General features: G+C 34.9%; 3 protein-coding genes across 3 annotated transcripts; 2 read left to right on the forward strand and 1 right to left on the reverse strand.

Annotated features, from left to right (window-relative positions):
• The first annotated feature begins 3,888 nt into the window (after positions 1-3,888).
• LOC118264408 (uncharacterized) lies at positions 3,889-97,652 on the forward strand. Its single transcript, XM_050704945.1, has 6 exons — positions 3,889-4,252; positions 47,215-47,384; positions 73,275-73,452; positions 76,373-76,512; positions 88,818-89,049; positions 95,631-97,652. Exons 1-6 carry the CDS (start codon positions 4,222-4,224, stop codon positions 95,726-95,728), a joined length of 849 nt encoding a protein of 282 aa, XP_050560902.1. The 5' UTR covers positions 3,889-4,221; the 3' UTR covers positions 95,729-97,652.
• On the forward strand, positions 26,247-29,922 carry LOC118264053 (uncharacterized). The gene is made up of 3 exons (XM_050704925.1): positions 26,247-27,009; positions 27,430-27,621; positions 27,913-29,922. The coding sequence occupies exons 1-3, from the start codon at positions 26,896-26,898 to the stop codon at positions 29,905-29,907; spliced, it is 2,301 nt and encodes a 766-aa protein (XP_050560882.1). The 5' UTR covers positions 26,247-26,895; the 3' UTR covers positions 29,908-29,922.
• A 40,986-nt stretch (positions 97,653-138,638) lies between the features above and the next one.
• On the reverse strand, positions 138,639-141,870 carry LOC118272869 (uncharacterized). Its single transcript, XM_035589584.2, has one exon. It carries the CDS (start codon positions 141,834-141,836, stop codon positions 138,639-138,641), a length of 3,198 nt encoding a protein of 1,065 aa, XP_035445477.2. The 5' UTR covers positions 141,837-141,870.
• Positions 141,871-144,179: the final 2,309 nt, after the last annotated feature.

The raw sequence follows: 144,179 nt of genomic DNA on the forward strand, positions 1-144,179 counted from the left end.
AATATTGTTTATTATGAGGAGGCGTCTGTATTATCATGTTATTTATATGTAAGACTTTTTTTACTTTATTTCTGAATACTAAGTATTTGCGTAGTCTGAAATCGTGGGTCGTATTTAAGAAAATTATTATGTTATTAAACAGAAGTATGTTGTATAACCATTAGGAATAAACTAACTATTAGGAACTAACGAAAAATTTAATAAAGCATATTATGTACTTTCGTAGAATAATCGATATGATATTATTATATATTATGTTACTGACAGATTGTAATAAAACCCGTACCTCGAAAATTGCCTTTAAACACATAAACGGTTACACATTACTTACATATTTTAAAGAGACCTAAACCAATTAAGTAGGGACTTTACGCGGCCATTTAATTAATGAGCGGGGAAGGGAGAAGTGATCGTAGTGGCGGCTCGTGTAATGGTCCTATGGTATATCAAGCTAAGTGAGTTTTGATCGTAGGATAGTGGGCAGGCAGTGGTTACTTGGAGTGAATTTATGTTGAAGATGTTTTGGTGCTTTGCAGTCGTGTGACGAGGAATGTGGGAGAATGAGTGGGAAGTAAAAGGTTCTGATAGATGATGATGATGAATTGACCAGTCTGTTATCTATAACCTTTTGGTTTTATGAATATACTCTTGTGTCTGTGTCTAGTGCGTCTACATAAATAGTCTTACTTTCCATTACACGTGTAAAAATTATTGTGAACTAACGTTCTGTGCCTGTTCAAACGAGAGCGCGTACGGTGCTTTGATTGGTCTGCTCAAATTAAGCAACCGATCAGAGGGCAGAACGCGCTCGTTTCGATTTCGTTAAACGTAAAACAAACTCGTACTAAGCCCTCTAAAGTTTAGAATATAATATCAAGATTTTCAGCAGTTTTGTTGCTACAAATAGTAAAGAAGAACCATATATGTATAGTACTTAGAAGCTACGATATTGTATTACTTTGTAAATAGGTCACATTAATAGGAACATAGGTCATTAACCTAGTAAAAATACAATTTAAATAATTGATGTCTCTTTTCACAATACTGAAAGTTTAATAAGACTGTCAATATGGAAAATTATCTGGCAATTTCCTTGAATCGCTCGTGGCCTGGATATACTGATATATTGCATATTAAAATGCATTATATACCACGAACGGGAAGCAACCGCCATTTATATTGATAGAAAATATGCATGCGGGCTATTAATGTTGCATTTTTTATGGCTCGCGAATGTAACTGTTGGTTTATGCTTGCCAAAATAATTGTTTGTAGTCTTTTGTATATTGTTGGTTTACTATAGAAATACTATTGAATTGTAGACCTACAATTTTGTTAACATCAATGGTCAAATCCGTGTTCAGTAAACATAAATATGGGATAATGGAGCTTCAATATTTATATTTAGACTTTTGATCAAATTCCTAAGTGTGTTCAGCATTTTCTGCTAAGTACATGGCCGTGGTTGTGTATATAGGATCCTTTTGTTATATAAAAAGGCGTGATGTTGCGTTACGTCAAACAAAAACTCGAAGCGTCTGCAAATTTCGCGGCTTCGGCATTCGAAAGTACACGGCTTTACAGAGCTCAATTTATTCAGATATTTACTGAATAAAGCTGGCATTTTACTAAAATCCTATTGAAGTACACTAGAGAACGTTCGAGAACCAATCAACGTTTTTGGAGCTTCTGCTCTGTAGTAGATTGGGTTCGCCTTTTTACAATCAAATGCACAGGATAAGTGAAAAATGCACGAGCTGCTTAATGCAATCAGTGCAGCCAAGGACCAGTTTAACTAGATGAGATGGGACGGAATCGTATTATCTGTTTACTTTTTTTGTATGGATTCTTAAACTGTTTTTAAGATTGAGTTTATTTGATCTATTACTAAGATCTTCACAGTTGTATTGCTTTCTCGCGAATGATTGATACAGATACTAGTTAGCAATTTTGTCTGTAATATTGGTTAGATTGCAGGGAATAATAAAGATATGTGGATAGGGATATAAGTCGACTGGATGAGATGTGCAAATAAAATTATTAACAAAGCAATAAAAAATGACATACGTCACCGCGTCTGCGCACCCTACTCATGATAAAGAGTCGTTCTGCTCATTAATTTACCTGAGTAAACCGTGATTTTTAGTTAATTTATTACGTCTCACGATAGTTATTACAAAAATAGGGCAACAAAAAATAAGTAAAAACATCAAGAAATTAATTACTGAAACAGAAGAATAGTCTCAAAGGGCCACTTCTGACAAATAAAAGAGTGCTAGATAAACTTTGAAGTAATCATTAAGTAAGTACTCCGAATGGATTCCCCGTCACGCCCACAGGACTTGTGTTTAAACATTCCAAGAAGACAAAGTTATTCCAATGGATGAATTTATTGGAAAACATGCGTGGGACTAATTGAATTGCAATTGGAACCTACGCGTTTTAATTATTCATATAATTGTCGCGAGTTAGGAAGTAAAGGGTAAAAGGTAAAAGGTGAATCTGAAACTGAAATACGAAGTGGTTATTTTTTATTGAGTGGGATAATCATCCAATGACTTCTCCCGCCTTGGGTGAGGCGAGAGGGAGGGTCAGATACTTACTGACTAAAAACCATCCCGTTTCTACTACTGCTTTTGAAAGCCGGAGCCCCGCTAGGCAGTCTGCAAAATACGAAGTGGTTTTTAGTATATAATTACCATATTATACTGACTATATCATACTATGATATTCCTATGTGAGATAGTTATTATCTGTTTGTGAAGTGGACATTAGTAAACAATCACGTGGACCTTTTTTATTACCGATTTACCAATTTATCTTTTCTGATTTATCTCCGGAGAGCAGAGGCAGAGGTACACATTACCGCAAGTAATGCGGCTATACAATGCACTTTTAACCATTTTTGTTACAAGTCCCATGTAATAGAGGGTGAGGGACTAATTCTAGTCCGTTTCATCATCGAACCACAAGACAATCGGCGAGGCGTCACCGTTTCATGGTGGATATCCCACCCCCTCGCACGAAGCGCTTCGCTTCAAGCTTCCTTGTGCGAACTGTGTTTCCTGATGGGTATAACCTGGGTGTCTTCAAAGCCCGAGTGAATAGGTTGCTTATGGGCAGACGTGCTCCATCGTAGGCCCCTTCATCACTTACCATCAGGTGAGATAGCGGCCAAACGTCGGCCCATTTAACAATAAAAAAAAATTATAATTACTTTATTTCAAATAGTCATTAAATTTTGACTACCTACTCTCATTGAACTCAAGCGCCATCGGAGATGGGACAAAAAAGAAACAAAAATCAAAACATAAAAATAAATAATGTTAACTTTAGCTCACAAAATAAAAACTAAATATAGCAGTGTAAAAATAAAAAGCCCGCTGGTTTCTATTCATGTCTTCTATTTACATACATTTACCCTTCCACATTATATGTTTGTCTAATTTCAAAAACGTAAGGGTCCACCAAAAATAAAGTGTCAACATATTGTTTTCATAAAAATGTCACAAGTACAGTACGCATGCGCGCGCCGGCCGGCTCTCAATTAAATATGTATTGCCAGAGTTAAAGCTGGTTTCCCGAAAATTGAGGGAAGTGGAAATTTTATGAATACTAAAGTTAAAGTGCAATTTGAAACGGGATTTTGGTTTGGTTTGGTCGATGAGACTTTGCGGCGTTATGTGTCAGAATAATGTTTGATTGACAAGAAACCTTGGTTTATGTAGTTATTAAATAACTTCATCACAATTTAAAACCAACACTTATGAAAATTATGGACTAAACTTATTGGTAACCGGGCTACTACGAAATCGTAGCACTTTCGTAGCATTTCGCTACGACGTAGCCATTTCGTAGCTTGAATACTACGACAAGAATGAAACACGCAATTCCAAAGAAAATTTCATTTTGTTAAAACAAAGAACAGCGAACCCTCTAAAAAGGGTGTTCCCACGGAATGTTGCACTTACAGTCTAAATTAATTTAATTCTAGGTGTTTGTGGTCCAAACCTAGCAACCCCAGGCCGGTATCTTATCATCTAGCATCTGGCAGTTGACAAGTGACGCGCGTACCGACCGCACGCCCCGTCGGTGCACGAGAGCAACACGATCGCGAGTTTCAAAGTAATGTGAAGTACGGAGTTTATACTTTAGTGACATATTAAATAATAAGTTCTAAATAATGTGACATATGAACAGTGCAGTGAATTATTATTAACGATGCTGTTATTATTAATTGGGATGTTTGTCGGTAAGTTGCGAGAACTTTTAATTGGTTTGGTATGTGTGTGGTGGGTAGTTCAATATTTTTTGGTATGGGCTCGAGTTTTGAGGACTTTGATTGATCGTTCGTTAACTTTCATTGTTCATTATTTATATGTACGTGTATGGTAAATAATAAAGCTATCTGCAAAGGGACGCCAGTTTTAATTAGCATACATGTATTCTATACATTTTAAAATTTCTTTAAATTATGTGTGTACTAGGAATACGGTTGTCTCGTAAAGGGGTCGACAGAAGTGCTTTGTGTAACATAGACATGTGAAAAAAGTTATGCTAAAATGAATATTTGTAACCTGAAATACATTGAATGGTTTCTCATGATTGAGAACAACCAAAAATATTAACAAATTACGCTTTAAATATTCCCACGCTTTAAAATCCGTTAAAGGTATTAACTGTCGGTATTACTTTAATTAAAAGCTAATTATTAATCACATTTATTAAGACCGTTCTAATCATCGAATTCTCAACTGGGAACTGACAAATCGAGGTATCATTGAAATATAATTAAGTGAAGGATACAAAATAGGAATTAAAATGAAATTTGGAAGATTATAGAGCTAAAGGAGTTAATATTTACTAATATAAAAACGTTTTGTTACCTTTTAAATTAGGCCAAATAAATATGACAGCTGTTTTGCATGATTGATCATTTTTTTTCCAAATAAAAAGGATTGAGGCTAAAGTGATTAATGATAAATGAACATTTGTTCGATTAATCAGCGTTTTCGGTGTAATCAACTTAATGCTTTTCGAGACAATGTCGGTTATTGAAATTTAGTCCCGAATGCCCTTTTCAAACAGTTTATGACAAGTCATATTTTGTTGTTGGTTTAATGCATGCTACATTCTTTTATATTCAATATGCAGCACTAATGCAATGAATTGGTATTTTTTTAAATTTGATAAATGATATTTATTTATGCAAATAGGTTACACTATAACACTTTTACACGTCAATCTATAAATCTACTGTCTAATATCTGACTACTCTGAAAAGAAATGCCGAAACAAACTTACGAGTCATAGTCTCTTTTAAAGTGCAGAATAAATATTTAAATCTATTACTTTAACTGAATCATGTATGCTTTTATAACCTGACCTACGACTAACCGAAAATGTTCTTCAGTTCTGTAAGTTACAGTCAGTGTAAGAAATGCGTATGCTACCCAATTAACAACAATCATATTCACGATAAGTTAATAATTAACTCATATCTTCGTTTACTTAATATTTACCCATAACCACGTGGAACAGGCACAGCATCAACAAGACAGCACGTAAACCTATTTTCTTAGGCACGCAACAGTCAAAATTATCCCTATTCAGCTAATTCGCATTACATTAAATTCACGTATGACTTAATAAGTCAGCTACATATAAGAACATCGTAACTTCTTCTTTGACGACAAAATAATATCTCTAGAATACCTAGAATAACTCCGACTTTGAAAATGTTTTAGTCCTTTTGGCACAGAAATCTAATTCTTGTAATAAAGTTCTTATAAAACTAGTTCTGTGAGACGCACAATCTTATCGCAACTAATATCCATGTAAAAAACTTCTTAGCAAAAACCCGATAACATCACCCTAATATCGGAGTTACGATCTTCAAAGTTTCAGCAAAAAAATGCCTCAATTTTTTGCCTAAATCTAATTTGATAGTTGGATGTTACGAATGGAGAGAGCGCTCAGTGGGATTGACTGTCGGGAATGTGTGATGCCGTCAGTTCCAGAGCCTCAGTGTACCGTCAGTCAGCGTCAGTTCAGCCTCAGTCCCAGTCAATCACGTAGTAAAACCATTTGAATCTTCCGCATAAATAAGTTTATATTGCTATTGCTTCTATTGAAATGGGACAAAAGAAAGATAGTCCTGTATTAAAAGATAGATTGTGCTGATTTATTCTCTGTGTAAGGGAAAACCATGCGCTTACTTGTTGGATTCGTATATTTATTGATGATTTCTCCTTATTTGTTTTGTTGTTGATCTCTGTTTTTCTGATTAGACTCATAACAGCGCAGGTATCCATGAAAAACAAAAATAATGTTGCAATATTATTAAACCCTGCCTTATTGCAAGGTGAAATGGAAGAAATTGAATTATAAAACAATATTTATTCTGTTTTTTGCCTGTCTGGGTCTGAATTCTTGGTAATCATGTGAAGCCTAGACCTAACTGTGCCTATAATCCACCAGAATATTATTATGTAGGGCGAACTAGGTTTTCTACAACGTGTGATTACCTTTCTTTGCTCAGTACAACTCGTGTTACCTTCGCTTTATGGTTGTTCTATATACATATTTAATGTGCTGTTCTAGTCTATCTAGATTTATGATTCGGGCTATAAAGCGAGCTGTTGTTATCTGCTATAAGTATAAACTTTAACCACCGTTTTCAAAGAGATTTCTCTTAGAGAAATTTTAACAGTTAACTCCTTATTTCTAGCTATTTCATTTCAAGCATTGTTTTACGCTTTTAGAGGTACTAGTATCCTTGATTGATGAATAAGATCTAAATTTCAAATCAACGACTAGTCAAAATGTAATCGCTATTTCTTAGTTTCGAAATTATGTATTTGTTGAAATAGGATTGTCAACGGTACTTTAACGGCGCATTCCAATAACCTACCTATTGGTAGATTTGCCTGACACATTTTGTATGAAGCTTATGTCAAAATTCTACCTCTGGTAGGCAAATCTACCGATAGGTAGGTTATTGGAATGCGCCGTAAGATAACAACTTAATGGATCAAAAGTAATCTGTATATTTAAAACTTTTCTATACACAGAACTTTTCTATGACTGATAGAACACGCACAGCCAAAACTACTGGACAAAGGAAGCTAAAACTTGGAATGTTGTTCCTTAGAGTTCCTGAAGTGTAGAAGAGCACATTCTTTTTAAGAAATGAGAGGATTTCCCTTAGTTCCCACGGGAGCTGAAAAAACAAGAATCACCTATTTACACGTACGAAGTCGCTGGCAGAAACTAGTTTGTAACAATTATAGTGTACTTCTACTTATCTGTAGGGATGAAACTCTATTCGAAAAAAACATTTTACAATGTGGCAAACTACCAAAAGGACATTTACAAAATAAATAACATTTGTATTTACAATGTTAGTCTTAGTAGATTCACCTGCAAAATTGTTCCTGCTGTGTATTTCTGTATTGTTTGCTTTTGTTCATTTCACTTTGACGAGTATCCGATGTCATTGTGAGAAGAATTCTGCATGGTTACAGCGTTGTATTTCATTCCGACTGACAACAGTCGACAACTCTGCAAATTGTCATTCGATCATATTCAAGTATAATAATAGACTAGTACTATGGAATAAGAGCACACACACATTTTTATTTTACCTTTCACTATAATTAGATCCTATGTCAGGAGCCTTAGAGACTACATTGCTTTACACCAAAGTTATTTTGAAAGAACAAACTTAAGGGTCTTAAAATTAAAACTAGCATGATTTAATACAGACTGGTTTTCAAAGATACCAAAATCGACTGATATTAAAACTTAATTATATCAAAAGTTTATCTACACTCAAAGTTAAATACTTGTATTGAAGGTTTACATAGAAATAATACGAGACAAAAATAATCTTCCAGCTCACACAACAGTCTCCATGCACGCGATATAAACGTGGCCAGATCGATAGCACGTAATTTATAAAAGACCCTTTTCAATTTACTGGTTCCCGAACAATCACCATTAGACATTCTGCTACTAATAGTAAGTAGCTTTTAAGTATCTTCATTAGTCGCTAGTTTTTCATCGGAAACTAATTTGAGACAATTTTCTCCCAGCCAATCACGTCGGGTATTTGTTACTGCCAACAGTTCCACGAACTTATCCGTATTTCTTGTTTACTAAAGCCTTGTCCTGGATCCGCTTGACTTAATAATTCTTTGTTATGATTCTATGAACATTTACAATGAAAAATAATTTGATTCCACACAATAGGTGAAAATTTAATACCTACGTTTAGTACTAAAATTCTTTGCCAATTTTCTTTCTATCAATAGCCGAGGTTTGGCTAACCCTACCACAGAACCTTGACTTCATTTTATTATTGCAGACTTGTGCGAATTTTTAATATGCATGCTATTACATGGTCTAAATGGAGCCAAGGGCGTGGGGGAAGCAAGGTGAGGAGGGGGGATAAAGAGTTGAAGGTCCGTAAGTCTATTGTTAGTGGCACATGCATATTTAATTTTACTTTTATAATCCCTCAAGGGGAACAGGTAGGGGCAAAGGTCGCTTGAGACTTTGGGGCTTATGTGAAGGTGGACGTTTGTGGACGGGCTTAGAGGTGACAGGGTTAATGTGCCCGTCAGTAGCTGCGCTTTACTTCAATGTGAACAGTTTAATAGTAAACTGGAAGTCTAGGAACTAATCAATCAAATGCTGCTGACGGGGTTCTTGGAACGGACGGCCATTTTGCTTTGATACTACGAAATATAGTTAGTTATACGAATTATGTGACTGTAAGTACCGATGTGTGACATAATTATATGAGTAATATATGATGTAATATACACGTTTGTTTTGTGATTACTTTTAACGGTTCAATATTAATTTCGCCCTGTTCAACGACAGAGCATAGAAACAAAACACATAGATAACTCTTATCAGGAAATAATCAAATAAAACTTTTCCATACACAAGGTGAATTGTGTCCAACATTTATGATATCAATCTTTAAGCATTCCACTCCAAGTTTCTTCCGATAACTTATGTATTCACTTATCATGTACTTACACTTATCAGAATGTTACCATAGCCTTCATGCTTAGTTAGACAAGGAGAGAGATGCCTTTAGATAGTGATGTCTCTGTCATACTTGAGAACATCTCAAATGTAAGCTTCACGGTCCAGTAACTTTTATTATGCAGCAGCCGCAGTCCAAGGATACCCTACACGCCAAAGGTGTTATAAATACATTGCCGGATGGCAATGTGGATGAAGAATTTAAGGGTTGTTGGGGAATCGGGCAGTGGGAAGATTGGGAAGGGAAAGGTAAATTGGCTTCTGGTAACTTTACTCACACAACGCTAGTGTTGTTTCACGTAGATTTTCTGTGAGGCCGTGGTATCACTCCGGTCAAGCCAGCCCATTCGTGCCAAAGCATGGCTATCCCACAATTAACGTAGGTTGTCTTTAAAAAATTTTGTATGAACTGTATGAGAGCTGTACATACCTTTCCTTTCTACGGGGTGTTATATTAAAGTTGCCAGTGATTTATTGTTTATATAGATTGTGATTGTTTAGGCCCGTGTGGGACGCTGTTTGTTTGTCTTCAAACAGTATGTGTATATTAATATAGCGTGTCGTGGAAATTGTACAAGTTTTGCTTTGTTTAGCCAGTATTGTTTCACCGTGTCACTCGAGTGTCACCCGTCCCCAACGGTTTGTTATATATTTTTTTATTACTAACGTGAAATATTTGTTTTATACCCTAAATCTGCTGAGGTACTACTGATTTATATTTAGAATCTTACTAACCTTTGGGGATGTTTGTATAGGCTAACTATTTGCGTTTTCATGTTTAATTTAGGATTTATTTAAACAATGTAATATTTATTATTTTTATTTATATCACTCTGCAAAAATACACAAAAATAATTGTAAATGTACAATTCTAGACGAGCTTTGAATACATATATATCAAGTATTTATAATCTCTGTTTTTATGGACTAAAGGAGTTTTCACTTTTACTTTTTTCCACCTAAACAAATAGGGCTCGCATAGCAACAACGTACGTCAAAACAAAAAAAGAAACCTAAAACAAACCAATACTCTTTCCAACGTAGAAACCAAACATACAGTATTGCGTTCACCAAAAATAAATAACAAAAACAGCCCTTCAAAAAATCTTTTTTATACTACTAGTACTCGTATATCTCTTTTTCATTTTCCCCTACACTTAAACATAAACTCATCATTGCACAAACTCCAACTTCTCTACTTCTTTTTTATATTCATTTCTCACACAATCGTTCATTCTATCGTCTGTTGCGCTCTTCCATCCAACCATTCATACATTTACATTTATTTATCATACATTTAAATTAATCTCCTTCACCCACAAACAAATACATAACAAATACACATTAATTGTGAAACACACCCTGTCCAAATTGCTTCCCTCTCTGAACATACTTATCGCCTCGGTTAAACAACAGTAAACGCGAGTCGAGTTGTCCTTTCCGTACTCAGACCCTTGTCTAAGAATATGAAACACCCTTTAAACTGCCAACAGGAAAACGTTAAATACTAAATACTGTTTGAAATAAAATAAATAACATTTTGTAAAAATATACATTGTGTCTGTGTTTGATGATGTTTGTAAGTCATTTAATTTGTTAATTTAAATTACTTGGGATATCTTCTTATAATTCGGTAGGAGATTAATAACCTACGTACGAAATAACGTTTGCGTTGTGTGAGCGTTGCCTACAAACCGCAATATTCCCAATCCCCAAATCACTAACAATCCTCAATAATATCCCCAATTTCTTTAATAAATACAAAAAAGCCAAAGGCCGGCAAGGCAGTTCTAACGCCTCTGGTGTTTCGAGTTCTATTGGAGGCGGCGATTGCTTACCATCACATGCTTTCGCCAGCTTGTTTACCGACTTATCTTAGAAAAAAAGATCCCTCATTTTTTAATTCGGAAAAAAACCGAACGTAAAACATTTTTAATAAAACATAAAACCTCCGTCCTTCGGAGTAGTAATTATAAATGAAGACACATCGTGTCTGCGCAGTTACTCCGAAGTTTTCTTGTCACTATTTTGACAAGACCTAATTGAGTTCTACGTAACGAAGGTTAAAGTTCAAAATTACATGCCAGAACTATAACAAAATGTTCCATTGCTGAAAATATCAAAGTATTATGTTTATACTAAATTAGAAATTGGTATTCGAATAGATTTAACTTTTACTAGTTTTTCAATTAACCTTTACCTATTATTTTTCTTGTATGTTTACGCAGTAGTATGCAAATAATTTTAATTTATACCCAATGGACGTCTGTTCGTACTGAATTAATTAGGACAATGAATATTTATTAGACACAAAATAATAACTTGAAATACGTTGTTGCCTTACCAAGACTGAAACTATTTAATTTGACAAATAAATAAAACATAGCCAAGAAGCAAGCTTGTCTTACAAATAACTGTACCGACTGAATGTACCCATTATCATGATTAAGGCGACATTTTAATACAAACTTACAACACGTAAATAAGCTACGCTGCGTATAATAAAACCTACAAACTAAATACCAACTTTATCTGCAAAGGGAAAAGACACAAAATTGAATAAATAACATTTATTATAAGTGACAGCTCAATTCACAGGTGGCGGCGAAACAAAATTATGATTAGTTAGGGTTGTGCTACATTAGTTTCTGGTAATACAAACAGTCAGGGCTGTCCCTGAGCACCTATAAGTTTTGTTGTTCTATTACCTCCGCTGAATGTGGGTAGGATCCATCAAAAATCTTGTATGTATACATGTGTAGTGGCTTATACCAGCAGTAGTTATTCATTGAGTTTCTCTTAAACAATAAAGGAAACGTTAGCGTTTTAAAATAATGGTTTAGTATCAATTTTAGCATTGATATCTGTAAATATGTATATGCTAACTTTTTTTAACTGAAAAACAATACTCCAAATAAAATGTCGGAATGAAAATGAAAGGCCCAAGTACGTACGGCGCGTAGCGTTCCGCGCGCGCCTCAAAGAGCCATCAGACCACCACAGATGGGGCCCAGTAGGGCTGATGCCTGATCCGGAGCTGCGGACTACCTAGCGGGTTTACCGGGGCTCCGGCTCGAAAAGCAGGAGAAGGAACGGGGTGGTTTTTAGTCAGTAAGAGTCTGACACTCCCTCTCGCCTCGCCCAAGGTGGGAAAATCATCCAATGACTTCCATTGGATGATTTTCCCCCTGAAAAAAAAAAAAGTAAGTAGGTTGCTTATAGGCAGACGTGTAAGCCGTATCATCGCTTACCACAAGGCGAGATAGTGGCCCATCAATAAAAAAAAAACACGTTACTACGTCAACCAGATATACATTTCTTTAACTGTTCAAATGAACAGTTGTCGTGTAAATACACGAAAAATTGCGTAAGACTGTCACTCTGTTTGAACTCGAAAGAAGATCAAACCATCATACGAGCACACATCTACACTCATGACATCAGGTACATATATACATGTACATGTGTATGTATGTGTGTGTGTACATGTAGGTTATACAGAGGTAAGCAAGGTATAGAGTTTCATAGAAACACGTCGGCGGTTGGTTGAAGTGGGGTAATGCTGTAAGCGGGTAATTTAAGATCCTTTTGTTTTGTTTCAGGTTAAACGTTTGCTAATGTTTGTGTAATTTAAGCTTTACCCGAAACGTTGTGGTTATACTAAAAATAACTGGATGATGATTAAATTACTTTTTGAATTAAAATTTTCTGTAACTGAGTGATGAAGACTGCTTCGTTGACCGAATGGTCGCAAGTGCGACTGCTGAGTAAAGGGGTCTCGACTTCCATTCTCAGTACGGAATCCAGCGGTTATTCTAATACTTGGGTGACAGCATGGTTAGTGAAAATTTTTATGTGAGTGAAGTTATCTGAGGCTCTATTACCCCCTTTCTCATTCCCAGATTCCCCAAAAACCCTCAAATTCCTAACCCCTAAAAGGCCAGCAACGCACTTGTAACGCCTCTGTTGTTTCGGGTGCTCATTGGCGGCGGCGATTGCTTACCATCAGTTGATCCGTCAGCTTGATTACTGTCTTATACCATAAAAAAAATATAAACAAGAACTTATGCAATTTTTGTGTCTCAAGCTACAACAGATACCATATTTGCTCGTCCAAATAAAAAGCTCATGCTCTTCAAACAACGCTAATCATACGGTACCGACCCGAGTTCATAAACATTCCACATCTATGGAGGTCGCAGCCATACGCCATGAAAACTGCTCAAACACATGCAATGTATGGGGTCTCTGCTCGTAAACTCACTGGAGATGGAGCTCCACTGCCGTAAACATCCCCTGACCTGATTATCTGGACAAACATACGGAATGATGGCAAACGACAATGTTGCTTTGGGAATCGTGAAGGAAGTCAGTCTAGTTAGCATTGCAATAAGTGTCTTTTTTCTGTGCAGAAATAAAAGAAATAAAATTGCGATAATGTATAAAAAATATTTGTTGGAAATGATAAGGCAGTTTTGATGCGTTGTTGTGAATTTATTTTCTTATTTTTACATAGGTGAATGTTGAATTTTATTTGATTGTTCATTATAATTATAAGAAACTACAACTATATTATAAAATTTTAATCAATATTTGTTTTAATCTATAATGATTTTGGTCTGATAAAATATAACCTAAATGAAATTACTAAACACGTAACCGAGAATTTCTGAATTTAAACAAATGGTGTATCTCTTCATAAAACCCTGACATTTATCTAATAACAGTACCATTGAATACCTATTTAATTTAAACAGTATAAAATAAAACAATAAAAAGATTTTGTTATTCCATCCACCATTTTCTAAAATATAAAATTCCCTCTAACACAATAACCTAGATTAGTTTTGAAGCAAGGCAAATGTGAAGTTACCGAAGTCATGTTGTCTATAAAACTCGCATTTCCAAGTTACATAACGAAGAGCTAGCCAACCGCACACTGAGATCGTGAGCCAAAGCGAAATTTCAATAAAACTTTGATTAGGAACAACTTCTGCAGTAGGTACCAGGGCGTAATGAAATACGTGGATGTCGTCTGTGTTTTGTTTTCACGACAGTTTGATTATCTCGCCTGTCCTTTTTAATACTTATACACATTTATGAGTTCCTAGTAACTTTGCTTTGTGAAATTATTTTTTTTAGGTTTTGAAAGTTTATTTTAATGATTCGTTGTTGTTTTGTTGTCCTGAAATGAGAAAGTTTCTATCTTCGTTCAAACCTGTATTATAAATTAACATCGCTGGTCAGTAATGGTTAATTGTTAACTTACCGCCGTACTCAGAGTCATTTAACTCGGAGTGGGTTAAATGATTCTTAGCTTACCAATTCTTTTCGGATTGCACTTAGCAATTGTTTTCGGAAGAAAAGTTACTAAGGAATAGTTTAAGTCATCATTAAATGTCTCTCAGTGCGGCAGTAAGTGGAAGTAGAAAAGCCTTTTATAGAGTGGCTTACCATAAAAAGAATGAATGAAGTTTGCAAATTATATTTATAGACATGTAGACAAGATCATTACCAAAATGATGACATTAGTAAACTGATCTCAAGAAAGTATATAAAAAAAAACAATTCCTCAAAATCATCTTTGACGCAAAACCCACGACATAGTCTCAGAATAACCAATACACAATTACAAGGGATGACATGCAAGCCTATTAGAGTACATGACACTCAATTTTAGAGGACATGACGAAGTGATACAGCCCGCATCAAATTCCACTTACCCGGGCAATAAGCCAGAGTTAGCCAGACTAGCGACTTCCAAAATATACTGAGCTCCGTTCATTGCTCACTCACGGCGATAAAAGCCTAAACAGAGAACAATTCTCATGCACTACCGATCGTAAAATAGTTCGGACGTATAGTCGGTCGGTCCGTAAGCAGCACAGTGTTGCCAAATGTAGTGCAGTTATATAAAATTGGCAACTGGCGAGTTGTGGTCGACCGATGCGGTTTGGAGGATGCAACTGTCGATATATCCAGGGTTTGGGGGTTGCGTAAGTTCGGTTCGGTCGCGATTGCTACTAAATCACCTTTTAATGTGCTCGGTTTTTGTTCAATTTATTTATCTACTTAATTCAAGTAATTTATCAACGGTTTAATTAATCGTTGGAAGTTTATTTTTTTTAATTGTTGCCTAAGTTTTGCTCACTATTGTTTAAGCTCTTAAAATATACACATGTACTAATTTCGTTTACATTATCATTAGGTATTAAAACATCTAGAAACATACTTTACACAGGCTTGTAAAAACACGTCGACTCCTTTATATCTTTAATTGGCTTTACACAAATACTCTTTGACGTATTCTGGTAACTTCGCTTTGTGAACATCACTTAAATAATTTGATGTTGAGAAGTACTTTCTCCATTATTATAATTACTCGGGGTACTTACTTGAAAGAGCTAACCCGTTTAAGTGGAATTACACGCGTAAACTACAACAGAATTAAGCAGTCCAGCTCTCCTATTTCTGTTAATGACTTGATTTCTATTTCGAGAACAAAATAAATGCCCAAATATCCATACATCCCGAGATCTCGAGGGTATTAAAGTTCAGAGTTCAAGTAGTTCCCTAAAATTGTTTAATCGTTAGAAGTTAATGAGGCAATTCCAGCAATTAAGATTTCGTTGTAGAGAATTGTTGAAAAATAATCACGTAGCCGATTAAGGCCAACTGTGACGACGATAAATTGACGAAACTAATTGAATTAATGACTTTACAAAAACGTTGTGAAATAACGAAGCTGAGAAAGTCGGCGGCTGGTGATTTAGTGATTGTAGTTAGACTTAGCAACAGGCCGGAGGACGCACTCGACCTTCAGGAGTCACGAGAAGTGGCCGCGGGGAGTTCACCGCCCGAGCAGAGATCTTAGATCGCAATGTGCTATTTCATGAGAGCCTTTTAGAAAGACAGTATGAAAAAGTAATTCTTAAAACCCCAGGGAATAAAAAGTCTAAGAAAAAGGTTCTCTAAGCCTACAACATATTTAATGCAAAGTTACGATTGTTGGAAGAGAAAAACGTTGAGTACTAGCTACGAAAGTTTAACATTGACTAAAAATCGTTTTCAAAGTTAACTACTTCGTTTGTATTTTCCGCAAAAAAGACGACCTTGTATAGACCATGCTCCTATGTATAAAACTGGCCATAAAGTTTCCTATCCCCGGCCCAAGGCGCGTAGTCTAATGCATAACGCATGTACACTACAACTTGCGTCTTACGAAACAAAAAAGTGCGCAAAAGCGAATATTTCTTTGATCTCCTAAGTACACTAGAGGCCGAAGAAAAGTATACATCGGGGATTAAACCTTTATTGCGAGCAGAAAGGCACGTATTGTTGCGTATTCAATACGCGGAGGCCGGGAATAGGATATTTTAGCATTAGGCGTAATGACTTGCTTTTGGCCGCGACGTATCGCTGGTCTCAACTTAAGTGCCTACGGGTCACGAAACGCCGCCGCCTTTTATTTTACGTTTCACTGCATTTTTACAGCGCCGCTTTGATGATAATTTTTGTTACGTTTAACGAATAATGACTTTTCGTGAGGAATTAAGGAAAATTCTTCGAATATTTCAAGACGGATTTGTTGAATTGTGATTGGCTGTTGTTGTATTTCTTTGTTGTGTGCTTGTTGAAATGTTTTGTGTTTCGTGTTATTTTAAAACAATTAATCTGTTGAATGAATCGCGGATATTTTATTTATTTCTTGGTAAACATTGAAGACACGTCTTTTAAATCAAAGAAAGTAAAGTTTATGTTAAGTTTAATTACTCCATAAATTGTTTAATTTGCAGTGCGACAGCATTCAATACCATAACGTGATTACATTTACTATTAGAACCAATGTTTTAACTATGTCACAAATATTTGGATACGATTTATATCTGAATGGAATATTAATTAGTCGCAGCAGTTCGTTTACCAAACATCTGTTTATTTCAGAATGTTATATTGCTACAATCTAACGCGTAAATTGACAAATTGAATTTAAATTACTACCAGTACAACATCGGTAGTTATGAGTTTAACCTGTCACTACGAAATGTACATTAATTTTAGCTGTTAATCGAAGAGAATCTAGACATTTAATATTTATTGAACGGAATGTATTATTTATTAAATATTTCATTTGTTGGTCAATTTTGTGGCTGCCAGTGTACCGCAAAGGGTGGTACTGAATAAATTATAAGAAATATTTGTGTGTACCAACGAACGACTAAATATTAATTATACAGCCATACTTTGTTCAGCTATTTTTGTTCTCGGTTTTATTGAGTACTCATAAAGTGGAAAGGTTTTTATATTGTTCCATAAATTGTATGTAAATTATATCTTTGTTTCCAAAATGGCGACTTGAATCAGATTGCTTGATGGACAACAATTTTGAATAACAATGGTTACTAAATACCATTGGTATTTTAAAAAATCTAACATATGCTGTTTTAAGTTCGTTAGGTATCTAAACCCAGTGAAAGAATCTATGTAACGTCCTCTGTCATAATCTCATTTGACCGGTGCCTCTGCAAAAACGAGATGAAGAAGAATGACGGATTTAAGTACCATAGCTATTTATCTTTACATACTATGTCTACGTAAGCAATACTCAGAACATAACAGTTCCACAAGAAAATGTCAAATATACATTAAATAAATATTAATACAAACTTAGAATATCCACACACAAAGTTAGAACAAGTTAAGTTTCATTTAGACGCTGCAAGCTATCCCATGCAAGACGAAGTCGGGAAGTAACTCGATAACCAACTCGTAACGCATTTCAGAGAGGCCAGAATAATAACTAAACTGCACCAGTCAGTATATTAAGACGTGCACAGCGTGTTACTGTGTGCACAGCGTGTTGCAGTGTGCACAAGTTTCCTAATAACGTAGTCTGTGTAATATAATCCGGTGCAGTATCGGCCAGTGAGAGTCCAATTACGTTCGTTATATAATGCTATTAGGATACGCAGTGATGTAATTGGTTGATTAATTCAATTATTCGCCGATGATTTTGCTTTTAGAATCAATTTGAAGACGCTTTTAAAATTCGGACGAACCCTCGTTTAAATTGTTCTGAAGAATAGCAGGAAGTGTAAAATTCACTTATTGTTACTGTGCTCAAATACATAAGTCACATTATAAATGTGGAAGTTTGTTTGTTTGGATATTTGGATGTTTGCCTGTTAATCACGTTGGAACTACAGAATGGATTTGGATAAAATTGGTATACCGACAGGAGTAAAGTATCCTATCACCGAGGTCAGTGCGTAGACCTCGGTGATAGGATACTTTTTATCCCACAGGACCGCGGGTGAAGTCGCTGGGAGAAACTAGTTATCTTTAGATAGAAGCCGTTTCCACAAAACTAATATAATACTATAATTCCATAAATTTTCACCTGCCCCTTTGAATTCAGGCAGTCTAATTAATGGAAGTAATTTTCTGTAAGTTCTAAAATTAAAGTTACCTATCTAATATTATGTCTAAAAACTTTCCACATTGCCCGTATTACCTACATACCAAGTTCTTATACAGATTCGAATGAAATTGGATTTCTATCAATGCATCTTATTACATTTTTATTGAAACAAAATCTTTCTGAATAAGAAATATTCTATTCCAGGTGTTGCAATGTGCGTCCTATGAATTTCTTAACAGCTCGAGCGTTGGCTGTTGCATTTGACATTAATGCATAATATACATGCATTACGTACACGCTGCTTCACATCAAGCTGAGCAAACCAGTATTAACTGACCTTCGAACGTGTGGAAAGAACATACAAAGAGAGACCATGATAAACTGGTTGGTATAACTCGATGTGTTACCGTGTGGAAACGCCAATAGTTTCTACGTATTCATGAGTACCTAGTACTCCATAGGTGTTCAAAATAAATAATTTTCAATTTGAAAGGAATGTGGCGAATGGTTTTTGAAATATTATATTATTGCCTTAGAAACATTCTTGAAAAGAAAATTCATTCTATGTTATCAACGTTGCTGGCTACTGGGTAGTATATATTTTTTAAGTTTTTATGAAAGGACCGGTGACCAGTTTCTAGTTTCCTGCAGACTTTTGCAGTGATTGCTCACGTAACAAGTGAAGTTTTCCAAGAAAGTAAGTTGTGTTGCATTGGAAAGATTAATAGAGAGTGTGTCCTATCAGAGTACCTGTGCTTTTGATGCAATGAGGTCTTCTTTCATATTTCTTCTTTTTTATTAACTAGTTACAATTTTTACCTTACGATTTTTGTTAGTTCTATTTAATTTTAATGGTAAACTGGTTTGGTAGTCGAAATTAGCTTGAACCACTATTATAAATGCGAAAGTTTATGTGTTGTTGATGTTTGTTATTCTATCAAGTTAGAAAGGCTAAAGGGGTCAGGACAAAATTTGGAGCAGGGTAAGATTATGGTCTGGAATAACACATAGGATACTTTTTATTCCACGGGAACGTGAGAGAAGCCACTGGCAGAAACTAGTACCTACTTTAATAAAACCCATATAACATTGATATAACCTATCCCTACACTACACTCAAATAAATCATATAACTGGTAAGTGATAGTAAATATCGTTTTATCATATTCTGACTCTTTTCACACGAAGTTGAAATTGAATTGAATATCACGGGCGTGTTCTCAGCCACATTTGTACCGCGTTATATTTTATATCTGTAAGATTCTCCTTTTACCAAAGAAATAGATCAAAGTGGGAGAAGTATCTTTACGATATAGTGATTTGTATTCTATGTAATAGTTGAATATGAAATCATTTGTTCAAGTTGCATGTTTGTAGTGATTCATTTTGTTCTAATATTCGTTTTTGGCAAATGAAGTTTAGTTTAATATGTCTTTCATAAGTTCCATATAAAGGTTTTGTTGTCTATTATACAACAAAACTATGCAGCTATCGTAAAGCTACATTCATTTTCCTAGAGAAACTAGCACGCACCATAAAAGGATACTATATAGAAACTTTATATACATATACATATATATATATATATAGCAAACCTTCCACAGTACCAACTAACGAGCTACCCAAAGACCGCACTAGCTAAAACACATCATCTCACAAAGCGCCACTAATTTCACTAATTTCCCTGACCTGCTGAGATTAACTTGGAAAAGTGCAAAGGGAGGTTAAGCGTGGACCCCTACCTGGGGTCTAAATAATTCGCAGCACCCCACCGCTCCCCGGTACATAATGTTGGGAAAAAATATCCAACATGATCATAAAATTAAGAGAAGTGCGGCCTGAATTATATATGGTATTAGACCCGGATTTTCTAGCGATGTTCTTGCTGATTGGGGTTTTATGAAATATGCGTTCTACCTATGCCTATGTTTCCGTTATTTCTTTCTTTTATATGTAAGCGGTTTAACTGTTAAAAGCTACCTTTTGTAAGCTTATTTTGTCGTAAGGAGATTGTGTTGGCACGTTTTATTTCGCAGTTTTAATTGTTTTATTTTTATCCTTATTGAGCTGATCGTATTTGCGGTGTTAGTCGTGCCATTTATTAATTTATTTAGGTTTAGTTAGAAAGTTGAAAAGCAATGAATATTTTTGCTTGTTGCTCTCTGAATAATTCTAACTACAACTATAATTAATTTGTAAGTGAGCATCCTTATAATACATCAACTATTGTCTCGTTTGATTTTGCTTTACACTTTGGTTTCCTCTTGTGTTTACAAACATACAATTCGCAACAATTTGTGAATCTCACGAAAATTGCTCTGTGCGGGAATCAAACTCGCTTTTAGTTACAACGTATCCAATTTTGCTTAAGTCCTTGTTAAAGTCCCATCACAATGAAAGCGGACTCATTGCATAATTTTGGTTACGACTATACACTTTTTATAAGAGTTTAGAAATCAACGACCAAATAATACATTGCCAGATTCAATTTATAGAACTATTGATTTCATAAAATAATTAAATAATCGTCATTAATTAACTACCCCAATAGTCAACTGTCACAAACTGTCAATAAGGTGCCATAGTAAAAGATGCAGGAAAATAGTAGTGTTTAAAATAAAATACGTGAACACGAAATGATTAATTCAAAATGTTAATTCTCATTCCGCGTCGATGTTTGTATCCGTAGAGCTCATAATTCGAGTGTGCTCATCTACACATGAGCTCACTGCGCCGAAGGAAATTAAACTCTAACGCGAAATAGTTTGCCTCGTTTATCCTACTTTAATCTCTTTCCACAATATTAAATACTAAAATGTTTCGCACATTTCAATTGTTACAAATTCTTTCTTATCTCTATATCAATAAAGTTCAACATTGAATAAAATTATTCTCCAAATTCTAAAAAAGAGTAACTCGTACGTAACTAGAGATTGTGAACTGCAAAACTGTTGTTCAGTTTGCAGTCACACATTCCTCAAGTTTTAACAAGGACGCGTTTCGTTCGCGATTTGAAAAGCAGAAATTGTTTTAAAAAAATTCTTATTACGTTTTTTTTTTTCAAATATTACGACTGTATTTTTTCGAATGAAAACGTCAATTTTTGGTGTCACGTTGTACGTTAATAGATCAATATATAAACTATTTATAATCGACAATCAAAACATTACTTTAACAAAAAACATCAAGTTCTGCAGTTGCGTTATACTAGTGGCCACGTAAACCACAAAATAGTCCAGGAAAATGCCAACAACGCTAACCGTTTGCTCTCTCAATCCCGTCAAACCTTTAGCTCGGGGCGACCGGCAGATAAGAGACATAAAAAAATCTCTCCATTCATTCCATATCGGTGGAAAATTCGCGACGTCTGTATCCCTCCGCTTTCTCAATTCCCCGACTGACATCTCGCCGGATTTATCTTGTTTACTATCTCAAAACGTAAATCCTAAATAAACAGGCAGACAGAAATTATTGCGTCACAATTAAGACCAGGAATCATCGTCAATTCATTCTGGCTTAAGTTATTCAGTGGGAAGTTTTGGGAGAAAAATGTTTCTAATCCCTTGATTCGCTGCTTCCCTAATACACGAGATAACGTTCTCCTGCTAATCTGATAATAAATAACGGTTTCTGAGCGATATTTCCTGAGACAGGAGCTATCGACGATTGAAGGCTAGGGATTTGTGGTTTCGAAAACATCGCTTTTGCTCGGATCAATTCGACTCGAGCGAAACTCAACGACCTAAATAGAAATTCAATTCATAGGAAGCTATTTGGACTGACTTCTAGAGAAGAGTTTTTAAATTTCTTCTGTGATATGTGGTGCATTTATTTCAGGAAATCTGTATCTGAAATCCTTCAGATTTCATATGCATTCATTTGAATAATACTGAAACTGATTTACTTGGAAATAGTATAAGCCTTACCTATTTAACTGAGGAAAGTATAAACTAAAGTAATGGATCTTGGCGTTAGTGTTTCCTTCCGAAGTACTTACGCGGAACTCAAGCAGTGTCAGTGGAGCAAGTCATAAAAAGTTAGGCGCCGAAGCGTTCCAGTTAGCCAACTTTGAATATTAAAAATCAATATAGCGTTTGATCCGACAGTCTAAGCCACGAGACATTGTTTGAGAATTAAATATTACCATGAATAGGTATTTGTATCTTTGATTTACCTTCCTTGTTTTATAAGTAACCCACTGAGTTGATAGAAGTGTCCCTAACAATCTTTTTTACATCTACGAATTTAATATAACGACCGCTGCTGTCAGCCGTTGGCTACCGCGCAACTTGTAGCAGGTTCGATTCCCGCACGGAGCAACTCTTTGTGTAATCCAAAAATTGTTGTTTCGAGTCTGGGTGTCATGTGTATGTGAACTTTTATTTTTTTAAACGCACCTACGACACAGGACAAAATGCTAGTGTAGGGATATATTAAAAAATCTAGAAAATAAACGAGATTTGAACAACATCGTAAAATCTCACAACATACTCTAACAAATCCAGGAGCTCGGTATAAACATGTAGAAGAAACTAAAGTAATACATACGAGGAGCCATTCATCACGGTACAGTTACGGACAAAAACAGACGTAGGGTCTGTGAAGTGACATTAGACCTCATCTAGGACTCGTAGAACAATAATACACCTACGTAACATGCCTATTTTGCCTATTCAACATAAATGGCACTTGAAATCAAATTCAATACTGGGTTTGATAACATCGACATCGTAATAACAGCAGTATTGGTGGTAAACCAACCCGTACCCTTAATACGAGTTTGCTTTACGTTGAACGAAAACGAAGAGCGAGAGCGCCGAAAGCGTTAGCGTTTCGGTCTCAAGGTACGAAATTAATTAACTGTATCGAGTTTAGAAATCACATAAATAACTCAATACTTTATTTCACGGTAAGGAATATCAAAATCGTAAATAACTATTAATATACTAAGATTCCTTTAAACAGTCACCATCAAAAACTCGTAAACCGATTTTATAAGCACTCTAAAGTATGAACAACTGAAATAATAGCTAACGTATTGCAATTTCCTTCGCATATTTATGTACTAGCTTCTTCAAACGTCAGCTTAAAAGGTTACCGGGTCTCCGGTTCAAAGCAGGAGAAGGAACGGAATTGTTAGTCAGTAAGAGTTTGACACTCCCTGTCACCTCACCCAAGATGGGAGAAGTCATTGGATGATTTTCTGCCTTTAAAAAAGCTTTTACAAGCAGTTTCGTCTGCTTAACGAGAATAAAAGTGACCCATGTAACAAATTATCAAAAACATAATTTATTTCTGTGTCAAATTTCGTCCATATTTATTCAGCTGTTTTGCTTGAAAGAGTTACAAACACGCATACAAACAAATATTTCTCACAAACTTTCACACAGGTCGTATATATCGTCCTTATTTAGTCTCCGGCTGTACAGAGCGAAGGCGCGTCATGTTTTCATTATGTTAAAATAAAAGTTAGCTCTCCCTAGGGGCGGCGGGGTCCCGGTATTTATTGATAGAAAAGTGCACCGTTTTGTTTTCCTTAACCCTCGTATCGACTAGGCAACCATTGAACGCAACGTTGCTATGTACAATACTGTACTTAGTTTTAATAGTTTTATGTGTCAACTAGATTTAGTGAAAGACTAGATTTTATGATGCTTTTCTTGATTTAATTAAAATTATTTATTTACTAACTACTTTCGCGCGGTTTCACCCGCTTTGCCTGGCTCCTATTAATCATAGCGTGGTGTTTTATACCCTATAGCCTTCTTCGATAAATTCAATATCACACACAAAAATAATTATTCAAATCGGACCAGTAGTTCTGGAGATTAGCGCGTACAAACAAACAAACTCTTCAGCTTTATAATATTAGTATAGATTTAAGCTTTATGCACAATCGTACATTAGCGAACAATGAGTTTAAATATAAATAAAAAAGAAAAGCCTACTTTCATGTTTTCACTCTGCTCAAATCATTGCCATTTTTTTTCTGAATTAGAACAACTGATTTTGGTGGATTATGCAATATATTTTCGTTAATCCGGATGCTATATACCGAAGGAAAGAAATAACATAGTATATCTTAATATGTTCAACCGCGAAAAGAAAAAGTATATATCAGCTGCTTATCTAGGCCGTAACTCGTGAGGGTCGACAGAGGGAATGGAGGTATGATGCTCCGAAATAATAGGATGGAGGGAAGGAACACGTTCACTCAGTTTCATGGAAATTTTCGATGTGCATCTTTCTGGATTACATTTTTGGGGTCCTATTATAAATCGCCATAGAATTTTGACTTACATTTTTGTTAAAAAAATTGTTTCGTTAGTTATGTAATCTTAACATCAATTAAGAAAATGTCTCAAAGGTCTATTCAACATATGGTTAAATAAGTAGATTTTTTATCTAATCTCTTATTTAAGTTCAGTACAATCAGTTAATAAAAGTATAACAGTTATTTAATAGACCAGAAAATTAAATCTAACATCACAATCCTGCATTAACACATGAAACACAACCATCGCCACAAAAGCATAATACATCACCCAACTTTTCAATCCCTCAACATCCACTTCTAACAAACTCCCATAAAGGGTATTCAGATAAAATAATCGGCCCTCACATAGATCCGTTGCAAGGAACCCTCCTCAACGGAGTTCCGAGTTTTAACACCTTTGATATCCCCCTATGTTAAAAGTCGGAAGAGATTAGTATTATTTCCGGACCCCTTCAAATCTGAGGGGTGATTATCAACTTGTTGATATGGTCTGAGTTCCTGGTACTTCGCAATCTCTCTGTTGTAGCCCCTTCATATCTCATAGGGATTATTTTGTCACAAGTGATCTGCTATTGACCGATTTTGGATCAAAAGATGTTACACAGAGAGGTTGGAGTTACAATCGTAGTTGTACTTATATCTTAGGAATATGTAAGACATAACTAAAATATTTTATCAACTCCAAGTCAAAAAAGTCCGTGCTACTACTGTGAAATTTTCGAAAGACCGAAAAAAGCGCAGTATTACTTTGCCCGACCCCGGAATCGAACCCGAGACCCCTTATCCGGAAGTCGCACTTGCGACCACTTGAGCAACGAGGCAGTCTCAAGATGAAAATATAAGGCCTTATTTTTATTTATAAACCGGCAATATAAAACCCAGTATAAAGCTTAATTATTCAGATCCCCGCAATCAAAAAACACATTATTTCCAAACGACGCCAGCGGATGATTGATTCGTCCTGAGTAAAAAATCCCGAAGCGATCAAAGACTTAATTTTCTAGAGCAAAAACTTGTTACAGACCTTTACGTAATCCGAAGCTTTGTGGGTGCAAAAAATTAAATTATTCGCCGAAGGAAAGCGTCGGGGACAAATAAAACTTGGCCCCGTGAAGTATGAATGTTTGATAACTAAAAAAAGTTTTAATAAAATGCTGGGACCACAATGCCTGCAATCGAACTGCGGTCCTTGACAAGTTCCCGAGTACTTTTAGTGAGTTTGTCGCCACATTTAGTTCGACTATTCAGTTTTTATTTCGCTGGAAATGTGAGAAATACTGTTTTTAACTGCATATTGTTGCGTGAGAATATTGTTGTGGCCGCTGTTCTGTTTTTGTATTCCCTGCTTTTACAACAGTTTCATAGTTTTATTCCGGCAAATAGTTTCCGAGGTTACATTCAAATGACAATAGCAAAATAAAAATCCTTGAACATTGTCCAGTGGAGTTGTATGGAAGAATTAATCAAGTATTACAATATAAACATGAGTAGGGACGTGTAATCCTATCCGTATTCAAACAAAGGACCATGCCCATTTTTGCCCCAGAAACGCCCAGATAAAGTAAATTACAAGATTGAGGTAATAAATAAAAATTTGAATTAAATTGTTAATTTTAAGTCCTAAGAAGCACTGGATAAAAAATAAAAAAAATACGACTTTTTGTTGACCACCGATCGGGGCTTTTGACAGAATAATGTTTCATTCATGCTTTTTGCATTTATCACGGTCTGGAATCATGTCTTTTGGCCGGTTTATTCACTCGTTGTGTTTTTACAAATTATTTTGAATAATGATAAACTAGTATTATAGTGTTGCTGTTTTATTTGTATATTAATGATACTATCGGTAAGATTAACTTCATAATAAGTAACCGCATGTAAATTATCTTACTAGTAAAAAATATGAAACGTTATTTTTTTTAACATCTTTTAAGACTGGCAACACTGATTCATTCATTCACTCTGCGTCTGCTGCTGTGTTTACGTTTACTCCGATTGTGCTTTTTCCGTTCAATTTAAAATCTACTTCGGCTACGTTTTATGGATATTGATAGTGTCGTTTTATTCAGTGACTTCGGCTTTTCTTATACGGACTTCGTTGTGTTTTGTGATTTGGACTTTTCGTTTGTGACACAAAATGTTGCGTTGCTTGAACTGTGGGTTACGCGTTCAACGCATACAGAGGCATGTTGTTACAACTTTGCCTCAAGAGTTGCTAATTATCTTGTCTATTTGGCTGAGAATTGAATATGTAAGTATCATTATTATATACATTCAGAATCTGCAGGACGGTTATACACGGTGTAGTTTTGAAACTACAATATATCAGAAGATTGTAATAAAACTCATAAATAATTATGTAAAAATACGATACTTCGTCAAAAATCAATAATACTTTATAATACTTGTTATTTTATTTTTCTAATTTTAACTGATTTTCAGAATAACTAACATAATTACCTTCTGAAATATCGTGCAACTTCAAAACTATACCTTGTATAGAGTATGCATGCACGATAACTTGAAACGTGACTGCGAGAAAAATATATTACTTAATACAGTCGAACTTCAACTCTTATCGTGGACGTGTAAAATATTTTTTTTTTGTTTTCTTAGTTAATCATTTCTTATGGTATGTGAGACCTACTAACACCGACTGTTTTGTTTTCAGCTCCCTATGGAAGATGTAATATGTCATGCATGTTATGTATTCTTACAAAATGCTGATGTAAACACACCTAGAATATTAGGTCATACTAATATCTGTGCTGGCTGTGGCTGTTCTTTGAATGAAGCTAGACTTCATTCTCTCGAAGAAAATGGACCATTATATGATTTTTTTCCATGGATTAGATCAGTACAGGTATTTATCTAAATCCTTAAACACCTATTAAGTACTACTTACATTGAATATGATTAATGGTAATGACACATAATTATAACAATTTGGAAAATAATCCTTATAACTATATCAGTGGTAATAGTTTTTACAATGACAATCATTTTATGCATTTTTTTAATATATTCAAGTATGATAAATGTCAGAGCTCTCTTAATTTGCATTATATTGTTTATTCAACTTAGTAAATCAAGAGATTGTGTATTTTATATTTTTTAACACTGCTTTATTTTTAAGAATCATAAATATTTTCAGAATGGAAGAGATAGCTATGCTGTTTGTCATAATTGTTGGCGGCGAGCTAGCCGACAATTTGAACAAGATTCTCAACGAGAAATGGCTATACCACAATTGCCACCTGTACCTGCTCCTGCTCCAGCACCTGCCCCTGCTCCGGCACCTGCCCCTGTCCCGGCACCTGCACCTGCTTCTGCCTCTCAGCTGGGCCAGAGATCAGTTGGAATGGTCAATTTACCTCATTACAAGAGAGCTGCTAGTACATCAAGACACTGCATTTATTCCAACTGCGGTTATGTACCTATGCATTTAATACCAACATTTATTAAAAATATGTTAATTGTAGATTACAACTATTATGTGCCCCGGTATTCACGTGTTTGCCATCACCATTTGTATTCTAATACTTGGCGTGAATTACCAGAACAATCATCTTCAATATCAAGTTTTAGTATAAATCAAATAGAAGATTTAGTTAATATGGCAAAACAAAAAACTGTCACATTTAATTTTGAATGTGTTGAAGAAATGCCCAACCACATATGCCATTATTGGACTGGACTGGAAGTGTCTGAATTCATTATTTTATTTAATGAGTTACCTTTAGCTAATCAGGTACCATCACCAAAATCTGCTTTGGCTATCTTTTTAATTAAAATGAGGACAGGGGACAGTAACAAGAGATTGTCTTCATTATTTAATATACCTCGATCAACTATGGAGAGGCACATGAACATTGTACGCTTATGTTTTATGGAACATTTTGTACCATTACATATTGGATTGCAGCATCTTAATAGAGAAGATGTCATAAGAAGAAATCTGAGTATTCCAAATGCTTTGTTTGGCAATCCAAATGGCTCTGATCAAACCAGACCTGCAATCACAATATGTGATGGCACTTACATATATATTGAAAAGAGTTCCAATTATTTCTATCAAAAGGAAACTTATAGTTTACACAAATATGTGAACCTCGTTAAACCATTTCTTTGTGTGTGTACAGACGGGCACATTATTGATGTGATCGGCCCTTATGCTGCCACTCAAACCGATGCAGAAATAATGAAAGATTTATTTACTGATGAATCTGGACCCATGCGATCATTTTACAGAGAGGGAGATGTATTTATACTCGACCGAGGATTCAGAGATGCGATCCCACTGTTGGAGGCCTGTAATTATAATGTGCAGAAGCCTGAGTCGTTAAATGAGGGAGAACGACAACTAACAACTATTCAGGCAAACAAAAGTCGATTAGTGACATTATGTCGATGGGTAGTGGAAGTAGTCAACGGACGATTTAAAAGGGACTTTAAATTATTTCGCCAGGATTTTTTTAATAGAGCTCATGCACATTTAATGAGTGATTTTAAAATTGCAGCTTCATTAATTAACAGATTTCACCCCACGCTTCAAGATCGGCCAGATGCTTCTCTTATTATAGAAAGAGCCTTGAGGTATCAACATACTCCTAATTACTTAGCAGAATTTGTAACAAATTATAATTTAAACAGGCGATCGGTTATGTTTAGACGCATAGACGGCAAGTTTCCTCAATTAAATATATTTCCCGTATTTAGTTACTCAGAATTGATTATTTTCGCATTGGGCCCATATCAGGTAAAACAAGCACGATCATATTATGGCGAACATGTTCGACAAAATGGCTTGTATGAAATTGAAATATGTCCTGAGCTGGAACACTCTGAAGAAATGGTTGCGGCCGTTGGAGGAAATAGACCTTATTTATTAAGGGGTCGAATCCAGTCGCGCCATGTTGGTCGGCGTAAATATTTTACGTATATTTTAATTGACACTCAGCCCTCGAGTAGTAATTGCTTAGATGCAATATTAGGTTACTGTTGCAACTGTCTCGTGGGTAACAGAACAGTGGGATGCTGTTGCCACGTTATGGCCATAATATGGTATTTGGGTTGGGCTAGACACCAAGACAATATATCGCCGCCAGCATCATTCTTAGACAATATATTACTTGTAATTGAAGAATAAAACATTTAACACTTATACTGCTTTTTTATTTTATTCGAAACTTGTACTCAATCGCCACAAACCTTGAATGCAGCAATAGATCAGTATTTTATCAGTCAGAGAACATTATTTTACCCCATTTAATTGAAACAACCTAAGTATTAGATCTGTTAATAAAATAATTATTGTAAATGCTTACAGATCAGACAGTACCTACCTAATACAAATGTTGGTATTTTTATTTGCCTTTAAGTCAAGCAGTTAATTGATGTCAAATATAAAAATATAGTTTAATACAACCCGTTCTATTTTATCACAATATGCTTTTATAATCTCATCAAAAATACCCATTTGTTGTGAGTCATTAGTCTCTTTCCATATTGAGTTCTGTTTACTCGAGTACAAGTTTTGCATCGAACCTAATCGTTTTCACATTTATATTGACACTATACTATGGAAACAAGACTAGTAGGTAGACGTAGGCCAGATCAGTGTCCTTTTATACTTAAATATAAGTGATGATCATGAAGTTCCTAATAAAAAACTAATAGCATTGCTGTCCGTAAACGATACAATGCATATAAAATATCAGTAGTAAGTTATCATGTTTAATATAGAATTACTTGTGAATCGGTGCTTTAAATGACATAAAATCTAGATATTATAAAAATACTATTAAAAGGCTATCATATGACATAGGGCTGCAATTTGGGCATCGCATGACAGTGCTGACTTTTAGCTCGCAAACACCCATAACTAATAAAAAGCTTGGAAAATATTGTTATCGATGTGTCAACGGGCGTAGTCAGTGGCCAGGGAGTTTATCAATAACCGCACATTGCGACGCGTTGAGCTGTGTCGAGCTGTGCCGAGCGGTGCCGAGTGGTGCCGAGCCACTGATGATCGCGTAAAAACGTCATAGTAACAAATTGATACCCATCGGGACGTAGGGATGTAACCCGGATATGATCGAGCACGTGAACTTGAACGGCGGATATGCATACAGCCCGCGGATACGGATATGATAAGTCATCGTCGCGGAAAATATCGCGGAACTTTTTAATAAAATGCTGTTCTACACTAGTTTTATTGGCGCTCTGTAAAATGGAACTGATATTGATTAGGAACAAGAGTTCTTTTTTATTTTGTAAAATTAAGTTGCAATATTTTGCAACAGTTCCTAAGTAAATGTAAACAAGTAGTAGTTTCAGTAGTTTAAGTTTAAATTGCTTAATTATGCACGTAACCCCTCAATTTACTTCAAATTTAAGTTCTGAAAATCACAATTAAAACAGAGACACACATCATATAAAAAAATAAACGAATAACTTAAAACATGTATCTATATACAAGTAAACAAACAAATACGTACAATCAAGTTCCTTTAACCAATACTCTCCAGACAGGCCTTATACCCAATCAATCATTTCCATCCCAAGTAATACAAGAGCCTGCAAAACCTATACCTATAGTCCTACCCTTCAATATTCCTACACCTATTTCTCAATTGTTATTTCAGTACACAACTACAACTGCAGATGTATGTAGTCTAGTAACTGTCCTATATCACCAGCTATTGCAAAATTGTATGCACATTTCTAACATAGAATTTCGACTAATGTTTATAGCAAACAATTTCCTTTCCAAATTCGTAATGTTGAACTTAAATAATGCAATGGTTAGTAGTCTAGTTTCGATACTTTTTGGTTAAAAAAGTAACCAGCAAATACTTTTAGACCAAGGCTTTGCATCGACTGTCAGGTCAGAACAGGTAAACTTTTCTGGGGAACATTTTATTTCTAGAACTAGCACGAAATAAGCCAACCATTGCTGCTTATAGCATGCATTTCACATTTAAGTAATAAGCCTACTTAAAAATAAAACTAGTTTTTTTTTTATAGAAACGGTGCCCCAAATTAGGTCTTTATCCTGTGTCGTGGGTGCGTTTACAAACATACAAGTTCACATACATATGATACCCAGACCCGAAACAACAATTTGTGGATCACCGCGCCAACTGTGCAGTCGAAGTATTGACTGAAAACTAAGTCTTTAACATTATACCACATATAATTAGGTTCCTATGTAGCAATAACTTTAAACTTCCCATTTGAAGCAACTGTCAATTATGGAGATGATAAATAAAACGACCTATGACATGAGACTATGACGTCATCACTATAAAGGTGCAAATGGTCGTGAGAGATAGCTGGAAACTTCCATTGCGTCCACATTTGCGTCCTTTTACGTCCATCCTTGGAGTATCCAGTCGTTATGACCTTATTTTACTACCCTGCCCTCTTATTTTAATGTGGTTTTATATAACACATATTTATAATATTTAATTTAACTGCACGGTTGGCTTGGTGGCTGGGCAACTGGCTACTGTGCAACGTGAACTCTTTATGTGATTCACAAATTATTGTTGTTTCGCTGCATGTGAACTTGTATGTTTGTAAACGCACTCAAGACACAGACCAAAATCATAGTGTGAGGCAACGTTTTTTAATTAACTAAACTGTTATGTTAAAAATATAGGCTATTCGTCGAATTATAAATGTAAAAATTAAATATAAAATCGAAGACTGAAAATAATTTTTATTAATGCACTAATCATGGTTTTATAAATGCTAAAATTTGCAAATATAACTGGAACAAAAACTCGCTTAAACTTCGAAAACGAACATTTAACTACAAAATTAATTAAGAAAACGTTAAATAATACTAAAATAATTATGTGTTACGTGTAAACTAAATTAAATTCGAACGTACATATACAAAGTTACCCAATTACAATATGAAATTAAATTCAGTAATTCAGCATACTCCCCGAAGCCTAGAGTAAACTCATAAACTATATGGAGGGCTTCATAAACATTCCGAATGGTTCAATATGCAAACATTAAATTTACCACAACATTTACGTGATTCATTGATTAATTACACTGATGTATTCCAACTAATATTGATACTGCAGTAACATTTAATACTCTCGATAATTAACGAAACGTTTACTAACCATGCGTCACTATCTTCACAAGTAATGTAAGTCCACCCGAAACTTTAATATCCGAATCGCAGGCACATCCCTAGCCGCACCGGCGCGGATTTACGACGTCATTTGACATCAAAACTCCCAGAAACCTTCCCGTTGAAAATATTCGTATATTAACGTCGCGAATGCGATACACCTGGGCACATCCCTAATCATAGCGATGGGAATTTATGACGTTATCTGGCGTGTAGGCGAAGATAGTGATGTGGTGCGAGTTTTTATCACCACGACTAATATGCCAGCACTAGCACGTATCTTTTACTGCCACATAAACGTAGATCTCCTGTGATAGAGCACTGTTCGAGATGGATTACCTAGTAAATCGAGGTTAGATGATGAAACTGAGATGGATTGCTATGTTTGTTGTATTTCTGCTCACAAATAAATGGTAAAATATGGTTGTAGTATTGGAGGTTGTTCTCAATGGCAAGTAAGGTCATTAGGTGCTATTAGGTATTAGGGTATCAGGTTCTGATTGATGATTATCTTTCTTTTGACTTTTGTTATTGAGTTTGGAGTTAGGTATCAGATTATACCAGGCTCAGCTATCCCTAGCCAGATTTTAGGGTTGCTACTAGTTAAATCCCGCCCGACGATCGCAGCTCAAGCACAATGATATACCATGGACTGATTAGAAAAAAAAGATGGGACGAGAGTCAGTAAAAGTTTGACTGTCTCTCTCTTTCCTAACCCCTTTAAAAAAAGAACTACTATTTGATTATTGATAATATAATTAATTCATTAAACTGCCAATTAAACAAAGAATACTGCATCATCTACTTACTTTAGGTTCCAAAGCCAAAAAACAAGAACACCAAATATCAAATTTAACGCACAACTAATTCTCAATTCTATGAGCACGTACACACGTGATAATTTTGCCCAAACAGCAGCTCACAGTGTGACGACGGAACTCAGTCACAATCCACTTTTGTCGCTGTTTACTGAACATACTCGTGTCAAGAGCAGTTTCACCTGAGCCCTACTGCCATTGTTTACTACATGCATCAGTAGGTACGTACGTATGTGTGTTCGTGAGTCGTGAACTTGGAAAAATATTTGCCAGTCAACAGTCAGTTGAATAGTTCTGTTATCGCTGCCGACTTCCTGAATAAATACCGTCGAGGGACTTTCATGTTGATGTGGAATTTTTGTTTACTTAGATGGTATTTGAAATGTTTTTTATTTGTTTAGTTTTCTTGAGATTTTTATACTTTTAATTATGTTTGAACTTGTTGAACTTTAACGTTGCGCGGCCAGGTGAAAATTATTTGGTTTTCTATTTACACATACGAAATTGGGATATAACATGGCGACACATGACAAGTGTCAGATGACAGAAGTCGCACAAAGACGATCGTCGTACAAATCAACGGATGATGGCATAAATCTATGGGTAGAAAATCAGAACAACAGTTAGGCAGAAAGCCCGTCAGGTACGATCACCTCGCCTGCTCGGAGGATCCTCCTTTACTTAGGGAACTTCATTCTCTGTCCCCTAAACATGTAAAAAAGTTAGAGAAGTCAGCATACACTTTATTTTTATTAAGATAAAACACACAATAGCAGACAACACACGATACCGTGTAACGCTGCAAAGTTTTAAATCGAACAATAAGAAACCCTTAGCTCTTTTTATAAGACAACTTATAAAAAAAAAAACAATAAAGATATCCTTTTCCATTTTACGCGTATGTGAGATAAGAAAGCTAGTCTTAATCGTGTCTAGGCATCGTGCACGGCACTTACCTGCACGGTTTCATGTGTAATGGGGCCGTTACACCGGCTGCCTCTTTATTACAATCTGTTACAGTCATGTACGTTATAAGGAGTTCTATTTACAGATAACTGGCTTACTGCTTACACAATATAGTTTTTTAATGGATATTACAAAAGTAAGAAGATTGGATTCTTTGTCTATTTAACGAGAATAGAGATTGTTGTATTTTAAACGGGTCTTTTATTTGGTGTAGAATAGTCTGTATTATTTAAAGATGTAAGTGATTCTGTTTCTTTTTATCGATTGAAACGTTTGGAATCATACGACTGCTGTAAGTTTACTTTAAATTTTTTTTTGTATATTTAATAGTTAGCTGGCTAGTTTAATTTCCAGTAATTACAAACCAAAATCTGTGGGTTACTTTCTATTTTTGAAAAAATATCCATACAATTTAAAGGGTGCGAATGTGAGCAGTGATTCCACCGCCTCACAGAAAACCAACATGAAACAAAGCTTGCGTTGTGTTTCGTTGTGTAAGTGAGGTTACCGGAGGCCCAATTACCCTCTCCCCAGTCTCCTTAATACCCGAATCCCCAACAATCAAATTGCTAACTCCCAAAAGGCCAACAACGCACTTGACACTCACCTAGGTGTTTCGGGTGACCATGGGGGTACCGATTGCGTGGGTATGCTCATTTACCGGCTTATCTCATAAAAAGATCAACGAATGACAAAAATCGATCTTCATCTTTCATATTTTGGATTTAAAAATGTTACTCTGACTTCGGTCGTTATTCAACGCTTAAACAATAGATGAGCAGCATAAAACAATCTTTATTAAGGACATAATCAATAATAATATTATTATATAATCTCTAGTCACGTCTTGCTCAGAATCCTGTTCATTAACTAGTCCTAGCAATTCATAGAACATTAAACATAAACACAAAGCCCCAAGCCCACCACTGTTTCCCATTTGACACGTTTTGCTCAGACACCAGCAAGAAGGCTTTCAAGAAACCACAACAGCACGTCTTCTAACTGAGGAAATTGACAAGCATCCGACTTGTGTCGGCTTCACTGCTTACAATTCTGGCCGACTAGCGACTTGTGAACTTGGTTATGGCTAGAGAAAGGATCGCTTCGCTTCAAAGGTTCTCTTAGGGCTAGTTCAGACATGCGGGCACCACGCGTTCATGAATCGCGCGGTTTGCCATCGCAAAATTGTGATGCTATTCAGACAAAGCGTCGCAGTACAGGCGTCGAGGTACAGGCAGCGAACAAAGCGTCGAGGTATTGACGATAGCCTGACAGGCTGACATTAGGTGCGCTGCTGTAAATACCAACTTAGTTATAAATATAATTTTTTAGGCTTTATTTTGCTTAAATGGGTTGAGGTCACGTATAGGTTAAAAAAAGAGAATTTGTCCAAACTTTGATTTGAGTTTTAATTTGCAGTTAATCTATTTAAATGTTTATTTGGACAGTTCAATAATTTATCTACACATTATATTTACTTTAGCGAAATGTGTCTGTAATAAGATCTGTGGCTTAGTTTCAATTTCATTTTGTACCTTGTGGAAATAGTTTTTAAAATACTCAATTTTTATATTTTAAACTTTTCATCGACTTAAGCAAAGAATATTTTCTACTCTCAAAGAATACTTATGGTACTTACGCATAATCTTAACTTACCAAATAATCTCCACCATTTATATGCATTTTAATGAGGGGAATTGTAAGCGGGACATTATTTCACTGATAATAATGTGCTATGCAAAATACTGGAATTAACGTCCTTGGGTATCTGTGAATATATTTCTTATGTATCCTCTCTGTGCGCTGATATTTATGGCGAGCACCGATGTCTGTGCCAAGGTTTAACTAAGTAGTGCTTGAACGTTGGAACTACATTTTTGAAGCGAAATACTAGAATTACTGAAGCTTAATTTGCTTGGAGATATGGGGTGCAAATGTTTTATGTTGTGTAATAACAATAAAGTTATTTAAATATCACAGCAAACATTATATTTTTACTTACTTAGGATATCAAAACAGATTGGATATTTGTGCAAAGTGGGCTGGGGAATGGAATCATCCAATGACTTCTCCCGCCTTTGGCGAGACAAAAGGGAGTGTCAGACTCTTGCTGACTAAAAATCACCCCGTTCCTACTGATTTTCGATCCGGGGCGAGCGAGTTACTAGGGTTCCCAGTAACTCGCTAGGCAAAGTATAGGTACACAGTAATATTCTATGATAGTTTCCTAATATGGTCACGAACTACTAAAACAACTAACATCGTAGTATATCAGCGACCACTAAATATACTTTAATTATACTACAGAACTGTCTGTACATAATAATACCATGCCACTGCTGAACACATTGAGTTTTAATGAAACCACACAAACTTTACCCGGTGTAATTACTGTGGGTTTACACACATATATCACGACTTACAAGGTTATATTATAATTTGTAGTTATTACTTGTATTAGGATTATAATAAGCAAGTGTTGCTTGATTCTTACCAAGTTTAAAAAATAAGTATATAACAACTAACTGAAAATGTGAAAATTAATCACTGAATAATTATGTATCTTTGTTTCATTTATTACAAATTTTACTATTATTTTTGACATCATGATTTTATTTTAGACATAATTATATAGGAAACTACGTTGTCCTTCTACACGTCTTTAATTTGAAAATTTTTTTTTTAATAAGCTAAAACATTCTAGACCTTTTTGATGAAAATTGTTATTCAAATGTTATGACAATATCTAACGTCATTAATATTTGACACTGCGATGGTAGCGCCGTCTGTCGGATCCAATGTAATTGGATCCGACATTCCAAAATCAACAACTACTAATAAATTAAAAACTAATTAAAAAAACATTGTCCAGCGGACAAAATTGTGAATCTAAGCCATTCTCAGATTCCCTTGAACATACACAAAAAAATTCATCAAAATCGATCCAGTCGTTTAAGTTTGACATACACACTTACAGGAATTATATATATAAAATAACTTTGTGTAACAAGGCAGATTAATTAAATTAAAATAGTTTAAAGACTAAATTATATTAATTTAAGGTACCCTTAATCAACGAGGATCAATCGGCCGTACCCAAACCCCGATTTTCCGACTCTTAAATTCTCCTAACTCCGAAAAGGCCAGCCACTTATAAAGTCTCTGGTGTTTCGGGTGTCGGCGATTGCATACCATCAGGTGATCCGTAAGCTCGTTTACCGGTTTATACCATAACAAAATAAAGAGGTGTGTAAGATTCATAGCAATTGGCATTCCATAGTTTCTGCCTACCTCAATGGGAGACAGACGTGAGGTTATGCATGTATGTGTGTATTAGAAGGAACATAACTGTCGCGGTTAATAATGCTACGGTGTTTATTTTACGTTAAGTTTACCTGTATTGCTAGTTAATTTATTCAACTATAATTTTACCGGTAAATCCTCATAAAATAGAAAATTATTTTGTCACAAACTAGTTACCCAACCACAGACCAAAACGAGCCTAAACAGTAATCAACACTATCTCAATATAATCAACATCTATTGTTGTTACAATTGACATTTAAATTAACTAAGTGATGTATATGCGATCGTATCTATTAACCATAATAATTGTACATACATTGCGTAGTTATAGAGGATAGAATACATTTGCAATGTAATAAAACCAGCAACGAAGAGCGTACAATTTTAACTAACACGCTACGATTATTATGATAATTTGGGAAGGGTGTAATATATGCCACTGTTTGCATAATTCAACGATGCCGATGTATGACGCTGTCGTGTTAACCTAATTACTTAATAGGTGTATTTTACACGTTTTTAAGGTGAAATAAATTTGCATCCTATTTTAGTTACTGAAAGGGAAGATAACATCGTTTGATTTTCATGTAAAAACAATATTTTTTAATTCTTAATTTAATCAAATTTTGAATTTGATCAAAAATAAATTATTTTTTAAGTCAGGTACCTCTTCGTGAGAAATACTAATACTTCCTGAAAAATACTATGCTGAAATCCACATCAACATTGCTTTAGCCTAACGCGAGATAATCACGCACATACAAACAGGTCAAACTGAAAATCTCCTTATTTGAAGTCAGTTCACAATTTCATTTTTGACAAATGTTCGATGATTTGTATTCAGACTCATCTACGATTATTAATACATACCTACCTAAGCTAAATAATGTTAACATTCTGACCTCTTTGCTTAATCTTTTAAACACGACATACCCCTTTTTACGATGAGTAATCCTTCCATAGCCATTTATCTTCTTACTTCGTAGAACGGAGGATTTTGTCGACGTTACACTTTAGCTTGCTACATAGGAATACGGTATTTGCTTGCTTGCAGTAATATGCATGTCTTGAGATCAATTATATAATTAATCAAATCAAACCAAATTAATAAGACTTTTAAAGAGATATATCATTACGTCACGTCGTAATCCTCAGAGGAGTTTGTAGAGGTACAATTTACAGCCACATTTATAATACCCACTTTTCACCACAATGCTGCGTACGCACTTTTTAAGGGATTAAAAAACGTTGCATAAACAATTTTTAGCTTTCTATCTTGAAAATTGCGGAATGTTCCATACATACACTCCCCCCCATTTTAGAAAAGTGGGGTTTAGAAAGGCAGATAGGTAAAGTGGAAGGTGCTCCAACTTTCAACTAGTTTCACATACGAAATCTTATCAGTAACTCGTTTCATTGCGACGTGTAGAAAGGATAATAAAACAAACAAACACAATTTCCCTTTTATAATATGATAGTATGTATTAAGTGTAACTAGAAGTTAGCTGCACCAGATTCTTCTTATTTATTAACTGGGTGCAGCAGACCACATACAAACGAATTTCACTGAAACATTTTCATCAGTCCATCGAAATGCAGTCATCAATAGAGCTCTACCAAACTAACTTTAAATCCCACTTACCTATTGGAAACAATACTGTTACGAATCCCCGCGAGGCCACAATACTTGCTTCGGAACAGCCAATAATATCGACTCTCAAGCCTCTCCACTATTAGTGAACTAGTGACAGCTCTGTAAGTTCACATCAAGCTACACATTACCACTATAAACTGACCCTCGAATGTAAGGAAAGATCGTACAATGCGAGGCCATGATAAACTGGTTTTGTATAACTTGAAGTGCCTCGTGTTGACCTATTTCCTGCAACCAATACAAGTTGCAGCGAAAAGTAAAATTTTAATTGAATTTTGTACCCGTACGGAAACAGTTGAAATATTTCAGTTCAGTCACAATTCGTTATGTATTTCGTCTGTTGTTCATGCAACTGCAACTGCTAACTGGGTGGTATTAGTGTTTTAGGTTTCGTTTCCAAATTATCCTGACATTTTATTTTGGTGCTGTCTGGTTTTAATGTTTCATTCACATATTATTATATTTCCATTCACTTCGTATGAGTACAGTCATATTAATATTTCAGAAATAAATAAAGATAAAGATCCATTTATTTGTTCAAACATGTATATACATATAAAAAAATACATACAAAGAATTGATTGCATGAAAGATAGTAAAATACAAAAAGAGTTCAGACATGTTTGCTACCTGATGTAAAGTGCAAATGTGTACATATTAAAAATTTACTTACATTGATAAAATAAAACAATTTAAATTACTGTAATATAATATAAAAAATAAGTAAAATAAATCTTATTTATATTGTCAAAGTTGTCTTGATAAATATCTATAAATTCTATATATAACCTTGACGGAGTCTAGTTTTTGCTGATGGGTATAACCTGGGTGTCTTCAAAGCCCGAGTGAATAAGTTGCTTATGGGCAGACGTGCTCCATCTTAGGCCGCATCATCACTTACGATCAAGTGAGATAGCGGCCAAACGTCGACCCATTAAATGTAAAAAATACGACTAATATATATGTAGAGCGAAAGGTATACTCGTGACATTTTATAACTTCTAACTGATGACGAGAAAGTCCATTAGTCGATAATTAACTTGTAAAATTTCCAAAATGTACAATTCTTGTAAGTCCTACGTCTATTTTATTTCAGTTGTAGTTTATTCCATGTTTGCTAAAGTAAGATGTGTGTTGAGCACTACTCAGCACTGCTGCTGTGTTCTCAAACAAACAGTATCGTGTTACCTCCACACCGCACTACTAGTAAGTCAACAGCTTATTTTACACTTGTCTTGACACATGCTACAAACACACTAAAAATTTGTTACAATAGTGATAAAATGTATTTTGGTTAGACTGTACCTCGATATCATTTTCCAATTAAATCAGTTTGGAGGATGAAAATAAATTGAACCGATAAATTATAGTGCTTCGGTGATCGACGGGCTTTACTATCAGGTGATCCGTCTGCTCGTCTATCGACTTATAAAAAAAATGTCTTTAAAATTTTAAAAATAGACTTTTTTATCTTTTCTTTATCTATAGTACCTTTAGTAAACAAATATAAACTCTATTCTCTTATGAAAAAAGAACATTATAGCATTTCTTAACACACAGATCTCTTATTATTTAATTCGAAAATACTCTTCTAAGAGTCTCGAACGAAAACAGAGTTCCTAATTTATGAGGCCATCACACAGCGGAGTCGTAAGTTAAACGGAATCGTAAACATAAATAAATACTAAAGGAACGGTTCCATGGGTAGGAGCAAATAAAGTAAATATTCATAGAAAACTTCATGGAACATTATACCTACTCCGTTACGTAACATTACCCTGCGTTATTTACTTCAGTGAAAAGAGTTTAGGTACTAAATCAAGGCTTTACAGTCTAGTAACGTTTTTCTTCTGCGCCTTGATTGCTACAAACTTATTCTTCTTTTCATTTCAGCCGACTAATCGTTGTTTCAAATCGGCCAATGGAGCATCTCCTAAGTTTTCGCAATTTCATGGTCGGAACTCAGTGTAACGATGACTCGTTAGATCGGGCCCTTTCTAATTTACCGCACGACCAGACAAACTTGAGGTTACGTCACGTATTATTATAACATGGCCGGTCTCTTTTTAAACTTTCCTCTAACTCCGAACTATTCACCTTGGGATCAGCGAAGTTATCGCGCACGATAATCAAAGTTTCTGCTACGGATTAGTCGCGGATCGTTTTGCGATTTATTGGATCTAATAATTTTATGTCCACATATATATTACTGATATTACTGCATGAACTCTAATTAAACTTATTTATGCTACGATTAATTTTTGGGTGTATCCTAAAAGCTATTTATGAAGCAAACAATTTGTGATAGGTAAATTGAGAGTTGAATATCACATTACCATTTCCCGATTTTCATTGCAATAGCTTGATAAATCCATGCATAAAATAACTCGTTATTTAATGGATCTCTCAGTAGCTACACGAAGCTCTAAGCACTTCGGAGTTTCTTCCTCGTTTCATGCAAGATTAGCTTCAAATTATTCATAGTAGCTATACTCCAGCACCGCTTAAACTTAAACCTCTTACAATTTCGAATCAGTCGCGTCACCATTACGCTTCAGTTTTCAAATAGAATTGAACAAATCATTTCAATAAAGGGAGAGGGATCCGCAAAAAAAAACAAAACACTCGGAAAATTGCGTTTCGTAAAATAAGGAAGTTTTTATCCAATATCCTTTCACGAATGATGGGGCTCTAGCGTGGGGCCGTAAAACAGGGCATCTGGCTATACCAGGCGGACATTTTTATTTCGTCGATAAAATAAAAATAAGTTAAAAATATGCAATTCCTGGTTAAATGTACGCACAGAATATTAAACCGTAAATAATGCACAAAACAATCATTTTTAGTGTTTTATTTTTATTTTTGTGTATATCCACATTTATTTTTATAGTTCTTTTTCTTATTTCATTTCTCGGGTGCTGCTTGTGCCTAGTGTTGTACCAAATAAATTAATTATTTTTCCTTCTTTCTTTAAACCATATCCTGTGGAAATGCATCTGATATTTTAACATAAAAACTTGACATTCCACTTTGTCTGTTTGTTGGTTTCAAACACAATTTATTAATTATTTTAATAAATTAGTTTGTAGAAACTAAACAACATTCCTAACCCGCTGAGCACTATAACCCACTTCTCCCTCATTTCCATCTGTCTTGAGGAAACAAAAATGTGCGCGATGTTTGGAGTACAAAACAGACGGAGCGAAAGTGGGACACTCGGGTTCTTGTCGCGAAAAATTGCATCTGCCCCGAGCTAAGAGGGGAACTAGTTAATTTAATAAGGAAAGTATTACTGGTTGCTATCTCATTTTCTGTTTGCAATTGCATCAGGATTACTTGACTTGTTTTCAGTATAAAAGAATTTGAAGATAGCCAACTTTCAGCTACATTTTGGAAATAACAACGACTATTTATTCTCCCCAAGCTAGAATTTTAGAGCTAATTGCAGACAACTGCAGTTAGAAGTAGCTGCGTCTTATCTTAACTGTCCGTTTAGCTTAGTTTTTAAACGAAAGTTTTGAACCGAAACTTTCAACAAACTCCGACGTAAAATGGGCGAGCGCTGGGGAAAAAGAAACAAAAACAGCTACCAGTCGCGAAAAGTACTTGAAGGTGAAAGCAGCAGTATGAGTCATTAAGACAATCCTTACGTGAAGAAAAATTATTTATTCGAGGATTTAATATCGATCAAAACGAAGTGTGGTGAAAACGTATGACTTCGTCAACAAATCACACCCTCCCATACATTCACGTAACGGAGGATACAGGTGATATACCGTAATCGTGGTCGGATCCATTAAACCTCCGCATTACCGTTTAAAACAACATCGCCTAACAGAATATTTTACAGCCGACCGCTCGTATTTATGCAAATCCAAGACACATTTCACTACACGCTGTATTCATGTTTTTCCACCTTCTTATACCTGGACCGTATTAAAATTTATAGAGAGCACATAAGAAGGGTCGCTCCGATTGAATGTTTTATTAAGCACTCTGCGCGGATATCGTGGGTAGTGGTTAGTTCACAAGAAAAAGTAGCAGGCACTGAATAGTAATACTAATCCGGAGATTATGAAAAGCGAAAGAACTTAGCGTATTCTTTCGAGACTAAATCACGATGGGATCGTGTTTCAGATTACATTGAGTGTTACACGAACACTCTCAGATTTGTTTGTGTTTCAACGAACCGTTTTATCGGTTGGTAATCTCTTTTATGTGAACACATTTTTTGCTTAAGCTATCGGAAAATTCTAGAGAATTAGGGCGGATTCAGGTGAAGCAATGTTTTATGAATCAAAGTAAAGTTCAAAGGATTTGTATTAAAACAAAAAATGTAACCCTGACTGATCATAGCAGCTTTATTAATTTCGAAGATTCCTCGAAGGACGAAGATCCCCAAAAAGTAAAAGAATAAGTATTTTTAAATCGATAATTAAAAGTTAATAACTTGTAATAACAAGAACAGACGAAAAGTTATTCTATTATACCTACGTATTAACCCAAGCTTGTACAGGAAAAATGTGCGATATAATGTTATGTTTACGATCATAATACAGTAAAAGCAACAATCAATTTGATCAATAGTGTTCCGATGGCAGTAACTTGGCCAACTCCAATTTGCCAGCAATTTCTCCCACACAATGTTATACAACGGACCTTGATCACTGATTATACGACAACTTTATATCACAATACACACACACACACACACACACACATCAAACAGCCATAACTGATCGTACGAGGGTTGAGTGGCAGTTATTGGAAACACATACGTTATAGATAATGATAGGATGGGACGAACGCTTAATTTTAACATCATCCTAAAATAATTACTCACTATAACATAACGCGTTTGACGTAAAGTGCAAAATCCCTACTTTATATGCGTGGCCTTGTTTGTGTTCTGTGACTATTAAATCAGTTGAGGGTCGGCTTTCAAAACGACATAACGCCAGAACAAATGTCCCGACCGTTGACTCGTGACGTAAGCCACTACATTGTACAATATTGTTCTTAGACATAGTAATTGAGCTTGCCGCAATAAACAATAGATGGCGTTGGTGAATTTGGTATTAAGATCCGAATCACGCAAGCATTTGCATGGTAGTAACGATTTCATTATACAGTCTGTTTCTAGCATTTAGATGAACTTTAAACTTTGATGAAGCTGTTTACGTATACTTCTACTTTCTTCCAAAATAAATATATCTTGAGATATAAATTAGGTCTGAAAATTAAGTTTAATTAGTTTTCAGCCTTTTAGCTTGGAAATTAGTTTGTGTATTACTAATGATGTAAATTAGTTTGTTACTTTATTTAGGAAGTTCGTTTATCATTCTTCTTTAAGACAAAAGTATCTATAAGGAATTGTTTAAATAATAACGATGTAGACTCCACATTTTTCTCAAAACGTACCTACGTATTTTAATGTAAAGTAATACATAAAAATATTTTATAGCAACGCAATAATTGCCTGGGGGCTAAACGGTAACAGGAGGGTCTAAAATAAACAACATCTCAAGGATAGCGAAAAAAAGGAAAGTAAGAAACATTTGGCGACCGTTTTTATTTCCAATAGCCCACGCTTGTAAATGTGTGGTGAGGGGCGTGCCATGAATAACTATGCAGCATTATTGGCTGGAGTGGGCAAAGGTCGTTCGCTGTAATGTCAATAAAAACAACGATCTAAAACAATAAACTATGGACCAAGTGGCCAGATTTGTAGATAAATAGACACAAGAAGTAAAACACAACTTGTTGGAGAAACGGGTTGAAGTCTTTACACAATAAATTTTCGAACAGCGAACATGGTTAGAATAAAATGTATGAATAAAGGATTTCTGCAAATTAACAATTAATTTTCTAATATATTACCATCGACCGTTCTAGAGATTTTGCAAGAATAATATCAGTCACGCGAAACGACCATGTTTTAACATTTTTGCCATATTCCGACGCAATACGTTGAAATATTTGGGTGGATATTTATAAATGAATACTCCGAGCTTGGAATTTTTTAAACGAGGTTTTCAAAAAGGTTTTTCACTGTTAAAGAATACCTTTTAGCTGTTTCTACGCCATACTATATCATAACTCATTGTTCTACTTCAGGGCTGAGAACAATTTTTCTTTTCTTTAGTAATATTTTGTCGGTATTTTTTATCAGATCAGATAAATAAAATGTCTATCGTGTTCCTGAATTTTTCTGGGAACTTGTCACAAAAATTTTAGGCTAGTGGAATTGGGTGGAGAAAAAAAAAAGTATATAAATATTTTAAGGGTTTTTTAAGGGGGAGAAAATTATCACTTCTCCCGCCTTGGGTGAGGTGAGAGGGAGTGTCAGACAAAAAACCATCCCGTTCCTACTTTTGTTTTTCGAGCCAGAGCCCCGGTAAACCGCTAGGTAGTCATATTCTATCTAGAACTAAGCTGTTAAGGTCTGACTAACTAACATTATTTTTTAATTTTGCTATAATATCACCAGTTTCACAAACAAACTCATTTTGCGCACGTTATAGAGCTACAAACATACATATTGAACTAAAACTTTAACCAAATCCAATAGCAAAACTAAAATCAGTGCAAACTACAATTTGTTGTTTAATTACAATACTATAGTCTGCAAACAGTTAATACTGAAACTATTGGCAGAAGTTCAGCTAACCAGTAATTGGGGGGAGCAGAGACGATGGACTAAGATAAGAATAATATAGAGAGAAGGAATTTGGAGCATTGCGATAATAAATAGATCTGTGTCAAGATAACGGCTTAACTAACTTATAAATGGAGCCTAAATTCCCGACATGTTTCTCGTGAAGTTGGTACAAAGTCACATCAATACGTTCAAGGTTTTTGATTGGTTCACTCGATAGTCGCGTTCTTGTTTTCTCCTACGAGGTGACTGTAACTGTAACTTGTACGTTTACGTATTGTTCGTGAGTTTGTGAATTTGTGATATCGTTTCCAACTTCATTGCCTGTTTATTTTATTCGCGTTGAATGTAAATGTTTAGTTTTGTTTGTTTATTTTTTTTTATATTTTTAACAGAAGAACACTTTTTTTTTCAAATAAGTACTTATTTTCTTGGTGTCTACGTTTCTTAGTCTTCATTACAAGCCCAGTAATAGTATAATTATCACCATGTTTTTCCACTTTTCGCTTAAAGTCTACCGACTTTATAAAGTTACTAGCTACTTCCACGCGGTTTCACCCGCTCTGCTCGGTTCCTATTGATCGTAGCGTGATGATTTATAGCCTATAACCTTCCTCGATAAATGCGCTATTCAACACAAAAAGAATTATTCAAATCGGACCAGTAGTTCCTGAGATTAGCGCGTTCAAACAAACAAACAAACAAACTCTTTAGCTTTATAATATTAGTATAGATTTATAATATTAGTATAGATTAGTATAGATTACCTACTAATTTTAATCGGTTTATCTTTACTGTTTCACTTTAGAAACACAACTTTGGAAAAATATAAAATTATGATAGATACGAAAAACAATCCTCTAATACGAAATATAACATTTTGTTCATTGTTGCAGCCCGCAGTGTGTCCCATACGATCACAACACTAGAAGTGCCGCTGTGGGCGGACCCGCGGCGCGAGGCCGAGCTGCGCTGCCAGTACATGCGGCAGCAGCACGAGCCGCCGCTGCACTCCGTCAAGTGGTACCGAGACATGCACGAGATCTTCCGATATACGCCGCAAGAGGTCAGTACTTGTGCTGTTGTTGGTTAAGGTATTTTTGAAAAGCAGACATTGTAGTGAACTATGTAGAAGTATTTCAACTGTACTTGAAAATTACAGAACATTAATTTATTACAGAGTAAGGATTTAAACACAAAACTAATCTCAAAACAGAAGGTGAAACTGTCATCTTCACTCTATTAACTAAACTTCAACAAATCCATTTATAAGTTAATTTGAAACAAATCAACTATAAATTCTTAGTAATCTTTAATTAATAGGGACGGGGTAATGTATCTAGAAGTTCAAATAAATATACATTGGAAAGTATTTGTTTCCGTAAAAAAAAAATATTTGTCTAATATTTTAAACTTATCTGTAATGGTGCTCCCACACACAAGTTATCTAGACACACGGCAGTGTGTCCGCCAAGTTCGAGCAAAAAAACCGACACACCGGCCGTGGGTTATATTACACGAACCATTTCGGGCCAAGTTCGACCCACCTATAACTCAAAATCTATTTTATCTACGCATATGAAATTTCTAGCATCTGTCGAGACCTACTTATTTATCTAAAATACAAAATTTCATTAATGTACCTATTGTAGGTCTTGAGATATTGACGTCAGAAAATCGCTATTTTTACTATACACTCACTGACTGACTGACTCACTCACTCACTCACTCACTCATCAAAAACCTAGACCACTTCCAATGGTCGTATTGACTTGAAATTTGGCATGGAGGTAGGTCTTTGGGTCAAGATAAAGGAAAAAATCTGAAAATGGCCAAGTGTGAGTCGGTTTTAAAAATAATGAAGGTGTAAATTCATACCCTTAAGGAACTAAAACAAAAAAAAATATCTATATCTTCCAATGGTCGTACCGACCTAAAATTCGTTACGAAGGTTTGTATTTAGTCAAAGTAAAGTAAAATAAGAAAAAAAGAAAATAAACCTTACAAAAATAAATGAAATCCCACCCAAAACATAAATGTGAAAGGCTGCCAAGTTCGATAATATTGGAATGCTTCGCCTATAAAAGAAGTGAGATCTAAATAAGTACCAAGTTCCATACACAGACCTCATTTAAAAATGATATAACTTGGCAAGTTTTAATAGAAAATTATATACTTGACTCATTGCGTTTAGTAGGTTTATAACAAAGTGTGTGAAAACTTGCCAATTTGTTATATCATTTTTAACTGAGGTCTGTGTATGGAACTTGGTACTTATTTAGATCTCACTTCTTTTATAGGCGAAGCATTCCAATATTATCGAACTTGGCAGCCTTTCACATTTATGTTTTGGGTGGGATACATATAACGTTATACAACAATGTGTAACAATAACATTTGTGTTTAAACAAATTATAACAGTGGTTGTAGAGTATGTTACATGCTGTTATAAATGTTACACAATGTTGTATAACGTTATATAACTGCTGTGTGGGAGCACCATAAGACATTAAAATAAAAATTAGTCAAACTTCAGATCAATGTAAAGTTCTATTTTGAGAAACGAATATACGCTGAAGCATTTCGCTGTGACATGGCGGCTGGCAGTCTGATGTTTGAGGTCAGAACCAGACAGATGCTTTGTCAGACATCAGACCGATTGCAAAACCAAAAACTATTCCCAGAACACCATGTATCGTGAATAAACATTTATGTACTGTGTATGCAAGCCTTAGTTTTTTGGGTATCCGTTTGTTTTTTTTAAACTATCGTACATTTGATTACATCGATATGCAACTGTTTTTCTATGGGATAAACCGGTAAACGAGCGGATGGATGACCTCTGTGTACCTCTACCAACCTCTTCGGAGATCAAAGGCGTAACGATACGATACGATTTAAATATTTTTCTAAGGTTTTAGGGCCAAAACAGAAAATATAGAAATGAAATATAGTAATTATAACTTATTTCAGACATATTATCCGATGAGATAATTTCCTAGAAGTACGTTGAATTTCGGATAACCCTCGTTAAACTATTAACGAGCCATCAGATCTACGAATCGGACACGGCAATTAAAATCGTAATGCTCATGTGTCAATCGGATCACTATCACGCCAGAACTGAGCCTGTCACGATCCGATTGTGGTTTCAATAATTTTAATGTGACATGACACAGTGAACCCTAGGCCAATGGTTCCGTATTTTAATGTCAGCCCATTTGATACTAATTAGGCTTTGTCTAGTTTATCCAGCCAATCAGTTTAGTGGTGAAACAGTCGATTTGTGTTCAGTTAAATAAATTCTATATTTTAATGTAAAGCTCTGGGGATTAGCGCGTGATTTTGTTTTGTTGATGTTAATTTTATGTTTGCTGTTTTGATCCAGTAGTTTGGATGATGAATACGAGTAAATAATGCAATGTGTTGGATTTTTGGTTTAATTGTGAAAAACTTGCATTACTGATCTCAGGTTTTGTGTGTGGTTTTAGTGATAACTTAAAGTTGTACTTGTACCATTATAGGGTGATTCAAAGTCAAAAGTGAAAATTATTTATTTCAAATAGACCGGGAAGGCACTTTTGAATGTCAAAGCAAATATTTTTAATAAAAAAAGTCTGTCTGTCAGTCAGTCCTCTAGATTTATCACAGCATTAGCATCAGCGGTAATTTACATTGTTCTAATTAAATTAAAGTAATACCTATTTTTTATTCGTATTCATTCTTAAGGCGAATTTGACGTTTCAAAGATACTTACATGAGACAATAGTTTAAATAACTTTTAATGATTAGCCTTAAATATCTAATAATTAAATCACACACATACGTGGAATATTCGACACTTAACAATTCTATTGTGTTGATCGTGTGTGTGTTAAGTTATCAGCATAATTACACACGCCGGTGGCCGTGACGCCGCTTTGTGCTGACTGTACAAAGCCGATCGTGTTTGCAAACGTTCAACCCGTCACTCTCTCGGAGTGAAACTGTCAAAACATTCAGGTACTGCGAAGTACTTACTCCTCAGACACACAGATGTAATGGGTAGATTACTTTTGCCAGTTACGTGTTGTAATTGTGATTTGGGAATGGAAATTCTAAAAATAGTGTGTTGAATATTTTTAGGATCTTGTCCATAGCATAACTGCTATAATATAGAAGAAGTTGCTTCTATTGAACAGTAGTCAATAACAAATTAAAAGTACCCTTAACCGACGAGCATGCATGTAAAGACTGGTGACTGTGATAAAGCCAAAGAGGTATGTAAGATCCGTAGCAATTGGCGTGAGGTTATGTATTGATGTATGTATGTACATTCAAGACAGTATGTAAGATATCATCTTATTTATCATTTACTTCCATTGCCTACTTAAATATAATATTATTATTGATATATTTCCGCCAGTATTTAACTACTAAATACATATATGACATGGTTAGTTAAAAACAGTATTTTTTGAAAATTGCTGACGAATGTCAATATGTAAGAGTATTAGAGACGTTTACACTAGTCAGATACATTCTAACGTGATGATACTAGATGCGTATCATTTTAAACTTTAAATGCTCTGCTACAAAGTTCAAAAAGCGGACCATTTTAAAACTAAATTGTATCTAGACTTCTGAATCATACATCCATGTGAAGCTAACGCGTACGTGTTGTTATCTACTTGGCACCAATATAACTGCGTCGGGACGTCGAACATTCCGGATATTTCCAGATATTTCCAGAAATTTCCAGAATAAATTCACAGTCTATCCAAAATTGAAATTGTATTTGCAATTCTGCGAATACATCGTTAGAGACGAGGTTTCCGATGGCAACTGTTTTAACAAGCAATTGTCAATTCTAAAAACGATGTCTGTAGTTCATCAGAATTGCAGAAATAGTGGCTTTCGTCAGTCTTGTGTTGTGTTCTTCGGGAACAATAAATTGCTATGAAACGTGTCGATGTACTAGGAGAATAATTAATGAGGAGAATTGGAAAATGTAGTGTTGCACGCTAGACGCTGCCCTAAAAACAAATAATCGCATTGTTTGTAAATATTTGAAACAATTTGTCGTATTGACATCTTAAGTTAATGTTGTAGTATATACGAAAGCGATACTTAAGCATTTTAATAAACATACTATGCATATATGGAAGTACCAACCTCGTTTTTATATATACTTACTATTGTTTAATAATATGTATTTTTACTTTTTCTGAAGATAAGGAAAAAATATTTCTCCATCATATTGGCACCCATCATTCCTATATTTATCGCCAAAATAGACTTCCTGTGTTTGAGGACACACATAGACGTAAAGTAAATAATATGTACCATGTAACATAGTACTCTTATTTGTCATAATTATTTGCCAAGGACGTGACCTACATTATGTCTTTTTGTTTCGTTGAGGAAATGAATCTGTACTGGACTGGCTATTATCACATGTTAACAAGCTATTTAGCAATTACAGTTTAATGTCTGGACGTCTCTGGGGGACCTACATATGTTCAGCAGTGGACGTCTTGGGGCTGATATGATGATGATGTTGATGAATATGTGGAAAACTCTAGGAATATAAAAGTACACGATATTTGACTGCGCAGTTGACTCGTGACTGGGCAAACCGTGTTGCGGGTTCGTTTTCCGTACGAAGCAACTCTTTGTGTGATTCATAAATTGTTTACTTATGTGAATTTGTATGTTTTTGAACGCATCCATCACACGGGAGGAAATCCCAGTGTGGAATAAAGTTTTTGTAAAAACTAAATATATTGAATATTTTTTGAAAAACATTTAAGTTCGAAAACGTAGTTATAACTCTAGTGTTGTTCATTAGGCCTTCTTAAGGCAGCGCTGATCCTTACATGTAGGCAATCTGTACTGTACAGTACAATACTGTACATACACATTATAAATAGGCGACGATACTTATTTGTTTGACGATTATTCTAATCCCGAAATCAATATTAATAATCTACACATATAAAACCTAATATGTAAAATAAATAAAGCACATACAAGTAATACAATGAAACGTACCTTTTAATAAAAACAAAATATTATTTACCTAAAAAAATCCTTTCAGTAAATAAGTTCTTCCAATTTCTACGTACAGTGAAAGTCGGACAGGTCGCAAAGGAAACTTTGATTTATACTCGCAATACTAGAGGTACTGATTTATCACCCCAGGCTTAGTATTCAATTCGCTGGAAAAACAAAGTAAATAAGACTGTACTGCTGAACTTTAATAAGATGGTGACCCTTCAGGAAATGCTCCGTGCTGTCTGTCTGTGTTTATTTGTGTTTGTTTATGGAGATGTATTCATCTTCATAGTTATTTGAAGATACTAGCATCAATCCGTTGCTATTTAAAAGACGTAAAGATTTAAATTACATTTGTGGTTGATTTATTATTTTACTATCGTTTATTTTGTTTCTTTCATTAATAACAAATCTATATATTGTTACAGTTAAATATGAACTCGAATAATAAGAAATAAAAATAAATAAATATGTACAACTTAAAATAAACTTAAAGAGAAAGGACAAAACACAAATTCAATCCATTAGGCGTCAAGAAACTCATCCGAATCACTATCCTTGGGGAACATTATAATAACTAGATGGGATTTTACTTTATGTCAATAATCTATAGACACGCTCAAAACGTAATAAACTTAACAACAAGAAAGTAGCTAATGCTAATAATTAAATAACAAAGTTGTGCAACCGACCACACACCGTGTAACGGGTTCGATTCCCGCACGAAGGAACTATTTGTGTAATCCACAAATTGTTGGGTCACATTTGGTTGGGTGTGTGATCCACAAGTCTGGGTGTCATGTGTATGTGAACTTGTATGTTTGTAAACGCATCCTTAACACAGGAGAATATCCAAATACGGGGCAATGTTTCTTATATGTATATGTATAAAAAAGTGACATATTGAAATCTCAGCTGAGCAAAACAAAATAAGCGAGGCATTTGATTCCAGGGAAGTTATTTACCCTCCAAGAGGACTCTTTTCCTCGCACACAATATTAACTTCGTTATCACAGGATTTTTCCACGCCTCAGTTGTTGAGTCCACGCCTTATACCGCACTTTCCATCAACACGATATTTTTATACTATTGACTCTTGCCCTTTACTTTAAAGGTCAAAGTCCCTTGAAGGGTACAAGTGGTCACTAGCTATTGTTTTAAGCACAATCAATATTACTTAAACCGTTTCTATTTAACTCTTTAGTAACTTTACTTGCAGTTCTTTGAAAACTTGTTGATTTGCTTCGTTAAAAAACTTTTTCTTACTGAAATCGTTCGTAGTTTTTCAAATTAAAGTAACTTTGGTTTAAATCATTCATGTACGATTAATATTTAAGTACTTTGTAAGTGTTTGATAGTAGTTAGTTTCTAGTGAACAATTGATTTTATTATTCTGGTTTATTTAACGAGTGAGTGTCACTTTGTTGTTTTAAGAAGTCGTTGTCATTTTATTTATTTACTAGCTGACTAGATGATACCCGCCGGCTTCACTCGCGTAGATTACGCTATCTGTGACTAATAAAAGTAGCCTTAATTACTGCTTAGTACATATGCCAATAAAATGTCAACTCAGTCCAGTTATTTCAGGGATTAACCAGATCAAACAGACAGACAAAAACTTAAAAAGGAGTTATTTTTATATTGCAAATAGACACTCCAATAATATTTATTAGTATAAATTTAGATTTTATTACTCTTTTATTTTCTAATAGTCATCTTTTCATATTTATCATATTGTACCGATTCTGTGACGTATCGATTATTTCTATTATCTGTTACAAATAATTATAAATTTCTAGTAGAAACTATATGGCTCCGGTACTAAAAATGACAATTTTCAGGCTCAACAGAAATAAATCCTAATGTCCGTTTCAAAACGCAACCACTCTCCGTAATACGAGTGCGTTATTTGACATATTATTATTTACATAATAATAGTAATGATAGCGTGACGTCCCTCACATTACATTACCTTAATAACTCGCAATAACATTAGTCCAACACTAATACAATCCAATTTCCTCGGCCTCTAGAACAATGTTGAAACCTTGAAAGAAGACTCACAAAACTTTAAGATTAATTTCCTACAACTAATTGAATAAACTTTGTATTCAAGGTATCGAGTTAGAACTCTAGATGTAATAGAAACAAAATGGCGCAAGTATTTTTTTTAGATTGGTGCGGTTGACTTAGCAACTGGCTACCGGGCAACGTATAGCGAGCTCTATTCCCATATCTATCAACTCTGTGTGTAATCCACTAATCTTGTTCCTCGTTTAAACGCATTCACGACACATTAGAAAAACATGTATGAGGCAAAGCTTAATTACAAAAAAAAGAAGTGATCGTATGAAACGTAACACTGACTTTTTCATTACCAATTACTTTATGAGTCTCATGTTATGGGAGAGCAAAAACACAGTGCACTGCATATACCTTTATAACTGAAAGATTTCGAAAAACCGAAAAATATATTTTCCCGATCCACTATGCAAACAGAGATCCCTTAGTCGGTAATAACATGTATCATATTTTGTTTCATTTTTATTCGATCATAAAAGAAGAGTACCTCTTGTATACATTAATTTTAAATAAAATCAATTGTAATTTTATCACGTATTCCCAAACAAACTACCAATAAAATTAAGTGAGTGTAATGCAATGAAACACATTGTAGTTTACACCATATTGAAAAATTCAATTACACAATTAGATTAATATTCAGCATTACATTTAATTAATTGAAACGGATGCGGATTTAATTAGCTGGACAGTGGTTGCGGATTTGTTATTAAAAAGGAATTGTGTGGCGGTAGTATAACCACAGTGCAGTGTAGGATATATTCCTGTGGTACTTATAACACGTATCCATTAATTATTATGAATAACAGAATGCATTATATTGAATTTATATTGAAAACTGTGAAGCTCTGGATTTTTTTTTATTATGTAAACCGGTAAACGAACAGACGAATCGCCTGCCTGTTACAAGCAATAGCCGCCACCCATGGCCACCCAAAACACCATAAGCAAGTTATTTACAAGTGCGTAGCCAGTCTTTTGGGGCTTAGGAATTTAAAGGTTCTAGGCACGGGTTCTAGGAGAATCGGAGATTGGGATGATTGGGAAGGGAGGTATTTCGGCCTCCGGTAACCTCCTTTACACATCGAAATTCAACGCAAACATTGTATCATGTCGTTTTTCTAAGAGACCGTAGTATCACTCCGCTCGAAACGGCCCATTCGTGCCAAAGCATGGCTCTCCCACACTTATTTCAAAGAAGCTATTAAATAATAATATTTAATAGCACAAAATGCTGTAAACGCTTAAATACAAGACATAACAAAGTCTAACCCACCTTTATAAGATAATAAAACATAATGCCAACACTTAGCACGAAAATTATCTTTAAAATAACCCACGGAGTCGACGCCTTGTTCCAGCCATAATATCGCTTACGCACATAATATTTTAAGCTCAACAGAGCACAGTACGGCATTCATAAAACTCAGTAAGCCATGAAGAATAGACGCTATTTCTCATCGGGTTACCTTTGACACGTTGCAGTAGGGATGCTGGTACATGGTGCTTCTCTTCAGTGTAATGAATTGTTGACAGTGTTAAAAGATAATGTCAGACTTTATTGGATGTAATACACAATCCTTAGTACAAGTTTGCTTTACGTTGAACGAAAACGAAACAAGAACGCGTTCGGAGCTCTGATTGGTTTGTTCATTTGCGCCGGCCAATGAGAGCACCGAACGCGCTCTTGTTTCGTTTTCACAAACTCGTACTATTGCAGTGCCTGTTTCATAATGCCTAGATAGACTAGATAATGAATTAAGAATGTAATTTCTCTGAACTATCTGTCACATACATTTATGATTACTTATAATAACTAGCGGACCCGACAGACGTTGTTCTGTCTACACGTCTTTAATTTGAAAATTTGTCGGATCCAATGTAAAACATTCCAAAATCAACAACTATTATATTAAAAAAACATTGTTCAGCGGACAAAATTGTGAATCTAAACCATTCTCAGATCACCTTGAACACACACAAAAAAAATCATCAAAATCGGTCCAGTCGTTTAAGAGAAGTTCAGTGACATACACACGTACAGAAGAATTATATATATAAAGATGAAGGTGGTGAAACAGGCGACAAATGTTCTACGGTATAATTTTTATTTTGGAACATTGATAAATTAGTTTGGTCTAGACTTTAGGACCTATTTAGGTTGGAAACTAACGATAATAATGATAAAAAAATAATCGATACTTCAAATAGCACAACAAAAGTTTCCGGAACGACACGCCGAGAGCAAAATCTTGCAGAGTTTAATTAATCTGCTCACGCGTCATTTGCAGAGCCGCGTCGTCGTCGTCGTCGTGTCGCTGCGTCGCCGGAGCGTTTTTGTCCTTATTACTCACGACTTACACTCGGCTCGTTGACTAATGGACGCAAAGCCAACAAAATGCTTGGAAACCCTGACTTATTACAGTCACGAAATAATTCACACTTTGAGAGTATTTTGGTCTAATTCAGAGCCATTTAGATGAAAAATCTAGTCCGGCTAGAATTCTTTTGGAGACATATTACATTATTATTCACAGCCAGCGGTCTAGCGATAATAGTTTAAGCCGTATACGGCCGAGTGGGATTATAAATGATTTGCCGAGCGTGATGATTTGACGGCTTTACCTGAAATTAAACATTTTATAATGAGTCCGAAAGAAGTTAATCGTATTAATTTCAAAAGGCACGACTGCTATATCATTTATTTTGCACAAATATTTTCATATTATTTTGTACTGACTCTGTGATAGAACACCATTGATCTAACTCTAGCTAGTAGCAGAGTTATCTATGGGGGCACATCTTGTTAAATGAGATGAATGATAAGGATTCGTCCATTATGCAATTAGACGCTATACAGATTATCCGGGAACCGGGCCGGCTGTTTAGGAACCGTATTTATTAATAGCTCCCATTCACTCCGGCTATGTCGTTCCGGTTATAAATTAAGATGTTGATTTCGTTAATGTATGTTAATTTTGTAGATTTATTCAATATCTCAATATGAATATATAGCTTCATTTTTAGTGTGTATACTCAAAAATATCTATTACTTTTACTGTGTCTTAACTAACTAGAAAGCATGTTTTGATATAATTATTATTGCATTGACATCATCGCAAAAAATACACTTATGGAAAAATTAAGATACTATTATATTATATCTCATGTTTGGCACGTTTCAACTGGAAACAGATGTCACATAAACAGTGAAGACAAAACACACTGGCGCAACACTATATCTCATGCTGGACTCACACATTTTTTCCTCAATAAAAAAGTCAGAAGAAAGGAAATATATCCCAAGCAAAGTTTCCTTGAAAAATGTCGCCTTAGTTTTGGTAGATCACCTACGGAAGCGCAGTGATTTGAATAAATATATCGCGTCTGGTATAAATACATATGTATGTTTTGGGAACAAGGCCAGACGTAGTGTGGGCCTAAGATTCTGTTCATGCATGTATAGGCACGCCTTAGACTTGCAGAGAGGAACAATACTGAGGCGGATCACATACTGACTTTGATGACTTATACACTATACAGACATGCTTCAATTTGAGATAGGTTTAAATTGTATTTACTTAGAACCATGTAAGCTTTCGTAGGTGGATATATCAAAATGTATAAAAGCACTTGACTGTTTATAAAAGCCCGTGTCTAGTAATTTTGTGAGTTATTAGTTAGCAATTAGTGACACTAACAATACTATACAATAGATTTTAGTTTTAATTTTCATCTTATTGTATTTAATTCATCGATTATAAAACCTAAAAATCGATTGTATTATTAGTAAGTAGCATGGATTTCCGCAAAATAATAAACTGATTCTATTCTACATATATAATAATTTGTATTTTGAAAATGGTACTTAAAAACAAATGATAATTTGAATTTCAAAGTAAATAAACTTTACAAAAAGGTACATACATAGATAACGTCACTCTATTATCACTTTAATCTTACAAGACGTTACAAACAGGTGAGTTCAAGAACAAGGGTCTCTTGTGACGTGTCCACGTTAATATTATATGGACATTCTAGCCGCTGTAAACTGCGAACGACCAAAGTAAGCCACGAAGAGAAAGACATAAACCATCACACTTGGGACGTGCAGCTTAAGCTAAAACCCAACCGGTATATCCATAATTTGTTGATGATATTTATTTCGATAGAAAACTAACATTTGGGAATTCCCTAGACACCGAGGCCGATAAAATTGTGGTGACAAATATACGTATATTTACGATGCAATGATGTGATAATTATCTACGCTTGGGAGCAAAGAAATGGTGGCTACTTTTTAGGGTCTTTTCTTTTTTATTTCTTGATAAATATTTTCTGATACAAGTATTTTATTCATTAGTAACGTATGTCGTATGAAAGGTAATTTAATTAACTTTAAAATGAGAGTAGTTTGTACTAACACGAATATTTTATAATAAGAATATGGAGTGTTTTTTTAAATTAAGTAAAACGCTAGTGGCTTCGATTAATTATTTGTTCCTATGTGTATTTTCAGAAAGAACTAAGACTAATTCAGTCAAAATCCAGCACTATCTGTTGAATAGTCAACAAGTATCTCAGACCCTGACCATGTCGGTGGTTGTCGATTTTGGACCATGAAATCAAATGCGTATCTTGGGAACATCTTAAATTCCTATTTAATTTAAGATCATGTTCCACAATAATGTCGAGTATCACATGACATCAAGTCTGACGAGGCAATAAAGATGAAACAAAAATCATAATCAAAAGATCCACGACGAAATAATTTCATTAAACATTACATCACAAAGAACGTAATTTAATTTCTTCTGTCTTTATTATTTTTTTGTGTTTTTAATAAATGAAATGACACTGAAAGCTTCTACTATCAAGAAATAATCAAGAATAATTTATTCTAGTTCTATGTTATATGAGTCCCGGAGGCTATTTTTGTTATCTCGAGACTACCAAAGACACGCGTGGGCGATCCAGAATAATATTCAAACAGACCCACCTTGTAATTTACTAAGAACATCTTTTGTTTCAGATGTTATTTTATTGTTGTCAACATTCATTTTGAGAAATGATACAATCTATCATGTTCATGACAAAAATTGTTGATAGTAAAATAATTTTTGCGAATTGATACGTCTAGGATCTCTTTTGAATTATTAGATAATAAAAAATCTTCTAAAAACAAAACCTACGCAAAACTGTGCTACGTAAAATTTCGTAGCAGTTTGCTACGCCGTAGTACATTGCTACGAGTATCGTAGTTTTACTATTACCATAATATTATTCCTTTATGCAAGCATAATCTACAAAATTATAGTTACAGCTTAATCGAGCACTGCATCATGCTTAAGAGGATCTCGCACTACTGCTCCTGTTACTTGAATAAATATGAGAGTAAATGCAAACCTCCTGTGTACTAAATAAATACTTATTATTTTGCAAAGTTCATACATTTTACAGGAATTGCTTAGGATTTATTTTAAATGCATTTACCGTTATTTTGTAGTTTATTTTTGCGTTAAGTTAGACAACAATTAAGTTTCCTAACTAAATCTTATATTAATTATTGTAATCAATTTTACGACATAGCTCATGCATGAAAACTAAATAAGTTTCAATCGACATATTTCATCCAGATTTAATTTTAAAGCAAGATACTAAAACCTGAAAAATATACTATTTCTTGAAAGTACTCCCTCTGGATTAGACGATTCCCTCTCTTTCCAACGTAAAAGTATCTGAAAAATATATCTCACGTATCTATAAATAAAAATACTATAAAAATTCTTCACAAACGTCTATATTACGTTCCAGTAACCAAGGAAAACTTATTTGTAAGTACCTTGTAATCCACAACACGGATGAACATCGTAGAAGCAACGGTTTAATAATAAATTCTAAGCACGTGTGTTGGTGTAACTTGCTATTTGAAATATAAGGCGGGGTGCACAACGATATATATCAACCGTGAGTTCACTGCTGAACTAGAGTAACTTGCTCTACAAAAAAGGAGTTTGCTATGATCTTCACGCTGAGAAGATAGGTTGGGAATCAGAGTTTAAAAATGTAAGGTTTACTAATAATCTTCACGTGTATTGAGCAGGTTGAGGATCGAAAGGGTCAGGTTTATCAGAAAGAGCTACTGTCGTGTCTTTGTTACATTCGAAATCACTTACAACCGAAATTAATTATAAAAATATTTAAATTTCAAATCAGTGCCTTGCGTTTGATTTTTTACATAGAGTTTGGCATTAAGATTGGTTATTAACTTCGGCCATTAATAGACTGCTATGATACCCGCGGGAAAAGTAAAGCTAGTGACAAATAAATGTAATACCATATAGCGGTGGTACAACAATAAATGGTCTAGAGGTACGTGAGGAATGTAGACCATGAGGCTAGCCTTAAATAATGTGCAGTGTAATGCATCGTCACCTGTGAAGGAATGTGAGTAAAACAAAGCCAGAAACTGAAGTAAATACACTCACCAGTTTATTGTTAGTGTTAGCTCTTGCTTTAAAAGCTCTTTCGGGAAATTACTATTGCAGTAGCTACCTGTTCCAACTAGGAAGATGGTGGTAGTGTGTGTTTGCTTTTTAAATTATTTATTTGGTTGTTCTATTTGTAAGATGATTTGAGTACTGGTTTTAGTCCTATTTACTATGTTTGTAAGATATTTTTAAAAATTCAGATACCAAGGACTAATATATTATGTTGTATTTGCAATCCTCATATCTTCTTAACGTTTACGCCTTCTCACGTGCAACGGGTTAGTTTCTATCTAAATTTCATTTTTTTATTTCAATCACCCTATGCAGCTTACAGCATCAAATAACCGTGGCCACCTCATTCGCAGTCTCCCCCTTCCCAATAAATCTGTCCACCGTCAAATCCATCACTCTTTTTGTCATATACCTTTCATCCCTTCTCATGTCGTGCCCAAACCACGAGATGATTTCCTTTCAGCTTCTGTCACAAGCACCTCTTTCAAACCTTCGTAACGAAGTGAGCTGCGTTTATTATGTGACACATTAATATGAACGGACTCAAAAGAATTGAAAATTGAAAGATTTTGTGAACTAGACGCACAGAGACTTATCCATGATTATAGAGAGAGTACTAACATTCCCGGATCGAGCAAAGTATTGCTGGACCTTTTTCGATTTTTCGAAAATTTCTCAGTTAGCATGGAGTCTAGAGTTGCGCCCAATATATGGCAATAGACTCATTCTTCTTACATGGGACTTACCGTACATGGCATTAGATGTCATAATGTGCATATTTAAGTAGATATGCACAATTGCACATTATGACATCCCCGAAGGGGATTAAGGATATGAAGATACATACATATACTAAATAGAAAGATGATTTTGAAATAAAAATGAACAACAGTAGCTCGGTGTCTAGCGTCACGTTCCCTAGGTTTGGTTCGGTAATGGGTTCATTCTGACTCACTCCTATTACGATAGCTCTGACAGTGAAACTAGCAAAAACTAAGTACCTAATACTTCAACTAGCAGCTACTTGATACTTTGACACTGGATTCATTTTAACCACGTACACTCAGTAAGTATATCAAAATATTAGGGTCTCTCTAGTACTGTATTTCTCCCCAACTCAGTTAAAAGCACCTCCTGTATTATCTTACGTCATAACATTTCATCAAGATTTGAATACAAAATTTAATATATTCCGTACAATTCTTTACAGAGGATTGTGGCAGGCACCGTTACATTTAAACGTGTAAGACAAATTAGTCGTAATTTTCTTGCGATTGTAACGTGTTAAAAATCGCAGGCCTGTCATATCTATCCGTTCCTTGATCCCATGAACGATGGCCGTACCAACGGTCTTTGTATTGTGTAGCCTAAGGCAGAAGCGGTAGCGGTTTTTGAACATTAGGCATATATTTTTGTATTTTTTGTTTTTAGATTTTTTCAGTTTATAATTAAAGATATAATTTCTACACTTTAACGATAAACGTAATAGATACTAAAACAATGCGAAAAGAAGAACATGTCGATAGAATACTACTAAGTTTATATTAACACTAGCGGACCCGACAGACGTTGTCCTGTCTACACGTCTTTAATTTGAAAATTTTAAATTTTATTAATAAGCTAAAACATTCTGGACCATTTTGATGAAAATTATTATTCAAATGTTATGACAATATCTAACGTCATTAATATTTGACACTGCGATGGTAGCGCCGTCTGTCGTATCCAATGTAAAACATTCCAAAATCAACAACTACTAATTAATTAAAAATGAATTAAAAAATCATTGTCCAGCGGACAAAATTGTGAATCTAAACCATTCTCAGATCCCCTTGAACACACACAAAAAAAATCATCAAAGTCGGTCCAGTCGTTTAAGAGAAGTTCAGTGACATACACACGTACAGAAGAATTATATATATAAAGATAAACAATATTCCTCGTAGTTTAAAATAACTTACCAACGATATCAGTCGAAGAATCTCAAATTCAATAACTTAGGATTCAAATCCAGTCCAAGCCTTATTCAATTTATTTTCTAAACATAGATAAGAAAATAATTCAAATTGTGCGTTGGTGTGTTTTCAATTTCAACGCAAACGATTTTAAATGAAAAATATTCATAGCAGTGTTTTGTATAAAAAGCTCTCGTGTAATTGATATTTAAAAACAGCGTTGTTTGTAAAAATAAGTAAATGTCAACCACAGAGACATGTTCTTTAAGAATCGTTGATCTTATTTCTCTAACTATATTTTTGTTAATAATTGTGTTAAATAGTGAAATTGAATTAGGTTTTCTTAACTAGTAAATCAATATCATAAAAGTCTGTCAGTCTCAAATTAGTCTGTTTGTAAATAAAATAAAAATTGATCCAACTTTCCTAAACCCGCTTTCTCCTATAACTTGGACCACACTCCCGGGAACTGTGTGCACAACTAGGAATAATGAGTGCCATTTTTTCACGCTTATGCGCATAAATATAGAGGTAAAACGTCGCAGCTTGCGGTATTCGCGTAAAAAGATTTTCAGCGCGTCACCGGTGGATGTTTTTCATCACATAAATTCTGTAATAAAATATTTCTTCCATGTTTTCGTAAAATAACTATTTATTGTACATATAAAATAAATATTTATTTTGAAAATAATTGCAGGTACGATTATTTGCGTTTACTGTTACGTATTTGTATAAAATGTCAATAATTCGTTCATGGTTGCATATTTACACAATGTATCAGGATTTCGTTGATATTGCCAACAGTTGATAAAGCTCGGTATCTATCTTGCCAGGCCACTACACAAGAGGATATCTGACTTCCCATGTCAACGCACATGCTGATATTTTATAATAATAGTATCGTATCACATCAATAGCCTATTAGTGGCCACTGCTGACCAAAGCCTCTTCTCACTCGGAGAAAGTTTGAGCATTAACCACCACGCTTGCTCAAAGCGTGTTGGCGATTTTGAACTTATAATAAGAAATTATAAGCCTAGGTTTCCTCACGACATTTTCCTTTACAGTTTATCAGTGGTGTCTAAATAATATTTTAGAAAGTACATCTAATTCGAAAAAAGTCACCTTGGTACTTGCATGAAGACGTTGCGTTTTGAATCTCCGGGCCACAACGATATTTTGCGTTTAAAAATATGTAATAGTATTCCAATGTAAACCTTATACCAAGATACTTATAGGACACATTTTTACTGTAAATATATATAAAAAGTTTTTAGAAAAAAAGTAAAAGCGTTTTGACTGCATGTTACTTGTAACGAAATAGCTTGTTTCATTTTCAACTCCGACATTTCGATTTGGCAAAACATGCTGCAGATTTTCAATTCCAAACCACAGAGACTAAGCCTGGTATATTGTGTGACACGCCAACCACACACCTGGCTGTATGGGAAATAGAAGTCAAATTACACTTTTAGAAAAAACTCCGTGGTATCGTGTAAAACAGCGCGCCTATCGCGTCACGCCCGCCATCAACCGTCGCAATTTAAATAAATCGCGAGATAAAGTTAATACGTACATATATTAAAAGTTGCTGGCACACGAATAAACCGGTACACTTTCCTTTATCCGAATAAAAATCACATTAAAAACGTGAAACGATCCAACTTTTGTAACTATATCGTTATTTAATACGTTTTGCAGGATTTTTTTGTGTTGTATGAGGGTTATAAATTGGGAGGGTTAGAGGTCTATCTGAGAGTTGTTATGTGAACGGATATGGAAATAAATGGGAATTGTTTAGCCATTTGTTATTGGAGGGCTTTTTAATTATTTTGTCGAAAGAAATATAAAAAAAGATAAGGTACAAATAGGCTTACATCACATTTTTAATTGTATGCTTAAAAAGTTTAAAATCATCATTATTTCTTTTTATGGTATAAGCTGATAAACAAGCAGATGGATTAATGGTAAGCATTCGCCTTTGTCTATGGACATTCGAAACACCAAAGGCGCTACAGTGCGTTGCAGCCCTTTTGGGGGATAGGAATTTTAAGGTTTTTAGGCAATCGAGAAGCGGGAAGTTTGCGAAGGGGGGGGAATTGGGGCGTCCAGTAACCCCACATACACAACAAAAGACAACGCAAGCGTTGTTTCACGTCGGTTTTCTGTAACGACGTGATCGTAATCCGGTTGAACCGGCCCATTCGTGCCAAAGCAGGGCTCTCCCACACTTAATATTATGATACTTACTGCTGAACACAGACCTTCTTACAGTAACCTACTTTCAGTCTTACCCTACAACTAGTACCAGGTCCTCTGTCTATCATGTGGCATGCACACTACTTGTTGAAAACAAACAACTAAGTTAAAATAGTGCGCTATTAAATACTAGTTTACTACCATACTTCAGAACGCGCTTCACTAGTCACGAAAACAATTTTCTCAAACCTTCACTTCAAATAGACTAAGTAAATACTGTTACAGGAACCCTAAACACATCCCGTCAACACTTTCTATTTAGTTTCTCATACAAAACTTGTTGGCAGGTATCACGCCCATCAAGTATCATATTTATCTACTTACAGTAACGCGTCAATAGTTTGCAGACTTCGTGAGCGTGCATAATGAACCTGCCTTGTTTTTATACGGTATTTGTCCGTTCCATGTGAAGTTTTAATACAGGATAGAACGTGTGATTAACGGATATTTTACGTTTCTACTATGTACTAGAATGATGTCTAGTTATTGTGATACATAACTTATGTACTGTCCCGGGTGAACCTATTTCCATATACCGGCCACAATTCTAGACTAAGAAATTTTCGAAAAACCAAAATAAGCCCAGTTATACTTTACCTGACCCGGGAATCGACCCGAGATCCCTTCTCTAGCAGTCGCACTTGTGACCACCCGACCAACGAGGCAGTTAACTTAAATAAAAATATACTACGATACTCTACTATAAAAAAATATTTTATTAAAAAAGGAACAAAAAGAAGGACGATATTAAAGTTAATAAACAATATACGTTATTGGCACGTTAACAAGGTATCATTTAATGTAGCAAGCAATATGATACCTGATAACTTCAACAGCCACTCTACAACGAGTACTGCTTGTATTTATTAACTCCTTCCATGCACTGGCAACTAAACGAGTTACCTTTTATTCGCGTTGGCAACACTTTGAGAGGCTCGCGGCAAATTTAATTAGTTAATGGAGTCAGGTGTTGCCAGAGGAAAATAGACAGTAATTATGTTAGAAAATTTTATGGGGTATGTGGTAGTTAGTATGTTATTTTTTGTATAATTATGTAATTATCGTATACTTGAGGCGGATCTGTCTTTTTTACTATTTATAGCATTCGTAACTTTCCTTGACCTTAACTGTTGATGAAGCGAAAGAGGTGTGTAAGAATCGTAGCAAATGGCGTTCCATTGTCTCTGCCTATCCCCATGGGAGACAGGCGTAAGGTTATGTATGTATGTATGTAACTTTACATATAGATGATTATAGGGACGACGACGGGGTATGTAAATTAAAAATCTATTTAGTACGTCAGTTAAGTAATGAAAAAATATTAGACACGGTATCTTTATGTTTTATCATGTAAGATAAAACAATACTTACTCGTAAATAAAACGAATCAAAATTTAGGAGTGGGAGCAAATGCGTCATTTCTACGTATAAAACGTATATAGAAGTGACGTCACGCGATATTTCAAATTCGTGTCATAATTCGTGTTGGACTTTATCCATAAACACATATTAAGTTTTGTCACCTCCTTCCCAAGTACTAGCACTTCCGAGAATATCCCGAAGTATGGAAACTCGGAAATTAAATATTAAACTATGCGAACTTAGTCGAGTTTTGGTTTCCTCTTCGTGTTTCTAAAACAAAAGTTTTGCAATTTACGCAAAATATACGAGGACATACTTAGTAGGCACGTTCTTACAGTTTGTTCAGTTTCATGAAATCTGCTATTAGAATTTCAAAATATCATAACTTAAGACTTAAAATATGTCTCCGATTTTTTCCTGAGAAATACAATCCGGCTCTTTTCAAGGTCAGAGTGGAACTTTCCAAGTCTATGTGCTCCATATTCGGCCACATCTTCGCTTCGCCCTTCTGGCAGTTTAAAAACCATGCTTGTCACAATTGAAAAGAAAAGTAAAAGGTAACTTGATAGTCAGCTTTAAACTATTTTAAACATGAAAACAATATTCAGTACAATCTGCAATTCAGTGCATTACACTGCTGATTTGTTCAAAAATTTCAAATTACTATAGGTCTTCAAAACTTATTTCTAACAAGGCTACCATTCATCCTTTGTCCATGCGGTAAACGACCCTAACGAAAATGAACAAAGAAATAATTGTAACCTTAGAAATCTGTAGTCTTTTATTAAAAAAAAAACCATACCTACTACAAATATCAAAGAAGAAGTTGTGAACAATACGCGTAGTATATCAAACAAAGACTTTGTGAAGGACTTTGATGTTTGGATCCCTATCTGAAGCACTGTACAAGTAATGAGACATTCAAAACGACTGCAATATTATTTAAAACCCGGGGAATAAAATAAAAATAAACATACAAAAACGTAATTTTAAACGGAGCCCGGCATGCCGTGGAGTGGTAGGAATTACGTGAAAACGCCAGTAATTGAGTTTACATATTATATAAGTGATGCGCGGGCTTTGCAGGGAGCGGATTAGAATTGGAATTGTTTTAATTGAAAATCATACGAGTGTTTTTTTGTTATTTTGTTATTTTGTTGATGTATTTGTAATTGTGAACTGTTGTGACTTAATGGTTGGCAGAGTGACTGCTGTACAACACGTCCTGGGTTCGCTACCCGCGCCAGCCAACAATTCGTAATGGCATTTTCTGAGTAAAATATGCATTATTAGCCCGCAGTCTGAGTCCGTGTCTTAGAAAGCACCTAAAGCCGTTGGTCCTGCGCTTGACCTCCCTTCGGCCGTGTCGATCTGCCATCCCATGGGAGTGCCTGTGTTTGCGCATACATTTATGAACTAGAATATCTGCTGCGTAGTGGGCTAGTCTAGTTACACAGACTGGCTACCGTGCTGGAAATCAATCGGGAGATTTTATTATTTTATATAATATAATTATATATAATTATGTATAATTTGTGAATTATAACTAACTTACTCAAGAGTCTCAAGGCAGTGTGTGTAGGCATTTGGATGTGAGGATTTGAGGAAAATGTAAGAGAATTTTCGTAAAGTGTGTAAAAAAGTGTTGTCATAACGATTATGACAGTTAGAGCTCTTTACAATTGTAACGCTTGCTGAGTTTCAGGAAATGCTTCTCGTATAATATAGGAATTTATTCGGATTCCAGTGTTGCATCTAAAATGACTGAATGCTGACCCCAATGTAGTTGGAGAAGGGCCAAACATAAACGCTATTTTGTTTAAAATTTTAAACATGGCTACTTTTATTTTCGTTCATAAACAATATTTAATGAGTTATTTAACATGCGTACATTATTCATGAATATTTTGCAAGAAAAGTGGAAGTTAAAATACGCCGAGCATAATTTGTTGAGAGGCCTGTGGTCTCAAGCGCTACTTCAGAGCGAGAGGTCCTGGGTGGCGATTATTGGGTCAAGCAAAGTAAAATAATTTAGGAAATACTTTAATATCGCTTCAAGAATAGGGTTTATATTATAGTAAAATTAAAATAAAAAAAATAAGTATATTAAAGAACTTTATTAATTACTAAAAAATACGTTAAGTTTTATTCCTATTTGATACAATTTTCTCAAGGTTTTTTAAGGTCACTCAAGACCCCATGCTTGCACCCAATGATTTTCTTAATGCGCCCAGTTAAGGGGTAAACTTCATAAGAAAAGTAGATGTACAATTCTTGGTATAAAAACAGAATATAAAGGAAAAAATATTCACATATTAATGTTTCTCACAATTCAATATTCAACGATAACAACAAAACGAAGAGCATCGTTTTCATAAAAAAAAAAACATGTTCTGTCTTGTTTAGCAGCCCCAAATCCGTAGCAGACAAAAAGTTGAACATTTTGAAACATTTAAACGTATATTCCTAGCGGATCGTAATTCAGCAGTGAATTATTTAGAGAGCCTCTCTCTTAGTGCCCGCACACACGGACCGGGTAGAGCTTGTTCAATGTTCATGTAATACATTGTTGTAATTTGAAATAATGTGTAATGGCGTTGTAGTTGATTACTGTTTGTAATGTATGTTATACTAAAGTATAGCTTTGATATTTAGACATATCTGTTTCAACGTCAGATAGGGAACAAAGAGTTCCTATTGTAGAAAAAAAGAGGAAGAAAATGTAAGACACTAACTTATTTTTACTTTTTCTCCCTTGTGATAATCTGTTTTATCAAGTGTGTATGCACTTTAAAATTCCATATTTTGATATGAAAACGATGTAAACTCATACAGCTGTTGTATCTGGGGTTCTGGCTGATAAAATCCTGTTTATAATAATAACTGAAAAAGAATACCATCTCTTATTAATCAAATTATCTATGTTCACAAGTCCACAGAAAGAAATTCCAGTAGGAGTGTGTGACAACTATAGTACCTCAATTTTATACATATAGTTTGTTATTTTTTGTATTGTATGTATTAACATGAATAATAAATAAATAAATACTTTATTATATATCAGTCTAATAAAATGTATATACAGCAAGAACACATTAACAACACAAACACTTAATAAACTCCAATACATAGAACCATACACTACACTAAAAATCAATGTTTGTACGCCCGTGTGTCCGGGCACTTACCTCGGCAGCTATAATTCATACAGACTTCATATTTATTCATAAGCATCACCTGTACTCGTTGACTGCATGACGCACAGACACAACTTACTATTTTCACCTTTTTATTAACATTTCATATTTTGTTCATTTCATTGATACAAATGGGTTTGTTGATATGTTAATGTATGTCAGAGACTGACATGTATTGTACGGTTTTATTATTTTTGTTGTTATTTTTAATAGGGAGTTCTATTTGCTATTTGATCGCACATTTTAATTTTTAACGGCATTATAAATTACCAGTATGTAATAGCACTATTTTGTGGGAGAGCTATGCCTAATTGCCTATACATAGCTCGCTAGGCACGAATGGACCAACTCGACCAGAGTACCACGGCCTCACAGTAAACCGACGTAAAACAACGTGTGTTTCGTTGTGTGAGTGAGTTTACAGGAGTCCCTTCCCGTCCCAATTGTTATTTTTATTGTGCAATATTGCTGTGTTTATGTTGGTGACACTTAATAAATAAATATCCCCAATCCTCAAATTCTTCCCCAAATCTTCAAATTCTAAACCCGACCAAAAGGCCAGTAATGCACTGGTAGCGCCTCTGATGTGTTAGGTACCTATGGGCGGCGTCGACTGCTTACCATTAGGTAATTAATTCATCTACTCGTTTACCGGCTTATACCATAAAAAAATGACGTGAAATTTAATTCAATGTAATTCTCCGCTTATCACTTTAATGTTATATTATTCAACAAGTCATGTAATAACACTTAGCAAACCCTTAACAGCTATTCTTAGTTTCGTGCGAGGCTCTCGTTGGATTCTCACATTTCTATTTGCAGCCACTTTAGGCAAAAGTCTAAATTTAAAATGACCGTCCTTTTCATACAATAGCTCGCTTCTCTTTTGATTATTCCTGTTGACCTAGATTTGTTTTGTAAAGTACCAGATAAAACTGGTTCGCATAATGGCACTTACAGAACTTAAAAAGCTACAAAATAATATTAAAAAAGGAGACAAAAATTATGAATACGTTTGTGAACGTGGTTTTATGTAATGACTGACTTTTAAAGAACGATTAATATTTAAATATCGTTATGAAATTGTTTGTATCTAAAATCCATAGCTTATTTAAAAAAAAAACACTAGACCAGGAAGCAAGCTATTGGACATATGATCTTTTCCTAACCTAACCTAACTACATACTACTACTTAAAAACCACTCACTAATAAATACGGATAATTCTTCAAATAAAATAAATTTACAACACAGAAGAGCAATTATAGACAAATCAAATCGGCTCTTAATTATTTATCTTGTTTTTCCTTATATTTTTATGTATTCTGTTAATGCAAAACCTACCTAACTCTATTAAAAAGAAATGCAAAACCTACCACTACGTTTTTAAAAATGTAGCTCAAATGTAAGGTCTATATTTTTTATTTACTCATTGTTGTGGCGACCGTTAGTACACAATGCTTAGTCATTAGTGAATTAAGGTAACCTTATTTTACTACAACAATAGAATATAAGCTTGTAGCAAAAAATGAGTCAGCATTTTAGTAACCCGGATCTGCGAAAAACCAGTCATCATAATATTTTTTGCTATAATCAAGTTGCTCTGTTGTTTTTTTTATGGTATAATCCGGTAAACGAGTATATGAATCAATCGCCCTGATTGTAAGCAATCGCGTTACAAGTGCATTGCCGGCCTTTTGGGGGTTAGGAATTGGGCCTCCAGAAATGTCACTCACATAATGAAACACAACGCAAGCGTTGTTTCATATTGGTTTTCTGTGAGGCCGTGGTATCACTTCGTCAAGCCGGCGCATTCGTACCAAAGCATGTTCCACCATAAAATTTAAAATTGTGTTTAAGAGTCAAGCAGAGCAGAGCTGTTTTGATTTGTCTATAATTGTTGTTGTATTCGTTTTAACTTTTTTGCACTTACACATGTTTTTTCAGTAAATTGAAGAGGTAATTTTAAACGAAAAACACGCCTACGTTAATAACTTGTGAATCACTCGACGTTATTTAAAAAAAACACACCCTCAATAAAAGTAAAAACTCGAAAAATATATTTTTCACGTGGTTGCACCAGCGGGGTAGCGTCCGTAGTCCGTATATTGCGCTCATCACACGGTCGGACATAAAAAAAAAAAAAAAATTGTACAAGAAAATACCTTAAAGCGGAACACGTAACATTTTATAAACGTTATTCTAAAGTGTTGAATGTTTTCACCTGTTATGGACCACCTTTTGAAACTGCGTCTAGGAAATATTTTACGGAACGAGGTCGAAGTGAGAGCTCTGAAAGACTCGAGAGCCTTTCAACAGCTTTAAAAACCGGTGCTGGTAATCTGCGAGATGTATTTTATTATATCTATGTTGGAAGAATTGAAAAGGTGGCTATAATTAGGTGTGAGGAAGTCTTTACCTCCTCCTTTAAAATAATTTGTCATCTCAGTGGATAAGAGACCCTCTGACGACGGATAAGATGATGAAATGAGGTTCGTGCTTCTAAAGAAGTGTGAACCATTAGGGATGTAGATTATTTTGGGTTTGTGTGTGTTTAATTAAGCTGGCAGTATTTTTACACTTTTTTTGTTTTGATATTAATCTTATACAATAGAGAGTGAAATTATACTGTAGGTGCTGTTGTTAATAAAAAACTTAATTAGAAAATTTGCCCTACCCTAGAGTTCCAAGATCTAGAGATAAGATTTCGTATAAAAGGTGAAATTTAAGTGAAAGTATTTCCAAGTATTTTTTATGAATGTAGACAAAAACCATAAAAAAAACTATATCAATATTACATAAAGTCAGGCAAAGCTTTACAGGAAAGCCAAAGTTACGACCTTTGAAATATTTATGAAAAGAATACATTCCTGTCAACAGGATGACTGAAATAAATGAAAACTTGCTGTGTGTACTCGCACGTTCTCAAATGTAATAGTATTGTCTGTTTAGAAACGAGCAAAAGATCTGATGACATTTTAAAAATCCATGCGAAACCCAATTGGGATCTCATCCCGGAAAGGTAATAATCCGTCCACGTGTCGAGGCTCGAGCTCCCTCCAACTGTAAAATAATTACGTGATCAAATAAAGTGAGATGTCATTTTATTTTGAAGCTTACGTCGCTTTCACCAAACAAGGATATATTGGCTTTTTGTCATCCCACAAAAGTCGTAAAATTCAAGTGTGAGAAAGGGTTATCTGCTCCAACGACGCCCGTGGGAAATAAAACGCTATGATCTATTCGTGGCAAAGAAACGTCTCACCGTTGGAAAAAGCTATTTATACTTCCAACAGATTTTAATGTTTTACCAAGATTTGAAAAATGTGCAACTTTTCTCCACTCATTTTTCGCTAGTCGGATATGTATTTTTGTCAGAATAAGCAATTCTCTTTAGAAACATCGAGCTAATACTGCGAATTATTAAACGCTTTATTTGCGATGAAACTCTGGATGGTTTAAAATCTCTTCTTCACTATTTTATTGTTACCTCAATACCTCTTCTCCTGTAAATGTAAACCTTCACTCACACAAACACTAACCACTTAATATTTTGTCCACAGCTAGAAACACGAGCTTTCAACAGTACAGAGATATCAGTGACGAACAGTTCCTGTGACCTTGAGGCGTGTGTTATCACAGTCAGACCAGAGCGGGGGACAGCCAAGTACACGTGCGAAGTGTCCAGCGAAGGACCTCGGTTCGCTGTCGATAAGCGATCAGCCAATATGACACTAGCTGGTGAGTATGCTGCCCTGGTACCTCGAAACAAATGTAGTAAAGTAAGGCGTCAGAAAATCAAGTCAAATCAAACCAACAATAGTAATATCAATAAACAAATCGACGACAATTCTGTACCAAATCCCAATACAACATAAAATAATAATCCTACAGACCAATATTGTTTGGTTTACTGAACATTATCTCATTACGATGAGCCCAATATAATATAACGTCTTTCCACAATACTGAAGATTATCGTGTGGAGCCAAAATCTACGCTAATGGTACTAGGGAGACAGGGCGCGGAAATGGTATTAAATCCAACATTTCAGACGTAGTTTCCCTTCGACAAAGACATTTTCAACGAAAATAATATGATTTCGGAGTAAACTAGAAATGTCTCCTTCGGAATATATGAAAGTGATTGAACCGATAGCGTTTACTCGAAACGTTTGCAAACGTGCGTACCGTGATGGTAAAATAAAATGTATTTTGCAAACTAAAATCGTTTTGATTGATATTCCATTTATAAAAATATGGCAGTAAAAAATAAAATGCAACTAAATATTTGGTATCCGATAGATGGGTTTATTAGTCTCAAAACGAAATGAAATATGAATATTTTGCTAATGTAAACGTGAGTTTAAAAAAATGTTTTTATACAAATGAAAAACATATTTAACAGTTCAAATACAATATTTAATAGCTCTTCCATTAACATGAATAAGGAAATATGTGTATAATTGAATGTAAATATAATATGTGAGCGGGTAAGCCTACCCGAAATTTATTGAATGTCCTTTGTTTTAAGCTCGTAATAATAAAATAACAGTCGAGTTAAAAGTTAGGAAAGGGTTTGCCTACAAGCCCGGTTTAGTTTCTACCAAACTCTCGATCCTATAATGTACATGAATAATAAAAACAGATTATTTTAAATGGGTTGGTAACACATTTATAAATAGGTAAGGAGCCGTGTGAAATAGGAGTAGATTACATTTTGTTACCATGCCACTTACTCTTTCCCCGGGTATTATAAGGGCCGACTAAGCGTGCTTTTCCACCAGAGATGTGCTGTGTAGCTATGTTACGAAGATGTAATAGCTAAGCTGTGAAACTATGTGATCGTTATCGCTAATACTCGCACAACTATGTAACTGTGCGAGGAAGATGCGCAGCTCGAGTAAGCGATGTATCGATAGCAAGGAAGCCATCACATCCATAGCACACATCCACAGCACGCGTACATAGCATGACACATCTTTCCATATAAAAAACATATCTTAGTTGAGTCTGTTTCCACCAGTGCTAAGCTATGTGCACCAATGAATATGATTGGTGGAAGCCAAACGCATCCACAGCAACATAGTATAGCATATCTCTGGTGGAAAAGCACCCTTAAGAACTACACATGTGGCAGAGTCGGAGCAGTCTCTGATAAACCTGAACGTTTGAAGCAACTATCTTTACATCACTTAGTAAGACTATTATTATAACAATATATTCTGCTTTGTAAAGGAGGCTCATTAGTCCAACAGTGGACACTGTCACAGGCTGCCAACAAAAAATAAAATCTTATGTTTTCGTGGTATTTATTACTTCACGGTAGTGAAGTAATGAATTAATGAATGAAGTAATGAGATTAGGTATAATCTAATACTTATATAATGAACAAAAACGCGTAACTAATGTGTCTCTGTAACATATTCTCATGATGATAAATGTAGTAATAATGTGTGAACAAATTCATAATAATACTGATGGCAACCTCTTTAAACAAAAAACAACCGTATTATTATTATTATAAACAGTATAAAATCACAACGGAGAGTCGAATATTAATGTTATTGATAAATACAAGGGGAAAGCAAAAACTACAATATTATTCAACGGGAGAAATATTCCAGGAATTTATTAATCTCTTATTTACTCAATACCGATTCCTGGTAAATTCATTAACCGCACAGTTGTTACCTGTGGCTTTTGGCTTTTGTACAAACAATCTGATTTTCAATTCCTACAAGGAAAATTTTAAGTAATACGCAAGTTATTCAAATTCAAAGTCAAATAATTTATTTATTCCAATTTAACCATAAATAATTTAAGTGTGGGAGAGCCATGTTTCGGCATGAATGGGCCGGCTCAACCGGAGTGATACCACGGCCTCACAGAAAACCGACGTGAAACAACGCTTGCGTTGTGTTTAGTTGCGTGAGTGAGCTTATCGGAGTCCCAATTACCCCTCTTTCCACTCTTCCCAATTCCCCAACAACCCTTTGAATTGAAACGTCAACAAAATCATAATAGTCTGTTAGTATGTCTGTCAGTGATGCTAGGTTTTTTATGGAACACGCCGGTAAACAAGCAAACGTATCACCTGAAGGTAAGCAATCTCCGCCGCCCATGGGCACTTGAAACACCAGAGGCGTTATAAGTACGTCACCGGCCTTTTGGGGGTTGGGAATTTTGCTATTCAATATAATTGTGGTTTTATCACCCCTTTTTTTTTTTTTTTTTTTTGAGGGGGAAAATCATATGACTTTTCTCGCCTTGGGCGAGGCGAGAGGGGGTGTCAGACTTACTGACTAAAAACCACCCCGTTCCTTCTCCTGCCTTTCGAGCCGGAGCCCCGGTAAACCCGCTAGGTAGTCCGCAGCTCCGGATCAGGCGTCAGCCCTATTGGGCCCCATCTGTGGTGGTCTGATAGTTTTTTGAGGCGCGCGCGGAACGCGACGCGCTGTACGCACGGGTCTGGTTCTGGTCGGGCGGCGAACTACCATTGCTCGCCGTCCGCAGACTCGCACTTACGGGTTTTATCTCCCCTGGAATTATGACATACTAAGAAAATGATCATCAACCACCGTTTCAATGCTATTTCTCTGCACGAGCTGGTCTAAATGTTATGTCTGTGAACATATTCCTAACAGATGTCTTTTCCCCAGTTATGCCAGAATACGACCCGTTGATCACGGGTCTACCTACGATGGTGCAAGTGGGGGAGCAGGCGCTGGTCAACTGCACGTCAGACTACTCGCTGCCGGCGGCCACTATAGACTGGTTCGTCGATTCAGAACCACAGGAGGTGAGATCTTGAGACATTTACTTTATATAATAAAATTATACATATATGGTGTTGATTGTTAATTACATCTTTCAAATATTTTTTATTAAACATGGTTATAACGTATAAATACGCAACTCAATGTCACGTCTCCCGACGGGGTAAGCAGAGGTGTACTTGCATGGTACTACTACGGCACTTAATGCCACTGTGCTATGTACATTCACTATTCACACTCATTTTATAAAACAAAATGAAGTATACATGCGAACGAAGCCACAAACTTGATTCTGATCGATTAAATTAATAATATCCTAAAAGCAATGATGAAAACTTATTTTAAGATGGGCTTAAAATACATCCCTGAGGCATTCCAGTAGAAATTATGAAAAAGTTATACCTAAGATTAAAAGTCGATACACAATAAACTTATTTTTGATGCTTTACTTAGTACTAAGTATTAGATAAACGAGTACGATAAATTCAGTACATACAAAAGTACGAATTAGATGATATAGGTAAGCTACCAAATCCTTTTCTATAAATGTATCTCTATTGTGTAAAGGCTTTACTAGGAATACTAAAAAACATTCATGGGAACTCAAACAGGCTAGTCCAATGGGTAAATTTGATATTAAAGTGGCACTACGTTCTTAGGTACTTGTATGCATATTGGGAACAAATTTGGTAATAAGGCAATTCAGGAATGGGTAACGTGAAATAGTTTTTAGTTATGCTATGAGCAGTAAATCAAAAGGCAGTCTATCTATAATGTAGCAGTTGGCATTACGCAATAATAATAACTTCAATTGTTTGCCTTTGTTGATTCAAGTATTATGTATTTGCACTGAATGACTACTGAACCAAAATACTCCTTTCGCCATTAAAAAGCTTACTTTTCAAAAAGTTGCATAAAGTACTTTTATCCCGATATTTCTTCAGAATCGGGAGTCTTCAGTGAAACGTTCTAAATTCCACACGAGCGAAGCGGTAAGCGGTGAGCTAGTAGTACATAAGTATATATACAAGACTCCGTAGGACTTGAGTGTAACTAGCAACACGGGCGGAAAAAACGACTTACATTCGTGCTTACCTCTTATCGATTTTCAAATAAATATAGGTCTCAGTTCGTAAAAGCTGAGTTTACAGGTATAACCACCAGCGTGCTGTTTATTTTATTGGAAACCTATAACCGTTTGCGTTGAAACGCTGACGTCACCAACCGATGTCAGTGGATGGTGAAATATAACGTGGATTGTTGAAATTTTATCTTTACTACAGAGACGTTTTATTTCCGTCATCACCATTTTCAATAAAATCATCATTTTTATCATCCGATTTCGATTCGCGACCCCCGAGATTTTTGTACCAAACACGTTTACCTGTATGTAATGTCAATATTTCTACCTCATACATTTACCCAATGATGTCTACACGATATTTTTTCCATTATGTTATTGTTTTTCCTCAAACATTACCTGTCGCTCGGTCGTCGTGTCTTCATAATATATTAATAGCACATGTGGTGACAAAATGATTCATCAGACGAAGCATCAGTTGGAATACATTTATCAAACAAATTACTCGATCTATTCACGGCTCCAACGACCTGTTGTGCTAGAAATTATTTTAATTTCTCCACGCCATTGTTGAGCTAACGATTTTTCCTTTCAGAGTACGCTATCGGCGTCTACGTTCGCCTTTTGTCAGTCCGAACGCTCCAAAAGCCGGTTTATTTGATTTCGTATAAAAGAATTTGGTGATATATATTTTTAGAGGCAGGACTCCGTTAAAGAGAGGGCTCTCAACTGTGGTGAGATTTCGCTTCGAAAATGGAGCAGCGAAATGAAAGGTGATGTCGTCGTGATCTCGAGTGGGGTGTCGTCTCCAGTCTTGTATTGCAGGCGTTTTCAAATGTCTAACTTCATATTTTACATAATAGTCAGATGAATAGAACATTTTCTCTCATAAAATACGAGAAAAATATAATATTTTTTCTTACACTTACAATTTCAAATAGAAAAATTCTTAGACATTTATTCCTTAGTCTCGACACGCAATGCGATATTTCTTAAAACTCAAGACGAGTGGAAGTACAGTCGTGTCGTTACAAAGAAACACATCTATAACAAGCCTAAATGGCTCGTAAAAGTCTTACAAACGTCATTATACTCCATTCGTCTCCGAATTCTACGACTTGAGACAAAAAAACGTATTAACACATAACCAATTCTTGTCTCTTGTTATTAAGGTCCATTATCATTTAGCGGTGGTGGCCGCGACACGTGTAACCTTTCGCTTCAGTTTGTTTTATTTATGTAATAATATTATTTACTTGATATATAATTCACAATCTAATTTATGTTATTGATGGATCCTCGAAATTTTCCCGTCGCTACTTTGACGTTACTTAATTAACTAAAGAAACTTATTACAACGCTAACTTTCTTGCCAACACCAGGATATTTTTTATTATTGGAAAAGCCGCTCGTTGTGGTTTTGTTTCGTATAATCTTAAGTTCATCGGTTTATGTTTTCGAGTACACCTACATACAATTTCTATTTATGCCTTTTTATCTAAGTTATTTTTATATTATAACTTTCGTGAGACATACTAAATTAATTATTATGTTATTGGCTTACTCACGTAATTGTTTGACGAGGAACTCGACTAGTTTCAAGCCATGCTAGAGGCTCATATTCATGACCAACATTATGCGACACATGCACTGCTACAGATCCAGTGAAGATGAGCCTCAAGTATGGCTTGAAACTAGTTGAGGTCCTCATCAAATAATAACGTGAGTAAGCCGAATAAAATAATTATCCAGTTTCTTTTTTATTATTTTAATCGACTCTTTTAGTAAAATACGTTAAACAAAATCTAAGACTCCATTAACTTCCATCGGCTAGTATAACTGAGTTGATGCAGAGCTCGAAGTTCAAGTTATCTGTGATGGGAAACAATTAATTCTATAACTGAGGACGTTTGTAAACTTTGCGTTGTTTCTAATGGTATTATAAACAAATTAAATTGAGAAGTTGGGAACAAGTTGTACTTCTATGTTTGTTATCTTTGTTTTTAAAAGTTTGTCCCTATTCTTGGATGTTCTGTTGTGTCGCGGGTGCGTTTATAAACATACAAGTTTATATACACATGACACCTAAATCCGAAACAATAATTTATTGATTACACAAAGATTTGCTCCATGCGGGAATCGAACCCGCTACACGTTGCGCGGCAGCCGGCAGCTAAAATTGTGCTGCGAATTTTGATTGCAAAATTTCTTTACCTACGTTTTCTTTTTTTTTTCTGCACTATGAACATAAATTAAAGGATCTAAACAGGAGTCATAGCCAGTAAAAACAACGTTATTAGGATTTGTTGGTACCTTCTATTACAAGTTTTGGACCCAGTTTAGACTATTTACGACATCACCTAAGAAGTGTAAGAGCTAACTTTTAGTAAAACTGCTTTTTAGAAAATTGTATTGTTAATCAGGTGATTGGGTTTTTAGGTTTATAGGTTTTCTTAGTACCTATAAATATGAATGAGATTTATAATAATACTAAATAAAGTGGGTGTATGTAAGAAATACGTAGGTTTGAGAAATAAAATATAAAATAGAAGGTTTCTAAAGGATCACTCCTCTGTTAAGTAAGTTATATTTAGGAATATAATCTTCTTCGAATGCCTGCTTTCAAGTAACCATTTGCTTATTTTTTAAACAATGTCAATGTTGCTAGAAACAAAAAAAATCAAATTCCTCAAATCCTTAATTTTCTAATCACCAATAACCTCCAAAGGGCTGCCTACGCACTTGTCTTCTTTAGTGCTGAGAGTCCATTGCCGGTGATCCTACTACGCAATTCCAAAAAAAAAGACAAAACCATGTAACATGCAAACTTAACCAGAATACTAACTAAATCTAATAATAACTGCCAGTTAAAATATTAGATTATATTAAACTGCATGTTTAACTCCTGGTTTATGTTGTGTACAATCAAGTTAGGTCGACTAACTGAGTCTGGAGCTAGAACTAACATGGTTAGCCATCTATGTCCCAGCGATGTAAGAATATGAACACGCTGGAACTAGAGACTCAATTAAAAAAAATCTTAGCAGCATGGTTTTCGAAGTTATCTTGAAAGTGCCTGGTAAGATTATATAGTGATGTCATACATACATACAAACATAACCTCACGCTTGTCTCACATAGAGGTAGGCAGTGACAATACAACGCTAATTGCTACGAATCTGACATTCCTCTTTCATGTAGAGATGTCGTCATATACGGAATTATTGTCAATTTATCACTTAGGTTTATCTGTATTATTATAGATAAAGAAATAAACCATTAATTAATTATTAATTTGTGTCCAGCAAAGAATCGGTACCATTGATACACGCGTTTAACTCATTAAATCAACATTTTCATGCCAGGCTTGTAAAAGGCTTTTTCATTTCACACATACATACATACATATATAGGGCAGTGGAATGTTTTAATTCACACACCACTCCAATATCGAAATCCATCTCCATACAAGCCGACTCTTTATTTTAAAAGCTACAGAAAAATAAAACAGTATATTTGTAAAAACGTGGCGTGGTAGTTTATATAAAGCTGTCTACATTAATCGCTACAGTTGCGCAATGCACTCGCAGCTCCTCCATTTGTAATACAGTAAGTAGTTCACCAGCTAAGCACTCGCGAGTACCACACACACAATTTATCATTGTTGAAATTAAAACAGTAAGCTACGGTGTATCATCAATCTTCCAAAAGTAAGGATGTACAAACCGCACGCGCCGAAAGTCTTGACAGCCCGCCACAATGCAGAATAAATAACTCGTGCAATATAATCCAGTCCCCCCCCCCTCTCATCTCCCTTTGATTGAGGTCCCTCGTAAAATATTACATATCAGGGAGCTATATCATAAATTTTTATGCACGTCACATCTTCAGCCAATTTTTCGAGTCCAAATTCAAAGTGTATGTGTTTGTCGTTGATCGAAGGATAGAATTTGTTTAAATTACATGTGACGACCGCCGACTTTTTCGCCCGCGCACTGAATTTTGATACGCGGATTTTCGTCTCAAAGCGTGAGAATGACGAAGTCACTGAGAATGACAGCGCATCGATTTGTCACGATCTTTTCAAAGGTGATGTTAAAAGAGTGGAAAATATAGCTGAACATTTTTTTCTAAGATATTCTAAAAGAGGTGGTATATTTTTTTGGATGTTCGAAAGCCTCATCCGTCATCATTACATTGTATTTCGGGTTATTCATTTTGATATTATTATACGTCTACAGGTCGAAGGACGTCTGTAATATCAATATCAATAATTAACTCTGTCCCGGTGAACTTTGTCTAACCTTAGAACCAATCACTCATTTTTTTACCCTCTACATAGGTTATTGGTTTGTAATAAAACACATTATTTTCCAAATCACCAATTTATTTCCTTCACGATTTGTATTGTTCAACTTCACAATATTTAATATCGGTATACTTAATCACTAGTCAACTGTACTCTTTCGCGTTCCAACAACGACTGACTTTACATTAACATAATTCTAATCAAATAACATTTACCCACTGCACCCAGAAATGACAATACAATTATAAAATTGATTTCTTTACTTTTAATTAAATATTTTTGGATAAATCAAAGCAATCACGACAGGTTTATAAATAAGTAGGTAGTATAGTATACAAATATAAGTAACTATAAACACATGTTATTAAATACAAACCTAAATATCTATACTACTACAGAACTATAAAAAAATTGGAAACCTACAACCACAATTCCAAAATAAGAACCAAAAAACATTAGCAAACAAGACAAAAGGAATTAAGATTGTTTGTTTCTCAAACGACTTTCTGGAAATAGTACGAAGCAAAGAGGTTTCGTGACGTTTAAACAGTCTAAATGAAGTCTTATTTGCAACCTGTTCTTGTATAATTAATTTAATGAGAAACGAAAGCAACCGCTAGTTCATCTGTTACAGTTTTCAACAGAAATGGCTCGGATATTATAGTTGGCTGCATAAATCGTCAGCCCTGACGTGCTAAGTGCATTAGTTAAGAAAATATCAAGTGAAGCTACTCGTTTAATATAGTTAAACTGGAATGAAACGGGATTACTTCTGATTTATGCAGTATCTAATTAGCTTGGGCTATTAATGCAGATGTGTTTTACTATTTTGTGGTTTTGTAAAGTATAAATTAGAAGAATATATAGTCTGCTTACCCTACTATTAACCTTTACTTAAGTTTTCAAAAACTATCTATTACAAATTACAAATAAGTTGGCTGTTGCCACGTCCGACCCAGCAACCATTTACAAGCGGCCATGAATATTGAAAATCGCTATGAAAAGCTCGTGTTCCTATTTTGTACCGAGACAACCCTATCAGTCAGTGTAATATTAATAAAACAAGCAATCATCAAAAAATCTCATTAATTTTAGCGGCCTTTTGTTCGCAGTAAGGCGCGCCCCTATAAAGGAAATTAAACCTTAGTAGGAAAACGATATTGTTGAATTTACTTTATAAGCTATTCAGTAATAGCGAGATTGTGTTTAATTATTAAAATGAACTGAAAACAATTAGAATTACGACCGTTGATGACGGCTTGGCGAAATTAGTGTGCCGTCCATCGCTCCGAAAGTCATTACTTCGGAAATTCTTGCCTTTTTCGGCTCAGCGTCCAGTGAACTGGGAAAATAGGATTTTTTCTACCTTCCCTTAAAGAAGCTTAAGTAATTTTCGTAAAAGACCTTCCGTATCAGGATAGAAAAAACATTAGAGGGAATAAAGAAAATAACAAGTTTATTTTTGTATAGAACGCGATGCATAGAAATAGAAGCAGATATGTATATATAGGGAAATATTTTTGTATCCTGGCTTGTTCCCAACTGGGTTGAGGTCGGTGCCGAGTGTAAACCAAACGCGACAGAAATATGTGTACTATTTTATACGGAACCACTGCCATCTAACATCTAGAGCTATCCACGAGTCAAGCTAAACTTGCAGTTCCACCAATTTTCTACATTTATGATTTATAGCCGATTTGTGCTAACTGTACATATTTAAAATCACCTGTGACCTCTAAAACGTCAAATATAAAGGGTACAAATAAATTTAAGGGATCATACTTAGGTGGTTAAACTCGAAAGCTCCTTTAATTCAGTTCTTATCCTTTGGTTTATAAACAATCACCTTTTTAAAGCTACCTCAATTATAGAATTTCCTAACCAGGATAAACTGACTATGCAAACGTTCCATGCAATACTATATTTTGACAATGATGGACAATTTTGGCTGCACAGTTGGCGCGGTGGCTGAAAAATCGGCTTTCAGGTCTGGGTGTCATCTGTATGTTTGTAAACGCACACACAATACAAGGGAAAATCCTAATGTGAAACAAATAAAAAAAAAATGGTGAAGACCAACCAGATAACTATAATAATAGGTTGTTAACGAGAGTATACAAGAATAACAAATAGAAGAGTCAAGTGCACGCCCCCCCTTACACTAAACCTAAACGAGTCTCACGGACGTATAATTTGTGTGCGGACATGATCGTAAAATTACATAATTGAATCAAAGACGTCCGCGTCTCAACTTTACTCGGAGGTCAACACAAATTAACTGAGCCTAAGTGGATTATTGTGAGGTTTCCCAAATGTTATAATAAATATTTATGTCTGTTTGTTTGTTTCAGTGACACTCTTTCAGTTTTAGGTTATTTTTGTTAGGGCTACTAATGTGTTTGACTCGATGCACACTTAATTTTTTTAAATATGGGATTAAGGTAGACAAAACGTTACTTTATTTTAATGTCACATCTGATTAGAAATTATCAAGTTGATCATAGCATTAGAATCAAAACTTTTAACTTCAGATGGTTATGTTAAAAAGTAATGTAGATTTTTTATATAGTAACCTCACAAAATTATTTTACTTAAAACTGTAACCTAGAGAAACTAAATACTGAAAGAATCAAAGTATTTCTTTGTAGACCTGCAATTTCCAGTAGCCAAACTGAAGTATTTGAGTATCGCAAGCAAATAGTTACGGAGTAGGAAACGCCAGCGGATTTAACTAGTACTCCCCGAGCTATAGCCGCTCACAATGTCTAACTTTACTGCTAACTAAGCTAAACGATTTATTCGTATTGCTTACTGTATATTGGTGTATCTTGTTCTAATATAATGTTGTACTTGTTTCATAGTACAAAGCAAATAATGTAGAATATGAGTTGGATACGTCTATTCTTATGTTGCTCCATGTTCGAAGAAATTTTCATTTTTAACTCCTATTGATCCGGAGCTGCAAACTACCTAACGCGTTTACCGGGGCTCCGGCTCAAAAAGTAGGAGTGGATTTTAGTCAGTAAGAGTCTGACATTCCTTCTCGCCTCGTCCAAAGCGGGAGAAGTCATTGAATGATTTTCCTCCCTCAAAAAAAAACTTCTATTGATTTCTGTGAGTCTAGTTAACCTATACTTTGTGATTCAAGAGCTAAAGTGTTATTTTGGAGTTATATAATGTAAGGAATCGGATCAGTGGATTAATTATTCAATCCTTCGTGCTAAGCCTTCAAGGATGGTGCATAACCGTTAAAAATAATTACCAATTAACAGCAAAATTGCCATTAATTTAATAAACCATTAACCATAAAATAAGGTTTCCATTAAAACAAACACATTTGACCTTGAACTGTGTACACAGACTTTACATAATCGATGGAATATCAATACTAAGGGCCTTACTTTCCATTCAAAGGTACTTTCTTTAGTTATTTCATCATTACATTTGAATAAAAGTTGTGAGGGTATCGGAATCAGATTAGTAGTGGCTGTGAGCTCGGCAGGGACCCAGCCAGCCCGGGTCCAACCGGATCCATTCCTCACGAATGCTATCGGATCCGATAGGACAGACAGACGGACCCTAAGTAATAGATAGCAGTTAAAAAAGTCCAACTTCATTAGTATAATGTGACGGGTTTTATCCGCTTAATGGGATGAGTTGATTTATTAGACAGGAGAAATGTGGATTTCATTTTATACATTTTGTAGCTATTTTCTTAATTTAATTTGGATTTGAATTTGTATGTTAATGTTTAAATGATTTGATTTTGTGTAGGATAGGCTCTAAATGGGATTTAGTTTAGTATAAATTGATAGAATTTTTTGATAAAAAATCCCTGATTGTCCCTGGAGATTAAGGCATTACGCAAATTAATATACACAAAGTATTCCAAGTATTCTCTATACATCAAAATACAAACCTTTTATCGATCTCATCAAACAACATCTGCTGTGCCTACACAAGTCCAACTCGACACGTTCACGAGTTGTCCTACAAAGTGACTCGATGTATGGATCACATTATTTGCATATAACACGGTACGGCCGCGGAATACAGACCACTTCCTAAGAGCCGGCGACGTTACCCGACTTACAAACATTTTTCTTCTATTAAACAGTTGACTTTTGAAGGCACTTGTTACCTACATTTCGGCCTCTTTTTGAGGAAAAACTCTTAGCCTTAATTTACCCCTTTCGAGTACTCGTAGATAGGGCAAATTGAGCCTTTAAGACCTTTCGAAGTGTACTTAAAAGCCTTTTCTGTATCAATTTTTTTGGTTGTTTCTACGATTTTTGCTCTCGATGTCTGAATTAGTTTATTTATAATTACCTAAGAGATTGGTTTTCATAGAAAGAACTATTTCCCAGATTCGAAGAACTGGATTTTTTACATAAAAAACTGAATTTATGTTTTCTTTTTATACAATTTCTGTTTCAACTAGTAATTGGTTGTTGATTCGCAGTATAGCTATATGTAGCTATAGTGATATGTTTAAGTATTGAAATTTGTATGTCTACTGGGTAAGTGTGTGCTATTATATAAAGTGTAAGTACTACTTCTTTCTTCTCCTTTAGTAGAAATAGCCATAAGGTATTCTAAAATTATAACTGAATAATATTATTTCATATTTCGTAATTACACAACAAAGTACCTATTTTCAATTCTCATAAATTAATATTTACGATTCAAAGAAAATATACTTTAATATCAGATAATGATAAAGTAGGTTCTAAAGAAAATAAGTTTCGTAAGTAAGTATTAACGTGTTCTAGATGTAATGTTATTTCAAGTTCGTATATTTTTAGGAAATAATTTGTTGGCAACACGCGATTTTGAGTTCTTTTTACAGTCTACTTTATATTGATTCAGTAACTGTTCTAACACTTATTTTTGTCTCAATTAGCAAAGTATAGAGAAAAGGAAATTGTATTAATTTCAGCGGTTTTACCCGCGTTCCCGAGGTTAAGTATCCTATCTCCTAAATCAGCTCTGTCTACCAAACTTCATCAAAATCCGTTCAGTATTTTCAACGTGATTGACGGACAAACATCGATACATACATACACACCCTTCACATTTATAATAGTAGTGTGATAGTGTGATTGTACCAATCTAATAATAATACCAAAATAATACAATATCTATAATTCCTTAGCACTAATTAATGATATTTAATATTATGTTTGATATTTTGGACAAAACTAAATCTGTAATATGATTCTCTCTCCAACGTATCAAGTTTCAGTACAGTCTATCATAGCGTTACATCTTTTGCTCCCCGAATAGCTAAGCAAAGCTTGTACAATGTACGTGTACAACGTATCACTTAACATAAACGTCATAATTTTTATTATATTGATTATTCTAAAATCAAAATGTCGTGGTGGCCCAGAGGTTTAAGACACCCGCTTCTCATACATGAGAGTGCGGGTTTGAAACCTACCAACGGCAAGTACCAATGTGACGTTTTCCGAGTTATATGTACTTTCTAAGATTATTTAAACACCACTGACAAACGGTGAAGAGAAACAGCGTGAGGAAACCTGGGCTTATAATTTCTAATTATAAGTTTAAAATCGCCAACCCCCATTGAGCAAGCGTGGCAATTAATGTTCAAACTTCTGACTGAGAAAAAGCCTCTGGACAGCAGTGGCCACTTATAGACTGAAGATGTGTCTTGTAGCCACTCAACCAAGGAGGCAGTAGTAACTATCTAGTTTCCTCAATCTCAGATAATGCAATCTCTACAAAGGATAATGGTCATATGAAATTCCTTCCACATATGACTGTGTGGGCATTATTATGTCGCTCTATATACAGTTGTAGCCTTTACAGATTAGTCTGGCGATTTGCTTTGTGACAAGAAGTCTTATACTGCACAAGAGAAGATTAGCATTTGATCTCACTTCACGGAAAAGACATTCAAATGAGGTTTTATGGTTGTAGCTTGGCTTTTCTGTCGTTCTTAGAAAATATGATGCTATAAATAGAACTGGTAGATACACGCGTATATATTATGTGTAATATTCTGGTTGCGACTTTATTTACCAAAACATAAATTAGATTCCTAAGAATTTCCCCATCTACAGTTCTATAAATAGATAAATAAAGAATTCTTGTGAAGTATCTGTGAGTTGATATTATACAAAAAAGACTAAATAATATCCTCATTTCTGATAGTCGGAAAGCGACATTCTAGGAATAAGAAAAAAGTTGACAAACAATGAAATATACTCAGAAGTTAAGTTAATAAATCATTGTACTTATACAAGTCTGGTAGAAAAAAACATTTGGAAAAAAAAACTACAACACAATAAGATAATTCAATCAATCGTATCTCGAAAAATAGTGAATGCGGGTCAGAAATTTGCTCCCGAAGTTTGTGGCTCGAGCGAAAGTTTTAAGAGATGAAATTGCCCGTAAGTGCACAGTTTGCCGACAAACAGACACAAAGACAAAGTTTCTGTATTCGTCGACAACAATAATAGCAAACTATTGTGGCATCGATGAAGCATTTCTAAAGGAAAAGGTTTTGTGGGAGGATTTTTATGAATTTATAAGTGCTAGCTCAAGTTCTGTAAGTTAGTGGAAACTTGGCTGGATTAAGTGCACTCTTTGTAAGTTAGATGGAACTCAGCATACTGGGGCGGAGTTTGTGTCGTTTTAAAATAAGTTATGCTCTTGATTTTTAGTATCGTTCAAGAGTGAAACTCAAACATTATAACTTCACGCCTTTTATCCCTGAACGGGTAGGCAGAGGTGCACATTATGGCACGTAATATCATAATAATGTCAATGTACAATGTAGTGTTCACCAGTTATATTATAAGCCCCATGTAATACAGGGTGACTCAAATATTTAACATATTAATCCGATATCTATATTCGTATGAGATTACTTATCACTTGATTATTTATATTTTCCCATTCTCCACCAGGATCCACTAATAACACCAGACACGGTGGTGTCTGGCGCTGACGGGGACGGTCTCCGCGCATCATGGCGGACGCTGCACGTGTACCCAGACGACTACCCGACACACCGCGGGTACCTGGCGCTGCGGTGCCGCGCCACGATAGCGACGCGGCCGCCCCACGTGCGCAGCATGTCTGTGCGGCTGTACGTCGCCGCCAGGCCACATATATCTTCTTATATGTTTAGTAAAAATAGTAAGTATTGATATCCTCCACATACATTACACATTGTCACACTCACTAGTCTCCAATTAGGATAGTCAAATGGCACGATTCTACATAGTCTACTCTTTCACGTCATCCACATTATCAATCTCTTCATACATAGCATAGTGAAGAAATACCAAACATAATTTAGAAATGAATTCAGCAAACAACTTTTTCAATTAAAAGAAGAAGAAAAAGCCAGTTAAAAGAGCACAGATATCGGAATTGTACAGGAAATATGACTAAAACCTCGAGCTGTATTTTTTCAAAAATATTCGAGCTGTATTTTAAGATGATCAGCTATGTAAACGTTGCTGCAACAGAGAATACGAACCAAAATTCCAGTTCTCAGCACTAGCTCACGTACTAACTACACAAACAAAGCAATGAAAGCTAAGCTAGTTAATTATACACATTGCTAGAGTAAGGCAAGGTAGCGTTACACGTGTTCTTATTAGGTCTTTCGCCGTTACACCCTCTGTTCAACATAAAGGAAAATCATTAAATATTCCTAGCTCAGCTTTGATGCTTGTTTTATACCTACCTACATAATTATGCTAATATTCCATTAATTACCTCATTTTGTACTAACTAAGTAATGGTTTAAGCGTTTGTTTCACCACCTTTATATAGGTGCCCGATACATTTATGTGATAATGCAAATAAATTACGTTTTTAATTCAAAATTATTCGATACATTGTGAAACAAAGTCCTAAGTCTCGTATCAACTGCGCAACATTTGATACGCAACATGCTACGGCAACATGTCGCTAAAGAATCTAGTGTTGCGTGTCACATTATCTCTTCATAACATTTTGATGCTCAACAGCATGTTGCACCGAAACGCGACGCGTGTCATGTTGCGCGTCAATTACTGGCAACGTTGCACGATGTTCTATGTTTTGTTGCCTAGTGAATAAAAGGATATACGCTATTATTTGGCGTGTTGGTTAGTATTCGGAAACAAAAAAATATGTTAGTGAAATATGGTGTACGTGTAGTGCACTTCACTAAATCAGTGCATAGATGCATGACTGCGACAGATGGATAAATTCATAGTGTTTTATGTTTTGTTTGTAATAAATTTTAGAAACATTTTAATATACAAAACTATGGGACTTTCATAAATTCAACTGAATAGTGCAGTTGTTAATAAATAAATACTGCATCATTTAAATTTGCACCAAGTCAGACTAATGATAGTTTCAATAAGTAAAGATAGTTTACCTGCACAGTTGGTACGGGGTAAGCGGCTGTCACGCAAATTGTAGCGGGTTTGATTCCTGCACGGAGCAACTCTTTGTGTAATCCACAAATATGTAGTTGTTTCGAGCCCGGGTGTCATGAACTAGTATGTTTGTACACGCACCCACGACACAGGAGAAAATCCTAGAGTGGGGCAACGATAAGATAAAAAAAAAAAAAAAAAAAAAAAAAACCTGGATTTTTCAAATTTGCACCGAATAAGAATAATGATAGTTTCAATAATTTTGCTATTATGATGATTGTCAATTGCCAAAGAGGACTGTTTGCCTAATTGTGAGTTTGGCAAAGTGATGGACGCACCGGTGGATAAAAAAATTACAAATAATTTAGCTCCCACTGCAATAGACCTGAGATAGCTCTCTATGCAAGTGACAGCATACATCAGACTGAACAAAAATGTCCACTGCTTTGTAGTGCAGTGACGAGTGACGTCACATGTCGTTGGGCACCACTACCCATCCTGTCAACTGCACTGATGCAGTTTTACATACATACGTACTTGTAGGTACATATATTTTGTTTGTAACTGTGTGTTTATTTGTTTCGTATAGAGAAGAGAGGGGCTAGTTGTCTCTAAAATTAGTTATTACAGAAGTCATATTATGTAATAGGCAAATTCGGTTGAATTAGGTCCTGAGCACGTGGTATAGCAATGATACCGAACATTTATTAGAGTCAAAGAATCGGTTTCGAAAGAGAGGTGCTTTACGATTCTTCGTCGCCGATCGATAAACAATTGGTCGGCCACGTTTATTTTATGAATTCCTGGTAACAGTCCGTTGCTATACACCGGATTATATTACAAAACCCGTGTTACTAATGAGAATTCCAAAAAATCAGGGATCCTAATAATATATTTTTCGAAAAGGAGATCTCAGAGCCAGTAGCAGCGGTAGTGATCATTTATTTGCCCATAAAGCAGTTATTATGATAAAGTTCCTATTTGTCTAAAGTTCGTAATTTCAACCTGGATTATAAGAAAAGTTAGTTCTTTCCTCTAAATCCGAGTTTTATCCAAAGGTGGCGCTAAAATGACCTAAAAAGCAGAAGATTATTTTTTTAATTTAAATATTTGCGACTTAAAAATCTCGTTTAGGAAAGAGGCTTGCTCTAAGGAATCCTCAAGTATTTCGTGCTCTTTGAGGTATTAGGAAAATAATGGAATTTTCATAAAAAAGTAAACATTGGAAGTATTTAGAGTTGACTTGAAATAGCCATTTTGTTTATGCCTTATTTTCTTTTTTTTTCGTTCAACGTAACAAATGGCTTAAAAGTTTTGATGAAAATGTTGTTCTTATTATATAGTTTGCTTTTTATAAGATATCGAACAAAAAGGTTGATACATACATATCAAAGTAATGTACTTACCGTATTGTAAAGAAATGCATATTAATTACCGTAACTGGTTTTATTGAAATTACCAAATCCAAAAATAAACGTCGAATTTGAAATTTGCCACTCAGACTCACCACCTAAGATTTTTTTTGTCAATCAGACTTCAAATTAAGTATTTTCATTTAAATAAAATCAAATGTATATACATTTTGATTAATCAAGCAACGCCGAAACACACAAATAGTGCGCAACACATACAGGTAAAACTAAGAACCTCACTATTCTTAATTTAGTCAATTAAAATAAGTCATAGTAAGACAAAATATGAATTTATGAAACGATTAACATTAGCAGGCTATATCACTACGGTACTTAATATTTCCATAACTAAACTGCAATAATATCTAAATGTGTCATTACGTACAAAACGTGGGCGGATCTACATTTGCCGGTGAATTAATTACTATTGACATAATATGTACCTATAACAGGTCTTACTGAATATTAAACATTAATGTCTAGACAACGTTTTTGTAAAGAGAATTAGACAAGGCTCAAATACAAATAGAATGCGGTTAAGTAAGCAATTTTAAGTTGCTTTTCCTCCAGAGATGTGCTATGTAGCTATACTGCAAGGATGTAATAGCTAAGCTGTGAAACTATGTGACCGTTTCCACTAATACTAAGCTATGTAGCTGTGCGAGGAAGATGCGCAGTTCGAGTATACGATGTATCGATAGTAGGAAAACCATCCATAGCACATATCCATAGCACGCATCCATAAAAACATATCTTAGTTGCGTCCGTTTCCACCAGTGCAAAGCTATGTGTAGCAATGAATATGATTGGTGGAAGCCAAACGCATCATAGCACATTTCTGATGAAAAAGCACTCTAAGTAAAAGATTTGATTTCTTGATTGCCGAAATATTGTTGCTTGCTTATTCCCAGCTGATAAAGTATAATAAAATTATGTAATAATATGATTTAATTATAATATTATCTTTACTGTTCCCAAAATATTCCCAGAAGTCTGTACACCGTATAATAACCAATTTAAATTATAATTTACCTCTCATAAACACACGCATGTAATATACATGCCTTAACATATTAAATCCCACCTAAAATAATGTTTATTCCACGTACCTACATTTTGAGCTATCTAAATCAGTTTTAAGACCTACCCTTTCAAAATTTTACGGCTACATTAGCAAATCCGCATAGGTGTATTTACTGAGTTTTTATGGGATTCCTTCGCACACGGAATGCCTATGTTATGGCCCATAAAACTACACTCCCCGGTGACAGACGAATATAAAATGGAAAAGTTTCACAAATGTAATTATCAAGTTGCAAAAATCGTGTTTACCAACCGTTATGTCATGTCATGGGAGGCATACACGCAGAAGGTGAACTCCACGCAATGTGTTTAGTGTCAATAAAGTGCTTCGTAATGTATTATGTAATGTTACTGGGTTATTAGCTAAAATCTGTTTGGTGAAGTTGGTAATTTTCCACGTGATGTGGGTTCAAATTGAAAATTTTTATAATTGGTTTTCTGTTTGGTCGTAAACTATTGGATTTTCTGTGTTCTACCTTTGGTTCTTATGTAGGTATTTGAATAAGCCACAAAATTCTAAATGTTGTTAACAACAGCATAGAAATCTGAACGTATATATTCTTACGCTATTAATTTACTCATTCATACTAAAACATTCATTACGTTATGTTCAAAGTCCAAAAATAATAAGACAATCAATTCTTACGTACGAAGCAACAACAAGACGTTGTTTGAACAACACATACAACAACATACCACAACAAACATACCTTCTGCGATATCTTGCGGAGTTCTTTCGAATTTGTTATGTAAATGAGTTGGGGTTCCGTTCCGGATCGTGACGTATCTGCTGTATATGACGTGCGCCATATATATCGTTGTATTATTAAGTTTAATTTTCGACATATATAAGGAAAACTCACGCTTTATTAACTTGGGAACGCGGGATCCCAAATTGTGTTTATTTTCTTCATGCCTCTCATGGTTTTATAATCAATGTTTGGATAATATATCGGTTTTGTATCCCCTTGTATACCGTTGCATTAGAATATCCTCTACAAGTGGGTGGTACTTAAGTATGCGTCGGGCACACGGCCCGGAATTCGGACCCCTTATCACTTCGCTGACTGGCTAATACTTTTACCGCGGCACGATCTAATTTTACCTTTTTACCAAAACGTTACGGGAGGAAAAATAGCCGAATATTTCTACGGTATTTCAGTGACTTGGAAAGTAAAAATTGAGGTTAAGAATAGTGAAGGTTGTGGCTTTTGTATTGATACTTTAATACGTGAGGAGGACAATTTTGTTTTTTTTTTTTAATTGCATGCTACTCCGCTTCTGTTCCTTGTTATTAAATAATGGAATGGACAAGAAACACTATTCAAAAATACCATTAATTGTATAGCGTTACCTATAAATTAATATATTTTGTCTACTAGTAAAACATTTAACGAATACTACCAATCCATAAAACCCATCATTGATGATTTGAAGACGACTTTTAATAAAAGCTAGGCTTAGGCTTTTTAAGGCTTTAATAATAGTATGACATTTTTGTAATTGATTCAAATGCTCAAGATTAAATTCGCAGGATGTGATTCCCTGTAATAGAAGGATTACTAGACTTTCACGATGTACAGCAAATTATATTTTGGCATGTAAATATAGTAAGTAAGTTGAGTATCCTTTGTTGGGAGTCCAAATTAACAAAATAAAAGCACAAATTACAAAAAGAAAAACAAACAACTCTTAAATATTATTTAAGAGCCAATTGCAAACAATTCACTAAAGGCACTTGATACAAAACTCCAAAGATTTCATCGGGAAATTAGGCCTCACAATATTGGCACCGTTTTGTTAAAAAAAATAACAATCGCACGATAGTTGGCATCGTTCCCGAAAGGGAAAATTGATAAGCTTCCGCCATTTTATCGGTTCAGTGATCGTCTATTCAATTAGCATTATTCCAAAGGACAGTTGCACGTCATTATTGCAGGTCTTTGTGTAGACAGCGCGTTGCAAATTGCAACTAAATTGCACATGCAAATTGTCACACGTGCTTTACCAACTAACTAGTGCAGTGTTTTCTTTTATATATTTGATGGGTCGACGTTTGGCCGCTTTCTCGTCTGGTGGTAAGTGATGATGCGACCTACGATGAAGCACGTCTGCCCATGAGCAACCTATTCTCTCGGGGTTCGAAGACTTGTGTTTCTATTAATTAATCCGAAAACTTTTGAGACCGATTACTACAAACTTTAAATTAATAATTTAATTCGTTATGTAGCGTTCCTAATGTTCTTTTGTATTATTACTATTTCTGGGTTCTCTTTTTGATACTCGAAAACGTCATTGTTCTAGGTATTATTATGAAATTCGAATCTGTTCAATAGGGTGGTGTTAGGTAACTAATGTCCGTCTTGCAGATTATTTAAAAATATCAGACACGTATTTTGTATTTTCTTACTAAAAGAAATACTTTTGAACATATATCGATTTAAAATATTGCGTAACAACACTTCTAGGTACATTTTATATATAGAAATAACGCATTTGCTCCAACTCCTAAACTTTGATTCGTTTTATCTTAGTATTGTTAAAAAATACGTGTCTAATATATTTTCATTTCCTAACTGACGAACTAAATAGATTTTGAATTTTCATAACCCGCCATCATCCCTATTGGTAATATAATTGGCACCCTGCATTTAACCCTCCAATATCATCTAGTATTAAATAACCAATACCAATACGTACACACACACACACATATACAAATCCAAGCTACATTGAAACACTAATTAAGCCACAAAACATAACAAAAGCAAGCAGACAGACAAACAAACAAGCACCAACAAGCACTTGATCAGACAATGGTATACATACTCCCCTTTCTCCCCAGATGCAGTACCGAGCAGTAGTTCCCGACTGCGGGTGGAAACGGCATTATGGACGTTGTTATTTTTAGTGAGAAGACAAGTGCCTTCGCTAGTCAAGTAACTAGTGTATTGTGACATACAGACAGACAAACGGAGCTGTGAGTGTTATGTGTTAAGTTGCTGAGTTGTGGGTATGTCTGCGTTCAAAGAATTGTGTAGCTAGCAATAGTGTTAACGGTTACTTATTGGGTTTAATCAAGAGATATTTTGTATTAAGATTGTAATTTGAAATGTTTGTTTTTGTGTTTCTTGTTAGAAAACTGGCCTTAGTTTGGATTTTATACGAAACTAGCGGACCCGACAGACGTTGTCCTGTCTACACGTCTTTAATTTGAAATTTTAAACTTTTTTTAATAAGCTAAAACATTCTGGACCTTTTTGATGAAAATTGTTATTCAAATGTTATAACAATATCTAACGTCATTCATATTTGACACTGCGATGGTAGCGCCGTCTGTCGGATTCAATGTAAAACATTCCAAAATCAACAACTACTGATAAATTAAAAAATAATCAAAAAATCATTGTCCAGCGGACAAAATTGTGAATCTAAACCATTCTCAGATCCCCTTGAACACACACAAAAAAATTCATCAAAATCGGTCCAGTCGTTTAAGAGAAGTTCAGTGACATACACACTTACAGAAGAATTGTATATATACGAAATAGATGATATATGTAATGGATTTATGGATTTTTTTACGTTACCCCACAATACAATTCAACAACAGCACGATTGGCGCGGTTGCTGGGCAACTGGCTGCCGTGCAACGTGTAGCGGGTACGATTCCCGCACGGAGCAACTCTTTGTGTGATCTACAAATTGTTGTTTCGGGTCTGGATGTCATGTGTATGTGAACTTGTATGTTTGTAAACGCACCCACGACACAGGACAAAATCCAAGTGTGGGACAACGTTTTATAAAAAAAATGTTTTTCAATCGTGTGAGTGTTTACAAATACAACCACATTCATACAAAATTACATTTAGTTGTAAATGAGTGTCAATTCCGTGCTGGTACTGATTCTGTTAAACGTCACAAAATTGCAAACTGCTTAATTTAAATAACAACACGTCAATAGAAAGTTAGTTAAGTAATAATACTTCGTCAACAATAGTGTCGCGAGGCGATAGTAAGTTTAAATCCAACCCAATTAAGCTGCTGCGGTTAACCTACTCAAACATATTCAAATTAATAAGAAGGGTTGCTTAACTAGCTTAGTAATTCACACAATACCAAGCCTTACAACTTTGTAATTAATTAACCAAAGGATTTATACATCACTTACCATTTTAACCTAAAAAATATACGAATTCTGTGAACCGTAAAAAATGTTTTAACAAAGCTTAACGCTAAACGATTCGCCCTTGCCCCTTTTCCAAATAAAAAATCCATCTATTCCATTTTCGAAATAAAAAAGAACAATTGAAATTAAAGCCAGTACTCGCGCACTCCGACCTAATACTGAAAAAAAAAGAAATGTAAATATAATCTATGAACGCAGACATTCCTACCATAAAGGTTATAATGTAAAAAAGTTATTTATATTCTGCTGTGAAATCTGTTATAGTATGTAAAGAAATAATATATTTTCATGAGGCTAAAAGTACACGTAATTAATCTGTTTCTAATGAGCACGCGAACTCTAACATTCTAAATTAGATAAAATACATGAATATATCAAGCCCTTTGCTCAATTGTTATTTATTATTAATTGATTTCAGGTTAGCACTGCTTTCATTTTAATAGGCGTTATTTACTATAAATACTGCACATTGTTAAAGCTAATTTAAGGTAAGCGTCCACAGGCCCACATCGTACGCATTCCGTATGACGTCATCAGTACGCATCGCATGTAGGCATTGCTGATGATGCGATCCGCACGATGCGGATCAGTGGACGCAGTTGTATGAGTTTCTATACAAGACAAACTAAAATTCGTTGCGTACGATGCGAGCCTGTGGACGCTTACCTTTAGGTACTTATTTCTACAGAGTATCTTATTTTATTTTCATGAAATAATTGATGTTTAAACATGATTATTATTATTTTATCCGATGATACGTTTGAAGATAATGTCAATCGAAAATACTTTAACTGTCAGTATGGAACGATAATTTCTTTATTTATTTTAATACAAATAGAAAGACAATATTACTTTCTTCACATTTAAATACATAACTTTATCTTCATAGTTTAAAACTTCTACATGATTTGTTTTAAAACATGTATTACTTATTTTATTCTACTTTATATGCAAGTTAAGCAAAGAAAATAACATGGTTGCCGTATAATTCCCATCGTGTTCCATTCCATGCAAGGAAATGCCCATAATTATTGTGAACTCATATGTTATGATACTGTTACCCGGATAAGTTGCCAAGCCACATAAAATGTACAACCATACGTACATACATACATATTATGTGTATGTATATAAAACCCTGACTCTGCCAGAATTTATTTAGTAATGCGAGATTCAGTACTTAAATACCCACTAACGTTTTAAGATAACATTTATTTATAGTCCCTACTTACATTAATCTAAATTCCAAATACGGATTTAGAAAAAGAAAATCACGGTAAAAGGAAAATTAGGACTGTAATTAGCCAGTCTTGATTCTTATAACAGTTTCTTTATTTCGTCTCTTTTCATTTTGTAAATCCTAATTAGAATTTCTGAATTCTAAGTTATTTATACGGTTCTGAGAAGAACCACAGTTGCTACTAGCATTTAAAAACAGGCGTTAGTACTAAATATATTCTTAAAGCGTACCTTACATTAATACAGGTAAGTCTAGAAGTGTAGCGCACCTTATTTTCACAAACATTTCCCCAACCAACAAACAGCAATCAAAACAAAAAGAAATTTCCGTTCCAGTTCCAGTTACAATAACAGAAATCCAAAACGTATTTCCAGTACACTTGTGCACTTTAAATTTTCCCATTTCTACCAGTTCCAATACACCTACAACGCCATTCTTGAGAAATGGCTTTAAAAGACCACAGTGTCGCGGAACGTGACAAGACTGAAGTGAAAGCAATGCTAGCCTTTGTTGAGACCCCACTGACTTGAAGTCGCCTCTAGATAGAATATAATTGTAAATAAAAATCTCTAGAAACCTAAAGGAACCACGAAGAATCGAGATTAAACCTCTGTTGCAATCCAATGCGTTTTCCAATTACCTTTCTGTTGATTAACTCGTATAAAACGAGCAATGGACTGCGAAAATTAATTTAGAACTTTTGTACGATTGTTTAAAGTTTTGCTTTGTTTGCGGAAACAAAATAGACAATGTTATAAATATTAAAATAAGGTATTCAAGTGAAAACGGAGTCAGTCGCTTGCGGTTGACGACAATGTATTTATGATAAAAGTGAAAACAGACTGTCGTTTGTGGCGGTGTTATGTCCGCAACTTTGAAGTCGCATTAGGACCACGAAAACATCTAAAGTAACCACAGTGCGACGTAAAACCACCACAAAATGACTTTGACGTTTAAAAATGCAATGCGTGGTAGAAAGGTATTATGTATTTCCAATATTAATGCCGAACAACGCCATTCTTCCAGGTAATGGAAATAAAATGAAGGCGAGCCCAAGTAATGTAGTAATGTTCACGTATAATTTTATGATGATAAAGATACTTGTTAAAATAATTATACAAATTTTCCTGAAACCGAGGCTGAAGTTCCAAATTAATTGAACACATTCCGTAGTCATTTCAGATAGACTATTATAATTTACGATCAATTAGAACCGGCCAGTTAATTTGCTTGTGCATAATACGAATTTCAAATGCACGCGAATATGGGCTTTAGCTAATTTCTAATTCCCATTACCGTCCAGTCCAATCCTGACCCCATCTTCAATTCTCAGTCCCCAATCCCCAATCTCCAATCCCCAATCCCCAATCCCCAATCCCCAATCCCCAATCCCCAATCCCCATCCCCTATCCCCTATCCCCTATCCCCTATCCCCTATCCCCTATCCCTATCCCCAATCCCCAATCTCTAATCTCCAATTCCCAATTCCCAACCCCCAATCCCAAATCGTAATAATGAATCCCGAAAAATGCTAGCAACGCACTTGAAACTCTTCTTGTGTTACATGTGTCCGTGTGTGGCGATAACTTATTACCATCAGGTAATTTGTCTGCTCGTTCACCACTACCGTCACCATCAAAAACGATCAATAATCCTTTCTACCACGCATGGTTTATAATACAGTGTGATAATGAAATTGTATTTATTTGTAAATATAAGTAAGTGAACGTGCCAATTTGTCGGTAAGCTACAAATCACGTTTCTATTTATTACAATACGTTTTGTTTCAAATTATTTTATTGACGTTTTCATAATATATTTTGCATTAAATGTTGTCAATTTATAAATTTTGTTGGCGTACTCCCTTTATCTTGGAAACATATTTTGTGAAACATGTAAGAAAGAATAAACAGATGTAATAATTTAAAAAATAATGATGTTATACAATTTTATAGGTATATGTATACTTAAATGATTTGCTGTGTGATCCTTACAAGCCAGACTCAAGATGATATAATACAACTTAGTTTTTATTACAATATTATTAATTTCTACTGTATTATTAGCAACTAAATATAATATAATTACTTTTTTATAATGTCTATGAAATTATATCGAAAATTTCACTATTCAGGCAAACAATACAATTTTGTAATGTTTTCATATTTATCGTTAACATAATAAATAATTTAATTGCTTACCTACATAAAGTTATTATTGTGTGTGATTTTGTTTACTTTAATTAAATAAAGTTTATAATGATAGCATTTATTTATCAGTACATTTAGTTTATTTTATTAATTTTCTCGTAGTAACCTGATGATAAAAAACCTTTCGAGATAGGCTATAGAAGAATCTATAGGCTATCTAAACAAGAAATAAAAAAAGTTTTTACTTTACACTAGTTTTGTTATTTCTTGCGTTTCATTATAACAAATATCTTGTAAGATCCTATAAAGTCAGTAAATGAACGATCCTTTCAGAATAATTTAATATATATGCTAGCCAGTTACAAACATAATATGACAGGTAACCGCTACAAATAGCATTGAAAATAAGCATAAAGGCATTCCATATCGAGAGATTTTCGATTCTAGTGTTCGAGTTGTTTCTGTTGTTGTTTGTTTCGATTCTGTTTCAGTGCATACAACTCAACAGTGAATTTTGCAAAGGCAAATATGAAGCTACTCCTATTAACTGAGAAACCTACTTTTACCAATTGTAACTAGTCGTATGTAATATAAGGCAAGCCTTTTAATATACATAGTAATACACTCACTGGTAAAATATCAAAATCATTGCTATATATTAATAAGAATTCTGACAGTAAAAAGCTCAATATTCAATCTTTTATACGACTCGAAAACTGAAAAAATATGTTCCAAGAAAGTAATTCGCGAGAATTGATACGAATTTAAAAACCGCATAAATAGACGCTCTTCGTGGAGACTAACGGAATCTATTTATGCGGTTCTTGGTAAAAAGCGACCTGGTCTCTACAGACGCGACTCTTAAACTCAATTTGATGCCTCCAAAGAGCTGCAGCTCTGCATCAGATAATCGGATCATGTTCGTTATATCTATACTGCGTCTTACGAACTCCGAGCAATCGTATTGAAGCAGTACTTTTGAAGCAGTAAGTTATGGACGGGGTTGAAGATATTCCTAATTGGATATCTATCACTTTTGATCAAGTGCTCAGTAAGTAGTATCGAGGTCATTTCCCAGAATTTTCGATTTTCTATTGGGCTTGTCTGTTTTCGATATTTTGCGTAAAAGCAACGAGTCTAGAATTAACAATAGCTTGAAGGACTTCATAACATTTAATAAACAAAATTTTCACGTGAATAAATAAAACATTTTAAGTGTAAAATATGGTTTCGTTACTGAAAAAATGTATTTGAAGAAAACATTGAAATGAAAATACAAATATGTGACTTCTTTATTATAGTTGGGAGTACGCCAGATGTTATAAAATACATTGTATATTGTACAGAATAAATTGAAATGTCTGAATGTCATTAATAAAAACGATTCCAATACATGATTGTTGACATTTATTTGTGTGTCCACCCATAAAGTTTGTCATTAAAATGTCCGAAGATCGTCTCGGCAATTTATTTTGATTCCACTTCAACTAGATCGGGCTTGATTGTTCATTGATGGGATGTTGTTTTATAGTCTCTGTTTACTTTATACCAGTATATAGTGTAACTGTGGGTTTTGTTACTAAGTAAGTGTGGAGTTAGAAGTTTATAGTATTGTTGACTAACAAAGTTCTTATCATTTCTTTTAAATCAATTTGCAATAATTCTAGCAATTTGATTCCAGTTGCAAATAAAAACAAATTTGCAATCAACTTCGTGTTAAATTAACACTAATAAATATACATACACTAATACATTTACACTAATCAAATCATCTGAGATTCTATGTCTGATATTTTTTGTTACTCCTTCGCGTCAAAACTGCTAAAGAAATCGGGATGAAATTTGAAACAGGGCTAGATTATGGTCTGAAATAACACATAGGTGTTATCCTATAGGAATGTGGACGAAGCCGCTGGCTGGAGCTAGTATTTCATAAAAACATATAAAACGAAAGCGTCTCACCAAACATTTACATATACAAGTATATACCAAGCATTTAAATATATTTTATCAAAATTGAGTGTAAATGAAGTTTCCATAAACACGTTCGCGATGCATTTTCAGGTAACAAGATATAAATATCGGCACTAGCAGCATGTTGGTAGCTGACGAGCGAACAGCAGACAGCTGTCGACGTGACTTAGTTTGCTCACGTAACTGTGAATTTTATATGAAATTATAGCACCTTATATGACAGCGAGAGACTCCTGTACTGAAAATATTTGATGTTCAAGGAATATTGGGGTAAGTATATATTAGCTTTTCTTGTGATATTTTCTTTTATATACTTTGATGGGCGCCTTATATCTTGATAAAATGTAAAATTCTGGGTAAACTGAATCTTCTAAACATCCTTGGGGTTGATCTCCGGATAAAAAAGTATCCATCTTAGTTTATTGAAACATTATAAAGAATTATATTAGAAACAAATACCAAGTGTTTTCATTCACTTGCTTTTTCAATGAGAATGCTAAATGCAAAAGTAAAAATAAAGATTCTACTCAATCAAGTAAAAAGAATTAAAGACATCACAAGAATTGTGTATAGTATGTAAGTATAGGTAATTACCTAACACAAACAAATATCCATACAAACTTAGGTACACAGGAATTCTAAGAAATACCATTTCTTATACTAAGAAAAGAGAAGAAAAACAAATCTCAACATCAACATATTTGCCACGTTATAAGGTTAAGAAGTAAGACGCATAATAAGTCAGGCGTAACAGCCAATCTTATCAAGACTAACTTTAAACTCGTTCTAACTTTCCAGAAACTACGATTTCGCTGATTTAATACTTTTAGTTTCATACTTACGTCAGTCGCTGGCAAAACTACAAGCTTGTGGTTTAACTTCGGTTACTGCCTCCGCTATTCTTTTATAAACACATCCATGTTTAATTTTGTTTACTTTGGAATATTGCTTTAGTTTTTTGTTGTTGTTTTTTTACATATTACATACTATAGCTTTTCGTGTAATGCAACGTTATAATGTTTACAATATTATTTAAGTAAATTAATTATTATGCTATCGGCTTATTCCCGTAACTGTTAGACAAGGAACTCAACGATGAGAGGCTCATATTCATGAGCAGCATTCTGCGACACACGTCGCCGCACACAGTAACAGGGCGACCGTCGCTGCTTCGATTTATATGAGCTTTTAGCATGGTTTGAAACTAGTCGAGTTATAAAACATACTTTTCTTAAAACTTATCTCGAAAAACCTTGTAACACTGTACTCTTAATAGCAGAACTGATAATAATTTGAGATAAAAATGTGTTATGTTGTAGCCGAAATAAATGTGAAATACTTTACAAAAAAGTGGCTCTTTTTTACAATACATAACTGATTACTCACCAATTTACATATCTATCCTCCTACTTACAGCAAAGCCACTCATCTAAACCTCATTCGTTATTACAATTGTGTAATTTAAAATCAAGCTGTATCCCTGTCCTTACTTTATCCGACTGGATGCAGGTAAAACATTCAAACGTTTCTCATTTGCTCCGGTATCAACCTGGAACTGCACTCTCTTTGAATATAAATAGCTTGTTGTATGAATTTTTCAATCTTATCTCGACGCCATATCGCTGCGATGTCACATGTATGCTAAGATGCGGTGATCCATATAAAGGTGTATCGTTGAGAACCTGGTGACTAATGTGGAGTGGGTTGGTGTGTGATCATATTATCATGTTTGAGATACATGTCAATCAGGTAAATTTACATTTTAGTGAGGTAATTTTTTATGTTGTGTGTTACTCTGTGTGTTTGATGTTATTCATATCTGAAAATAATGACAGGCATAGGATAGGTTTTGTGTTTAATGGCATATCCAAAATATTGCACTATAGTTCGAGATCCTGACCTATGTCAACAATGAAAGCATACGGCGTTTTGATGATGGTGAGGATGAAAGATAAGGCTGACAAATACAAGATACGAATCCAGACCTCACTTATAGTCGAGTTAAATATTGTTGGGATGAAAACTAGTTTCGAGTCATTAAGGGACTCTTCATCATGAATAGCGTACGCACATTTATAGATAATTCAGTATGTCTCAAGATATTTATTATAAAAAATATTGGGATGTTTTATTTATATTTTGTTATTTCAAGTGATGAGTAAAATAGATTCCATCGTAACATACAATAAAACTAATACACTATCTACATATGTAGTAAATAACTTAATACATGTGATGTTACGATATATTATGTGTTCCACGAAAATCAAGTAAAAGTAATGTTCTCAGCAAACTAGAAAGGAATAATTCCTTTTGTTGCCGCTAGACAAAGTTCTTAGAAGGTATAATAAAAGAAGCCATTGAAACATAGTTCAAACTAGAAATAAATATAAATGAGTTTCTCTATAACGTATTTTAAATTAAAATCTATTGTTCCACAATCTTTGCTTTTGATTGTTTCAAATCAACCGCGACGCTGATGTCAAAGTCTTTCTTTTTGTAAAGATTATTATATTTATAGTAGGTACCTACTACAATTTAATTCATTATAAAAAAACGTTAGCGTACAGAAAATAAAATATTTTATAAATTATGTTGGTATTGCTTGCTATGCTTATATTTATAAAAATTTAAGATTTGGACCCACAACGCTCTTGGACTTCCATCATTGTGTTTCAGGTGTCCATGGGCAACGTTGACTTTTTTTTATAGGTTAGGCTGGTAAATGATCAAACGGATACCCTGTTGACCATGTCAGTTTAAAAACTTATAACCCTGTTGTGTATTCGGTACTGCCCATGGACACCGGAAACACCAGAGGCATTACAAATGCGTTGCCAACCTTTGAAGGTTAGGAATTTCAGGATTGTTGGTGACACGTAGATCGGCTTTTCTGATTATTTGTTCACCATGTAATTGTTCATGAAAATGGACGAACCCATTTTAAAACCTCCGCTATCACTTAATAATAATATACATTGCAATCCTCCACATTTAAAGCTCAAAAACTAAGACACTCACACTCATATTACCTCTTTGGTGGAGTGCCAAGCGCCAATATTAATACTTAAGTTCCAACGAAATTGGTGAAATTAAATAAGTTTTAGAAGAACACTCGCGTTTCCAAGTACATAAATACACGAATATTAACATGTTTCATATAATCTTATTTAATAACAATTTCATTCGTAAGTCTTTAACTGTAGAACTTCAAAGAAGTTGTGAGTAAACTTTATCAATAACACTTTAATATTAACACTTACTTTTGTATTTTATTTATTTACTTTCTTAATGTATTTAGATAGTAATAATTACTTTTCGCTTTGATGGTTCGTTACTTCAAATATTAATATTATTTAGTCGTTGAGAAAATCGTTTAAGGCTTTATTTTGAAGTAAATGTTATTTATTTTATGTTTGGCTGATTTGGTTGAGGGTTTTATTGTATTCACTTTTAACCACTTGTTTTGTTAGGTTTACATGATTAGTGACAAGCTCATTCATACTCTGTTGTTCAAATACTGAAACGCCGCTTAATGTTAAGACGCTCTCAAAAATGTTGTCTCTATAATTTCCTTGTAAAGTGACAGAGATAGCACGAACATGATTATTATTTACATTTTCATACCAAATTATTCATGGACAACAGTGGACAGTCACATGGTCAATCCCGAACCAGCTATCTTACTGAACATTCACGATAGCGAGTACCAGGAGAACATAACATTCAATGTATTATTATTTTGTGGTGTATAATAATGAACGTCTTCTTGAAAAGAGAGTAAAAATCTTGACTCGGTAACATAATTACGAGGTCGGAATTTTCCTTAATGTTTCATTCAATATGGATGTTTCGTGGCCTAAAAATAAATTTCACCAATAAAATGAGGGTAAAACAATTTACACGTTCATTCAATGGTTTCATGAAATCTTTTCGTGTTCATTCTCATTTTTTTTAGATGAAGTTATTTTTAAGTAATAATTATTTTTATTTAGCCGTGGTCGTCCCACTGCAGGAATGAATGAAGCATATATTTTTGTGGCAGTTATTATAAGACAGACTAAGTATATTAATTTTGAAAACTGAAAATTTCAATAATCATTTCTGCTACTTAGAAATCACCCGTGCATCTTTTATATAAAATTCACAGTAGCTACTAATTATTTTACTACATAATTGTACTTACTCAGACAAATTGCAGTCTTAGTCGTGAATATGTAGATAAAGGAATTGGATCAAAATAGTTCCACGTCCTATATAACAACGTGACATAGCTCAAAAGAAAGAGAAATATGAATAAAAAAGTATGGCATACTTCCTAACTTAATATTTTTACACCTTCATATGAAAAAACTGCTAGGAAAATAGTTCAGGCGCTGTTATGAAAAATTCTTTCGTATGAGTATTTATGGACCGATTTCAAAAATTCATAGTCATAAAGTCAAGTCAAGTCTTCAGTATCTAGGAGAAATAAAAGGAAAATCTCTGTAATAAGTTTATTTTTTGATTTTGTTTATATTTAGGAAGTATACCATATTTTTTTACACATTTCTTTTTTAATATTTCGTTTTGATATAGAACATGGGGTAATTTTGTATGGATTGTAATTATATTCAAATTCCTAAATAAACAACCGTAACTTTTATAAAACTGTCCTTCTAATAAATAGTAAAAAAAGCAACTTAAGACTGTTTCTAAACAGATTTTCTTAACGTTTCTACGTTAGTCATACTTTTAAAAATAAAACCGAGCTAAACAAAGTAATCTTGTAACGATGTCCGTTCTCGTTATTTTTGTAAAAACTACGTTAGGTACACAAAGACCTTTGATACAAAACCTTTCTTACTAATATTGTAAATGTAAAAGTTTGTGAGTTTATGTGTATTTCTTATACATCAAGACGGCTAAAGGAATGAGGTGAAATTTGGAACAGGGATAAATTATGGTCTGGATTACCACGTATGATACTTATACCTACGGGAACGCGGACGAAGCCTCTGGCAGAAGCTAGTTGTTTGTATATAGCCAGAAATATGGTAAAAAGTAAAGTTTAAAAGGTAAAAATAAAAATTGTAGTGTAATTGTGGAGCAAAGGAAGGTAACAAGAATTGCATATTAACGATAACAATTAAGTTTTGTTTGTAAAATTGTATGAAAGCGTAAACGTAACATTAGCAGCTTTTATTTGCCGAGCGTCGGATAAAGGAAACATTAGAAAATATTCTGCTTTAACATCTAAACCGCTGAACCATTTTCAATGCTTCTTATTGCAATGAATATATCCTAATATCTTGCAGACTATATCTACATCGACATATTTTGACAATAGTGCACCTTGTTACAGGCATTGAAACATTTAAAAAAATGGAAGCCTCATTTTTAAGTCGGATAAACTCATTTATTTAAAGTCGTTTAAAAAGAAAAAAAATCCAACTACTCGTATAAGCAGCTTAAAAAACAGATATAAGAACTGATACATTTTTCGAGGTGACTCGTATATAAAGGAAATAACAGATTATGTAGAATTCACCTATGTTTCTACTCTACGTTTATAAATGCTAATCTAAAATGAATTTAAACATAGTGTATTACATAATTTAAATTGGTTTTCAATCAATCTGTTTACTGCAGAGATTATGCAATTATGGTTAATTATTGTTAGTTTGATTTGTGTTTAATGTTTATCGTATTTAGGCTTAATATCAAATCTCAAATTAGTTAAATCATCAGTATTATCATCATTAGCCTGCATAGTAGCCAGCCCAGCAGTCTATAAGGATTACCTATCGGGTAACCGGGTTCCGGCTCCAAAAGCAGAAGTAGGAACGGGGAGGTTTTTAGTCAGTAAGAATCTGACACTCCCTCTCGCCTCACCCAAGGTGAGAGAAGTCATCGGATGATTTTCTCCCTTCAAAAAAAAACTAGTCAGTCTACTACTGGACCTCCTATAGATAAGAGGTTTTGCCATTATCTCCCACTTAACAGGTGGATTAGAGTAAGAAATTATAATCACAAAATGTCTAAAATCACTTACTCTATCCATTACATCAACGGATTAATGGGTACTTTACAGATTTCAAGTACATAGTTTTTAGGTTTTCTAATGGCCACCTAATTGTTTTAGATCAACCCTCAGGCTAGTACACTTAAGGCATATAATTCAGTAACAAGACCATAAAGCATTAAAGCTAAGTAATGAATTTCGGCGATTATCACACATTCACGCACTATCTGCTAGATAAATTAACGGCTGGATTAATTACTGTTTTAGTACTAACATCTACTTTGTGAGAGTATGGCCTCTATTGACCTGAGTTTTGTTAGTAAAGTACTTTTTCTTCTTATTATTTAACTGTTCTAGAGACTTTGACTAGAGCGCTATTCTGATTTTATTGTTCAAGTTCTAATTGTTTTCTTTCTTCTGTTCTTTTTATACACACATTAACATAGAAAAGATTAGCTTTATGAGTATACATTAAAAATAGAGTCTGTCTCGAGTATATCCTTAAACTGCGACGAGACACCAATAGCATCCTCTTATTTGTATTCTAACTATCGTGACACATACTAAACTATTAAAAAATATCGGATTACACACGTAAAACGATGATGCCCTCACTGCAAAACCTAACTCATCAACCAAATTACAATAAATCGAATCATGAACGTATTCCTGTTCTCACATGTTCTCCTGAAAACAGAATGTACTTTCATGCTACACAGAAATCCTATCACAAAAATGGAACCTGAAAATCTGAAACCAGGTTCAATAACGATTCAATGTCGCCAAAGCCTCTACAGAAGCATTCCGAACTGGGACCAGAAACCTGAATTCTTCAGTAACGTTCTTGTTAAAATAAGCTGATACTTTTCCTTGAGTAAATAAATCCTCTGCTCTTGGAACATAACTATCAAAGTACTCAATACTCGTAGATACTAACTTAGTAACAACTCAATGATTTAACTGAATACTTTCTAAATGAGAAAACTTTACTTCTTTCTGTCGTCAGTTTCTAAACTTCGTTTTTTAATATCCTTTTTACATCCAAATAGTTCGTCGTTTTTTCTTAAAAGTTCTTCGGAATCACTTTTTTTATAGGTGACTGTAATTTTGTAGTAAATTTTATTCTAAAAAAAGAGCATTATTTCATCAAATGAGTCATTGTCTGGTTGAATTATCTACCTGTAATAAATATAATCAACGGTCAAGTACATAAAAACAACTCAGACTAATATTACATGAAATGTAGTAAAGCTAATAATTACCTCATACCTACATTATGTCTAAAACATCAAAAACAATTAAAATTGCCTTTTATAAAACAATCCACTCAATGCATTGCATGCTCCTATATCCCACTCGCACAAAACGACAGCTCTATCTAAACAATTAAACAGGAATATTGATATTGTTTCAACCCAATTCGTTTAAAAATCACAAACACTGAAAATATCCGCTATTATGGATTAAAAAGTAGACCGAGTCCCACTATCGCTGAATGCAGCGATGTTATTTTCAATATAGCTGAATTCAGCGCACATCGACAGGCAAATATGATAAAAAATTAATAATACGTAACGAGAAATATGACGCGAGGGATTACCAGTCAAACAGCACGAACACAAATCGAAATAAATCTGTATGATGAAACTCGTTATGTCAGCAGCTATTGAAATTCATTGTGACTATTGAAGCTTGCTTTACTGATTTGTTTATTATTTTATAACAACTGTTTCCAGTATTAAAAGGTAATTCTAACTTATAATACTACTAGGTATACTTCATGTCACATACCGCGTAGCGTCGTAACTACTACGGCGTAGCATTGTAATCACGTAGCTCGTAGCCGTAGCAGAAATACCGCCTACGCTCGTAGCGCATAGGAGCGTGGAAGAGTGGCTACTTACAACACATGTTTGCATATTTTATGATGAAAGTTCTGTGTATTTTACAAAATGTTTATGACTTTTACCTGTTCTGTTGCATAGAAATACATTTTACATTGGAAATATAAAATTGTTAGAGAAAAATATTCAACATTTAACACATTGGAAGATTAACTATAAATTATTGGATTTTTCAGATCTTCAAAAAAGTTTGTGAATGAGTTTCCCTACACCTACACCTAGAAACCAAATACGTCCACCTACACCTACACCTCTAATTATAAAACCAGAACACAATATTACTTCCAGTGAAGTAAAAAGGTTGAATTTTCCAATATTTGTGGTGCGATAGAAGGCGTTTAAGCCTCCACCTACGAAGCAATATATTGTTTTACAAACGGTTCACAAATTCTCGACACGTGTATGGTTTCTTTGTAATATGAGTCCATGGGGAAAGGGATCCCGTTATGGGAGAGCATTGATGTCTAAAATTGGAAATTATTTATTTACTTAACATTATTTTTTATGTTTGAACTGATGATCATATGACATTACCCATTAGACCCCCGTGTCATGTTGTGGTGGTAACTGGAACTTAGAACAAGTGACCATTTTGTAATGTCGTTACAATGTATATGTAATTTGACCTACTTTATTTTTAGGGAAAATGTAAACACAAACCAATATGCACATAAGCATTCGAAATATTATCATCGAATTATTGTCGGACCCCGTATCCCCCACGTATTCATTCCACTGAACAATTTGCACAAACACGTATCGACGAGGAAATGGTAGTCCACTGGCCCGAAGTGGACGATAAATTTCTCTGCACGAATATTAAAACTAGGGAAGATAAAGCAATAAATTGTTGAGGTCGTTGTCCGGCGCCGGCGATAACGCGGACACTCGCCGGACGGCCGTGCGGGGCCCGGACAGCACCCGGACCGTGCCCGTACGGATACCGCGACCATAACTCAAACAAGTCCTTCCCGTGCGTATCGAAAATGAAAAGATTCTTTACTCTGATGATGTATCGCACATTTCAACCTTGACCACAAATGGTGCCTTTTGTCCGAATGAAAATTCAATACTTTTCTAGGGGCTGAATTATGTATGTACCCAGTCATTGGATTCTTTCTAAAAACGATCCAAATTTAGAAATTCATATTACAATTCTAAAGCTTTTTACTGAACGGTTTTTTTTCTATATTCTTCATCATTCCACAGAGCACGCACGCAGTTTATTGTTTGCATACCAAAATATTCACGTGAAATAACAGATAGTAATCGAAACTAGCTTAAATACCGAAACAGTTTGCCTTTTTGGTATTCCTTCTATGCACTTGTTTTCAATTGCAAATTTTCCACAGCAACAATATCGTAGTTACATCAAAAACTATACAAGAATGTACTTGTATCAAATACCTACTGCGTAGCAGGCTACAAATGGTTGAAAGCATACCGTCCAACATTAATTATTTCAAGCTTTGGAACTCCATTGACCTTCTATCTTGGAGCAAAACTTGATGCCAGTCAAACGCCGAGCGACCGCAAACCGAAACGTACAAAGGTACGTTCTACAGCTTAATTAAACGCCATCTAGTGTCCGTTCACAAAGAGAACGTATTTTCAAAAAAGAATATTAAATGGAAGAAAAACAATGTTTAAATTGTATGGCTTATGTTAGGCGTGGTGCACAATGATGGGATTTTTTTTACATGATTTATAATGTGTGTTTATTATGCCCTTATGGACTTGACATTTTATCAGTGCATTCGATAAATTATAGGAAAACACTTGGCACTGGCCAATATCATATAATGTTTTTCTAACCAATCGTTTGACTAACGTATAGGTAATTGCCAGTTGTCTCAAGGGCTGTAATGATTTTCTAAGCGAAAGGTTTAAAACTCTTCTTCTAGTATTCCTCATACCAAACTATAATCCTAGCTACTATATCATATAAAACCACTAAATACGAAGCTTATTTCAATCAGTTAATGCACACAACTCTTGAATCTAAACGTAGTGATGGAGCAAATCCTGTTGCAGTATTCAGAAACTTAAGTTCCACGGAGCGCAAGTTCGATACAAGTTTAAGTAAGTTACCAACTAAGCTATTTGTGCTTCTTATCTTTAACTTAAAACAAGCTACAGGAAGGAGTGATTAACGTTTGGTGATTAAATCTGATGTTTGTAGCGGTCGCTGAATAATAACAAGCCTTTATTTTTCATTTAGCGAAAGAGTATGTAAGATTCGTAGCAATTGGCAGTCTGTTGTCTCTACCTACCCCCATGGGAGACAGGCGTGAAGTTATGTATGTATTTGCCATTTATGCATTTATTTTCTACTTTAAAATAATGTTCCTGTGTAGACACAGCCTTACCGCGTTTTTATAAACACAAAAGAATTTTAATTTTACAAGCGCATTCCGAAAGAGAAACGGAAATATATGCTGAGCTACAATTTATTTCACTTTTGGCCAATTTCTCGTGTTACACAGATACTTTTGGAAAACAAAACTAAACTAAGAATTTGTTAAATCCACATTGAACTTATGCTGATGGAGATGCCACTAAAAAGGCTCTAGTACCTAGTGAACATGTTCATTCGGTTATTATAAAACTACAATAGTGAAAAACCCCTCCAAACATACCCAAAGGTTCACAAAATTACTCCTAGGTTACAGTGTACGCTCTCAGCAAGGAGCGAGCTAATATAAATTTAAACTTCGTAAAACTTAGTAGAAGCAATAGGCGATGAATATTTAGATGCTAGACTTCGCGTTGACGAGCTGAGACACCGTCAACTTTCTAGAAGCACTATTTACAGACAGAATTTATAAGCTATTCCTTAGTAATTAGGCTAAAAGCTAGGACATAGCTTAGCTTATAGTACTAATTTTTGGGCCAGATACAAGTTCTGTTAAACACGGTTGTTGTTTAATAATTATGAAAATTGTTACTAATTAGCTTAATATATATATATATACAATGTGATAGGGGCGAGACTTCTAACCCGTTAAGGCTGAGTTCTACATCTAATTTTATCGACAAAAGTCGGGGGTCGAAGTGGTCGAATCCCCCTAAAAGTTATGGCTATTTTAATATTTTTTTTTTACTTTTTTGATATCAAAGGTTGTATGCGTCGTAGAAACAAAAAAAAAAAACGACAAACGGTAGCTAATAACCTTGGCTAACTAATTCATTACTTTTTTCATATGTTTGATAATGTTTTGGTGAGAAAAAAAAATCATTTGTGAATTATTTTTACCGAAAAAATCACTATTTTTCAATATTTTCAATTAGGGGTTCAACCCCCATATTATTTTTTTTGTCGATAAAATTAGATGTAGTACTCAGCCTTAACGGGTTAGAAGTCCCACCCCTATCACATTGTATATATTTTTTTTTATCTCGTAGCTATTGGTTTTAAGTAATTGATATCTTAACAAAAAGGCTAGGGCTGGACTGCGTAGCGAGTTTACCAGAGTTCCGGCTCGAAAAGCAGTAGCAGGAACTCGCCAAAAACTTTGTTGCAAAATAAGGGTTAAGCATATTCTTATCTTGTATTAAGAGTTTGCAGATATTAGCAGATGATCCATTCAGTAATAGCTTAAATGAAACAGAAAATAAAACATATTCCGTCTATTAATAAAGAAAAAAAGGGACAAAGTAATCTGCGTACTAATGTATATTCTGGCGAAGAAAGGCGTTAAGAAAATAGTTTTAAAGAGACTGGACGTCTCAAACTTTGAATGCAATGTAATTTACCAAATTGCAGTTATCTAGTCTAGACAGTCCTACCTCAGATTCAGCCTCCAAAATCAAACAATACCAAGACTTTACTCAAATCGTATTTCTACACAAAATAACAGAATTAATGCAACCCTGCTTGTATACTATATTTCTACTACAAACAGCTAAAACACAATTAAGGGATTAATTTAATTTATCAATATTTGAACGTGTGGTTAAGATTGAGATTCGCTTGCACGTTGTGTATACATGAAGTTTACTAAATAAACCGATATTATTGTTTTAAACTTATAAGGGAGTGTTATTCTAGCAACAGGGACTGTTTCTGAATGGAACAAAATGATGTCTGTAATAGCTAAGGTTTTTAGCAAAATATTGTTACTAAATGTGTTATTGGCTTGCCCAGAGAAGTGTTAATAAGAAGATTGAATGGATTAATTAGAACTAACTACTCCTTATTAGTTCTAATTAGTCCATTCAGTCCAAAGGTAAATAGTAATAAGAGTAATCGAAGTCGATTTGTTTCTTGATCTGTTTATAATATAGACTTTGCTAAATTAATTGTAGGATAGTCATCGGTACTTAAGTAACATATTTATATTTTATTGATTACTAAAGCCATTCTTTAGAACTTCCCATATCACTTGAAGAACCATAAAAAGTCATCAAAAATAATAATTTTAAGTATCAGTAAAACCAACAATAATAATTTTCGAACAGATCATCAAATAAAATATGGTCCGAATATTTTATCTTTATTACGCAAAGGTCTAAAAATCCATAAAAGAACACTTAAATTTTGTAGCCAAGTTAATTTAAATTCGGCCTAATAACCTAAGCTTAGGGTAATAATGTTACTGAATACACATAACTGCACGTCAAGATACGCAAAACCAGTCTAAACTGACCTTTGTATGTTTGGTAAGATCATTGAATTCGAGACCATGATAAACTGGTGTTGTGTAGCTTTATATGTACGGTTGTGTACCTTCATAAGGTAGGCCCTGAACTAGGCCTGATCCCGCCTCCCCTGGGCACCACAACAGGTCATATAATTAAATAATTACCCAACATGTTTCCCTACAAACATTAATTTACATTTACTGCCCAGATTCTGAATATTAACTCTTGGTATTATTGCTTGATGTTTTAAAGTGTGTAGGGGAAACAGAGCGTATTCATTGCTTAGCTCTTTATATATTTTCTGTTACGTATTTCTTGGTAAAAAATATTAGTTCGATAAAAAGCGTATCATATAATGGTTTTCAGGAATAGGAAAAATCATACTTTCTCCGAAGTCCTGATTTAAGGTGTTTTTCCACCAGAGGTGTGCTATGTAGCTATGCTACGAAGATGTAATAGCTAAGCTGCGAAACTATGTGACCGTTTCCACTGATACTAAGCTATGTAGTGCGAGGAAGATGCACAGCTTGAAGATGCGATATATCGATAGTAGAGAAACCATCACACGCATCTTTCCATATAAAAAATAGCTCAGCTGAGTCCATTTTAACCCTAAGTTTAGGTTATTAGGCCGAATTTAAACTGGTGGTAACCAGTGCTAAGCTATGTGTACCAATGAATATGATTGGTGGAAGCCAAACGCATCAACAGCAATGTAGCATAGCACATCTGTGGTGGAAAAGCACCGTAACATGGAATTCTCTTGAATCAGGAAAGTTTCATAACTACAAAAGATAATGCTTAGCTTTCTATCTACTATAACCAACATAAATCAAAGTACTTAGCAGTCGTTTCTATCGACCGAATTTTCCAAGACATTTCGCTGTAACACATACTTACGCAAAATACGAAATAATATTCAAATCTTTTGCAGAACACTAAGACGTTGTAACACTGAAGTACAGAAAGCTAAAGTACTTTTACCCAAGACAATACCTTTCAGCTTCAGTCATACATAATTAATTCTTCATACTCTCCCCAAATGTTCTGCGCGAACATTGAACGACAGATTTTTAGTGCTTTTTAACGGTAGTTTGGAAGTACCCAGTGGAAGCTGAGAAGTCGCTCGAAGACTCAATTTCCGAGATGGAAAACCTACTTAATTGCTCCAGCGTCTTTATAGAAATTCTTTTAACTTTGAACTATCTTAGCTTCTTAATAAGTTTCCTTTTGTTATTATAATAAAAAGGAATATTTCTCTCAAGACTCGTCTATGTTTTCGTGTTTGTTAAAAGACAAGTTTTGTTGTTCGAATTAAATTCTTTGCATTTTGTCATTCTTTACTTTGAAAAATATTAAACACTAGCGTCTGCCAGGTTTTGCCCGTGGGATAAAGTGTTATTCCAGACCATAATCTACTCCTGATCCAAATTTCATACCAAATCCCTTCAGCCGTTTTGACGTAATTAAGTAACAGACATACAAACAAACTTTCGCATTTAGAATAGTATTAAGATTGTAGTCTAATTGTGTTTTTAAGAAAAAGAAGTCAAACAAAAACAAACAATTATTTAATTAGGTACTAAAGCATTTCACAGTAGTGTTAGCTCGAGGCTCGCTTGAACATTGTTGGAGCCAATCAAAGGTCGGGTGTGGGATGCCTGCACGGCTGTGTACGTGAGGTAACAGCCAGCCGCAACGCTCCTTGCATGCCGGCAGCCCGCTGCGAAGTTGTGGCACAAATAAGCTGAAAGTATAGGGGATAATACTTATATTCATTCTTTGAAAAAAATAATAGTTCAGGTGTTTATAGTCTTTTTCTTTAGTCACAAGAAGTTTTTATAATTAATTTTAATCTTACTAAAACATTGTGTCAAATAGGTAATTTTTCAATTCATTTTTATTTTTATTTTTTTTGTGAAAATGTACGCTCTGTTTTTGAAGGTTTGAAGGTCGTATCGGTTCGGAAACCTTAATCCCAATTACTCCCCTTCGCAATCCCCGATTCCCCAACAACTCATAAATTCCTAACCCCCAAAAGCCCGACAATGCATTTGTAACGCCTGTGATGTTTTGGGTGTCCATGGGCGGCGATTGCTTACCATCAAGCGATCAGTCAACGCATTTGCCGACTTATACCATATAAAAAGTTTCCAAATAAAAACATGACGTTTCACTTTTAAAACTTTATCTAAATTGTTTTATTTTTTGTAAAACAATAAATCAAAAGTACTAAAGGCCGCAGTGTCGGTTCTATTTCAGTCAGTAGATCGAGCAACTCATTAAGAACAACTTAATTTTAGAGTTGTTTACACAGAAGTGGGAAGTGGGGGGAACTTCAACTTGAACCTCCTTTCGTGAAGTTACCGACTTTTTTCTCTTTGATCAACTTTTTTTTTGTTTAATGTGAAATTTCAATGGCCTCACTAAACGGTGAGTGGAAACTTTCCCTTCTTCCTTACTTACTTAGGTATTTCTTTTTCTTGGAATATCTCCGTGAGTTCCCTTGGCTGAATGTTGACGTTTACAAACATACTTTCACTCGGTAGCTGAAATGTTCTTAAATTTTGTTGTTGAAAAGTTAAATGCTTCACTGGTTAGCACAAAGATAATAGCGATGACTGAGCTGAAGTTTCAGTCTTTTATTGAGGTAAACATTATTGAAATAAATTGTTTTAGATGATAAGATACAGTTCTACAGCACCGTGCAAAAGACCACAGATCGAAACCGACGGAGACAATTCGTCCGATCTAGACTGATGCTAGGATGATCACGATCCGACCACAGAGAGGTGACACAAATACACGTACACATACATACACTGTAACATATAGGATATATCAGCAGCTACAAATAGCAAGACAATACAACAATATTTATAACAAATCCTTTTATCAATTGTAAATGTTATAATATCACTTAGGTCACTCCACCCGAAGCCTCCAAAGTAGGCGTTAGACACAATGGAAATCATCCCGTTCCTAATTAACAAGTGCTCCAGACTGATTACTTCGCAACCTCTCACAATCTGTTAAGACCAAAACAATACGGGGAAAGTTATTCCAAGAGTCTATGTCTTCAATATCCTGAGATCGCAATTCATCATTCAAATGTCTCGTGGACGATAAGACCTCCTTGTTTGTAGACTCCCCCCCCCCTGCACCCGATGGATACAATTATTAACCACCACGATTGTGGGCGACCCTTTCTTTAAGGAGTTTGCACAATTGAAGATCATATTTCAGTAATATTTGAGAATTTTAGACTGAAATGGTTTCCTGTTTGTTGAGTTATGTTTTCGATAAAATTTCTCGCTGTTTGTGGAGGGTTTCGTATTGCAAATCAAGTGAACAAATGAATTTGTTTGGAGAAAGTAAGTAAAGTTGATTGGAATCTTTTATTGTTGGTAGAGTTACTGGAGAATCTTTATTGTTGGTTAATAAAATGTCACGATATACATTTTTTTAAGTTCCACAAATTATAAAATATTTCTAAATGTAGGCATTTTAGGTACATATACAAAAAATAAAAAGTCCTAGGTATTTTCGGAGCTGCGGACTACCTAGCAGTTTTACCGGGGCTCGGACTCAAAAAGCAGGATTAGGAATGTAGTGGTTAAAAACCCCAGTAAGAATCTGACACTCCCTCTCGCCTCGCTCAATACGTAAGAAGCGTTTTAATGACTTTTGACTGCACGGTTGGTGCGATGGCTGGGCAACTGGCTGCCGCGCAACGGGTAGCGGGTTCGATTCCCGCACGGAGCAACTCTTTGTGTGATCCACAAATTGTTGTTTCGGGTCTGGGTGTCATGTGCATGTGAACTTGTATGTTTCTAAACGCACCCACGACACAGGAAAAATCTTAGTGTGGGGCAACGTTTTTTAAAAAAGATATAAATTATTGTATACAGCTGTTTTTTTTTAGTTTCTGGATTTAAGCACTAATTGTGACAACCTGCATAAGTCATTTTTTTTAAGGAGAGAAGATATAAAGAGATAGGACGGGTGTGGTCACTCGTCTAAGGATTAACCTTGTAAAACCTGAACAGGAACCTTCTAGATGCAATATTCAACTTCTCCATTCCCTATTTTCTGACTTAGTTGTAGTAATAAAATATGTACAAGGTTAATTAATGCCAGGTCGACCATTTACCGTCCTAATAGGTTTAAGAGCTTACTAGGTCATGACTGTGACCTAGGTATCAAATGGTGCATAAATTATGGCTGAACTGTTCTACATAAAAATCCATAATAAACAATACTTTGTAATACAAAGTTGGTTTTATTGCCTGTGCTTTACGTCAAAGGATCACAAGTGCTACTGTCCAGTGCTGAGTATTAGGATCGATCTTATGGGTGCTTTTCCACCAGAGATGTGCTATTGCTACGTTGTTGTGGATGCGTTTGACTTACACCAATCACACTCATTGGTACACATAGCTCAGCACTGGTGGAAATGGACTCAAATAAGCTATGTTTTTATATGAAAAGATGCGTGCTTTGGCTTATACTTGCTTGCTATCGATACCTCTCATACTGAATTGTGCATCTTCCTTGCACAGCTCCTAACTTAGTATCAGTGGAAACGGTCACATAGTTTCAAAGTTTAGCTATTGCATCTTTATAGCATAGCTACATAGGACATCTCTGGTGGAAAAGTACCCGAATACTACATTCTGATAAGATTGTCTCATTGGTCGAATGCACATAAGGGTAACAAGAACAGTATCATCACTCTCATACCAATTGATACCTCATTTAATTCGGAACCTATCGAGAGAACGATCCAATTATACCAGCCTCAGACTGATTGACTGACTGACTGTATAACTGATTGATTGACTGACTTACTTCAATCCACGACCCATCAATATGTTATAAGGGGCTGTTTGAATTCATATTGTCATATTTTTTACCATTTTTATAAATTTAAGTTTAATATAAGTCTTTGAATATTCAATGAAGGAAAATACAGTTGTGTGCTACAACACATGAATTACTTAGTTACCTACTAGTGTTACTAAGCAATATTATGTAAATATTTCATATGTATATAAGCGTGAAATCGTAGCTCAATATATTCCAGTACAAACAATCATGTAGCAAAAGAACAAAGTCCAAATAGTATTATTCTGTTTCAACAGAACGATCCTAAAATATTCTATTTACGTAAAACAAAGTCATTCGACGACCATCTAAAATTCTTAAAGACTGCATGCAGTATTGAACGGCCGAGTTTCAACTTACAAGCGAAATGCACGGACTGATCGCCCGGGTACCGTTAGAATAGAAAGTGCACCTTACAGTGTAAATATAATAAAGTTTTATTTTCAAACGCAGGTATTTGTTTGAGAAAACTCCGTAAGTTTTGTAGAGGAAACTTTGAGCGTACGGAACGTTTTCGCCGATTGAAATTTAATTTTAGAAAATGTTTTTTAACAATGTTTCTTGGACTTTGTTTTTAATCTAAATTGTATTGTTTAAATAACATTCCATTTTTATTTTTTATGCAATAACAACATTGCTTACTAATAAAACTAATAGAACACTTTTCACTATTTGTGTTACAAGTCTCATGTAAAGAAGAGGGTGAGCCTACTGACATATACTGGGCACAATTCCAGGCTCCGTGCTACTACTGAGAAATCTTACCCTTATGAATTTCCCATGAAAGAGAAAACCTGTGTTCTTTTCGGTATTTTCGTCGATATTGAGTAGGATTCCCTCCCGCATTAAAAAAGGTATTAGGAGGTAAGGAGGTAGGTAACAATCGGTACGATTAAATTATAGCAACAACACTATCTAAACCAAAACTATTTAACAATATTTTATGTAAAAGTATCTTTACAACAGTAGAACTATGAGGAATGACTGTGAATTATGATCTCAGGGGCTCGGGGACGCCGTCCACGGCCGGTTGACAAAACACGAGCTATCTCCCGTCAATATTTAGATAGACGAGCCTCAATCTTTACCTAGATTAAATTCTAAGACCAATATTTGCTCTGATTTAGCTTTGATGAATTTTATCATAGAGCTGCGTCGCCAGGACCCCTCAGCCTTTGTGTAGTAGAACTGTTTAATAATATGTTCTTCTGCGAAACAGAAGGTATCTAAGGTAAACCCACTTTATATGTAAAGTACATAGTTGTTTTTAGTAACAGTTGGTGAGTAAAAACAATGAAGAAAAAGACAGTAGTATTTCTCCGAAACAGACCAGGAGGTTAGAATTTGTAGAAGTATTATTTCAACGTATGAGTTAATTGTTGTTTAATTCACGATACGTAGAGTTTTTACCTTTAATTTTAAAATAACAACCCTTTCTAGCACGCATTAATAAAATTACTTTATTAATGGAAAAGACATTACAATAAACCTCCAAACAACCAAAAAATATTTCGAAACAAATCCCTTTTACTGCTGCCAATACAGTAATATTCTATAAACAATACTCAGCCCTCGTTCAACCAGTAACTAACGAACAAATACTGTACTTAGAACAGTAGGTGAATATTTAATACAAAACACTCGGTTCCACTAACAGGCCGCAGGTGTTCGGTTCCCGGACGAGGTCGTTTTTATTTCAACCACCGTTCACATTGTTAAATGCTTTCTCAGTACTATTTCTTTACGGGTGAGTGTTTCTGTGAACTACTCCAGTTTTATGCCCGCCTGGTACCTAAGGGGCGTGTAGCGTGGTTATTAGTAGTTAGTCGCTTCGTTACTTGTTTGTTAGTTAGGCTATGGGATTTACAGGGGCAATGGATGCTATAGATGGACTTAACATTAGATTTGCAATTCTATTGAGAAATACAAATGAACTTGACTTATGCACAGAAAATAAAAGAGGTTCTAGTATGAAATAGTATCCGGAGCTGCGGACTACCTAGCGGATTTACCGGGGCTTCGGCTCGAAAAGCAGGAGTAGGAACAGGGTGATTTTTAGTGAGTAAGAGTCTAACACTCCCTCTCGCCTCGTCCAAGGCGGGAGAAGACATTGGATGATTTTCCCCTTAAAAAAAAGTATGAAATAGTAAGTATATACTTTAACATGAAACTAGATTACTTATCAGCTCATACACGTATTCACTTCATATTGTAAAAAATATTTGACATGAAACTTGTAGAGCACAATAATACTATTTACAATGTAGGTACGTGACAACCAAATGAATATTTCTACAATTTTAATACACGTAGTACAAAACTCAAATATTCTTTAATATTTCAAGTTGTACTCGTTTTATAAAAGTATGGCGTGAACATGATATTTCGTAAAAAGTAAATACGAAGAGATATTTACTGTATCTTGTGAATGTTCAAACGCAAGTAAACCTACTCCAATCTGTTTTTTCGGATTTTAAAATTTATATCAAAGCAATAAAGTTTAAAATCGTATAGAGAAATATGTTCGAAAGGAGTAGCTTGACCTGCTTTCGTCAGTACAAACGATGTTACAGAGTCTTCAATACGCCTCTACGCACTACCTACGTGAAATGAGAGATTTTGTTCTGATTTCTTTAAGATTACATATGTTTCTTTCTCACTGTTTGATATACAAAAATAGTTTTGTTTACTACTTCTGTCATATGTCATAGCTCTGGGTATTTCAATCACAAACGGTCGACCCACGTATCTTGGTACAAAATATAACTATTTTTAATACTTTATATATAAATAGTAGTGAATAAAAACCGTCTCTATAAACAGTCGAAATCAATAACACCTTCGGATTCTTAGCATTAGGTTTTTTTATGGTAAACGAGCAGACGGATTACCTGATGGTAAGCAATCGCCACCACCCATGGACACACGAAACACCAGAGGCGTTACAAGTGTGTTGCCGGCCTTTCGGGGGTTAGGAATTTAAGGGTTGTTGGGGAATTGGGTACTTCTATCAAATCTATCGAAAACCGAGATTGATTTAGAAATTATGGGTTGAGATCAGTTATTATTTTTGGCAATAAAACTATAGACAACTCAATTCTACAACTGCACACCATCAAAATAATATAGAGCCATAACATTTTACTCCTCAACCGACATCGCATAACGGCGAGGAAGATATTTCTGTCCATGTGGCCTTACGACTTACAATCAACTAATATAATGAAAAAGGGTATAAAGAGGTATGAACCGGAACTTTGATGCGCCTGACGGCAGTAAAATATTCCAGTCGTAAGTCAGAAGCGGGCGGGGGCGGTCGCGGGCTGCGGGCTGCGGGCAGACGGGATAAATAAAATTTATTACTGCTCCGAACAAATTCACTAGTTTTATTACTGAATTTCGATTCGGACCGTGAAATAAGTGTCGTTTCATTAAGACGAAGCTCTCTCGGGATTTTGAGGCATCTGGTTTTTATTTCAAGTCAATTTTTTATCTGTATGAGGTCAATGGACTTTGTGGAGGATCCTGTAGGTACTGAAGCCTCTGCAGTTTATATTCAGAAATGTAGGCATCTTCTGATATATCAAATACCAAATGAATTATTAATTAAACGTTGCAGGGAACAAACGCTAGACTTTTTAACATTAGTAATTGCAAAAAGCTGTGCCAATCAAATCTTTTACATAGGTAATTATTATGACACAAAATCGTGCCTTACCTATACCTTACATAAACCATCGAAACATATTTGTTACCTCTTTTCATAATACTAATTTTTAACCACTTCAATAACGTTCTAGTGCACCTTTGAACACTTTTAATGAAAATTAGACTTTAATGCTATAGTATTAAAAAACAAAGTGGTTCGTGATTACAGGTCGACAACGTAGCTCGTGCCAGGTATAGGTAAAAAAACATTGTGGAATGTTGCAAGACTTTTTTAGAAAGAGCAAAGTTACTTCGGAATTTGTAACAGTTTTGTAAATATTTCACTCGTTTTCTCTACACTTCTTGTTATTCGAGGGTTTTTCTTTTACAAAATGAACATTTTCAGCTTTTATTCACTTATTTTGAATGCCTAAATATTTCGTGCTCATGATCCAAGTGCCGTACCTTTTTCCAAGTACCGTCAGACGAATTCTATTTGTTAAAACTCTTCAACATAAATTAAAATCGACGCGTTTATTATTAGTACGGTACCAATTTCCAAATCCATACGCACACATACATAAACTTATACCATATATCCATGGAAATAAGTAAAAACTATGGAACATTATATACTATCATTCTTACGTATTCCTCTAGCTATCATCACATTCATACGTAATTATTATTCCAATCAAAAAGACAGTTGAAATTAATTATTATGTTATCGGCTTACTCACGTAACTGTTTGACGTCTAGTCTACTAGCAGCGCGACAGTCGAATGACGCCCATGAATATGAGCCTCTAGCATGGCTTGAAACTAGTCGAGTTCTTCGTCAAACAGTTACGTGAGTAAGCCGATAACATAATTATTAATTAGTATGTTTCACGAAAGTTATAATAAAATCAAGACAGTTGAAAGTGTAGTTTCATTCTTCCATATACAACCCAAAACATAATCAAGGTACCTGAAACATTTACCACAAGCCGCCACCTTAAATTTATCGATACATATAATTTATCGTATCGAGTAGAACCTGCCCTTAAAAAAACTTGTTATCAGTCGCTGGTGTGCGCTCATTGGCAATCGGTGGAACTTGGAATATTTACTCCGGCGTTATCTCACTTTATGCCACTTTTACAGGTATCTTACTTTCTTAATAATGGTCGAAAGAATATTTCTTATGTACTGTTTGGTTGTATTTTTCAAAGAAATACACCAGTTTGTGTCAATGTTTTGTTTGTATTTTGTAATCATTTTTTCTTTTTCAGGAAATGTTTTGTCTCGTAATATTATTTTGGTTGTTTTAACGAGGCTCACAAAATCTACATCATTCATTTCGCTTCATCTTGCACCACCACGTTTTAGGTGTAATGATCAATCAATCATACCTGCTTATCGTGTAAGCGTTTAAAAGTTTAGTTTAAACTAGTTCAGCTTAAAGTTAGATCCACCCAGTAAAATAACTGTTACTCTATATCTAAGACTATTGCTCTTTGGACTTACTATCCTCAAGCGCTTTAAACCACAACTTCAAACATGGCGGCCAATTAGTAAGGTCATGTCCCACATTTCACAGTCCATTTCAAAATACATTTCGGTAACAATGTTCCATATAAAAACATAAATTCACATTAATATAAATATAGGTGTAAAACCGCGCTCGTTATACGGTATAAATTTGGCACAAATACTGGAATGGAGCCTTAAATCACTACAGTGGTCAACAGAGCAGTCAGAACAGCGCCAAACCGAAGCTAGAAACCGCGATTTGGCATTAATATGGCTGGTTTAAAGATAAAATGCTTTTATATAGGCAGGGGCTGGGACCGCGACCCAAAAATGTGCAGTGAAATGCAAACTAGCGGCGCATTCAAGGCGTTCCGTATTGCATCGCAAGATTCCCAAATCTTGGAGACTTGAGGTTTTAGTATTGTAACTCGTTTTGTAGAATTTTAAAATTCGCTCTATTTTTTATTTATGATTGGTGGAAGAAAAAAATTACGATAATCGATGTATCTATTAATGTTTATAGTCAATAATGAGTGAGCGATTTTAGAGATTCCAGAACAAGAAAAAAGTTTTGGATTTTAAAATTCAATATTCTTACTTTCGTTATTCACATAAAAATAGTGTTCTCCCAACCATATAGGTATGTAAACAACGTGATGTTATACGAAGTAGAGCAAATACACTAAAAGCCTAGCAGTTATGTCAATAACAGTCGAGTGAGATTTCCCACCCATACCGTACAGACCTCAATAATCACTACCCACGAGGTGACCTACGCTATTGATTGTATTAAAACCCTACACACATAGACCTTAAGCGTACATGTTCACATATTAGAGAAAGTCACATTAATTATTTATAGCTAAGCTAGGACCCGTGGCTTTGCTCAATTTAAGCTCAGTTTACGTGGAAAACTTGTGGTTGAATTGTATATACATAATGTATAATACTCGATTTTATTTGGAACCTGTTAAAGGTATAATTAAGAATTTTAGCTAGGCTTTAGAAGCTTGAGAGTTAGCTCGACATAACTATCTAATTCGTAGATGAACAATAGTGTGGTTCAATATAAATAGTAACCAATAGTAATATAATATTCTAGCTGGAGCTGCGGACTGCCTAGCGGATTACCGGGGCTCCGGCTCGAAAAGCAGAAGTAGGAACGGGATGGTTTTTAGTCAGTAAGAGTCTGATACTCCCTCTAAACTTGCCCATGGTGGGAGACGGGATTAGATGATGCCCCCCTCAAAAATAAGTTAACAACATTATTCTTATTGAATTTTGCTTTTACTGTTTCACTTCTCAAAAATGACTTTATTAAATAAGAAATACCTTACTATTTGACAACAAACTATGTTTATAACTAGTTTATACTTCCACGAATCTTGTATTGTATATAGAAATAGATTGAATATATCAATAGTATCAACACCCTTGAAACTGTGACATTGTGAGTACTCGGTACAAATTAGCAACCACAGTAAAGGCAGTCTAACACCAACCAGACTGCTGCCAAATATTTGGACACTCCAAATATTAATCCGAAGTATTTGCTGAATGCTTAGAAATAATCTGTTCTGAGTAATCATGGATTTTATTTACATTCTTTGACCTGATAGGACTTACAGGACAATTGAATAAAAACAATAGACTTAACTATATATCTAGCTTAACTAACTTCTGCCAGCCGGTTTACCCCTTGCTTCTAGCAGATAAAAGTAGCCCATGTTATTTCAGACTATTTATCTATCCTATTCCAAATTTCATCCCTTCAGTAGATTTTACGTGAAAGAGTAACAAACATACACATTCACAAACTTTCGCATTTATAATATTATAATATATGACTTTGGGAATATAGCTGACAAAAGAAAATGTTGCATTTTACAAGATTTTATTCATGGAAACCTTCTTTAACATAACATCATGATCAAACTAACAGGCGATGAAGCACATAATATAAAATTGCAATATCCAATTTACAGCAGTTATGTTATAAGTCTCATAAAGAAGGTGACCCTATCTATAATATAAAAATAAGTTGGGTTTTCCTTCCTGACGCTATAACTCCAGAACGCACGAACCGATTTCCACGGTTTTGCATTTGTTGGAAAGGTCTCGGGCTCTGTGAGGTTTATAGCAAAGTAAATTCAGGAAAAAAATCAAGATAAAAGCAGGAAAACAGGGAAAATCGTTCGTGGCAAAATGGTGTTCGCGGTTTGCTAGTTGACATATTATAACAAACACACTTTCAGATTCTAATTACAACAAGAGCATCTATATGCTCTTCTTGTAATACAGTACAGTTATACAATTCCAGGCAAAACAATCATGTTTTTCATTCACAATCTTTCTGAACAAAAGTCAGATAAAATTGCCTTATCATTATGCAAGTACACAACTTGCAATGTTTTACATGCAATTTATTCACACAATATTACAAACAGATAGCGATTGCATGCATGCACACTTCAAAGGACCTGAACTCGTGATAAAACTATATTTTGTTCGTGACATATTGCTGTGAACAGAGAATATGTCGAGCGAGTCTTGTTACAATATTATTTTGGGATCTTTTTGTATTTCTTTAAAGGTTTGGTTCAATATTTTATGCTATGTTGTTGCTTGACCTTCGAAATATTTTCTGCTGAGTTGTGTTCATTTAACTTAAAACAAATCAATGATACTCATTATACCTGAAATAACCGTTTCTTTTTTTATGGAATAAGCCGGTAAACTTCCTGATGATAAGCGTAGTCTCACTCACAACGAAACGAAAGACCAGCGTTGTTTCACGTTAGTTTCCTGTGAGGCCGTTGTATCCGGTCCGGTTGAGCTGGCCCACACAAAAATTTCACAAACTTATTTGAAAAGAAAAATAGAAAGGTTTGACCGTTTCTCATACTACTTCAATTTATCAACAAATCATTTCTAAAATTGAAATTGACGCCATGATTCTTATTTGGCAACAAACTTTTCATTAACAATTCCATTGTAATAAAACGCATTATTTACCGCATTTAATTAATTAAAGTTGGCCAGACCGTGACACACATGCATACCTAATTAATTATTATTATAAACACATTGACCTAGATGTGTGACCAGCTCATTAGGCAAAAACCTACAACTAGGTACCAGGCGAGCATAACATTAACGGAGTTTGTCGTTTGTCGTGTGGTGTGAGTAATTTCTACTTGCATGTGCATTACTATTAAGGTTCGTATGCAAATAAGCTTTTTACTCACTTTAAATACATTTATTCATTAGGATTATTTGCCATTCTGGAATAGTTACATTTCACGTATAATGTACTGAAATCAAACATTTCTACCATAAGGCTCTGAATACAAAACCTTCCAATATAGGTACAATAAGTAATTATTATGTATGATAGAGAAAGATAATAATCCCGGATGAAACCCTAGAAAAATTACATGTCTCATATTATATCGCATTGGTATTACTGGCTCACGGTGCGACTTCATCCGTGAATCCAATCTATCCACAGATTAGTCTGTCGGGTAGATTGCATTCTCTCCGGGTCACACGTCCAACTTCTGAAACAAGTTTCCAGAGAACTGACCAAGTTTTGTTTATAATATTAATTTGATATGCCGAGGAACTGAATGGAGTACCAAAGTTAAAGAAATAATTGGTTAACTTCATGAAACTAGTAATTTTACGGACTCCGACGGTTAAAATTGCATTTGCTGAGCACTTCATAAATCTACAGAACACTATATTTAAGTTTCATTAGCACCCAACGTACACAAGTACCTACCAGGAGCGAATAACATGAAAGAGGTGGACTCCGTTTAATGTAACGAGTAAGTACAAGTACACAATCGCAGCTCCGTATTTGTAATTATAATACTTGTAACACTTTCTGCTCGCCTGGTACCTTTAAAGTAAATAAACATGGTGTGATGACAAAACCTGGAAACATAATTAATGTGCCTAAATTAAATGAGTGGAAAAACAAACTCGCGTGTTTAATTAATTGAAAAATTGCGGTTACATATTTGATTTCATTTTCCAAACACTCGCAATCATGAATGGTAAATATTAATAAGGCTTGTTTTGATCAAATGTATGTACATATTTTATTTAAGTTGCTCTAATTGGCTTGTTTTTTATAATAATTTGTATATATATATTAGGTTTGCGGTTTGTTTATTCCTATGAGAATTGCATACTTCACATACATGAGAAATATTAGAACTACTTATACATATTACAATAAATAATTATTATCATCGTAAGTAAGTAAGTGCCCACGCACTTGTTAATATAATATTGAAAAGTTTATCAATTATATTTAAAAGTTGTAAATCTACGGCATGTCCAAAGCAAAACAAAGCCGTATTATCAGCGTAGAATGATATATCGCCTTTTAGTTCAATTCTATGAATGTTATAAATGTAAATTAGATATAACAGGGGCTCCAAAATAGATCTCTGTAGAATTCGAAATCATACGATTTTTGGACTACTCATGTTTCATTGATCTTATCTTCTTGGCAACGATTTGTCAGATATGATTTAAAGATGTTCAGAGCTTTACCAGTGACAAAAGTATCATGTAATTTGGTTAAACAGCAGTTCGTGACTAATTGTATCGAAATCTTTATTTAAGTCTCTAAAGATTCCTAATGCTATTTGTTTTTCTTGATATCTGATATCTACATATTATAATAATAGTTCTCATCCAACCCATCCCTAACAAAACGTCACGTGAGTTAGATAGAGTCACTCATGTTGACGTCACAGAGTGTCCATCCACGTCCAAACTAATAGTTAAAAAGGATCCAGTCAGAATGGGTTCCTTTGTGGCGTTCTGTAAACAGGCGGCGCGGCCAACGGAATCATGCGTCTATTTCACTGTAGAATATTTTAAACCCCGCTGCAAAACGTATGCCTGGGGCAGACATAATGGAGAGGGGATATTAACTTGAATTCAACCCTGTCAACGAACGAATAGAGTTGAATATGGAGTAGACGGTATTAAAATAAATGAATTATTGTGTGTAGGATGTAAAACACATTCGATATGTATTGTGGACAATGTTATGATATTTTCTTTGTGCGGCGCTCTAAGGATTTTAACGTAAGCCTCGGTACAGAGAGGCGGAATTGTATTGTAGTGTTTAGTCCGTAATATTCAGGTACTTTTTGTAAAGGATAGGGAAACGTATTACCGATTGTACCCTTTTGTAACATGTTACAATAAGAAAAGAGGAATGCTTAAAGAAATAACAATGATAGTGGGTGGCTATCAGTTGGAAGTAATTCGTTCTGGCTCTGTTATATCAAAGTTGTAAAGTAAAGGACAAAAGTATTGTTTGAAAATTAATAATGTGTCAAATACAGGGATCGGACTCATAGACTGATTTTGTAAAGAATAAGCACATTAATTCCTTTGTTTTGAAAATCTAGTCGCTAAAATAAAACCTGTCTCTAAAATACTATTAATTATGATCCTTAACACAATGAAACAATTTCAACCTACGTATATTATATGTTGCCACTATTATGTAACACAGCACAGAATTCACAAAAAATATGCTCATATTAAAATATTCTCACTTGTGTAACAATTAAGAAATATTTTAATTATTAAAAAGAGGTCCAATTACAAGGATTGCTAAACAAACCGTTATTTCAAATGATGAAAGGAAGTCATTTTTCATTGTTAAAAAATACATAAATCTTTTTTAAAAATTATCCTACCCCAGTTTTGGAGCAAAACCCGCTGGTATATAGAAGGTATGTTTTAACCCATATTCTCTGAAAGCCGAGGTTATGGATTTATTTATGACAATTGTGCCGCCCCCTATTATATCTAATAACTGGTGAAAAATGGGTGAAAGCCTCTCTTTCATCCTTTGCACAAAATATAGGTACATGTGGATATAAAAAAGTTGCAGTACTGAGCAGTTATACTCGTTTATTGAACCGAAATAAAATCTTAAAATATTACGCTAAATCTGCGGATGGATTCAATCACAAAATACTTGTTCTTTAGACGTTGTTACAACCTATTGACTATCAAGCCAGTCAGTTTCACAATTTAGCTTCCAAAAAGTCTAATCCAAAATTTAATACTACGGTACCTGTATCTTTCAACACCCACATTTAGGTACTGCGTAGGTGGTTCCCTACTAAATTATCTTATTTGAAGAACGACTCATATTACAAGTTCCAAAATGTTCACAATGAGAAACAAATTAACTTCGCATTCTATGATAATCCCATAAAATATCCAATTACTATTTATTATCTAAACTGAAATTAACAGCAGATAAACAAATAACATCACGCTGGTTGCCACTAACGAGGTAAATAGAGGCGCAATTAGTTTAATACAATCAAACTTGGTAACATGTTTCGAATTAATGTTGTACTGACGGATTACTATGGCTAATATTATTAGTTGAGTACTATTTCAAAACCTATGTAGGATAACCCACCACTTGTATAATTGACTTTAATTTTAGGTATTTTTAAAATGAGATAACATTACATGCGCCTGCATTGCAGTCAAAACATTACTGTGACTGCACGGTTGGCACGGTGGCTGGGGAACTGGCTGCCGTGCAACGTGTAGCGGGTTCGATTCCCGCACAGAGCAACTCTTTGTGTTATTCACAAATTGTTGTTTCAGGTCTGGGTGTCATGTTTATGTAAAATTGTATGTTTGTAAACGCACCCACGACCCAAAATGCTAGAGTGGGGCAACGTTTAAAAAAAAACCGAGTCGACCACACATAAAAAACATAATCGATATACCCTATATGCAAATAAACACAACACTTTCGAAACCATTTTGCAACCGAAACATTATGATATATTTACAAAACCTTTTCCCCTATTTGCGGTCCCCTTAAAGTACGCCTCAATAAATGTATCTTCGTCACACAACTTGTGAGATAAACCCGACCTTTTGTATCGGCTAATAACAATAAAAACAAAAGCAATCGAAACGAACCTTTTCAGGCAATCCTACAAATCTCAGAGACCTATGTCGAACGTTAGGAATAAAGTTTACAACCTACGGCCAGCCGTGAGGTGGTGTTTGATTCCGATCAATATCTTCTATGATTTTTACACGTGAGTGTTAAACATATTGAGATATATTTTTTAATTTATAAAAATATGCTGTCTTATCGGTTTCTTAAAACTTTTTTATTATGTGCAATGTGCATTTCTATTCGTTTTGCCAAAAGATGTGCTGTAATGTGCAATCAGACGCGATGACATCTCACACTGCGCTGCTCGTGATGAAGATTCCCTCTGTGACTCGAAACTAGTAGAGCTTTTTCTACATTAATGTAGGTGAGTAAAACGTGTTTGGAGTTGCTAAGTTACTCGTAATTTAGACACGATACTATGATATTCGTTAATAATGCTGATAATGTCACTAACAAGTGCAATAATTAATAAATTACATAGCGGACACTTAATTACAGTAATAAACAATATTTTAATGTATTGTTTTCATAGATTTATTTTATAAGTATTATCAAGTTATTGTTTTATTTAAATAGGGAATGAAATAGGCACAAAGCAAATATTTTAAATATCCCTAGTATTAAGTTGAAAGGTACCAGGACAACATAAATAGGAAGGGACAGTCTGGACCGCGGACACGCCATTAGGTAATCATGTTGCGGTCTACTACGGACAATTTGATGAGACACGAACTGGTGTGATTTCTGAATTTCCGATTATGGTAAATAGGACTTTAAATCACAGTTAACATATTTTAATGAATCTATTATACTAGTAAAAAAATTTGAACTACATTAAATGCGCTTTTTATCCCCGAAGGGGTAGGTAGAGGTCCACATTATGCCACATCATACTATACAATGTACACCCACTTTTCACCATGTGTGTATAAGTCCCATGTAGTAGGGGTGAGCCTATTGCCATGCACTGGGCAAAAATCCAGCCTCCGTTTTACCACTGAGAATTTTTCGAAGAACCGAAAAAATAATACTTTGCCTGACCTAGGAATCGAACCCGAGACCCCTTGTCCGGCAGTAGCACTTGCGACCACTCGACCAACATGTCAACTACATTAAAATTAAAAGAGAAATTCCATGGTAAAAAGTTACAGGATACCAGGAAACCATGAAAATAGTACACAAAATTGTCGCAGCCAACATGTTTATTTAAATTACATCACACAGTTTTAAACGAGCATAAACTGTCACTCCCCTGACTTGTGTATCTCGTTACATATGACTCGCGTACATTAAACTACCACGCAATGCCTTCCCAAACAGCCATGGAATACTAATTCAAGCTCATGGGCTCCTAGTAAATCATTCAGTGATAAAATCATACTTCGGGAATCTGCTCGCAAAGATATGGAGTTCTTGGTTATGTTTTATGAGTTACTTAGTATAGATACGTGTTAGTTATTGGTTTTGGAAATTATGTGATTGGTTGTCAGTGAAATCTAGTGCTTTAGTAAAGGTATTTGAGTTTAATTTTCGTTGTAAGATATATCTATTGAATGACGTATTTCCAATAAGAAGATACCTTTTTTCAATCGAAGTACCTTTTATTTATTATCAACGTTACGTTTATATTATTTTTCACTTTATTCCCTTATTCTTTTTCTATTATACAAGATCCATATTATACAACTAGGTCTCGGTAACGTTTTTGTAGGTATAATATGTTCTTCTTATTATACCATTATTTTTGAATATATAAAGAGCTTTAAAAGTATCTGACACCGCTTTAATGAAAGGTAGTGTTATGTTTGAAGATTACAATAGTAAATATAAATTATGGATTATGAGTTTTATGTTTCATACAAAAAATCTGCGTGTAAGTTTGTTATGACAGAGCTATTTCTTTCACTGTCTCTGTCGCTTATTCAGTAAAAACAATCGCTATCAATTGTTCTCATTGAAGAAGCGACGCATAGTGCGTATTTGGGAACCATTTTTTGTAGAGTAGAATCAATATTTATTTAACTTCGTTATGTTCTCAAATTGAATTAACCAGGTTCAGGGTACGAAATTTCTTCACTATTGTAATCTTCAAAAACAAAAATACTCCCCATTAAAGCCGTGGAAGTTAAATTTAGAACACATTAGCCCAACAGACTATCCAATGACATTAGACCCCTCTTTTGTGCTTCAATTTAAATTCATCGCTTCTTAACGTTAAAAGCCAAAATTAAGCTGATCGTAAATAGCAACCAAATTACCAATGCCCTCAAAATTCAGTACAACTTGGTAAACATAATCACGGTTAATATAAAATTGTAATTAGACGCCCACATTAATTGGTGTACGGGACGGATCGAGCCAGTGACTCGTGATCCCTTCGAGAGCCCATGATAAAGTAAAGGAAATTACGTCTTTTGACCCTTTAATACAGGTAAAAGCAAATAATTGTTTATTTTCAAGATGTTGTTGTAGTAAAGGAAAACTGACTGGTTATTTATCTTTGAAGTAACTTCCTAGAATTATTGACACAACTGCGCAATACCTTTATATATATACTTTTTAGATTACGATAATACTATGACAATTTAATATAACTTACCTACATATTTTCGTTATTTTTTTTTTGTTAGCCTCATCTGGTAGTGTTTTAAGTGTCTAAAATTTGCTCATATACACAACTTCACGCCTGTCTCCCATGGATAGGCAGAGACAATGGACCACTAATTTAATATTATAAATTGCTTAAATGAATGGTAATTAAGAATGAAATAATACGATGAAAAATAACCTATTTTCTTGGAACAAGCAGTGGTCGCGAGCTAACAAAACATCTAGTTTCTTCGAAAATATAAGTTCAAAATATAAATTAGAAATTCAGAGCGCATAGCAACAATTCTCGAATGACTGTTGAACTGTTCGGACGTAAAATTAACATAAATTTACATAGTTTTAATATAGTACACGTTGGTTGGCTCGTCCTATTGTAAATAGAGCTGATAAGCAATGGAATTAGATTACTGAAGTTCATCATAAGCGTGTCAATATTTCGATTCCATTTATTGAATGCTAAGACCCCAAGCCCCCACTAAGTAGGGTTGAACCTTTTCCAATACGTTTTAGTCTTTTTATTCTTAGGGTCAAAGTTACCAATTTTGTTTTAAGACGTCAAGGTGTTAACCATATTGTAAATGGTAAAGTTCGGTCAAATAATCCCAGTGAAGGTTAATGTTATGAAAATAGAAAATTGTTGAAATTTTATAATTTACACGAAACACAGACGTAGGCCCGCTCATATTTCCAAGAAGGGGCAGAATTACCTAAAAATAGTTTTTGTTAAATTAATTGAATTGTTTGCTATAAATGCAACATCATCATAACAGCCTATAAGTGGCCACTGCTGATCAAAGGCCTCAAAGGCCACACGGAGAAGGTTTGGGCATTAGTCACCACACACGCACAAATGCATTAGGTAAGTATATGAAATGAAAAATCATCACTTTCGTAAGCATAACAAACTAAAGCCAACTTGTATTAAATGAAATTTTACAATGTGACATCTAATTTTATCGAAGGATTTCGTTTGGTTAGCGAAAAATATACGACTGTAGCGCCACGCGTGCAGATTTTCAAATTTGGAACAAACCAATTTTACATTGGACATTTTTTTAAAGAAAACGTTGATGTCGATATTCGTGCTTTGACTTTGATCAAATTTTGCTAAAAAGACGTGTATTTTTTAAGTCCACAAAATACAGTGTTCCAATTTCAAAGTTGTTTATGTAATTATACTAAATCTAATAATTGTAACTACTGACCTCTGTCAAATTACAGTTCAGTTTGCAGTTGAGTATTATGCAGTTCATACTTTTATGTGCATCACCCATAGAACAAGCAAAAACGGGTACATTGAGTAGTGGTAAAATATAATATTAACTTTATTTGCGTGGTGGAAAATAAATTAACAAATTAATTCAGTTTTTTACATTAGTATTTTCTCCTGTGTCGTGGGTGCGTTTACAAATATACAACTTCACATACACACAACACCCAGACCCGAAATTAAATTTGTCGATCACACAAAGGGTTGATCCGTTGCAACAGTCAACAATACGAACAGCCGGATGCCCAGCTACCGCGGCAACCGTGCAACCCGACTTGCAAAATATGGAATTCTAAAATCTAATTCAAAAATCAGAAAGTTTAATATTATAATATTCTTGTAACTATGAAAAATATTTCATCGCTTGTGCTTCCTTCTACAAATAATTTGTAAAGAATGTTATTATTAGCTATCACGCATTCATTATCTACTACTCCCCTAATTATCTCTACGTGACGCACTATATTGCTTACTCTCTGACTGATATCGTGTTGTCCGTATTCTCTCGATTCATTGCCCAATAATAATGGACTAATCATTAAGTGGGTACAAGGAAAAAGTACTTCACAATATCTATTTTTGGTATAATTAGCCTATGTATAACTTTATATTATACTGTTTCTAGGTACAAATCGGTCAACGAATTGACTAATAATCGATATTTCAAAAGACTTGCCTTAAAGTCCTATGTCTCCTAGATGGGGCAGATGACGTCCACAGAGGTACTCCATCTAGAGCTCTTGAGCTTCTCGCTTCACTGATTCCGATGCTTACCGCTTCAGCCATCATTATACTACGCCTTTTCCCCTGGGATTATTCAAAAGGCATCTTTTCAGTACGTACACTAATATTTCACTAGTTGGTTATTAGTATATCAGGTAAACCTAATTCCAGTTGTAATAGACAGCTTCCACTGCCAAAACGGGGCTTTATTACAGACTACCAAGAATTCCTCTAAATCACCTTTCAACGAACTTGATATTGAATATTTCGGTTTTGATCTAGTAATTAATTCCAAAACTAATAATAACAAAGTAAATTGGCGTATAATAGACCCTTTAGATAGGCAGTCTTGTGTAAAGGATAAACCCATCACCTATCGTCGGCCATTTAATCCGGATAACTATCCGATTATTTCTGACAACTGATATCCAACCTCCTTTTACCAGCCAACCAATGAGCTGGCTGGAGAGATCTTTCAAACGAATGAATTCAAATAGTACATGTTTTTCGATCGAAATTTAATTTTCGAACTTTGTGATAAGGGTTTGCATGTGGCCAGCCCGAGACGGTTTAAATTAAAGATATTTAACCTTTGATAGGTTGACACTTACCGGATTTGTGGTCATTTGATTGGATTTTACGAATCTTATTGGAAGCAATGACCGTTTTTTAGGACATTTTCACGGAGACAGAATCTAGAAAATTGCCGACGATACGACGGTACGAGACGGATACAAATTCAATAATTTGTATGGTTTACTAGTACATCAATTTAGTTTGGAAAGTTATTTAAACAGAAAGCGTATACTTACTAACTTTATTTTTAACTAGCTTCCGCCCGCGACTCCGTCCGCGCGGATGTCGGTCTCGCGTGGAAGTTTTATTTCTCCATTTTGAGTAACTCTGACAATGACATCTTATAAATTATTGGACCCAAATACGGCGAGGCCCATAATAATTAAGGAGATCCCTCTATTGAGCTACTGCTGTTGTGCTCGCGTTCTGAAGAATAAAACTGAAAAATAAAGATTTTTTCTACGTATTTTTCAAGGATAAAAAGTATCCTACTTTATGCCCAGGATAGTAAGATATAATTATACCAAGTTTCATAGAAATCGAACCGTTACTTTTCACGTGATGCCTGAACATTATATAGGTACAGAATTGACTCTTCTACAGATTTATTCTAATAAAATAATAATGAAAATGAATGAATTAATGTGTTATAAACCTAAGAGTAGACAAATAATATCAGAAAGCTCCGAACTGCTAAGCTATCGGAGTTATACGTGTTATTGTGAGTCAACCATAAGAGATATATATTTGCTGTCGTGGAATATTTTTTAAACAATTTTAAGGAGAACATTTCCGTCATACATTATTTCTGTGTAGCTTTAACCACAAAGGCTACACACTGGGAAAACATTGCTCTTGCCGTGGCTTCATCGGGTATAGCTGCAACATTGTTACCAGGAGGTAAAACTGCTCACACTATGTTTAAAATACCAATTGATGAATGTACGATGGTCCATCGAAAAGGAGTAGAAGCGGTAGACAGAACTTTAAGGGATATAAGACAAAATGATGATATGATATCCACGACTAAACCAAGGAAAACTTATTCTGACGCCTGAATTATGTTGTATAGTGCAATCCCAAGAACATTTCCGTCATACATGATTTCTGTGTAGCTTTAACCACAAAGGCTGCACACGCGACGGAAGCTAAAAAAATTGAGTAAGTTCTCCTGTTTTCCCAACATTTCCCTTCACTGCTCTGCTCCTATTGATCGTAGCGTGATGAAAAGTATACTATAACCTACCCAGGAGTATGAAAAACAATTGTACTAAGTTTCGTTGAAATCTGTAGAGTGGTTTTTGTTTCTATAACGAACATACAGACAGACAGACAGACAGACAGACAAAAAAAAATCTGGTAGCATTTTTGGCGTCAGTATCGATCACTAATCACCCGCTGATAGTTATTTTGGAAATATATTTCATGTACAAAATTGACCTCTCTACAGACTTATTATAAGTATATATAGATTTATTATAAGTATAGATATAGATATTGTTTAGATCACGTTCACATGAGGCTTAAGTACATGCAACGAAAATACTTCAGCGCAAAGCTTCCGGGTAAACTATGTTGAAAGTTGACCCGTCTGGCACGTGAACATAAAGATTTCTAGAACTGCTAACCCGGGAGAGACCGACGTACAACTGGCCATGCGAGAAACAACTGACACTGAGATCTACTCCAGCAACACGAAGAGTCTGCCCTTGAGCCTTATTAATTGTCATTGCATAACACACCGATACTGGGAATTGCGTTCTTTTAAATTGGAATGGAAAATTGTTTGGTATTATAGGAATTCTGGGAATAAAGACGGTTTCTCCTGCACCGCAACCTGTTAAAATTTGAGCCTCGATTATATTTTGTTGCAACTGGGTTACTTTTAGCCGAGTTCCATTGCAAAGTTTTGGTGGTCGTAAGTTTCGGAGCAAAATTATAGGAATGCCAATTTTTAAACAAATTTCATGAGAAGGAAGTCCGGGCATATTTAAGGAATTTAAAAATTCTATTGGGTAATTAGTGGCTTCTTGTTCATCGACCATTCTATTTATTGAACAATAAACTTTGCTTTCCCCCTGTATATTCGCCAGTATTTTGTTATTAATCTCAGATGCCTGGTCATTGCGAGGAGTTAAAATTGATCTTTCGCATAGCCAAGAATTGTCCCTATTTAATATATTTGTTACGTCACCGTAAACCGACGATATAAGATGTTCTTGGGATTGCACTATACAACATAATTCAGGCGTCAGAATAAGTTTTCCTTGGTGTAGTCGTGGATAGGTATCTTCACCAATCTTTAATAATGTATCGGAAAATTGACGATCATCCGGGTTATCACCAGTTCTCACTCGCATGTTTATAGTTAAATGCACCGATTGTATATCACGCCACAAATAAGAGCTTTTCAGGCAAGCTCTAACCTCATCAGCTCGGGTTCCCCGTGGTATTACCGGTAAGGTTTGTCGGAAATCACCACAAAATAAAACCGTGATACCGCCCATTGGTCGATCATTTTGTCTTATATCCCTTAAAGTTCTGTCTACCGCTTCTACTCCTTTTCGATGGGCCATCGTACATTCATCCCATATGATTAAATTACAGTCACGTAATACCCTAGCTTTGTCGCTATTTCTTGATATACTACAGGTTGGACTTTCCGTGCGATCTAAATCAATTGGTATTTTAAACATAGTGTGAGCAGTTTTACCTCCTGGTAGCAATGTTGCAGCTATACCCGATGAAGCCACGGCAAGAGCAATTTTACGCTGATTTCGAACATAAGCTAATATTAATTTAGTCAAAAAGGTTTTTCCAGTTCCTCCAGGTGCATCTAAAAACCACATTGTTCCCGAATCATTCTGAACACTCTCACATACGCGATCATAGACTGTACGTTGTTCTGCAGTCATCATTGGGACACCGTTTTCTAATGTTGCCAACAGTTCCATTGAGTTGTAACCAATCTCTGCGGAATATTCACTATTGATAACCTGTCCGACTGAAGTTGGTGTTGGCAAACCATATTCACAGAGTGATTTACCGCCTACTGCTGTTAAGTCTTCCTGAAGAGCTAATAAGCACTGATTTATGGCAAGATCACGGAAATTATTTGCACCTTCGTCATTATGAGACATATTCCGAAGAAAGTCTTCTGCAAATTTTTCTTTATATTTTTCCCATAATTGTACAGCATCTGACAAATTACAAAATGTGAGTAATGTTACAAATAAATGACGTAACCGTCGTGGATTATCACTTACACAGGATTCTGCTAAAGCGTCATCCCAATGCTGATCATTTTCAAGCAAATGACGCGCTTGGCAAGCTGCATGATAAGTTGGATAAACAATGTCATCTACTTTTTTCAAATCAATAAAGGAAGTTGGTCCTCGCACTGTATGTAACAATAATCGCAAAAAGAAACATTCAGCGTTATTGGGATGAACGGTATACACTCTACCAAGAACATGTTCTTTGAAAATATCTGACTCGCCTTCAACAGGCCTGCCACGGCGTCTACGATTAAAGACACCTCGTTGCTTATCGTAGGTATAATACGATGGAACTTCCTCATACAAAAGAGATTTAGCAAAATCATCAATTTGGCAAAGTCGAAAGAATGCTAATAAAGTTGTTTGTCTAGGGTTCTCTAATCGTTCTGTAACATTTTCTGCGTTAAAATATATACGTTGACCGCCTTCAAGATGAACATCCAGATGAGTCACAGGTGGATATCTTTCGTGAATGTTAAAACTTAAGATCCGCCACACCGCTTCTGAAGAGCTAATATATCTGCCTGACTGAAATCTAGTGACTTCATCGTGTTCATTTCGCAACGCAAATGTAGCTTGGTCACTACCCTTGTTGATATACTTACAGATATATTTTATAGATTGTACACTATTACATATTTCAACGTTTATGTGAGCTTGAAATGTTCTAGACAACACGGGCGAATACGGAACGACCCACCTATTATCTAGAGTAACCTGTTGTCCAGATACTCGTTTTTCAACAATAAAACCACCATTATCCCTTGAACGGCGACGATATAATGGGTATCCATCATGTCCTGTTACAGTTTCATCCACTAAGGCTTTTGGATATCTTTTAGAGCAACGACCATCTTGCATGCAAGGAGCATTCCTGTTAAATGCACCACATGGACCATGTATCATATGAGTTTTAACAATGTCGTATAACAGAGGATCTGCAATTGGATCTGGAATTTCAGCACTGATTGAACTATCTACATCATTAGGTCGAACCTTATCTTTTAACCAAAGCAGGATATGTGCGTGAGGTAAGCCGCGTTTTTGCCACTCAACACTATACATATAACACAATACTTCTCCAAAAATGTTATCTTTGGTGAGTAGATGTATCATTGATTTTAATTTTAAATGAAAAACTCTTGCGATAATATCATGGCGGTCATGCGGTGCTTGACCTTCGAGAAGCTCCCGAGTGATTTCAGCCCACTTGGGATTGGTAGTCACAGTAATAAATAAGTCGGGACGTCCATATTTTCTTACGTAACAAAAGGCATCTTGAGTACGTTCGTGCATGTAGCGTGGACCACCAGTAAAAGAAGATGGTAAAATAACTAAGCGACCCATATTGACCGTATCATTATCTTGCTGCATAGCGTCGCGAAGGTGCACGTATTCTTCAGCGCGCAGCTGCCTTTGATTAGATCGTATATAAACTAATCGTTCGGTTTCAATTTTTGCATACATGTCAACAATAAACTGATTGAATAAGCCACGAAAACGTTGTAAGTATACAAATCTATTACGTCTCACTTGCAAGTGGAAACAATAAAATTGAAGGCATGAAATCTTTTTATTATAATTAGGTGCGCCTGTACGCGGATTAGTTTGGTATAAAGCAAAATTATAACCATCTTCTCCTCGACAGTATATTAAAGGGTATTGCAAACAATCGTAAGCCCTGTGGGTTTCGTAAATACGTTGCAAACGATTGTCTCTGGAACGGATAACAATATCACGCCTATCACATTCCTGGTCGACCAATACTACAGCAACTTCATTCGAGGATGGAACGTTATAACGCCTAGGGTGCTCCTGGGTTGGACGCCTATCCGCATTTATAACAATTTTATAATTGTTATCATCATCTTGAGGAAGAGCTTCTAATGCTGATTTAAAACTGCATACATACGAATTAACCTGATGCAACATGTTCTGAAGTTGTGAAATGAGTTCAGTATTTAAATTCGGGAAATTTTGATTTCTTATGTTCGACTGTTCGTTGTAGTCGGATACAAAATATATTTGAAGAAACTTAGGTTGGTTTTCAGGCAAAAGAGATCCTATCAAATGGTAAACCTGACCTTGTATCTTAAAAGTAGGCATGAAAGGACCTTCTGAGATTTGTTGAGCACCAAAGGATGTCATTTGAAACGCACTATTATAAGTGCGAATGTTGTCTAAGAACTGTTTAGATTGCACATGCTCCCCTAAAAGTAGTGATTTCAAGGGTTCCGGTGGGTCTTCGAACGAAGGCAAATTTATTTTACCTCCAGAACAACAGAAACCAGCTGACTCCTTACTCCACTTTAAAGCATTACAAAAAGTACATACTACGTCCATATCGCCTATCACAGAAGACGATCTATAATCAATGGTGAGGTTATAAGCAAACCCACTTTTATATTTGTCGGACCACGCCACCGAATTATTAGATGGATCTTCTATGAGAACATCTAAGTCATTAAGACTATGTCGAAATCTGTCTGCAGTAAGACGGGCCTCTCGCTGTTCATCCGTTTCAAGAGACCGAATATTTTCAATTCTTAATCTTTCATTAGACAAAGTTATTAATCGTTCCTGTCTCAAAAAATTGTAATATTCGCGCCCCGACTCTAGTCGTTGTTCATGCTCATATTCATCTTCAAGAGATCGAATAATATGATGGTGCACCCTATCATTTGTCAAACGGTTTTCATATTGAGTAAAAGTTTCAGATTCTCGAGATAAAATATGCCGTTCGCGATCAGCTGTAAGCCGTAATTCCCTCTCAGTGAAGGTTTCGGACTCGCGAGATAAAATATGCCGTTCGCGATCAGCTGTGAGCCGTAATTCCCTCTCAGTGAAGGTTTCGGACTCGCGAGATAAAATATGCCGTTCGCGATCAGCTGTGAGCCGTAATTCCCTCTCAGTGAAGGTTTCGGACTCGCGAGATAAAATATGCCGTTCGCGATCAGCTGTGAGCCGTAATTCCCTCTCAGTGAAGGTTTCGGACTCGCGAGATAAAATATGCCGTTCGCGATCAGCTGTGAGCCGTAATTCCCTCTCAGTGAAGGTTTCGGACTCGCGAGATAAAATATGCCGTTCGCGATCAGCTGTGAGCCGTAATTCCCTCTCAGTGACGGATTCGGACTCGCGAGATAATGTATGCCGTACGCGGTCAGCTGTGAGCCGCAATCCTCGTTGTGAAGCAGTTTCAGCTTCGCGGGATAACATATGTTGTTCTCGGTCAATGGTAAGGCTCAGCTCTCTTTTAGAAGAGCTTTGAGACGCCCGTGATGTCGCTCGTCTCGCTCTGTCAGCTGCTAATCGCATTTCTCTCTCTGGAGAGGTTTCATTGGCTCGAGAAGTTGAGGCACTAACTCTCATAGAGTTTAATCGATGTGCTCTTTCTTCTGCCGATTCTTGAGAACGCGTATTTCTCATTCTCTTAGATTCTCTCGAATTTCGAGATAAAGATAACCGTTTTTTCGGTGGCATTGTGATTGTGGCAAAGACTTAAAACTAACTACTATAATTAATAATACCTATACCTATAATTAATAAAAGTACCTACGCTTTTACCTACTTAATATAAACTACTAACTAACTAACTAACTACTACTAACCTATTACTACTTCACCTAAAAAGAAATAAAATTTAAACTATTAATAATTTGCAATTTGCAACGAATATAATACACTACCAAAATAACTAATACCTATTTTATAAAATAACAACAAAAGAAAACTAAATAAACGAAATATAAAAGTACCTACGCTTTTACCTACTTAATATAAACTACTAACTAACTAACTACTACTAACCTA

This window comes from Spodoptera frugiperda, chromosome 26 (assembly GCF_023101765.2).
Source record: "Spodoptera frugiperda isolate SF20-4 chromosome 26, AGI-APGP_CSIRO_Sfru_2.0, whole genome shotgun sequence".
Lineage (NCBI taxonomy): Eukaryota > Metazoa > Arthropoda > Insecta > Lepidoptera > Noctuidae > Spodoptera > Spodoptera frugiperda.

What these genes read in the sequence shown, in the direction of transcription:
- LOC118264408 (XM_050704945.1), top strand. Translation starts at nt 4,222, where the DNA reads ATGCTGTTATTATTAATTGGGATGTTTGTCG. An exon ending in ATTAATTGGGATGTTTGTCG is followed by an intron (nt 4,253 to 47,214) that starts GTAAGTTGCGAG and finishes TCATTGTTGCAG; the next exon opens with CCCGCAGTGTGTCCCATACG. An exon ending in TCGATTCAGAACCACAGGAG is followed by an intron (nt 76,513 to 88,817) that starts GTGAGATCTTGA and finishes ATTCTCCACCAG; the next exon opens with GATCCACTAATAACACCAGA.
- LOC118264053 (XM_050704925.1), top strand. Translation starts at nt 26,896, where the DNA reads ATGTTGCGTTGCTTGAACTGTGGGTTACGCGTTCAACGCATACAGAGG. An exon ending in TTTGGCTGAGAATTGAATAT is followed by an intron (nt 27,010 to 27,429) that starts GTAAGTATCATT and finishes TTTTGTTTTCAG; the next exon opens with CTCCCTATGGAAGATGTAAT. An exon ending in CATGGATTAGATCAGTACAG is followed by an intron (nt 27,622 to 27,912) that starts GTATTTATCTAA and finishes AAATATTTTCAG; the next exon opens with AATGGAAGAGATAGCTATGC.
- LOC118272869 (XM_035589584.2), bottom strand. Translation starts at nt 141,836, where the DNA reads ATGTATGCAAAAATTGAAACCGAACGATTAGTTTATATACGATCTAAT.